At 40.1% G+C, this 144,179-nt stretch overlaps 2 protein-coding genes across 6 annotated transcripts; both read right to left on the bottom strand.

The window, feature by feature from the left end:
- Nucleotides 1–42,612: 42,612 nt before the first annotated feature.
- Nucleotides 42,613–129,711, bottom strand: ATE1 (arginyltransferase 1). Of its 5 annotated transcripts, XM_075717395.1 has the most exons (13): nucleotides 129,609–129,711; nucleotides 128,374–128,437; nucleotides 127,954–128,016; nucleotides 127,138–127,241; nucleotides 126,077–126,349; nucleotides 120,384–120,616; nucleotides 118,484–118,612; nucleotides 117,307–117,435; nucleotides 105,435–105,467; nucleotides 98,714–98,895; nucleotides 93,857–93,956; nucleotides 66,161–66,281; nucleotides 42,613–45,732 (listed from the first exon to the last, which is right to left on the bottom strand). In XM_075717395.1, the coding sequence occupies exons 1-13, from the start codon at nucleotides 129,709–129,711 to the stop codon at nucleotides 45,554–45,556; spliced, it is 1,713 nt and encodes a 570-aa protein (XP_075573510.1). In that variant the 3' UTR covers nucleotides 42,613–45,553. The 5 variants fall into 5 exon arrangements, with proteins under 5 accessions (XP_075573510.1, XP_075573512.1, XP_075573511.1 ...); XM_075717397.1 differs by lacking the exon at nucleotides 117,307–117,435; XM_075717396.1 differs by lacking the exon at nucleotides 118,484–118,612.
- Nucleotides 129,712–130,787: 1,076 nt separating this feature from the next.
- NSMCE4A (NSE4A component of SMC5/6 complex) lies at nucleotides 130,788–141,496 on the bottom strand. The gene is made up of 11 exons (XM_075717746.1): nucleotides 141,208–141,496; nucleotides 139,863–139,943; nucleotides 139,150–139,280; nucleotides 137,921–138,072; nucleotides 135,836–135,935; nucleotides 134,336–134,426; nucleotides 133,730–133,824; nucleotides 132,893–132,941; nucleotides 132,090–132,181; nucleotides 131,428–131,519; nucleotides 130,788–130,873 (listed from the first exon to the last, which is right to left on the bottom strand). Exons 1-10 carry the CDS (start codon nucleotides 141,494–141,496, stop codon nucleotides 131,436–131,438), a joined length of 1,164 nt encoding a protein of 387 aa, XP_075573861.1. The 3' UTR covers nucleotides 130,788–130,873; nucleotides 131,428–131,435.
- Between the last annotated feature and the right edge of the window lie 2,683 nt (nucleotides 141,497–144,179).

The raw sequence follows: 144,179 nt of genomic DNA, 5'->3' as shown, positions 1-144,179 counted from the left end.
CAGTGCACCCAGATTACTAGCTCCAAGTACTCCTCCCCTTTATCCATCCCAAGAGGTATTCAGGTTCCACAGCTGGCCTGAGTGCCTGCCTTTTTGTGATCCAGCATGGCCCTGCAAGCACACCTCCTCCCACCTGGAGCTCCAGGAGGGGCTTCCCCACAGCTGGATTTAGTTCTGAAAACAAAACACCCTCTCCTGAGGCTGGATGTGTCCAGTCCTCCCCAAAAGCGGTCATCCTCACTGCTGCTCTTACACTTTGCCCTCTCCCAAACTCTCTGTGCCCTCAGAGAAGATACCTCTAAACTCTCAGTAAAAGGGTCTCAGCTGGCTAAGATCAAAAAGTATTTATAAAAAAAATCCTTAAAAGGTTTAAAATTCAAAAGACTAATATAACCAAGAAGAGAGTGTGTAAAGAGTCTGCAGGTTCTGGTCGGGGGGGCTGTGGGGATTTGCAACACCTGAGAGGTGAAAATGTGCAAAGAACCATGCCAGGAAGCAAAACTGGGGAGAGTAATGCATGAACATTCAAAGTTAACTTATTTCAGGGAGAGGTGACGAGAATAAATGAAACCCATTTTTAGAGCCTTACATGAAACAGTTTACAGATTTTATTTATTTAACTTTAGCTGCTCCTTGGACTTCTTTTTCCAAAAGGCATGTGTCTCTTCATTAAAAAAAAGGTGGCAAAGCACAGCTTTAAAGGATATTCTTCAGTACTTAAGGTATTTTACCTGCATGGCAAGGAGCAGGCAGGCTTTCTTCCAGCCTGCAGAAAGAAACAAAGAACCAACTCACACCTGCGTTTCATGCCAAAGTAAGTAAACAAATGCACCGTGAGTTATGGGACCTTCATTCTCTCAGCTGCATTTGCTTGTTTGCTTGCCCAACTCCTTTTCTTCATGGCAACGGGCCATTTTAAAACTCCTTTATCTGCTACTATGTACATTAAGATATCTGTTTTACAAAGTATGTCACAGAGAGTACAAACCAACATCTTTAAGGCCAGATGCCCAATGTTGGGTTTCTCAACGTATAACTCACCCTCCTAAACAGAGCTATCCAAATTCTCAGCGTACAAAACTTCATCAGACCATTTTTTTTCCTCAGATGTTAGTTACCTTTCCTCCATTACGACTGCCCCAGGCTAGACACCCAGGTTTTGATCTGTTCAAAGTCTGCCCAAACTGCTGGTAAGCCACCCCGGGAATTTGCGAGTGTATCGATCCCCGCCGGGTCAGCACTGACTCTGCTATGCTAGGAATCCCGCGGTCGTGTTGCTGCCTGATAACCGGGAATATCAGCAGATGAAAGGAGAAGAGGAATGACTCAGGGGGCAGAAAAAGGGAATGGAGCAGAAAATACTAGAAAAGAACGTTACCGACATCATATGCTAACTTAGCTGACTAAAAGCGCTTTCGTTCTGCGTTCTTTACCCGGCATCAAACGACAGAACCAATAATGTTATCGTGTGCCAGCCTGCACAAGCCAATCCTTGCTAATCTTTCCTCATTCATTCTTTCCGCACTGTGCCGCAGTATGCCGTCCCAAGGAGCTGAATTGCCCCTTTGTTATTTCAGGTACAGTTACTAGCCCTGGTACAAACCCATTCCTCCTCCTTAGAGTCCCCATTGTCCCCGGTTGTTTACTGTGGGCGCATTCGGGCTCTGCAGCGTCGGGACAGCTGGTGACTTGCAGCACTAAGCATCACTCAACCGCCCGGCGTCCTCAGCAAGGCACTGAAACAAAGCTCATCAGTATCTCTTTGTATACCATCTTCTCAGAAGGGACAAGATAAATGAGGTTTCTGAAGCAACGGCTTATTTTTCCTTTCGTTTCCTGCATGGTATCATAATCCTAGATTGGAATGAGCGTAGTCTCAGGGCAAGAAATTCAGCTGACTGCAGCCTGCGCTATCCGAGTCACAACGTACAGTGACGCTAAGGCACCTATAGGCAACTAATGGCCACAGAACAGCTTTGCATTCTGTTTGCAATGTATATTCTGCTGCCATGTTGTGTAATTCAGTCATCCCGGGCCAAACCCCTAATTCAAAGCAACCAGTGGGTGGGAGGTTTTCAAAGCAAAATAGGCTGGTGGGAAGAGTTGGCCTCATTGCTTGTGGAACCCGAGTTTCACCAGGAGGGGCTGTGACAAGGGACTAAGCCAGGACCAAGCGCTTCGGAAAGGTCCAACCGATTTGCCTGCTTGATAGAAAGACTTTGTGCAGCATTTACTGTCCACTGTTTAGAAAGGAGACGAAGGAGCAAGGGAGAGCCGTAGTCTATGGGCTTGTCAAGGAATGGAAGAAAGTGAGAGCAAACGAATAAAGCTACTGTACTTTTTTTTAGTTGCATGAGACAAGCTTACAGAAAGAAAGACACAGTCATAGCCCTGAGGAGCATGCAAGCAAAACTCATCATGGCAGAGTAGGAGACACACAATATTAGGCAGAAAGGAGGAAACTGAGAGATTAAAAAGTTCAAGAACTGGGTCATTTCCTCAGTAAGACAAACACTCAGCTTAAATTAACTGCATTTATATAGTTTGTGACAGTTTGTAATTATGTTTTGTAGTTGTTTTACTCCTTATGGGTGGCATGATTGAAAAGCACATAAGAGTGACTCGGAGTCAGATCCATCCACTTCCCACAGGACCAGCAGCGGATGCCTGGTCCTCACAGCTCCTACCAGCTTTCTGCGGGCTTTCTCAGCAGCTTGTTTCATCTGAGTCATTGCGTTTCATAATGAGTGATGAATCCAGACTTCATTCATTCGCTTAGTTAATTTTTTTTAAATCCTTTCTATTTTTGTTCCTCACAATACCCTGTGGCAATGAGTCCCACAGATAATTTTGTATGGGACAAAAATAATTTTCCCTTCACTTGTCTTACCTGCTGCTTGATCTTTTCACTACCTGTGCCCAGTTAGTTTTTTATTGTAAGAAACAGTCAATAACTGTGTTCTAGTCCTGTCTGCCTTCTAGACTTGACCAGGTTTCCCTCTCTCCTCCAGATCAGTAAGAGAATTGTTCAGCAAAGAGCTTTGGAGAGAGCATATTTCCTCAAGGAGCGGGCAGCAAGGAAGAAGGCAGAAAAGAGACATTAAGACTAACGTAACGGAAAGAACAAGGCTGTGGGAATTGAAAAGGTGTGAGGCACAGCTTGGGGTTGAGTGATTGATGTGAGGTCTTAAAGCAAAGCCCAGAATGCGATGAGTTTCATTTTCATAAAAAACACAGCAGTCATTATGTGGTGGCCAGAAGGCTGTACAGCACTAAATATTGCTGATGTTTAAGAGCTTCCTTTTAAGAGCTTGGATCTTAAAATATCATGTGTGGGCACCAGCAAGCAGTTATTTGTGGTAAGTGGTTACCAACGGACAGCGAGCCCAGCTGCCATAAACATTGCAACTTTATTTTCTTCCTTTGTACTGCTATTCCCAAAATGTGCCAAATAAAACACATTCTTCTAAACAGACCCACTATTATTTTATGGCCTCACCATGCTGGGTTAGAAATTGCAGTGTCATGAAAACATCCTTTAAATAAATAATAAAACCCGATATTCCTAAGACAGGGTCTTTCATCTTGAAGGAGCCTGCACAGCCTCACAAACCCCCCCCAGCCACTTCCACCACCGGGACAGGTAACAGCATTCAGCAATACCGCTCAACAGTTAAGGCCAGCAAATGTGGAGTAAATACCGTATGGCATTTAACAAGCAGTGGAAATGCAAGTAGAAAAAAAACCCCAAGAAATCCAATTATCCTTACTGGGAAGTGGGCCAAGAAGCTGGAGCGAGCATCCCTCTGTGGAAACGTCAGTGGGCTGCGAGCGATCAGGGTCCTGTTGCGACAGCTTTTCGGGGAGATGGGTACCTCTGGCACCTCACGGCTCCTAGCAAATTGGTGAACATTAGATGCAACATTATGAATGCCCAAATCCTGGAGGTTTTGTGAGTGATCTTCCACCCAGCTACTGCCTACGTGATATCTGATATTATCTTAGGGCTCCATATAGTCTGAACGTGACAAAGAGCACAAAGTCATTAATCTCTGGGAGCTTATTACAAAGATACAAATTCCACTTGATTTTCATGCTGTTAGTCCATCTCCAGAAAAGAGCTTTTCCTGAAAACACACTGGCAGCCCATGAAAATACACAATATGCTTTCTGCATTATTGTTTGCATACCACTGTGTGTGTGTTTTGCACACACAAGTCAAATTTCTACCCCATAGATTTTACAGTCTAAATTGCAACAAAGCAAGGTAATGAATGCAGTTGAAGGATGGAAAGAAGAATATGAATCTCAAGACATAAAAAGAAGTGTGTGCTTATGACAAGTATACTTGGGCTGCAAGTGCCAGAATGAAAGGCAAGATGGAGAGGAAAATCAGAAACTTACCAAAAAGGATGCAAGATAAGAGATTTACAGAGCTTTTCCAGGGGTGGAAAAAGGCTTTGCCTGACACAGGTTCGAATGAGTCAGGAAATAGAAGAAGCAAATTCAGTGCCCAGTTATAAAAAAAATCTGAATTTTTGACCTGGACACAGCATTAATCATGATCCAGACTGAGCAACAAGGATGAGACCACAGCCTCAGAACAAAATGCGACTCCCAACCATGACTTCATTGACAGTGATGTCTTCCTGGCATCGCTGGCTTCTCTGGAGAAGTCTCCAGGCACCATCCACAGTTAGTGTGTTTGGGCACTGGGATCACACCCAGACGACATTCACTTCCAGCTGGAAATCAGTCAGATCACTGAGATCATACTCCCACAGGAGCGGTGAGCGGACATCCAAAACCTGACGAAGCAACGGTTGCTTCTGTGCAGAGACTTAATTTTTCTTGATAAAAGAATACAGGACTTATGAGGATCACTTACTTCAAGGTAAATCCAGTAATTTCTTTCCATTCAACTTCATTCTGTGCATGAAGTCCATCACTGTGGGAATATGACATCACCAGCAGTAAACACAAATTTCAGCAATTACTTCAATTAGCGTCCCAGCAAAAATATACCTTCCCCTTTCATACTTACTACATGCACTTAGAAAAGAAATGAAAAAACATGTCTCTTCTTTTCATTTTACTTCCATTACTTTTTGTTTTAGGTGTGGAGTGACATTTCAAGGAAGCAGACCCGAGGACCATTTTCCCATCATTAGTGGAGAACAGAGGCTGCAGTTTTTTAATTGCACTCATTTTTTGCACCAGTGACAACAAGAACAACAAGTCCGTGCCATAAAGCCCCTCCATGCCCTCCTCCAAATTCTGTTGTGGCAGGAATGCCGGTAAAAATGACAGCTTTCTGCTGGGCTGTGAGGAGCAGCATTCCCCTGAAAGCGATGCTGAGGCTCCAGCTACCCACAGGCACAGCCCCGAGCCATGAACGCTGCCTGTGCTGCATTTGCAATTTTCCTAAAGTTTGGATTTAGAAAAGGAAAGGAAATAAATACGTTTTCAAGAATCCCCTCTAAATTAAGTCTCATTTTAGGAAATGTGTGGGTTTGGGGTTTTGTTTTTAATTTTAAAAGAAACAGTTCTGTTTGGAGTGGCGTGTCAGAGGGCTCCCCTTAGGAAAGCAGCCTGGGATAAATGGGAAAGCTGCAGGGAGCACTTACAGATACTGAATGAATGGCCAGGAGATAAGGGGGACAAGAGTCTGCTTACCCAGGGCCTGTGCAGAGGACCCAATGCCTTTTAATTCTCTGTTCATAACTAGTGGTGGGAAAAGCTAAAGACATTTAGACATTCAATTATCTAACTGTTCTTTTGGATTAGGCAGGCAATATGCATAGTGACGGCATTAGTGCTGCAGCAGATGAGATCTGCAGATCCAAGCTCACATCTGATTACGGGTTCAAATCTGTGGGTGCAAAATGAAAGGCTGAATTTCAACCCATTTTTAAAAGTTGCCTTTCAAGTGGTGAAACCAGAGCCGCCGCCCATTCCCCAGCTGCCTGTGATTTATCTGGGCTGTAAGCTTGCCCAGCACCATTGGCAGGTAAAGAAGCCCTCAAGCCTGGTATTCAGGGCTAGAGAGAGTTAAGGGTACTTTTCCATGTAAAGTGTGTTTGGGAAAGGAATGCCTTGAATTTTGATGATATTGGCCTGGTTCTCAGCTACACGGTGGTAATGCAAAGCAGTGCTACTGCATTCCACTTGCAATGCTGAGGAGCAAGTATTAGCCACAAGTGAGCAGTAAAGGCAAGTGATTAAACAGCAGGGCTGCCTTCCACGTCCCTCCCGCCGAAGGATGAAGAGTGATGCAGCAAATAATAGGATGGTTGCAACAGTCAGGCAGAAGCTGAAATGTCTTTAAAAAAAAAAAAATCTATTTTCGTTTCTTGTCTGGCAGATTCAGAAAAAAGCTGTTTCCTTCACGTTAGATGAGCTCCGCAGGATCACCTCCATAGAGGGTATTTTCAGCCGTGTACTCCTATCAACCAGCTTTTCCAAAGCTGGACCACGACAATACCCGTATAGCCTAATCCTAACTTTGAGCTCCTTGCAATTAGGAGCAGAAAGTAGAATGGTTTTGCGCGACGTTCTGGGAAAGCTGGGCACGGCTGAGAGTTGGCACAAGAGACACAGCTTCTGGGCAGAAAGCTGCAAGGAGCTTCGCTCGGTGGTGTGCAGAGCTCAGTATTTCCATTCAGAGATCCAGGCCTGAACGCAATGCTCAAATCCTCTCTCGCCATGCACAGAGCCACAGGCTTGTTTTCCTAGGGGAGAAACAATAGCGGAGGCACTGGGATGACAATAGTCCCTCCAGCTCAGCAGATCAGAGATGGTCTCATGGGTAGGGCTGGAGCTGGAAGAAGGTAGATGCTCTCGCTAATCAACTCTGAGACTACATTCCAGGTTTTAAAACATAGGTAAGACCCAGAGGGAAGTCTGTCTCAGCCCCACATAATTTCCTCATGATTCTCAGCAGCTCTGCTGCTCCACTCCCCTTCTCCTCTGCGGGCACTGGTGCTAGACAAATGCTGTCAGCTTGTTCACCATGCTGGCATGTCAGGGGAGAAGCAAAACAGATAAAACTATTCATGATGCCAAAAGGAGAGAGATGTCTCTCATCGCTCTGCCAACATCCAGCCATGCAGTTCCAGCTGACTTCTCCCACCGGCAGTCTTCAGATGAAGGCCTTGCTATGACACAGCACTGCAGCAAATCCAGCTCTGCTTCATCCCTGTAACCTGGCTCCACTCCATGGGAGTCTGGCTTCTGCCCTGTTTACTGCCTCAAGGAGCATAGGAGGACATGGCAGTAATCCCTCCAGCCATGTCAGGGACTCTGTCCTTTGGAAGGTCTACGTCATTTGATGACATCCACTTCTTCACTGCAGATGGGCAGCTGCCTGAGATGCTGCTGAGAATCCTAAGGTAGCATTTGGCTCCCCAAACTGGAGACAGAACAACAAAAAAATGGGTACTGTAGACCCACAACAGTCAATATATGCATTATGCTTGGTGAGCAAAGGACTGGACCGTTCACTGTCTTTCTTGTGGAGAGATTCACCTCTTCACCCCATAAATGCTTTTCAACCCCCTGACACCACTGATGAACTCCTCCATTCATTTTGACAGAGCTAGGAGAAGCTGGAAATGTCAGACTTCTGGAAACACAGAAGTCGAGCTAAGGTTCTGCCAGGTTTATGTGCTGTGATACCCAGTCAACACAATTAATTCTAGAATTAAAATCTGTAATCTCAAATGGTTTCACGTTATACAAATTTGGAGGCACTGGTAGCAACACAGAAGCTAAAGCCTAGCATTTACCACAGGAGCAGTATCTCTTGTCATCATTTTTCATTTACGTAAAGCAGCACCATGCCATTAAAGTCCACAGAGAGACAAGAGCTCATTCAGCTTTTTTTTATCTCCAAGTGATGTGCATCAGGAGCATAGATTTTTCCCTTTTCTCTTTCTCCTCTTAACATTGCTGCTTTATGCAACAGAGAAGGCCTTTTAGGAACTAGCTCCTTTTTAAAGGTTGACCCTGATGACTCTTTGGTCCTCAGTAGCTTGAGACAGTCCTTGGAAAGCCTCACCCTCAAATCCTGTATTTTGGTAATATTATTCTCTTATACCAGTGCTCCTCCAGTTTTCCAGGTAGACACCCATCCTCGGCTGCCAGCAGGCAGGCTGGGAGCGCATCAGCAGGGCCAAAGAGGAGCAGGCGATGACAGAGGCTGTAGGGAGAGAACCAGGTCTGGACAGGAGGAGCGATCCCTCTGAGTCATTGCTTCCATCTGGCAGGACTGATTTATCCCCAAACCAGGCTCCAAAGACAATGCCACAGTCCAACACAACCTCTCTTCCTTCTGTACCCAAGCAGTTTGCCGCATCCCTAGCTGGATCTGCATCGTTCCCACCCGGTCACATCACCCTTGTTCGTAGCCCTGAGACACCCAAGGGAAGCACGTGTCCTGGTGTCCACATTGGGGTGGCGTTGAGCTGGGCTTGTGAGCAGTGCAGGCATGACTGCTGATTTCACTGGCCATTTCCTTGACAGCAATTATGGCTTTGGTGGCATTTCTACTTTCAAATCCTAATTTCAAGTACATTGGAGCAGGATGTTTCTTTCTTCTCCCTGTTTTTTGCCTGATTACTTGACGTGAACTGAAGAGCCAAACGTCAAAATTAATTCCAGTTTCCAAATTACCTTTCACACTTGCTGTTAATACCCTTAAGTATTTTATGTTATTCCCATAGATACGTTACCAGGCAAACATACACAGTCCTTGCCCTGAAGAAATTATGGTACAGACTTGAGATGTGACAAGGAACAAGTCCTAACAGCGCGGGGGCTGGAACGAATGAGGTAATGAGCATGCAGTTGCTCATGGCAGGCACGTGCACAGCTCGGTGGATTTCTGCTGAGAGATTAAATAATTTTAGTTTATTTAATTATTAAACTCAGAAGAATTTCTAGCAACCCTCATGGGATCTGGAACCACAGTTTTGATTCAGGTCTATTGCTTGTGTCTAAATTAAAAATGAAAAACAGATGGTGGCTTATTAGATGGCTGCAACAGAAGCTGACAATCTGTTCTGTCCCCACGTAGGCAGGGGAGCTCTGGGAAGTGAATGTTACAATATGTGGTCTTCGTTCCTAGCTGTGTCTTGCAGGTGTTGATCCAGTGTCTTTGCACATAAATGAAGCAGCCAGACTTATGTCCTCCAGCCGAGCTGCTCCTCCAGTGGACTTGCTCTGAAGTTTACTTATGAAGGAAGAATATCAAAGACTACAGTTAATGTCCAACTCTAAGCTTCACCAAAGTTAAAGCCCTACATTGCAGACAGAATCGGAACCCGCTTTGTCTGTAGAAAATGCAGGTTGAAATCTTTGATGTTTAAGAAACCAATATATTAAAATATTATCAAACACTCTATTTTGCTGTAACTATGTTATCAACAGAACCAAAGAAAATGCTGGTGATAAAAGAAATCAGCTGAATGAAGAAATCAGTGTTTCATGTAGTAAGAAATAAATCAGGTTAACACCCAGGGAAGGGCAGTATTGGACAATGCTTTTGACAGGAAATGGATGCAGCTCAGGTAGGATTATGCAATGAAGGACAAGGGAAGGCTGAGGTACAAAGGTTTTTTAATGCATATGCAGTATCTCCTTAAACAGCTTAGGTAACAAAATGTAGTGCCAAAATAATTTGTGAAATCATCCAGGTCACAGAAAATCATGTTGTACTCTTCTGTTAAATACATGTTTTACACACACTTCACCTTGGCAGCATGCATACCTTGGACTCCCTTCCAGCCCAATGATTTTTTTGCAATCTCTGCATCCCAAGTTAATGTGTTGAGCATTTGACGAGTGCTTCAGATGTAACATAAACCCCTACCCAGCACTGCATGGACAGCAGTCATTTGGGAAACCTTCACAAACCTCACCCAACCAGCCAGCAGCATTTTCTGGGCCAAGAAGAAGTGGCTGCATAAACCCCCCCAGGACGATGTTTGTCCTTTTGGGCTTATTTAGCAGAAACCTTTGGAACAAGGGAAAGAAATTATGATGCTGGTGAGTGTCTTGGGAGACCAAAGTTCAGAATTCACGTCTGCCCCTTTGAGACATTGCACAAGCCATTTAATTCTGCTTTTCAGCTTTTCTCTGTAAAATGTGTGGTTCTCCCTCCCAAATGGAGGGAGATGCAACAGCAAGAGCATCACCGAGTGGTAGATGCTGCATTAATGGAGACAGCAGTTACTATAGAGAAGTGCTTTAGTCCAATGACTAGAAGTTCAAGCCGTTAAAAAGCTCTGCAGCATTTTTCCTCGCTAGCTTGTAGCTGACCCACACATGAGGCAAGGGGCTCTGTTCTGCAGTTTGGGGCTATGCTGCTGGTCCCAGCACAACACATCGAGTCAAATGTTCTCAGATGGTTTTTCTTAGCAATGAAGGCTGAAATAAACTTAAGACTTGAGGAGATTTCATGCAATATTTTCTAAGAGCTGTTTGTAGGGGAAGGTAGGACAGTTTCTCCTCTGTTGCCCTCATCAGGGTAAAGCCTGCACTACGGATGCTGCGCAGTAGCGAAAGCTGCTCATCCCTTGTTGCGGCAGTGTGGAATGAAGAGACATTTCTTGCAGTTCAGGAATCATGAACTTCAGCAGGCATTCCCTGCACTCTCAGTCTATTGAGAAAATAATAGGCTGAATAACCTGCCAAAAAGAAGAAACCTGTCATTTCTGTAACAGCATGCATCTTTTGTTTGCCGTGGCATTTTTCAGGGGGAACATTAAATCTACCTTAGCAAAAAATTAACATCTGGAGATTCTAATTTTTAAAATAACAGGTCATGTGTTTGGCAAAGGAGAAATCTATGACAAAGAACTTAATAAAAGAGGGAGACAGGGTAGCTCATGGGACTGGTAATTTAAACTTCCAACAGGGGTGTGAAATGGTGCTTACCAATAATAAATGGAGGAGTATTGCTAAATGTTAATAATCCCTGCATCACACCACTGTCTTCCTATTTACATATATATTAAAATGACCATGACTTTCCTGTTTGTGTTTCCTCTCTGGAAACATTGTGGGAAACAAAGTTAGTGGAAAATTCATAAAACTAAAGACTTACATGGAAATACTGGAGGGCATTTTTAAAATGTGAATTCCTGATTTGCAACCATTCACATTTTCTCAGGAAATCTGCTTCTAGGGGTTGCATTTGTGACCAGTGTTGGGTGTTCACACAAATAGATATGCTACCTCCACGGCGATCTGTGGTCCCTTCTTCCCTGCTCCCCCTCCAGTTTGATACATTGCCTGGCAGCACACAGAAGCCTATAGGGATAGGGAGCTTGAAGCTGTAATACAGCTATAATAAATGACTAGCCAGCCAATCTGGGTATTTTTTTCCTCAATGTATTCTTGCAGTTCTTGCAGAACTTACCATTTCATTTGCCTGTGGATAACACGCCTAGAAAATTAATATTTAATTTTTGAATTTCTGTTTTAGAATTTCTCTGGACAACTAAGTACCTTGGCCTTTTTAGCCACACGTTGTCTGGGACAGCCCAAGAAGAAAACAGACGAGGCTCTTCCATCCCAGATATGAACAACTCCTTGTTAACTACTATGCAATAGAAGTACTCTTACCAGCCACTCATTTGGCAACTTCTTACTGCTTTCAGATGTTAGACTGGAGCAAAGCTTGTGTATTTAGGCGCCTTGAAAGCACCAGGGAGCTTAGGACATGCAATAAAGATTGCTTAAGACCTATGGACCAAATTCATCCTGGCAGCCACTGCCAGAAGTCAAGAGATTTACTTGGTAGATCCATTTGGCTCCAGGAGCCTGCAGCCATTGCCATCTGCCGAAAAGTGTCAAATCAACTCGCACTCACCAGTTTCCCCATGTATTCTTCCAACAAGACATTGATCTGGTGTGCATTCTGCAAAGAAGCCACTAATTTTCAGAGGACATCACAACAGACTCGTGCACTTGCTGCGTGAAGGATAGATAAAATGAAAGAAGTCACAGTCAAGACTTCTCCTGGCTTGTCAAAGGAAAAGATGAAAACTACCCTTTTCTCTCTCCCCTTTAACTGGTTTAAGGGAGGAACAAATTAAACTGGGCTACAAAAGTGCTCCTAAGCCTGGAAGACCATAGGGCAAGAGAAGGAACATGTACTGTCATCTGAAAAATCAAATTAAGTGAAATGCTAAAACCACAAGATTTGTTTACTACAGGAAGCACTTACATTTCCAGACTTGAGAGCAGTTTCTCCACACCCCTGATTAAAATTGCTCATCAAAACATTACACAGAATTAACTTCATTTCATATGGTGAACAATTATGCAGCTTGGGTGGAGTGGAAAATATCCAGAATGCTATTAGTTAGTGTTTAGCAGAGGCATGTGGTAGAATTTCTCCTTTTTTCCTGTCTTAGAGCTGTATGCCAATGTAGTCTTTTACCAAGAAAAGCAAAGGTGAGCGGAGATGAATAGGAGCTGGAAAAGCTCAGGCTTTAAAGCAGCAACACAGGAATGAACAGCAGCGAAACAAAGAGTTTTTCAAAGAGAAGTTTTACTTCTTGTTCTTCCTATAAACCAGTTGCAGAACCAAACTAGCTAGAGAAAATAGGTCGTGTATGGCATGATACAAATAGTTTCTTACAGGACAAACAGCTATTTTTTCAACAACTATCCTGGATGTTGCAGAGCTGAGACAGGGTTTAAATGAACCCTTCTGTTCTCAGTTCCTGCCTGTGCAATGATGTACTCGCATATGACAACCGCATTTGAAAGAAAAAGCATGTCTTTCAATTTTGATTAAGCTGATTAATGTGTTTTCCTCTAACACCTTTTTTGTGCTTAGCAGAGTTACGGGATTAGATTCCTTACGATGCCTTTTAGCATTTCGGTGCTAAAGAAGGCTTGACAGGCAGCTCACTTAGGAAAGAGAGACATGGCAAATAGATCCATTGCAAACTCAGTCATGGCTGAGACCTAAGTTCTGATGCAGCTTTCTTTAGCAACACAGCTTGGACTAGGGCAGTATTTTTCAAGTAACACTAATCCACAGTGGATTAACATTTCACCTAAAGCATAATGGCTTATTGTCATAAATCCATCACAAAATTACGGTAATTATAAATAAGAGATGCACTTCAAGAACATGAACTTACTGTAGAGGGGAAAAAAATATTTACTAGGGCACACAGCTGAAAAAAGCTCATGCTGACAAAGCACGTTAAAGATTTCATGTAGAACTCTTATCATAGCCAGCTCATGTTTGCACAGCCTTTCAGTCAGATGGGTTTTACTAAAGGATATTTGAACAAGAAAAGAGCCCTTGAATCAGGCAGACACCATGGATGAAAGACTCACAATTTTGACAAAGCTCATACATGCAAGCTTAAAACAAAAGCATGAAACCCCTCCAGATTTATAGCCAACTTTATTCCTTTCATAGCGCTGGCTTTCAAATACTTTGTGAAAAAATGTTGTCATAACAATAAAGCGTGAATAGGCAAATCCATGTATTCCCAGTTGTTGTCCCAAGCAAACAAGAAAAACATTTCACACTTCACAATTAACACAATGTCCCTTTGTCCCAACACATGAAAGAGCTATTTAAAACAAATAAATGAAGAGATAGCTACATTTTTATTAACGTCTGGAATTTGTAAAAATATTCAATGCATTTTCACATTTTCTTTTGCAACTGAATCTTTTCCACCAGCTCTGACCACACAATACCATCAGAAAAGGCCAGAAGAGATATAGAAGGGCAATACGTTGTATGCTCCAGTTGCCTGTCACCAGCTGAAAATGTATTAAGGTAATTAAAAGCCCTGCTAGTAAACCCTGGGGCCTCTGCCCTCAAGGGGTGAAGACCAGTGCCAATGCATTGACTGAAACATTTAAAGTGCAGAATTTGTCCCATGGTGATAATCTGTGAATAGTTATTGATATATAGCTTTACTGACGTACTGGTTCCAACAGTAACAGGTTTAGCCTCTTCCTGCTGGGCATTCCCGGTGTATCTACCACCACCACATCACCCTAAGCGCCGCTTTAAAAAGTAACTTAGGACTCCAGGTGGGTCTTTGGAAGATCACCACATGGTGACCAACATCCTTGAAACACTTCCAGCGTTTCAGGCTCTGGCCACCCAAAGAGCCACTTTCTGTGCTACCGAAAGCTGAACAAAGAAGGTGGGAGGTGCAATAGCCGAGGCAATTTGAGACTGGCGATGCACAAAGGCTCTGCCGCAATCTCTGTTCTTGGCTGAACACAGAGATGGGCTCATCCCCATGGGAGCTGGTGGGGGTTTTCCCTGGGCACGGCCACAGGGACTCGATCCCAGCAGATGACTTTGTCTGAGGGAAGCAGGATGGTGGTGGTGGTGAATACCCTGGAAAGATGTAGCTCCTTTGTCCCAGGAGCACAGCTGAAGACCTGATAGACAGCAACTGGACAAAACTGAAGATCCCGGTGCCAACAAGGAGAGATGGAGCTTGACTGGTTTCACAAATGTCATGTTTTTCTTCTTTCTATAGACATTTATATACAAGTTTTAGCGTTCATTTAATAAATACACACTGTCCTTTTGTTATTACTTACACTGTAGCTAAGCCAAATGTTGGAAGGTGGATTAAAAGAAAGGGATTCCACATTTTTCTCACCTCTCCCCTTCTTTTGTGTCTTTGCAAAGGCTATACCTTTTTATACATAGACATAATGTAGCTCAACTGAGTCACAACCAGTACAGCCAGCTCTTAATCACCACAGGATGTGTACTCTTCTCTGAACTGTGTGCCCTTTGCTGATTTTTGCCATTTTAAGTATTCAGATTTTCTTCCTAGGCTCACTCAAAAGTTTACAATAAAGATGATCCCTGAGTACTGAGAAAAAAAAGGTTGCTTGATTTATTCATTGTTCTCATTATCTGCCCCTGTGGTCCTTATTTTTACTCTTTGCTCTCACACATTATGCTGTCCAAACTAGCCAAAAGTTACTATTGTGAAACTACGCAAGCAGGCAAAGATCAATATTGATAAAACATAACTCCATGAAGCAGTAGAGCTTATGCTACAAGCGTGATACTCCTCCAGAAGCAAACAGGAGTTGCAGGCTTGCTAGAGCTTTCAGGGCCATAAGACTTTATTATTCAATGCACATTTCCCCACCCCCACCAATTCCAAACACCGTTCCACTTTCCCATGGCAGTCGGCTTTCCATAGCTGGCTTAGGAGACTGACATTTGCACGGGAAAAAGCATAGACTGAATCTTGAGTCTAGAGCTTGGGGTCTGAGCCAGAGGACTTTGTAGGAGGCCTTAAACTTTTGTAAAGTGAGCTGGTGCCTGTGAAAGCCCAGGTGTATCGAGGTGTTGGAGTTTAGTGCTAGCATTGCTGCAGCCAGGATGGTCTGATACTTTCAGCCCTGACTGTATCAGGTCGAAGGGCTTTTCTATTTCTCCTGGTTGAGACAGAGGGAGAATGAATTCCCAATTCTCTCCTCCTGCCCCTCAACGAGCTGTTTATAGGATTACAGACGCTTCCTCCAGACCGAATATCATAGCCTCCTGCCCAGGCTGAAGCAAGCGGCAAGGATGGGTTAGCAGCAGACGCGCCTCTATGTGTTAATTAAGCGCAAGTCCGTCTATGGCAGCTCCCCACGACTGGAGCAGCAGCCAGCGGAGCCCCACCACGCAACAGCCCCAGCCCCCATACGGGCAGTGCTGAAAGCCCAGCACTCAATGAAGACACTGGGAGTTCTTAAGACATCTTTTGAAAGAGATTAAACAGACCCCACATTGGATTAGAAAGATGATGCCTGACACATTTAGTTTCCGTTACCTTTTGTGTACCCGCTCAGTGCACAGACCTGTACCAAACAGTGCATTATAATGCAGATTTCCTTGAAACCCTCTGGGATTTCACAGAATCCATAAGACCCTCACAGCAGGAAGCTCTATTATTAAGCTATCTGCACGTATCACGCAGTAAGCTGTGCCTAAGGGCCATCTAGAGGATGCTGACTTACAAGAAAGCAGAGGGGTCACGGGTTTGTGGTGAGAAAAAGAACTTTAATCTCAGGATGCCAGTAAGTGGGGGTGTGCAGAAGCGCTCCAGCATTCCTCAGTTTTCCCTATTCCTCCACCTACGAAAGTATGTTGTGGAGTAAGTTAGAGAAATTCCCAGGCTGGATTGTCTGATTAGGAAAAATGATTTGTTGCCAGAGGAACCACTTCAACTAAAAATGACAAAGAATAGATAAGGCTGAGCAGAACAACCCAATAAAATAGTACAAAGAAGTTCCATTCAGTGAAAATATTTTAATATACTTCTTTTCTCCAGTGCGAGGAAAAGAAGGCTCCAGTGATATTTCCAAAAGAAATATGTGTTTAATAGTTCTCATACACTTCCTTGAAGGAAACCGCTCAAAAATCTGAACCCTCTTTTTAAAAAAGGGGCACGGGAAAGAAATAATCACAGAAATCATTTATCTCACGTATGCTACGGAGAAGGAACAATTTCTGCCCTCAGCTCATGACCACAGAGTTATTTTGAGGGAGGTCTGCTATTTAAGCCATGCCGTTTTCTTATTTTTACTGGCACTGAAGAAGCAAAAGGTTGTGTGCGGAAGGGAAAGGCTTTTCTGCCTCCGCTCAAAATGCCAGCACTCCGGCTTGGCCAGAGAGAGGAGACGACCCGCCACGCAGGCTCCAGTCCCCACTTCCACTGAGCCAGATTAAGATGCAGGCTTTGCCCGGGAAGCTGATCAAACTCCGTTTTCTTCAATAAATAAATGAATAAATAAATAAAAAGTCAACCAGCTGGCTAAATCCAAATTTACCCCCCAGCCCCTTCAAATCTTCTTCCCCAAGCCCCCGTTCAGAAGAAACACAAGCCTGATGGCAGATGCTCAATAGCTTTACTGCTGTACGTGCCAACGCAAACAAGCAAGAGGGAATTTTCAAAGCCCTCCCTACAAGTTTCACATAACGCAAACAGAAGCAGGTCTTTCTACACACCTAAAATGTCAAAAAAAGCGCTTGCTTTTCAGACTCTATACTATTCTTTCTTGCCCTCGATTCAATTTCACACTCCAAGACAAGCTGGCAGGCAGAAATGTTAGTTTAGCTGTCATACCCTGCAAAAAAAAAAAAAAAAAAAAAGGCAGAATGGTTCATTTTCTCCACACAAGATGCAGAGAGACTTTGCTATAGACAAAGCTTTAGAAATAAAGGAGTGGAGAATGCTTTATTCATTTATTTACATTTATTCACTGCCATAACTGAACTCAATGAGAAGCAGAGAAGTTCATTTTTTCAGACCAAACCCTACAAAACCTAGGCAAAGTCTGACAGGATAAAAAATCACAGATCTCAGTAGCTTTGTAAGGGACTCTCAGCTCATCTTCATTTCACTTTATTGATCCTGCTGCTTTTGTACACCTTCATATGCCCATTCGGTATTCCTTCATACAGACAGGTACGGCTCCTTGGCTTTAGAGGCTCTTGGCCTACTGAAACCTCAAATAACAATGAACAAAAATTAGGTGTAGTCTGTGAGATAAATATAAGTCTTTCAGGTAAACTGGAGTTTGCATGCTAAGAAGCAAAACATGCTGTTTCTCATACTTCTTTGGCTCCCTTTAACAGGGTGCTAATGAAAAATCAAAAGGTGGGAGGTACAGAAGGGAAGGTATTTCTTCTGAGCCAAAGAGTGAGCAGAGGACAGAAGACATGTTACTATAGCTATGACCCCATGATCTCGACCACTACTGGAAGGAGATTTAGCTGCTGCAGTTAGTTATACTGCCTTACCATACCATCATAGTTTATGAAGTTTCCTTAATAATAAAGCATCATGCATTCATTTTATAATTGTTAGTAACATAGGTTCTGTTTAACAATTCTCCTTTGATGTGTGTTTTTTTCTGGGTGACTGATCTTCATGAATGACTCTTCAGTAACGTTGCCCTCAAAATGTGGATTTGGTTTTTTAAGCTATAGTACGTTGCAGATTAACCCAGTGGAATTCACAAGGGGCTTACGGGAGGTGTCAGAAAGAGAGCTATTGTACCTCAGTTGATTTATGACCATCTTTAAGACTCCACCTTGGCTGCACTTTGCTCAGGGAAACCCACAACATTCAGCTGTAGCAGTGAATCAGACAAGCACGTTAGCAGAAACGAAAAAACGAGGGTTGAAATCTAACCTCATTTTGTACGTTTTTCTCCCCGCAAAATCAAATAATGTAATGTGTGTATGTGGAGGCTCATTTTGCTTGTAATAGGTTTGCAGGTATAGCAACACCATCTGTGACTGATAGTGAGTAGATAGCTTTTAAGGATAAGAAACCTTGCACAAAGCAGACACTGCCAAAAGATGCAAGTATTGGTATTTCATCCCCTTGAAATACTCAGTAGGATGGACAAATTAGCCATACGATAATAATACCTGAACCCTAAGTCACTTTTTCCATCAATATCCACAAGACCTTTCACGAAAGAAATCAAAATAATCATCCACCCCTGACTTGCCCGAAAGACCATTTGGCAGACCAAATCAGAGGCAGGTAGAGGACTCGGCAAGTGGTTCCTAATTCCCCATGAAAGCCAATGACACCACATCTCCCTTCCTACATTTAGTTGAACCGGGGAAACTTTTTTCTGTACGAAGTTTCATACTGACAAACTCATGCGGGAGAGTCCTTGTTCCGAGGACGCTGGTGGTGTGCTGGCAGTCCACGCTCCAAGGCATTGTGGAGCCATGCCAGGAGAAAGCAAGAGAGAGAGGTAAAATGAACAATGTCTGCCTGGGAGAAAGTCCAAGATTTATTTCTGACCCTGGCCAAAAGAAAACTCTCGTCGTTACCCAAGTGGGCAGTTCTGTGGGGAAACAGAGGACTTCTGCCTTCAGAGTGTACCAAAATAAGGAAACCACAATGTGCAATACAAATTCCAGTTTATTTGTTCAGTGATGCACATAAGTACTGGCTAGTTCATACAATTTACTATTTTCTCTTGAAAAAAATACACTGACATCCATCTGAATCCTGTCTTTTTTTAAAATCCAAGCAACACAGTGAGAGAGCCAAGGGTATCTCCATGGACAAGCCCTGGGCAAACTCTCCCAGATCAATGGTTTGAGGAAGAATTTTATTCCTTTTCTCTAACTATCATCCCGTAGAATACACTTATAAAAGCTCAAATTGGAGAAAAATGTTGCACACCCCTGCGTTAGAAAGGGAAGTTAGCTTACTGCCACACTTTTCCTTTAAGGCACCACGGACGAAAGAAATACAAAGAAAGCTTTAGTCCAAATGGACTCTCAAGTTCACAGAATATGTCATATATATGCACACTACTATTTTAGAGTTTTTTTTTAAAAAAAAAAAAAAAAAGTTGCCCTGTGGGAAAATCTGGCTGCAAGTCAACACCACAGAAACCTAATTTTAACTCCAATGAATACAACTATTTACAAGGCCCCCTTTTTGCAAAGGAAAAACCCTGCCATTGCTGGCAGTTTTGATGTGATATGAACACATATTTCTAAGACATTCAAATGGACCGGCTTAAAAAAATACTGTTTTTACTCATGCATCTTTAATGTTCAAACTGTTCTTGGCAGCTCCCAGTCAGAAGCACTGTCATTCAAAATAAGAGAATGACAGACATTAATATGGAACTATTCAAGCTTTTAACTGAGCTGGAACAATAATTATGCCATCCAATTTTATTTTGAAGAGTATTGACCTCAGTCTCCACTAGCAGACAAGATCCAAAAGACAAAGGTATAAAGAGGTGTTTAGGGAAAGCGAAATAGAAGTTTTTTCACCACGGCGCATTGCACAGCATCCGAACCCTCATTTGAAACTAAAAATATCGTTGCAGGGGTATTGGGGGAGTTTTGGTATGACACAATAGTGAATCAAGTCTTTACTACAGGAAACACTAATGCTCTGAAAACACTGTGCTAACACGTCAAGGAAACAGCCATCCAAAAGGGAATTTAACGATGTACAACCTACACCACACTTTCCCTAAATATAAATAAATTATATGAACATATGCTGTGTACGCTACTCCCAGATGCTGGAAGTGCAAAGACCAATAATGAAAACCCATGCTAGCAGGGCAAGTCTGTCACTAAACACAACACTTGGGGAGCATGGAGGGGGAACAGCTCTTAATGAAACAGGTCACGACAGTTTGGAAGAAGCTGACAACAACAGGGAATGCTGGAGCTGACGTCTCCAAGTCTTCTCAGTCTTGGTTAAAAGTAAGAGTCATAACCCCTCGCAGACAATGAAATTGTGTTTTATGGCACCTATAAAAGTATGCAGGTTTTTTGCTGAGACAATAAACAGCTGGTTGTCTTATGCTCAGAAGCAAATGGGAAGAGGCTATTTAGTGTAGACATTAGATACTGCTGATACGCTAAATGAGAGAGTACTTGTATGAGTGTTTGGCCAGCCAGGGTGCTATCCCAGCAAAGTACGACCTTCTGCAGCAGGACGCACTGTCCGTCACGCTCTCCTTCGCAGGAAGAGGAGGAGGAGGAGGGAGAAGAAGGGGCAGGGAGGGCCCCACATGCAAAAGCAGCAAGGGAAAAATATCCAAAAAACCAGAAAGCTGGTTTAAATTTGACTTCGATTATCCTATTTACGGACATGATCTCCTGCTACACTTGCCTCTTCATGCAGTCCAGTGAGGTGATGTCTCTGCTTACCACCTGCTTGTCTGCAATCCAGGTCTGAATGACAGCTAGTGGGTTTTTTTAGCTAGTGCCAAGGGGAAAAAAAGGCTTTCCACTAGCCTGAATTGGGCATTTGCAAACATCCTGCTAGGTTTGTGGTCCCAGTGACTGATAGTCACCTTGCAAACCACAGGGATAAAATCCACAGGGTGAACCAAATGGAATTTTCCCTCTGCGTGTGCATATGCTAATGTATGTGTGTGTGTACCTATACTGATGCAATAGAAATCTCTGTGAAAATCTGAATTGTATTTCCAAGTTGCAGCACACATTAATTTGTCAGGATTTGGAAACCAATTCAGGCACTAGTCTTGTCTAGACTAGACTATCGTAATTCTCTGACAAATGGCATTTTTTCCAGCTGCTTAAACAGTCTTCACAAAAGCACCGTCTCCTCATGCTTGCCTCCATCCGGGAGAAACTTGAAAACACTTCTGTCCCTCTCCATTTTCTTCACTGTGTAATCTTTTAATTTACAGACAGACACTTGAAATTGCCACACTAACATACTTGTACAAGGAAATCATCAGAAGCCCTAATGCCAAATACCTTTGTGCCTATGCTTCACCTGAAACACGTAAACAGCGTTATTTCCCTGAAGGACACTATTCATGTGTTTCAGAACACGATTAATTATTTGCAGGATCAAGGCCAGAAGGTGCACCTTGGGCACAGGCTGTGGTATACGCACACAGACAAAAGCAATTCCTGAACTATTACTCAGAAAAGCTGCAGTGCAGGCAGCGGTGGCGTGACACAGCAAGACCGGGTGAGAGGAAGAAGGGACAGAGGTCAGGACTGAGTCTTACCTGGGCTAACCTGAACTGGTTGGGAGCCCCAGCCATGCGGAGGTGCAAATTAGCACTTTTGCATCTACTCAGCTACCCCTGCGCTTTGCCAAATCCCCGGAGAGTTAGTGGCGTCGGCCAGGCAAAGTATTTCCTAGGGATCCTGGAAAGGGTTTGGATGCAGGATGCGAGCAGAAGTCAATTTTCATGTCTGGAAGCCTCTTTGGAAAGGTTTCAAGTCACTGCCAGTTTTTTCCCAGACTGTCCTATCTAGGCAACCTCTAGGGAGTTTGAATAATTTTCTCATCGCTTACCAATTCAAAGGCATTCTTTGCCTTGATATGCAGCTCCAGTGAAGTCTTCTCTAAATTCCTGGCTTTCTTTGAAGACATATCTCTGTAATCAGCCTAGAAAGTTTCCTGACTCCTGTGTGAGATGGCAAACTTTTTAAGCCAACATTTCTGGCCGAGATCTACATTGCAGTGAAGCTGGAAGGGAATATCTTTACAAACACCCAGCAAGCTTCCCATACAGTAGAAATGCAGTCACCTTCTCTTTTTTTGTATTAGAAAAACCTACCGGGGACAAAGAAAACAGAGCTTCATCTTCTAGCAGGTGTGTAAAGCAGGTACAAAAGAAATCCAGGCAGAAAAGGGGGTGAAGAGGAAGAAACAACATAGAAATGGTCTCTTGAAATTTTGAGAGTTTGTATTTCCAGGGTTGGTGGGAACTTCATTGGGGGATTACCACCTTTTGATGAAAAAAATCAGTTTTAATTGTGTGTAAGATTGTACTCAACAACGCTATAGCAACCTGAAAGCTTGTTTTTCACAAAAATCCTGGTTCTTGACATGGTTTGGGTCCAACCTGATTTTTTCATCAAATAATTCTTTATACCTGGCAAAGAGCTTAAGCTGCAGGAGGTGGAGAGAAGAAATATTTTTAAGGCAAGGGCATCTAGCACCTTGCAAAAGCACTGCTCAGGCACCATTAAAGTTGTAAGTAATATTGTGCGTCTTTGTTTGGGACGGAAGGGCATAAGCCCGCAGAGCTGTCAGAAGGCAGTTGCGTATCTCCCTTTGCTGCTGCTGGAGCCGAAATGGTCTGCAGGCGCTCACAGATGGAGGTGCACAGAAAAAGCGGAGTGCTTTCACACCTGCTTGTCTGTGCCAATTTCTTTATTCCCTGCCCCTCTGGCCTGTGTTTGGACACTTCCATTCTCCTCCGGGCGCCTGGATCTCTTGGCAAATTTCCCGAGATAGGCAGTTAGCTGTTTTCAAGGAAGGAGGATGGTAATTGGGGGATATTCCGCTTTTGATGTGCAGGGCAATTAAATCCTCAATGAATAGAGAAGAAAATGAACCATTCGGCGTCACTTGAAAGCAGAGATGTGTAGTGCCATTTCTACGCACCGGTGTGAAATACAGAGGGGCATAAGGGCAGACCCGAGCTCTTTATGTTGCAGCCAGAGCCGCTTGCAGATGCAACGGCCACAACAGCCCATTCAGAAGGGAGGCTATACAATAGGTCATGAGAAAAACCTGTTGCTCCTGATTAAGTTTGCAAATACTGTATTTGTAGGGATTCAGAGACATGGCTGTACCAGATGAAAGGTCCCAACCGGAATTAGGATGAGTGGCAATTCTACATCGCGATCAGGTCTGATTAAACTAGTATTCACCCAGCAGCTCTCTCTTGCTCCTTTGCACAAATTATTTGATTAGCATTTTTGACAGGTTTTTGCTTACTTTTAAAGTAGTTCTAACTGTTAATAATATACCCTGAAACAATGTGTTCAATTAATAACACATTCACTCTAATATTCACATGTTTGCATCCAATCTTATAAATATTTTCAAGAAGAAAGCAAGCTGCCTGTGGGATCCATTCCACCTTCAAAAGAGCTAATACAAGGATTAGGGCAATGTTAGAAAACCCTGATACTTTCTTAAATGCCACAGAGGTTTACAAAATAGATTTTAGGAATATGTAGAGGCAACTTCCTTATTAAACAGCAAGGAAATTGGGAAAAAAAAAAACCCATAGGATTGTTAGCCAGTTTCTACAATGTGGTCTTTTAAGTTACTTCTCAAGCCGTGTATAGTAAGTATGGCATCACAAGATAGATGATGCCCTATGTAGGAAGTCAAAAGTATGAAAGTCAGCATTTTGCTTCCTACAAAGACAAAGAGGCCAAATTCAGGCTTTGGGTAAGCACACTCTTTGGAAGGAAAAATATGACTGGTGAGGAGATGTGATTTTGGCTTTTCTGATTTGAGTTCAGTGAAAAAAAAAGTGAAAAAAAAGTATTTCAAGCACCTGACTGATTTAGGAGTGTAAATCCCATTCATTTCCAGCCACGGCATGCTTTCACAAATCCTACTCTCAACCACCAAGACTGCATAAGTATGAATGTATCTCAGTATAAAATCGGATTCAAATTCAGATATACATGCTTCCAGGTACCCAGACATACAGAGTGAACTGAATTTGCACATGTAGTAGGATGCCATGAAATGCATGATGTTGTAGCTGTCCTTTCTAAAACACTTCTCCCTCTCTAACAAAGACAGTTCTCACTGAACAGTTTGTGCGGTGTCTAGCTAACTTAATTTTTTTTTTTTTAAAGCTGCTCCATCTTCAGTTGTTGGAGTTGAAAAAACATCTGAATCTGTTTACAAGTCACATCAGAAAAACAGGCCACAACTATCATCTCATTACACTGAAAGCACACATGTGGTCAACTGTTACGCAGGAACAGAAGACAGTCAGTTACGTACGAAAAACCTCCGGGAATCAGCTTCACAACACCGTAACTGTTAAGAAACTCATTAGGGCCGGTTTGAAGCGACGACTTTGGGACACGATAGCTGTGAAGGGTAAGGAAAGCAGAGCCATAAGGTGGGAGATGCAAGGCATGTCCAGGAAATACCGTGGCCATGGGAGTTTGTGCTCCTGCTGCAGAGGGCTTTTCGTTGAGGGGCTGCTGCTGGGTCTATCGAAACCCGTGGGAGATCTGGCGCTGGCTGGAGTGGCAGTGAGGGGACAGTCAAGGGTGCCAAGCACAAGAGGTGGCTTTAAGTCAACATGAAGCAAAACTGCTAATGTAGAAAGAGGCAACTTACAAAAAAAAAAAAAAGTATTTGTTCAATTCTATAAGGATTTCGGAGTCCGGGCTTTTAAACGTGCATTAGCGCTCTTATATGAGCAAGTATTTACTTTTCCTGCCTAACTCATTTTCTTCATTGTTGAAGACCCCCAGAGTCTTATCTAGATCCAAGTGGGTTTACACTTTAACTCTCAACATGCCATTTTAAACCAGAGTTTTAACAAGCCTCTCCTGCTCTCCTCTGCTTATACACCAGACCCAGGGCCATGAACAAATGCAAGTTTATAACTGCATGAAAAAAGATTGCTTCAGAAAGACAGCTTTATTACTATCTTCTTACATATGATTTAGAATAAAATCCCTTATTCTGTTTTGCTACAATAAATCACAATTCTTTAAGAACTTCTTGGGAAAAAGACCATTTTCTTTGAAGTATTGCTTTTCTAATGCAGCCTAGGTTTTTTCAGTTGAAAGCAATCAAGTACTATTTTCCAAAGCAACTGAAATGCAAACTCTTTGTTATGACTGCCTTTCAGGAGGAATACAACATAAGTTAAAATCAATGCGATTTGACTACTTCATTCACATGCTATTGCATACCAGAACGGCAACATTCAAAAATTTCAGGTATGTACCATGGTATTCATGTAAAGCATATTGTCTATGATAACAGTGCCTAGAAAAAGCACTGCAAACCAAGTATGTGGCAGTATATTCTCCTCATTTTATATTTCCCTCCTTCCCTTCAATCAGTCAGAAGCAGGTCAATATTCAATAAACAGAAAATACAGATTAGACAACCAACTTGCTATTCTGCATAATATTTTATCCATCAATCTGTTTAAAAACAGCAGAAAAAAAAAAAAATCACTATGACCTCATTTTCTACATCCAAAGTGACAAGCCTGTTGGCCTATGCCCTACAACCTACCTAAATTTTTCCTCTCAAGTATTGCCAAGGAGGTGTTCATACTTTTCCAGAAAATCACATCTCAGGCCTCTGGTTGTAAGGTTTCATGCACTGGTTAAATAAAATTAGAAATCCAGCCTAAAAGAAATCAAACATTTCACAGACATCTAGACATGATATTCCATTACAGAAGTTATTTGGAAATGCTACAGTTTGATGCTATGGTTTCCTTCATTTAATTTAAAATTACCTCAAGAATGTTAATCACCTCGCAGCAGTAAATCCCTTGTGTGCCAAGCATTTTCCATAAAACCTAGCACTCTTTGTTCACGCTGATAGGGATCTCCAGGGGATTAGGTCGTCTGTCCATAGGAAGGCAAACGAGAGAGAGTAATTCAAACTGGTCTTTGAAAATCATGGTGCCTCGTAATCCGTCATAACCACTGGTCTCAAGTTGGAATCAATAGCAAGGATTCGTCAAGGCCATAATTTGCCGGTTTACCTGAATACAGGTATTATAGTTATTGACTCAAAGTATCACCTGAGGGCTACAACTGAGCCTGCAGCCCACAAGGTGCTTCACAAACCTCTAGTAAAGGATAGTCCCTGCCCTTCAGGGAGGTGAATCGCCTCCTGGTACAGCTGCCCAGCTGGTGCGAGCGAGGTGCCTACAGCGGTCCCGCAGCGGCCGACCTCCTCAGCTGCTGCTCGTGGTCAGCGCTGTCTGAAGTAGGACCTCTCACAGGACTTCTGAATTAGGACCTCTCACAGGACTTCTGAATTACGGCCTCTCACAGGACTTCTGAATTACGACCTCTCACAGGACTTCGGTGCATGATCAGCTGCTGCCCATCAGTTGAGGCATTTGCAGCTCACTCTGTGCATGCTTTTAGCCCACAGCAAAGGCAAAGCAACGAGAATTAGCAAAACACCCTCTCACTGCAGATTGCGTTAAGGCAAATTGCACCACTTTTGCAAAAGGTCAGGAGTACGCACAAGGCTTGTTTCCAAATCTCTGCTGACACAGAGAAATTTGATTGCGTGTTGGAGCCCTAGTTCTCGTGTGAGGCAACGTGTATCGTCTATGAACGTGGACTTCTCTCATACACATCTGTCACACATGTGAGAGGTAACAGACATACAAGGACAGCAAAGGCTCTAACTATTGAATCTCACATAAGGTTAACAAGAAAACAAGTTTGGACTCAGCCACATGGACTCAGGCTGCCAAGCAACTTGAGTTTCCAGGGTAAAAACACTTGTGCAAGCAATGGAAGCAAGAACTGGGTCTGGCTTCAGAGCTTAGCAGGAGGGAAATAAAGAGGACAAAAGGAAAGTACAGTTTCTTTCTATCTCACGAGGGAAAAGAGGTCAGAAGTGGATGATGTGCCATTGCGCGGAATAATGCACTCTAGATCACCTAATAAAAGTGTTCAGGGAGTCCTGTGATCTTAAACAGAAAGAGGCTGTAGAGAGATAGCACTCTTTTCACATATACCCCACAGAAAAATCACAAAGAAAAAGAAGGGAAGCATACTCGCCCCGCAGAGCAAAACACTCCAGGTTTCTGTGTTTAATTTGGAAGACAAAAGGGCTTGCCAAATAGGGGTGGGATCATTTGTAAGGCACATGAAGAAACTTTCTTCAACAGAAGACGTGTTTAAGAGAAACCATTCTAGGCTTAGAGAAACATCTCCATACTGCAGCGGCAGCTGGACAATCCAGAAGGAGAAGAGGGCGGCAATTGGCACTGGTGGAGAACCATGCATGGTGACTTGAGATAGAGGCTTCATGGGGTGGAGACAGATGGAGCGTGAATATCATATTCCAACAGAAAAAGCATTTTTAAAGGCAGAGAAAAGGATATCCGGCTTACAAATGTCTGCTGAAGGACTGTCAGAAAGGGAGCTATTTCATGGAAAAAGCAGCACTGAAGATTTAGATAACCCTACCGAGGAGCAGAACATCAACGGCAGAACTTGAATAGACACGAAGGCCCCTTACGTGCCTGCCCTGAAGGTGACTAACAGCGAACTCATTGGCACGCTTGGAACAAGAAGCAATCCAGTCCCAGGTGAACACCACTAAATAGCAGTTACATGGCAGAGCAAATGCAACCGCAGACTTGTGCTGGGGGGAAGGGAAGGAGGGGGAAGCACCAGTGAGGAAAGGCAGGCTGGTCCCAAGCGGTTCAGAGCATCGCGAAGAAAGCACGCGGGATGCAGCCAAAGTAAACAGGAGACAGATCTCTGAGGCTGCGGCAGTGGAGGAGGAAGACACGGTTGTGCTTAGGAAAGCCATTTCCAGCAGGGCTGCAGGGAGCGGTGTGCAGTGCAAACAGCCTTGCAGAGCCAGAGCCTGGCCGCCCATTTCCAGTATCTGCACATCTCAGAGGGAGGTGCCAGGCAACCCAACAGAGCTTCACACTGAGCGAATAAAACAGTAAAACCATTCATTTTCTGGAACTGGCCAAAATTCATCAAGTGCCCTAAGAGGCAAGGTGAGAGAGCAGCTGTACATACAAGCCCAGATTTTATTTGAAGGAATTTTACAGTAATCTCAGTAGCTGAAAGAGCTGACATCATGATGCAGAGGGAATCTGAGGGAAGCCGGAGGATTTATCTGCTGGTCAAGCATATAGGGAGCAGAAAGCAGACGTGCTAAGGGTACCATGACTGACAGGAGGATGAGTCTGTGCAGCTTTATGAAATCCAGCCCAAGTCAAAACCTGTTCTTTCAGATGGAGCCAATTCATCCACTGGCAACTCAAGGTGATGGTGTATGATGAGTCACAGGAGACAGGTACTAACTCAAAAAAAACCAGTCAAGGCAAAACAAAAGATAACATATGTGGCAGCAGAGAAAAACTCAGCCCAGCTGGCACAAAAGGAAGAAGTCAGAAGACATGGGGTCACCTGCGGCTCCATGGAGGAGAGCCACCGGCGGGCTCACAGGAAGAGTCTCACACAGCGAGTGTAGCAACGCGATGGGAGCAAGACCCCCCCGAGCAAAACGGGACGGCCCAAGCAGGACTGGCTCAGCAGCTGGTGGTGCAGAGAGAGGATAAAGAACAAAAAAAAAAAAAAAAAGTCACTCCACTTCCAAAAAGTCACTTTACAACTCAGTTAAAGCAAGTGCATCTCCTCCTTGGCTCATAAGTTCCTGGAGATGAAAATAAGGTCATTATGCAAAATGGACCATGTTTTAAATCTACATTAAGTGTGATATTTTACATAGAAAATGTCAAGAACAATATGAGGGAGTGAGAAAAACAGCACATTGTCTAAACTCCACCTATTGCAGATGGACACCTAACATTTCTGGAAATATGTTTAATTGCAGCTAATGCATTAAAAAGGCCTCGAACTTGTTACTTATCGTGGTTGTGCTTTCATTTACAGAGAAGAGGCACAAACCTCACCGGTTTCCAGCTATTCAGCAGAAAAGAACTGCAACATGGCTAGACTGGCTTGTGTTCATTCCTTCCGACCTCACAGGGAGAATAAATACATTGAACATCAAGAGGAGTCCAGGTATTACTCTAAGCAGACTCTATATAATTACTAAAAATAGATGCTATGGAAAATCCCTGTGCTTTAAGCCCTTGCAGCTTTGGGCCAAATTCCAGAGGCTGTCACAACTGACAATGTGCACGTTTGTTAAGCAGCAACGCAGGCCACATCTAGCTGATTGGGGACTTTATAATGTATGTTTTACTAATGAATTTTATGCTAGCTGTGCCAAATCAGCTAGTTTATTTGGGCACATTCATGCAAATTGTACATCGACTTGGAGCAGAAAGAAAATTCTTCAACTTTCCAGTGCTGTGGAATAAAGGGGATGTGTTCTGCGAGTCGAGGAGCACATTTGGCACACTGAACAAGGGTCTTGAAGGCTTTGAGGAGGGTCTACCACAGCTTGATTAGGGGTTCTTGCATTTTGGAATGGATTTTTGGGGGGAGAAAATATTTTCGCCCATTATATTTCCTATATAATCTGGGGGAAAAAATAGCGTAAGGAATAGAAAATAATTTTTGCTCACAAGAAAATGTGTTTGGAGCCCAATGTCAATGTGTTGTGTCAATTAAGCAAGCAGGAGAGGGAGGGCTTCTGGTGCGCCGCGTCCCAGGCTGAGTCCTGGCTCGGCTCCTGGGCAGGCAGGGCTGACGCCGACGCTGCCTCCTACCGCTCCTGCCCATCACGGCCCGCGTCTTCCTTGGGGCCTACAGCTACTGCTCTAGGACACGAGTCCTCGAACACAGGATAACAGGTGGTTATGTCAGGAAGAGTGCCTCGGGAGCCGCATATTGGATCTCTCCTTGCTCGCTCCTTAAAACCGGCCAACGACTCTGCCCCGGCTGGCTGCTCGGCATCCTCACCCCTTTCCAAAGATGTCTCTTCCTCTCCTGGACACCTAATTGCTACAGCCTAGCATTACGCAAACCAGGGAAGCTCATTGCTCATCTTACCTGCATAAGAGACAGGAAAATCCAGTAGTACCTGGGCAAGCAAGGATCAGCAGAGCAGATACCTGCCTTTGCAGCTTTGCTCCATTCCCTCTTAGGGCTCTACGCGCTTAGCCAAGAGAGAAAATGCGAGTGTTATTAGGTTGGGAGAGGAGTCAGCATTTCTAAGTGAAAACTTGTTTTGTAGGCACACTATAAGCAGGGAAGAAAATCTCATTTCATACAATTTGTCACTCTTCTTTGATTAAGTCTTAGTTTTCCACGTTTTTCACCCTCTGTGCTTCTCCATCCCTTCCCCTCCCCCCCCATCCCCTCTCACAATTCCCAGATTGTGCTTTAAACAACAATACCGCCGCTGAAAGGCTATTATGCAGATTCATGAATACATAATTCAAAATCAAGCTACCACAACAGTTGCTCTTAACTTTTTTAACCCTATTGTCGGCCGAGCGGCGATGTTCAGCTGCGACAGCAGACGAGAGAAATATGACACACGCAGGTTTTCCCACAGCCTTTCGCCCCTTCTCCACGCTAATCTCATTGAGAGCATTTATGCCCGGAGCACAATGCGGGGATCCCTGCCGCGGTCCGGAGACTGGCCGCAGCTCAGCCGCCCCGTGCCAGGGGGATCCCCCACCACAGTTTGGATCTGGGGGTTTGGGAGGTAGGATAAACCTCTTTGGCGCGATCCAAGTCCGGCGGTAGAGGATGGAGCCGCTGTGTTAGCTGGAACGTGAGAAACATTCGTTTATCGCACGACTGTTCAGGCACTCCAGTAAGCAAAACTACGCTACTGCAAAAGTTTTCACTGTAAAACAAAATACCAGAAAACCTGTTGAACTCAGTGCTCATACTGGTTTGTTTCCGCCTGTTTGCTTCCTTCTGCCTTTTCAGGCTAGTTTTAGAGAAGCCAAGAAACGAGGTTTTACGATCAGCGGCTTCTGACAGGGGCCGTGGTGGCCATACACCTTCAAACCAAAAGCAGCTCTTGCAGTTGAAAGGGTAAATTAGCGTATTTTGTCTTCCAGTAGCCTGCAACTCAGGTACACCGACCCACGGCGCACTGCTGCTTGCCGTGTGGCTCTGCACAATGTGCCGTCCTGTTAACTCGCCTGACAGCCCAAACGCAAGCCCCGGTATCTGTAAAATAGCCCCTTTAATTTAGCCCATAAAAGACTATTTCTGTTTAGTGTCGGGCCAATTTAGCGTTCTCGGTACTTTGCAGGCGTTTCCCAGACAGCTCCGTTCTCCTCCAAGGACCAAAGAACGCTCAGCCCAAAGGTAATTTGGGCATTTAAATTAAACCACGGTAACCGTGCGCCTTTTTGCCTATTTCCAGACAACTGTAGTCAAAGCAAGTACAGCGACTCCTCGGTGCGCTGTAAAGATCCCGCACAAGAGAATGAGATAACCAACTCTTTAGTGAGTGGATTAATAGGTTGTGAAAAGCCCGTCTCTAAAATTCAGCACAAGCATTTCTAATGGTCTATGGACAAGTGAATGATGGGCTGATTTTTATTGTTTCACACAAAGGTGAATTAGTGTCTTTCGCTATGGCAACGGCAATAAAAGGATATAGAATGACTCCAAAAGGTCCTGGCTGGCTGGGGAAATTGGTCGACATTCTGCAAGCCTATTCAACCAGGAAAGGGTTTCATTATGTGCACTTCCTCCAGGTCGATGGGTCCCATGGCGTGTTCCCCCCAGCCCACTGCCAGGGATGGGGCAAGAAAAGAGCAGGAAGAAGAGAGCTCATCCAGACCCCTAAAAATGGTGGGGTTTTGGAAGGCAATCACCCTGCTAAAAGGAGGGAGAAGGACATGGTTAATTGCTACTTGCTGAAACTGTTGGGGGGAAAAAAAAAACCCAACAGGGAAAGAAAAACACCAGGTCAAAGCCAGCTTGAGGCTTCCCACTAGCTCAGGCAAAGATTAAGTTCTGCTTCATCAGCTGGTTCAGCAAACTGCATACCCAGGGCTAGCAGATACCTGGCGTGGGGACTGGCTGCAGCTTAACAACAGCAGTTACGCTTTTGGCCAGCCGGAAGACACGCGCACCTCCTGGGTCTTACAGCTGCTGGGGCTGGTTGCTCAGCAGATGGACTGTCTAATGTCTTTCCCTTAAAACTTCAACGCACTTTCGCATTGATGGCTGTCATCTTCTATAGATCCCCCTACCCAGAGACTTAGTTAACGACACAAAAAAATACCTGGAAGAAAGGGCACCCTCACTTACACTCTGAAGGGAGCAGACAGGGAATAAACCACAAGAGATTGAGCAATTAGGCTGGTGAACGTTTTGTTGCTGAGGCAGGTTCCTGTACTGTGCTTTTGTTTTCACTGGAGAACCTTGCACCTGTGTGGCAAAACACAGCCTTTCTCCACTTTCAGTTCAAAAATGCTATTAATTTGCCATAAGAACAGGAGTCTTAAAGTCTTGCATGAACCTATCAAGCACTTCAGCTGTCCTCTGCAGAGCCTGATCCAAGCTGTTGATTTCTTCCCCGTTGACTCTGGATCGAGTTAGTCACACAATCCTGTATTCTTCATCTGCTCCCACAGTCCTCATGGGGATCTCATTTGGGTTTTCACACAATCATGGACTCGGGGAATAATTTAGGTGGGAGGCGGGGACCTTTGGAGGTCAACTGGTCCAGCTCCATGTTATCCAAACATTTCCGTTCAGCTGTCTATTTTTTTAATTAGTAAAAATCCCCCTGTAGTCTGTCCCTGAGCTTCACCTTATCTGTCATCTTCACGATACAGGAACTGCTAGGTGGACTTTCACCCTCCCGCAGCGTTCGTAGTAGTTCTTTGCACTTACGGTCCCTTGTCTGAGGATGTCAGAGTTCCTGGTGGGGCTGATTAAATATCACCCCTTCTTTTACAGAAAGAAGAATGGTGCCTTCAAAAGATTAAGTGGCTTGGCAAATTCTTCTTGTCCACATGTTAGCAACATGCCCAGCCAGCCGCACCGCAGCAGAACGGAGCATAGCGGCAGCTTGGGCTCTGAGGAGCCTTCACTGCCAAAGGGGAACGCAAACCACTTCGTCAAAGCAAAAATCAACAGCGAGGAGCGACTAGAGGAGGGGGAAGAAACTGTCAGGAGTGTTCGAGGTCACAGCCCGAGGGCACTAATCAATAAAAATAAACGGTAATCTTCCCCCAAGGAAATGTTCTGTACCTTTTAATCTCCCTGCTTCTGGAGTTGATAGAAGCAGAGGGGAAAGGCATTGACTTTTTGTTACTTTTTATTTACTCAGATGCACTGGATACTGACTGTCTTAGCTCCAGCTTCATTGTTGTCTTACCTTACTTGAAATTCTTCCAGACAGTTTGATGAATGAATTGTGAAGTGGTCTAGCACCACTTGTTCTTCCTACAGCACTATCAATAGAATATGCTCTTAAAGTACAGATCTCCCAAATACCAGGAGAAAAAACCCTTTCAGGATAGCAGCTGCACAGTGCATATGTGCTGTGTTTATGGAAAGAGTAAACATGAAAACCAGACACATTTGGTTTTAATTCTCTTTGACTGACCCAAGGAGTTCTCCCTAGAGATAACACTCAGGTCAACCCATAAATTTTCAAATAAGTGTGCATGATTTTCACTGCATGTCTTCTATTAAAAAAGCCAGAAAGTTGTGCAGAGAAGGGTTTCTGAGCAGCCATCCAATAAAGACACCGACACAAAACTGGCATATTTGTGGACTGTTTCACCAGAGGCCAGCCATTGCACCAGCACACACCGTGGCGCAGATCGACAGTCCGTATAAAACCCTGCTCCTGTAGACAGAAGTACCTCCTGTTACCGGAGGCAAGAGTCACAGGCTCAGACATAATATTGAATAATATCTTACCCTGCAAAGAGCCTCGCTGAAGCCAACAGATGAAGTCATGGGCTCAGATACCACTCAACGTGGCTATCGCAATTTGATCCATGATTACAGCTTCTGGGAAAATGTTCCCACTTCTTCCCTCCACCCAATTTTTAGACAAGTTGAAGGGATTTTGTCATAGCAGAGCAAATTTTTATTTTATCTTAGTTCTTTATAACAACATAAATCTGGAAAATCCTGAAGCAGGTGCCAAAACACGGTCTTATTAATTATAATCAAAATGTTGTAACGTTTTAAGTCCTCCAGTGCAAATCGCAACGCTGGACCACGCTGTGGTGTCCTGGCTCTCGTGGAGTCCACCTCATCAAAACATTCCTCAGGGGCTTAGCCTTAAGCATCTGTTTATGTGGTCGGCCGAGCCCAAGCCGTGCAATGCAACTGTTCCCTACAAGAAGTGTCCTTTATCAATGGAGCTACACTAATCTACAGCAGCTGGTGCTATCGCCATATCACATTTCGACGTGCGGTGCTTCGTATTTGGTTTAGTTCTGGTTTTTACTCTGCTGACACAGAGAGTGACAATTTTGAGTTATCATTAAGGCAACGACTGTCATTACACAATATAAAGGATGCAAACATAGGATGCCTCCTGTCATGCAACTAGAGAACTCACTTCTGATTTCCTGCCGCTACCCTGATTTCACAGCGCTAACATCCCAGCATTTTGTCTTTGCTGCATTTGGGGTTTCTTTTCTTTTTTGATTGCCTTTTTCTTGACAATCGTGGCAATTTCAGTGTTATTTTAAAAGATGCTTAAGTGGTACCCCATTCAAGTCTCTTTGAAATTTGAAAATCCTAAATTCACTTTCAACAAAGATGTAGCTGGAAGCACAGGAGGACAGCCCTGAGGTACACCAATTTATCTTAATTCCCCAAACTCAAGCCAACTGCTCTCAGTAATATTCCACTGAAGAGTTGATATTGATGAAACTCAGCCAAATACAAGAGCAAAATCCCTTTTTTCAATTAGATGTTTTTAACATCTCCAAACCAGAGTTCCATCGTGCGACAACATCTTGAATTAATAGAGCTACGGGCAATCCTCGTTCTTTTTGTGTACTATGAAATGTAGGAAACACAGATGCTGTCTGTTTAAACTGTCAAACAAGTTTCCTGATGGTAGCTATCATGTCTGCTACAGACTTGTTGGTTTAACAAATGTTGTGAATGCAAAGTTGGAACATGTGTGCAAAATATTCCAAGCTATAAACATCAGAATCATTAGAAGTTTGGTGAAGGTTTGTACCATCATCATGAGAAGAGCTATAACGGCTCTGGCCGTTTTGCTGAAGGGTTTCAGGAAAGCTTTTTTATTTCAAATATGACCACACTTATTGTGAAAAGCCTCCTCACCCAAAACAGGAGAACCTTACTTAAAACTGCAGGCAATGAGGCAAATACTTGGCACACAAAAAGCCTTCCATTTTTCTTAGTTCAAGTTAACAACAAAAGAAATACTGCAGGTAATTTATGGCCTTTCTTATTAGTACAATCCTTGAAAAATAGGAGGATTAACTCAGCAAGAACAATGAGAAATCTCATAGTGCATCTAACGGCCAGATAGCATCTTTCCACACAGGTTTCTATAGGTAAAATTGTTGAGCAGTATGGCGAGCATGAGATCTTCACGGTCTAGACACACCAAAGTTACTATTGCGGGTGTGCAGCAGGGAAAAGGGACAAGGCTGCGTGTGAAAACTTTCAGAAAAGGGATGAAGCCACAAGATGTGTGCTTATTCTACTGAGCTCCTCAAGTCAGAGGCGACACAACTAAGACAAACCACTGAGCTCATAAATTCACGTTACCCTCACTTCAACCTTTTAAGAAGGACAAGAGTTTACAGCTTTGCTCTAGTACACAGTTATTTCTTGATGCAGACGATTTTTATCTCCAGTAAAAACAAGATGCATAGACAATTATTTGTTGCATTTGTGGTACCACCAGAAGGTCAAGAGATTGTAATCCTGATTTTACTTACTATAAAATACAGTAATGAACAATGGTATAGAGAGGATTTGAAAAGGATCCCAGACGCTGGCTGGAACGGGAGCTGGGAAACCTCTGCCTTGTTATGTCAGAATCAAACTTTTTGTTAAATATCCAACTATTACTACACATCACTAGCGATTGCAGGACTTCTGATGAGGACAGGCTGCTGGCTTCTGAAACCACCATATCTTTTCTGCTCAATGCAGAGTAAGAAAAGAATTATTACACTCTGTGGAGCCCATTCAGAAGAGAGCTCGGGCTCGCTGAAGGCCAGATACCAGTGTATTTGATTTCCCTGACCTTACTTTTGAGAAAAGCAGAGTCACTTCTAAAGGCCTCAACAGCTGCATAAGGGTAGAAAACCATTCTGCACTCAGCTGCCTGGGTTCTAGAGTAGCTTACCTGCCGCACAGCCACACTCAGTAAGAGTCATTCAGAACGACGGGCTCTTGCGAGACTATTACAACACTTTCAAGTACCAGCAAATTGAAAAATAAGGTGCCCATGGGGAGAGTCATGACATTGTGAAGCTGTAGCTCTAAGGCATTTTGGATCAATGTACAATGTGCTGTTCATAGGACTTCATGAAACAATTACAGCCCTCCCGTTGATTGCCTTTGTTTTCTACCAGGAATCAATAGATTATCAACTGTAAATGTCAATGCGTTTGTTCTTTCCTAGGAGGTCACTCTGCAAGGTAATAATGAACACCACACATTGCTTGACTAAATATGTTTTCAAATTACTAGCTATGGATAAATGTCTCCATTTCTAAACAGTCTAAAGAACTGAAAGATGCTCATATGTGCAAAAGAAAAACTGAGGACACAACAAAAAATAATCCCAAAGGAAATGCGAACGGAAAATCAGCTGTTAAAAAGCATCAGAACCTTCAGGCATAGAAAGTGTATTCCTCTTTGTAAATGAGAGGTATATTTTGACAACCTCATTCCTTTGGATTGAGTGGGTTTCTGTTAGCAGAGTTCTGCCTTTCCAGGAACGTCCATTTTTAATTTTAGCAAGTGTTATTTTTCTATTTCAGTGTTCTGCTTTTTTCCCATTATGTAAATAAGAATTATTATTTTTATTGTACAATACAAGGCAATAAAAGAAAAACATAGATTTAATATATTAAAAGCAGACCAAAAGAAGATGCATAAGCTTCAATTTCAGTACACCGCACTGAGATTCCTAGAATATCTCCATCCTGTTCAACAGGCTCATGAATACGAGAGGTTTTAGAGGATCACCACCTGAAGCAGGTATTAATTTGGAGTGAAGGGTGTCAGTAACGAGACGGGCAATTGCATGACGCCAGAAGCTGAAGCTCGTCGGTGAAGACTGAAGACTACACGTTAGTCGAGGTGCAGCATTATTCCAGCAGCTTTGCTGCCAAGTCCCACCTGGGGTCACTACCTTTTATCCACGCAAATGCCCTTCTCATCCCACCTGAATACTTAAACTGCTGAAGAGTTTTGTCAGACTGCTGCCATGTTTGTTTTCGCTGCGAAGGCAGCGTCTCACGTATCCCCTAATTACAGCTTTGTAAGAATGTGCTAATTTATTCCTGGCTGAAATGTGCTGGCAGCCTCCAACTGAAAGAAGGAAGCGACAGAAATACTGCTGTCTCATAGCGCCGTGGAACGTCCCCATTTCACGTAAGAACGACACTGCCTCTCCATGAAAGTATTTTCAGGAGGCAGAGGGAACAAGCCGTAAGAGTTATTGTAAAGCATACAAGCTCTCAAGGAAGCTAACATAGCAAGAAGAGTATAAAAATATAATATACGATAATATTATAGAATATTATATAAAATAATAACCAGGAAATGAAATGTGCTGATTGGAAAGGCCAGCAAGGGAGAAGTCCCCGCTCCCGCGACGGCCAGGGTGAGCCTTCAGGCACCACAGTCCCGTGAGAAGAGGTGCAATGACTGGAGCAGGACATTCCTCTGGACCCCAGTTCCTCCAAGCCTTCTACATCGTTCCAGTTATTCGCTCCCTTTACTGAAGCCAGCTTAGAAAGCAGTATTTACAAGACATCTGGGATTTTATGGACTGCAAATATTTCAGGGATGAGGATAATCTCAACTTGAGGACACGTGCAGCAGCTGTCGCAGCAAAGCCTCTTCCAGGTTTCGGGGCACTGCAATAATGTACTTGTATGAAAAATAATAAAGAATGTAAAATTGGGAACCTTGTTTTTTCAACTGATCTGTCTTTGACCGCTTTCATCTTGAGCAATAGAGACCAATATATTCACAAAACAAATGGGTTGCGATGCCCTTGGCAACAAAGAAAAGTGTTGCAGTTTCCTGACCTCCAAGTTCACTGTTAGAAACGTTATTTTGACATCATTTTATTCCCTGCATAGGCAAGAAAGAAATCCTGACATAAAAATAACTTCAGTTAAAACAAAAGAGGGGTAAGGAGAAAGCAGAAAAATAATGCACTTTGGATTATTTTTTTTTTTTTTTTTTGGTAGCTTTCACAATTAGTGCACTAGAAACCTCACCAAGACATCTATTGACAAGGAAGAGGTTTGGGTTTTTTTTCTGGGGCAGGTGTGAACTGAGCATTGTTTTTTTTTAAATAAAATTTTGTGTTTGACTTCAAGATCAGTTGGCTTCTGAAAAGAGAGGGCCTTAGCAAGGCAACGGACAAGCTGTTAGTAACTGAAAGTGCAACTGCTAAGTTAATGGTCGGTGAGCGCGCTACAGACCTCTCTTGCACCAGAAGATGCGAGCACGCTCTGTTCATTTTTGGAGACAGCATTTTTCCTGAGATGCACTGATTTAGTTGTTGCAATCCCATGGAGAAATACAGAGCAGCTGTCAAAATGCATGCAATAAACAGTATATTAGACATTATTTATTAGACATTATTAATGCTCCTACTGCACACAGTTTGATAGAAACAACATGGGAAGGAATAGCATCAAAAGCATTTTGAAATAGGTAATTCTGCCAGCTGGCCTCTTCTTAAGTGTTCTGTGGATTTTAATTTCAGTAATATACTAGTAGTGTAACGTATCTAATAAATCTAGTGTTATAAAACCTAGACTATTTGTCTTGAAATACCTTTTAATCCTGATTTTTAACAAATTTGTGCTTCATTCAACTAATGAAGCCCAGAACTTTGTCAACCCCACCTGACAATATTTTTTTTTTTTCCCCTGACACACCACAATTAAGAGCAGAGCAAAAAATTAAACTCAGAATGAGACGTTAATCAAAGAGACCCACAACATTTGGATCCTCAGCCAAGAAGCAGGGTTCGGGCTATGGTGAACTTCGCAAGCTGGACCGTGCCCTCTACTGGCTGCAGGCTGCGGGAAGGAGAGAAAAATTCTGGTTGCTGGTGTAGTTATGGGTTGGTTCTTCACCGTATTTTACTGAAGCATGGTAGATAAAGAGAAAATCTGGATCTGTGTTAAACAGAAAAATCAGTTAGGATAGTGCCACTTATTATTTTGGAAAAGCCTCATTTATTTGCTGATGGAAAGCACTGAAATAATTATTACTTCGATTACTGGAGCAGCTGGCGCTAGGGCAACACACTAAAAAAGCAAACCAAGGGGGGAATACTTAAGAAAGCTCAATAAAATATCTTAAAGACAGGACTATTTGGAAAGGTAATTGGGATTGGTTAGTTTAGAAAAAAATCCAGCAGGTTGGCTTGGCAACAGTCTTCAAAAATCATAGAATGATAGAATCGTTTAGGTTGGAAAAGACCTTTAAGATCATCCAGTCCAACCATTAACCTAACACTACCAAGTCCACCACTAAACCAATTCAGGGGAGAGTAATAATTTCATGTTTCCTGGCTTGGTGGCTGGATTATTTTTTAATGAAAGTAAAACTAGGAACCATTAAGGTTGGAAAGGATCTCTCAGATCATCAGCCCAACCATCAACCCAACACCACCACGCCCACTAAACCATGTCTAGAGCTGTTGCAAAGAGGAACCTCAGTGATGGCTCTTCATATTCAGGTAGGACAAAGCAAACCAGGTTCACTTGCAACCAAAAGTATGCAAGTTAGACACCAGCTATTAAAAACTTTCAATAACAAGGATACTAGTCCCTGCAGAAAATCACTCTAAGGTGCTTACTGAACTGCCTGCCTTAGCGATCGATGCAAACAGTGATGCTCACCCCTGGGGGGGTGTGCTTGCTCTGCTTCAGCCTGGAGAAGACAAGGCAGAAGCAGCAGTTTTTGAAAGTCACATCCAGCCTACACTTTTCTGCTCCTGTGTAGACACTGAGCGAGAATTTCAACAGAATTCATGCAATTTCATTCCTTAACTCAAGCTTTTTGCCATAAACGCAGTATACTGACCTTAATTTTTTTTTTTTTTTTTTTAATATGCTACAATGTTCCATTGATTCTTCCTGGACAATGATAATCAGATGTCACATACAAAGGGAAATGAATGAAATCTGACACATTTATTTAAAGCCTGCAGCAGACTAAATTGTAAATAAATCCTGCTTTTTCTGCAGCACAAAGGTTGCAGACTGACTGTCCCTGTGGACTCTGCTCTCTTCTCACTACTTAACAGACTTTCCAACACTTTCTTTTGTCCTGATAGCAATCTCTCAGCAGGACTTTTGGCAGACACGTATTATATGTCAAGACTGAAGTGGAAATAACTGATGGGGAGCACAAAAATCTGATGGGAATAGTTATAATAAGGAAATGAATAAACATCAAAACAGTAAAACGTAACCATGAAGAGACACGGCCAGAAAGCTTGAGCTGTTATTTGTCTAAGATGAGCAGCAAGAGCCACTGTTTTCAGAGTTGTTTCATATTAATAGAGACAGCATTAACATACGCTATACTTGGGTTTATATGTTAGTTTCATCTATTTACATTCCTAGTTATTTTAATACTGCTAGAAAACAAAGCTCTCGCCAGATAAGCTTTAGATGTGCTATAAAATGCATACAGTAGATTAATTTATAGAATAGAAATAATTATAGAATTATAGAATTTATAGAATACTATTTTATTTAGGAATCCACTGACCACAACTAGCACCTGGATAGCGTGTTTAGTGTGAGTTACTGTTGTACATCTGTTCCTGTAAATGTGTTTTGGCTTATACAACGTATTTTAACACCCTCTGTTATCTTCGTACTTAAGCAGTTCTATTCACAAAATGTTCTGTTTAGTAAGCGCTTGTATACTTGGCGACTTAGTCACCTCGCTGTTCAGAAAAACTCATATAAAATGAGCTTATTATAATCAACCTAGCTGGTATACTCATTTTGTTAGCAGCTATGGTTAACAACATGTATAAATGGTGTTATTTATACAATTTGTTTTCCACAGTGCATTTTTATTTCCCCAGCGAGACCAATATCCGTCTCATAACTAAAGGCAAATCACATGGCTACTTACCCGTTAATGCTCCTCTGACCAGCAGCCACCTTCAGCTCCCCTCCCTGTCACGCAGGGTCATGGCCAACCCTTCCTCAGCGTTTTCTCCGTAGCCCCTTCCCAGCTGATGCTCAAGCCTGACCGAGGAGCACAGCTCACCACCCTGGCCTCCTAAGGACAGCCACAGAGTCAGGGCTTGGAAACTCTCCATCACTTCAACTAACTTCAGAAAACAAATCATTGGGCAAGTGGGAATGTAATCTGGCTTCTTCTATGCTCAGTATGTGAGATCATATGCAAGAGGCTCTGAAGGTGCAGTTTTATAAATATATTGGGTACGATATGTGGCTACGATGCTTCTGGAAAGGCTGATAATTGCCCTGAAATGTGGTGATGAGTTCTGCCCTAAATATTGTCTACACCCTTTCAAATGCAGACTCTTCCTGTAGCAGGACTGGGACAGAAGGGGCAAGAAGAACCATTAAAGCTTGGGGGCAATGGTGAAGATGGAAAGGCTGATGAGGAGAGCACATAATACATGTCTGAAGGATTATCTGGGACAACCAGGATGAGAGGGAATTCAGAAATACATGGCTGATCAGACTGGTAGCTTCAGAGTAATCACCTGGCAAAGATATTAATACAACTTCAAAAAGAGCGATGGATGTAGACTCCAAAGAGGCAACGAAACAGAAAAAATAAATGCTCCCAGGAAGTATGATTTGAAGGACAGAGCCTTGTGCACTGGGCCACCACAAGCCTTGGCACACCAAAATTTCAAGCCATGGTGGCACTGGGCTTTGACAAAAGTGTCATTCAGGAATCCAGAATTACCTGGAATTCTGCTACATTCAGCAGGAAAACCAATCAGTGTTTGGTTATCTTTGTGCACATAATCCAGATTTCTGTGTTGCTTGTTTGGCTGCTTACTTCAGGGAAAGGTTTTTTTTCAACGAACTAGAAATGGTATGGCCTAACTAAAATAGCTAGTCCTACCTACTCTCCATTTGTGAAAAGCCTCTTTCTTTTATCTTCTTTTACTCTCTTCACAAAAGAATTATAAATTCTGTTTCAAAGCACAAACTCTTCACTAATCTGTCTAGCTAGAACTAAAATTTAGTTCTAAAATATGGTCATGTGTTTTGAACTGATAGGTACCCCTTCTAACCACTGCTACTCTTTGACTTCCCTGATTTTGCTGTTCACGGGACACTTAGTCAACCTCCAAGATAATGAATTCCTACAAAGTAAGACTGAAGTCACACTTGGAGCTATTACTTATAATAATTCACAGAGACTAGAAATAACTTTATTTTCTATACTTACAAGTCAAACAGGCCTGCTGAAAAGCAATTACAAACTCAACATGCGGGTTCTTTTGCATTTACTGAAATGTGTTGATGCTGGAAATGAGTAAGCTCCCCATTTATTTCCAATTAAACTAAAGAATGGTATTTTTTAGCACTGGTCACAGCTCTGCATTTTCTTACCACTGTTCTATGCTCATTTATCAACAGACGATAGAACAAGGCCACCTTACTTTAGGGATTAACTCTCGCAAACTAACTACACTAAAAGAACTCTTAAATAGTTTGTACTAAATTAAATATCTCTAAATTCAATAATTCTCAATGACAATGTCTTATTAAATAAAATTGTAATAGTGGTGAATTTTCAGCTCCACTGAAGTCAATAGCAAAATTTACAGAACTTCATCCTCAGACTCTATTCCACTTTCAAAACTGGGATAGAGGTATCAGTCCTGAAAAATACTGCACCGATTTCCTTCTAAAATAACACTAAAGCAGCGAGTCACATCTCAGCATACTACATCAGATGAACTCAATTTTTGAGTTAATCTCAATGTTGCCATACATATACACACATATATATATATTTGAGTTCAGTAAGAGTCAGAAGCCCAGCGTGCCGTGGTGCTGCAGTTCCAGCAGAGGTCAGAAAGTCAAAGCACCGTTTCAGAATTCACAGGAAATGGTCATTTACCTTTAGTGGTCACACTAACGACAACTTCAAGCTGTACTCAATTTTCAATTTCATACTTATCTCACTGTTCTTTAACTGCAGTCCTTAAAAGCTCCCCAAGAGAAAGAGAGCATCAGACAAAAGTCTAACGCAGATCTGGAAGGCAGATCAGTAACAGATACTGGGCACAAAACGATGGAGCTCTTCAAGAACTCTCAGTGGTGACGTTAAGTCTGCTCCCTTGCAATTTTACAGAAGGTTTAACTTCTCCAGGAGCACAGCGAGGCCATCATTAAATGGTTTTGATAATCTTTAAGATTTTGCAAGTCGTATTGGAATTCCTCTGTGCCCATTAACTGATTTTATATCATATGTAAAGGTTTTCTCATTTATTTTGCTTTTAAGTCATATGGGCATCACCGCTTTTCAACACATTGTGTAGGCAGAAAATGTTATATTACTGGACATTTCACCGAGTGGCAAGAGTATTTTCTCCACAGAAAGGAACTCTTTATAATAATGTTCATAAGTAGTGTTTAGTGGCTCTCCTGTGGCAATAGGTTTAGATAAGACACGGACAAACTAGTTTGTACAGTATACAGAAACTTCTCGGTAGCAGGCAACAGATAAACACATACCAGATACAATGCTGACAGAAATAATCCATTTTGTTGCAGACTAGGAGTAGATCAATACAATACATCCCAATTAAGAAAACATAAAATTACTTTTTAAAATTACTGTTGAAGCTGTACTCTATATCAATAATATTACAATGATCAAACAGATGTGGAAAAAAAGGTTAGATCCGCAATGCACTTGAATCCCAAAATTCTTATGTCTGTTCCACATGAAAACAATGATTAATATTATTGGTCAAGTGTTTAAAATTAAATCAAGCCCATGAATACAGGAGATGTAACCCTCAGAGGGTAATACTGACTTTGGCTCCTTTCTGGGGAAAAACACCTACACATATATTCTTGAATAAGAATCTTTCTTCAGAGGTTAACAGGAAACTTCAAGTTGCTTCAAGGTAAATACTAGCTCCTGTTATCCAAGAAGATAAGAAACACAAATGCATTGGTGGTGTTATGATGTTGTAATACATTACTGAATTATACAAGGGCTTTATTTCCCAAAATTCCTGTAACTTGTATGACTTGATAGGGACACAGACTACTGATGACAACATTCATATATCAGATAATAAAGTGCTTTCATAAAGCATCACAACTTCCTGTGTTTCCAACAGAAGTATTTAGTAAAATGTTATTAAAGTTGTTAACCTGTGAGCTGCTGCACCATAAACAAAACAATCAGTCAAAACGCAGGAATATGATATTTAAATCTTCCCATACAATTCTGAAGAAAAAAATTGCAACAAAACCCAGCAGTGGTACCTCATGTCCTTTTTTCAGCATCATGCTGAAATGCACACTGAAGAGCCATAGGATAAACCTTCCAAGCTCTATTTCACATTGGTGATGTGCATTAAAATATCCACTCTTTTTAGACAAAGGATAAGGCTTCTACCAAAAAACCACTGTGCCACTTGGCTGCGTATCTTTGGTATGTTTATAGCGCAACTATTCTGTTTCATCTCTAAAGGGGAAAGTTTTCCAAAGCACTGCATCCCCTGCCCCCGAGAACCTACTGTGAACTCCTACATTCACTAGGACCTCAGACGCTAACCTACTGCTTTAAACAAATGAAGAACGTGCAGTGAAAATCATTTCTTCCTGTTTTGAAATATACTACTGAAATAAAATTAAACCATGCCAGATTTCACGTGAGAAAGTAACAGCACGTTTCAATTCTCTTGCAAGAGTTTAGGAGCATACAAATGCGAGCATAAATTTCATGGCAATTTTTAAAGACAGATATCCAAGGTGCTACTTGAAAACATTTGTAATTTAATTATTGTTCATCTAGATTTAGTCAACATTTGTCTCTACAAAAAAAAGACACCTGTTTTTCATTTTGCTGAGATACTTAGAATTATTCAAAATGCATAGAAAGTCTAGAACTACTTAATTAAAAGATATTGCAAGCATGTTTTTCTAAACTTATATTGCTAAAGCCTTGCTGTATTGTAAGTTTTATTGGAGTTGGCCTCTAAACACAGTACCAGGTATTCACACAAGCCTGCTATACACCTGTATTTCATACTGCTATTTGAGTAGGCATACCAACACACAACTATAGTACACATCATCCAGTGGCAGTGCAATAAAACGTAGCGTCACCGAAATGCTATTTAATGATCTTTCAACTTCTGAACAATAACATTCTTTCTGAACAGGTCTGTCCAACCAAACTTGCATATTGCTGAACACTGGCTTCGTCGCTTGGGCCCTTCCTTCTTTTCTTATAGACACTGTAAGGCATCACAGTTCTCTTGTGAAGTACTCTCACTCTGCCCAGTTCCTTAATACGACCTTCATCAACTGCAACGAGAATCAGAGAACACAAAAATTAGCTGTGTATATTGTCCATATTATCTTAATTTATGCAACTAACTTCAATATGCATAATGAAAACTGTATCAAGTAATAAAACTAATCTGCAGATGAACAGCAGATGAAAGCAGCGCTGATCTACCGAGCCGTCGTCTCGACTCACGGTTGAAAACAAAACCTAGCTTGCAAAGTAAGTGTATTTGTGGCGTGTGAAAAAATAAATCACGCATCGCACATTTCTAATGGTGATATATAGCGTTTCTGAAAATACCTCTACTGCTGTATTTTAAAATTCACATTCATTTAACGCGTGCTGGAGCCCACTGCCAGAAGTGAAACTCTACCTGGGAAATACTTTTGAACACAACCGACCAGAAGAGACTTGCTGTTATTGCCATATTGCACTTAATTACTACACCGCTTGCAAAATCCACCAGCACAGAGCGCTCCCTTTTCCCAACTGTGAAAAGTGTATTAAAACCAGCAAGAAGCCTTAGGTAAGCATCAGGCAATAAACTCCCTTCCCAGGTGAAACTCCCTGGCCCTCCAGCTCCCATCTTTTTTCCCTCATTTATACTGGTTTCTGAGTTTCTCTAGTAGAATGAAGTTCAACACATGCCCTTGCCTCAAGTCTGATCCCCGCGCTCTGCAGACTGACAGAGTTAGCAGTGCAAGCACTAGCTGGGTAGGCACGATAGAATTCCTCAAGCCTTCAAAGGTACACACACCATAGCTGAATCTCAGTAGCCTCACCTACAGACCCCTTGTGACTTAATTTAACCAGAATCATACACATAAGAGCACCTTTGAACAAGTTAAAACTTCCTTATTTTTATGAATCCAACTGATGCTACTGTTGCTGAATAATAATGTTCTATAGCCCCTGCATGTCAGAAAAATTGGCCCTACAATGTAGAAAACGCTTTAAAGAGAGAGAACATGCCACACGCCTAAAGCCACTGCAGGATAAATTAATAAAATTAACATAAAGTACCAGTAAAAGAAATCTCGGAGTTTTCTGAACTTCAGGTTTAAAAAGTCACCAACATAAGAGTCAACTTAAACACACAAGCTGAAATATGAGTTTGAGAATAGAACCATATAAATTCAAATAGTAACAGAGATGCCTACTAGGAGGCCAGCATCTGGGGACATAAACTATGCAATGACTCAATCTTTTTTTGGCATCAGAACATTATTCTGACTGAAGAGACAGCACAGGTAAGTATCGTTGCTTAGCTTTAAGTACTGCATCAATCTGCCCCAGATTAAAGTATTTTCATGTACTTGCTTCATTTAGGTTGGAACATTTAAGGCTCCTTGAAGGGTATCCATCCTACACCATTCCTTGCTTGTAATACCCGCGGTGAAGCCTTCTGCTGATCACTGGTTGATTCAAAATCAAACCAACTGCTATGGAAAACCACGTAATTCAAATAGCTACTTCGTGGGCAAAACCAGTTTGTTTTTCTTTTTTTATAAGAGAATAAACAGAGGTAGAACTTTGTCAGCAAGTTTCACAAATGGTGATAGATCCGAAGTGCAGGGATAGGACGCTAGCTCGGGGAAGCAAATCGGTCACCAAGTCCTTTCTCTTTTTACACACCTGAAGCTCACTAGGCTTGCCACAGGTAAGCAACTTGTCTGGAAGAATCTGAAAAAATCTTTAAGACAAATCTCTATTCTCATGTAGCCCTTACTATAGAAAAGCTTAATATTCTTTATGTTTTATTAAAGACAAAGGAGGTCATTAAATGCTTTTCTTTGCAAGACATGCTTAAGACCCTGCCCTTATTCATCCACAGAAACGCCTTATAAACGTTTTTCTGCTGATTGCCTCAATTTAGTATGTGAAACTTAATGAAGCCTGCTTTACGAAGTTTAGAATGACTTCATTACTTTTATCTATGTTTTGATTCCTAACGTGAAAGCACAATGTATTTCTTAAGACTTAACTAGGAAAACGTGGTTTGAAGGAAGAAAAACTGAATAGTACTTGCTAAGATTTCGTTCTCCACTAATTATTGTTGGCAATTGCTTTAGATAAACACCCAAGTGAAAAACACTTTATGGCTTTCTCTCCCTCTTTGAAATCCATTAGGTTTTTGAAGTGTGGCCAACCCTTTTCTGATATCCCAACAGGTTGTTTTTACTGCCAGCCCAACTGCCTCTTCTGTTACATCCTCCTCATTTCTGAAAGTTCACCAAGGAAAAATTTGCAAGTTTAGCTTCTGGAGATGACACAAGTGTAAAGTTATTTTAACTTCTTAAATTTGCAAGTTTATATTTACGGCACCTCTAGGCTGACTGCAAGTTTGTGTCCTGAAATGGATTTACGCCAAGCCTAGCCTTCATAGTCTCATGCCAAAAGCACTTTCAAAGCCGTTCACTGCTCACTGTTTGATAATGATTGCTTTCAAATAATACTGACGCCTGATACTCTGGATGAGTTCATCTTTTGGCTTGTAGCGTTCCTGGCCCCAGATTCAGTTTCTTACAGTAACTGAAGCTACTGTACCTTCAGTTTCACTGTAGCCTTACTGGCTCAGCTGAACTCTGTTCCTGTTGCTCAGCATTTATACCCTTACTCCACTTTTACTCATTACACAGCACACAGTTGGTGCAGTATCCTTCTTGCAATCCGGCCCATGCTAGCTCTAGCTGTGCAGCTATATGAAACAGTTACGATGATGAGGCTTCTAGCAAATTTGTTAAGCACTGCAGCCAAGAGTTTGCTGGGGAGAAGTAAGGCTTGCCAAAGCATGCTGTAGACCAGACCTTGCTTGGACTGTGGCACAGGTTTAGAACGCAACCCTCAAGCAGGAGAAGGCTCTCCCAGAGCAATCAAGAAAACAGAAGTATCTGGAAAAACGTCACTGTAATATAAATACTTCAGACATGTTTTAAGCTTAACACAGACAGTATAAACTACATATATAAAGACTTCGTAATGAGTTTATCATCAGGAAAAGTTTAAACCCAGATACGTTTGGTCTTACAAACTTACATTTGATTGACTGTATTTATACTTCTTCTACACATTAAGGTTGATTCCAGATTCTTCAAATAAGGCTTGAAAGGCAGAAAAATAATAGTCCTTAAAAATTCCAAAATGTCTTTACAAAGATTACCTGTTTTAGTGAACATTTTTCCATTGACTCCCTCCAAAATCAAAACTTTCACCATAATATTCTGTAAATGTACTTAATATATAATTTAAACTCCATGTGAAAAAGAAACCTTTTACCGAAATGTTAAATATGAGTAAAATAATCTCAGGTACATAGTTAAGCTTTTAGAGGAGAATAGGAACTTGTGTCACCATAATAACAAATCCCTAAGTTAAAATTCAGCCACATATCAATTGCTACTGCTCTGGAGGCAACACCATATGAATTCAGGAAAGTACTCCCTTTATTCATGATTTAAACTTAAGCAGAATGGCTTCAAGAGAATTTAATGGAAAATAAAAAGAGGTTGAGCTCCAGTATTATTTAAAAAGAAATTACCCCCCAAAAAGGAAAATTAAATATCTGCTCCTGCTGAGCGGCACATGATGAAGTTTGCTTTATATTTAAGAAGATGCCAACTGACTTCTAATACCCCTTCTCTGTGTGACTGATGCTGGGATACAGCAATTGGGAGCAGTCTCAATTCAAAATGAGATCATATACTCTTATTAATTGACATTGCTTGTTGACAATAAGAAAACATCTCTATCATTAAGTATTATTTCCGAGCTTTATTAAAGCAATTTCAGTTAGTGACTTTGTTTCCGGAAGGACCCAGACTGATCAGATAGTAGAAAAATATGTTAGGGCAGCTTTAATCATTATTTCAAGTACCGAATGCAATATTGTTGCCACTAAAAAGCTAAAAAAGTTTATTTTCTCCTCCTCACACTTTCTCATTTTTACGCCTCCTGAGTCTCCCACTAATCTCTGCTTTTCCTCACAAGTAGCTGATGTATTAATCTACAGAAATCTCAAACCAGATAAAATCATGGGTTCAAAGACAAAATTTCTTTCCCAAGTGCATAATTGTTGGATGCCTCATCAAGTTATAATTTATAGCCGGCTAATTTTCTAAGGCTTGCTTCTTTAGCCATTGCCCCAGTCCAGTCCTGCAGGTATGACTAAGACCAGACATTGTATGCCACGGCTTCAAAGACCACGCCACGCAGCTCACGGGGTCAGTTGCTTCTTAGGAATACTGTAGAAACCATCCTCCTCCAAGTCCCCATTTTGTTCATTTAAGCCAGAATCACTGAGTCCTGGGGCATATTTGTATGGTTTTTATACAATTTATCTATTTCTGTGCATTCTCTCCCGACACCTCTGGAACTTCCGCACCTTTATCATTCGAAATGACTGGATTTGGTGGAAGCAGTTCTATTAACAAAGAGCATTACAAATGAGCAATAGTGCTATAAGGAGGTACACTCCTGCTAATGTCTATTTGAATTTTTGGGACTTGGCCTTTGTACCTGTGAAGACCATCTTCTCATGGAGCTGTTGATTAATTGTAGTCTACAGAAGAGACACCGTCACCTCACATAGAAAACATACAGGACTTAACCCCATCGTTCAGTTGCGTGTATCAATATAGTTTGGATGGTAGATACATAAAAAACCTAAACTTCAGAAAAATCAATTCTGTAGATTGAAAGTACCTGTCGTTTTAGGGAACTGAGCAACCGCCCATGCCAACTGTCTGTCTTTACAGAAATATCATCCTGTATGTCTCAAAGCTCAAAAAAACCCCTGAATTCTTGTTGCATAAATTAACTGTCACTTCTTTCTCTTCTCCCCTATGGTCCTAAAACAGCAAGTTATTTATATAGCATTCATCTACTGAAATTTGAATACAGGAGAGATTTCAGATATAATTCAACCTTGCCACCGTGACCCCATTAAAAAATTGCAAAGATTGCAGAGAGGTGTTAAAATTCTTTGTTCCCACCCCCATATCGCCATTAAATGCAATGCATAAATGGAGGATTTCTTTTCTGAAAAAACAAAGCACATCAGATAAGTTGCTAAGTATAGGTAAAAAACAAAGTAAAAAGTAGAATTGATCTAAAGACCTTCTACGTAATCTGTCTTGGCAGATGTCAGGCAGATATTGGTTTGATTTCTTGGCCCAGCTACAGACACACCCTTTCGTCAAAAGCACAGTCAACATTGCTGAGCGGCACCGAGTAATAAGCTAAAGGTAACAGCAGTGCTCTTCAAAGGCAACCTCATCCAGCAATCACCCCAGAAATACTTTTACACTCAAGGGACTAGGAGGAATGTGAAGAGCAGGCAGTCTGACACAGTCCTGTACAATTCCGTTTTTATTTCTTTGCGCAGACCAAACCAACTTCCCCCCAAAACTGCAAGCTCCCTCCCACAACCAAAACATGAGTTTCAAATGCTGATATGCATTCCTGCTGAAATACCAACATAAAATAAGGAGGAATTATTTTACCATTTTTATTCATAGCAATAGTAAAATGGGCATCGGCGTGCATTTACACAGAAATTCAAAGTTTCACGTTCTGAATTTGTTTCTTACAGCGTAGGAATCAATTAGCATTTTTATAAAATTATTTTGGGAAGCCGGTATCAAAATATTTGTATTCTCCGAGTGCATTAATCTTTATTATTACTACTTAATATAAACTGACGTGAAAAACGGCTACATCTGGTCAGAAAGCCAGGTAAGCACGTGCAAAGCCATACAACCGAGACTCAGAGAGCGGAGAGCGAGCTCTGCAACAGCCTGCCGCAACGCTACGCAGGCTTGGAGCCAACATCGCATTGAAAAAAGTGTGATGGTTCAAAGGTTTTTGTAGCAAAGTATTACTAAACCAGCTTTTCGGCGGTGGCTGATGTGGGTCAAGCTGGTTTTGATCAATAGTGATTTGGAAAGACAGCCTGCAGCGGCAGCGTTCTGTGCTGCTCTTCCTCAGAGCCATGCGTGACGGACGCCGAGTCAATGGTACCTCTTCCCTCATCCCCTTGAATATACTCCTCACAAACACGACGTTTTTAAATTTGTCAGGGGCATAATGCAGAGATGCAAGCAAGCTAACGTTTTTGTTAAAGTACATTTTTCCCTTTATAGGAAAATAAGTGAAGAAATCATTAAAAATGAGTGACAAATTTATTTACTTTCTTATTTTTTAAATAGGAAAAAGGACATCTGACAATTTAAAAAAAAAAAACACATTAGGTCACAGGAAAATATTTCTTACATTTTCTGTACAGAATGGACTCAGAATTAGTAAGAAGCCCTACTGAGGTCTGGTATTTCTAATTCAAAAAAGAAACACGGCACTCCTGCTAATCCTAATGTCTGATATGATGCTGTCTCTGATCATAAGGTTCAATTTCCTTAAATGCTACTTAAACCCCCTGGAACAAAGAAAGCATTTGGCCATAGAATCATAGAATCATCTAGGTTGGAAAAGACCTTTAAGATCATCCAATCCAACCATTAACCTACACTACCAAGCCCACTCTAGACTAATCAAGGGTAGACCAGACTAAACCATATCCCGAAGTGCCACATCTACCCGTTTTTTAAACGCCTCCAGGGATGGTGACTCCACCACCTCTCTGGGCAGCCTGTTCCAATGCCTGACCACCCTTTCCGTAAAGAAATTTTTCCTAATTTCCAGTCTAAACCTCCCCTGGCGCAGCTTAAGCCCATTTCCTCTTGTCCTATCGCTAGCTACTTGGGAGAAGAGACCAACACCCACCTCACTACCCCCTCCTTTCAGGTAGTGGTAGAGAGCGATAAGGTCTCCCCTCAGCCTCCTCTTTTCCAGGCTAAACAACCCCAGTTCCCTCAGCCGCTCCTCATAAGACTTGTTCTCCAGACCCTTCTTCACTTTGTGCTTCTGCATCCATACTACACAGAGAATCTGGATTTTTTTTCATAGCAAGATGAAACAGTGGAAGGAAAAGAAAACAGGTAAAGCACCAGTCCTAATTCACAATTTAAATATTTAAAACTGTACGATTAAGTGAAACCTGTGATTCACTTTGAAAGCAGTCTCTGAAGGAAACTCACATAAATAACTCACGTTATAAACTAGTTTCCATTTTGCTTACAAATGGAATCTCAGAAAAACTATTTTTATCTCTAAACATTAAATCCACAGAAAAAAAAAAAGGACGAGGATTAACATGTGACAACTGCTGTACTTTCAGACTGACAGCCCAAAGGGGATGCTTCGCTTTTGGTTTTGTTTCAAGTTGTTCTCAGTTTTTAATTGCCAATTTTGAAGCAGTTAGGACTTGTATCGTTTTTAAGAGACGAACACAGTGTTCACATTTTCCAAACCAAACAAAAATAACTGGTTTAAAATTAAATTTACAAGGAGTTAAAAAGCTTTGTGATAACCAAGCTTTCAAACGAGGTGTTAAAATGTTCAAAAGAAGCACCCATCCCTTGCTGGTTACACTACGGCAATGTTAATTTATTTGAGAAACAATACAGACTTGTCGAATTTTTTTTGAAGAAAGGCTACATCTGGTTTACATGACCTTGTCACAGTTAATGACCAACGATTTTAAAACAAAGAAACTCTAAAAGGAAGAAACAAATTAACTTCTCAAATTTTATGACTGAAATATAGGAGATATTAATTAGTGGAAATAGAAAATGCTTCCACGTCAATCAGAAGTCTAACGTATCTGACCTTTGAATTTAAGCTTGTTTCTTACTCAGTTTAAAGCATTATTTCTTTTCCTTCACCAGCAAAGCATAGGAAGTCATCCTCAAAACCAAAAGACAATACACAGTGACAAAATAAGCAATACCCATGAATAGTAATATTTATATAAAAAAGTGAGTTGAAATGCTTTTTTTCCTCATATTGCTTCTTTCATACAAGAATCATACATTAAGAAATGTTAGACCAGTATGTCTTGGGGTATAAAAATGCTAACTTGAACCAAAATAAGAGTACAGTTAAAATGAAGCATAAACAACAACAACAACAAAATTCAATGAAAAGAATTCTTGATTAAAACCAGAAAGCACAAGTCACAAAGGAAGTACAGTAGAATGTTCAGGATATTCTCAATCAGCCAACTCTTTGCCGTTACTCTAACAAGAAGAAAAATAGGAGCTTTTGAAATCACTGTTCAAGAAGAGAACGTTTCTAAGGGGAAAAATGCACCTTATCGAAATATTATCAATGATCCTTAAAACATGAAGACGGAAGAATTACAGTTTTACAAGTATAATTTATAGGAAACCTTAAAACGGGTAAAGACAGGACGTTATAACGAGGGTAAATCCGAACGACATCTTACGAACAAAAGTTTTGGGCTTCGTGCCTGAAATCATACCACCGGTTTACGATTTGCAATTCAATCTCGAGCAGCAAGCAGACTAATCACTTGACAAACGCATTCAAAATCCGCTAACCCTGCTGTGCCACGCGGCAACAATAACTCATTGTGTTTTGACTCTTATTATTCCAGTAGTAAACATGAATAGGGGCCAATGGAAAACATTTCCTGTGAATACAGCAATTCATAGCAGTTCTCTTTTTCAGCTGTAATTCGCAGCAACCTGCAAAGGCTTCCGCTTACCTGCAAACACAATCCTCTGACTACGTTGCCCAACACTGAAATCCAAGTATGGCCCACCGTTTTGGACACATTTGAAAGAGGTGTACATAAAATAGTAAGTATAAAATGCCCAGTTTATTTATGAGGAGCTCTCATATCATGCAATGATTCTAACCTACCTCAATTTATTATCCTGCAATATGGTGACTGAGAAATGGATACCAAAGGGCTAGATGTAAATAACACTGAGATTTCTCCAAGGACTTGCTTTTCTGGGATGCACTACAAAAAAAGACCAGTAGTACCTGGGAAAATGTTAGTTAAATGAGACCAGACAACTTTCTACCTGCAAAGAGTATCCAGTTTGCCTCCAAAGTCAAGACACTAAGGCAAAAAAAAAAAAAAGGAATATAATCTAGCAGGTGGTACATTTAGAAAGACAACTATTTCACTTCTAGATGCTCTTCCAGAAGACAAAATGAAGTAGTCAATTCTTCTGAAGTTATATCGCTGTATTTATTCTTGATGACTTCAGATACGGGAAATGAGAACGTGAATTGCCAGTAAAAAATATTAACTGCATACCCAAGAGTTTTTTGTGGGTTTTTTTTTGCTTTTTTCTTGTTTTTAATACCCTTTTCGGTCATCCGGGCAATTTTCAATTACGCGTTCAGTTTAAACTGAAAATTTGTTATGTACCGTGCATACGAAGGCCAGAAGCAGATCTGCAGCAGGTACAGCTAGCTGTTAAATGCATGAACACCGCGAGACCCTAGCTCAGTGCATGGCCCTGCAGGCTGTCTCCCTAAACGAGGTGCCGTGACCGCAGGACCCAGGCAATCAGCAGACTGCACAAGGTAGTTCTGCAGATCCACGCTAGCTAGGTCAAGTTTGTACGCTCATTTATTTCCCAACTCATTTTTGCTGGGCTCTGCAGGCATTTCTAATGCAGGAGTCTGATCACGCTGCATTCTATGAACGTTTATTTTCTCTGGGTCAGCACTGATGAGAATTGCCAAGCTTTACCCTGAGGGTTTTTTTTGTTCCTCAAAGCATCCACGTTATTCAGAACAACACAGGAACATTCAGTATTTTGAGCTGCTCATTTCTCTTTAGAGACAAAATGGAAAATGATGGTCAAAAATCAAACCAGCCCTTGGAAACGGCAAATGAAAGCAACTCTCTAATTTACTCACTAATAGGGAATCAAAACTGCACACGTATCTTTCCAGAGAGTTTAGCAAGGTACCTGTCATCTCAAGAACATCATCAAAAGTGACTCACTGTTGGAAAAGACACATTAAACATGCTATTAAATCTGTAAATTAAAGGTTGAGAATACTAAATTAGGGATGCATCTTAAATAGAAAAGATGAGGGATGGAAAGCAACTGCCACACAAATACTACCTATTAGGGATGAATGAAATATTTCATGAAAAACATGAATAAATATTTGCCTTAGATAAACACAGAATGCTTACCTCATTACTAACTCTAGTAGAACTTCAAAACTAGTAACTACACGGACATATCAAACAGAACAGCTTATTCCTTCTTTTTCCTGAACATATTTTACATAAGAAAAAACCAGAAACACTACATAAACTGCATTTTCATTTCAACTGGTAGCTAAAATACCTTGTAATTCAGTAATTTACCCAAGAAGCCAAATACTCAACTGCACTAAAATCAGTAATTTTCTAACTACAAAGCGACGCTAATGAGTCAAGGTTTTGTAGCATGAGCAGTGCCTAAGATGACGTGCTGACCTTCACGCCTGCGTGAGAGCAGATCATGACTGTCCTTCCCAGTATCTGAATTTCCGAAACTTCCACTGATTGCAAAGCTGACATTTAGGACATGCAAAAGTGTTTCAGACTATTTTTCATGTCAAATTAATTTTACAAGGGCTAACAATGGAGGAATAGCATTATTGCCTCATTTTATCTATTTTAGAATCATTTTGCATTGCACAAACGAATTAAGAAAACAAACTTTGTCACTTTAATAGGCCATCGTCACTCTCTGGATATATCACCTTGCTTCCAGGGAATGAAAAAAATTTTTTGTGGCTGAGGTAGAAATATTAATTAAAATAAAGGGAATTCTAGCAATTCTGGATATTTTTCCTAATTTTGTTTTATAAATATACTTCCACATACTTATTTTCAGCACATTTATGCAAGAATAAAAAACGTTGGCAGCTTTGTTTCTTTTTCTGAAGCAAACATCTTCCCATGGGACTGGCCCCAAGCCAGCGGATAGCGAAAGGGTACCAACGAGGACTTGAGACTTTCTCAAGGCAGCTTCCCAGGAGGCAGCTCCACTTTCAGCCAGACTTCCAGGGACTTTTAGTCACAGGTTTTAACGACACTTCAAGCCAACAGCAAAACGCAGAACTGAGCCCCAAGCTTACAATGACAGTAAAGCCAACGGACTAGAAGATAGTATGAAAGACAAACGTTACAGGGTTATTGTGCTCTAGGGAGTTACAGTTCCAAAAACTGGGATGGAAACAGGAAAAAATCTGAAAGAGTAAGAGTTAGCTACTATGTATTAAAATATTTGAACTGTATAGAAGCAAAAGTGGCAGAAAGCACTAAGAGGATCTTTCGAAAAGAAGGGCAAAGCAAAGTCCTCGTTAAGATTGAAATATGAGAAGGAGGAAAAAAAAAAAACAAATACAAGAGTCAAGCTGAGAATTACAAATGCAAGCGTTTCCATGAAATAGGCAAAATTGAAGCAATTGGCAGTAGCTTATCAGCTAAATAAATCAGATTACAGCAATCAATTCACTGGCTAAATTAATTAAAACATGGAATCAATTATGTTGCATGTGAAAAGTCGGGATGATGTCACCAGAGCAGAGAGTAAACATGTTCTGAGGCACCGAGGATGGTTACAAAAGGTCTGACCCTGGAAAAACCTTGCCGTGGTGGCTGCTAACGTGTGGCTGCGCTGGGACTCAGCACATGCCTGTGGTGTCGCTTCCACAGCTGCTCCGTATCTGCGCCTCATTACAGCCTTTAACTTTTATCACATTTTGAAACTAATCCCATATGCTAGTTATCCTCGGCATGAAATAAATCTGCATGAGCGCTCTACTTATCCCACGTTATTTAATTTTTAATTTCTATTCTTGTGTTTCTAACACCTTCCAAGTATGGAAAAATGATTCCTACAAGATTTGGCAGTCCTTGTCCTTCCCCGCATTCCCCTGAATCTTCACCAACTAATGAGTTCACTTCTGGTCCAGTCATAAAAAAGAGCAGAATTATTCTGCTAGACAATCAAATGTCACAACATTCAAATGATGAAAGGGTACCTTGAGCACACAACCATCTAAGATTCATCTCATCAATGCAAGAAGTATGCCAGGATATCTTTATTTTTCAAGCAAAGTCCTCAAAAAATTATGTAATTTCAAAATACATCTGTTCATTACACAATCTCTATGACTGTCATTTTGGATTAAAACATATTTTGGGAATTTTGCAGTCCAAGCCAAATGCTTCATGAACTGCAGTACAAGTCAGATGACGGTCCTTCTGGAGGGGTGTTGGTTTACTCAGCTACAGGCATGTCAGAAGCAGATATGTTTAGAATATCAATAAATACAAGCTTTTGAATCACTAATATTTAGCAAAGTTTGACATTTACTAGAACAAGGCAAAACAGAGTTCATATTATGACCGTACTTCAAATCACATTTTAAAGACCTTGCTGTCTTTGCAATTGATTGTTCTGGGAGACGCCGTTGCAGAGCTGATGGCTCAGTGTAATTTCTAACCCACAAGCCAATTTACGCAGTGCCAGTTGTTTAGGACCCACAAATTAGGTTAATAACATTACCTTTTTATTACAGAAGCGTTGGAATATTTAAGCATATTTTTGCACATGAGGCTAAAACCCCATGCCAGACATTTCGATTTAATCCAAACATACTAAAAAGCGAGGGAAAAAATTTGCCTGGCTACACCTTATTGGCGCTATTTGCATTGTTTAAATATCTGGTACACTGGATTTAGAAATATGCACTCTGATGATTCCAAGTGTTTATAATCTTAATTAGAAACAAACTTGTAAGATGTCTCTCTTCTAGAGGAGCTGCTAGAAATAATTTTTATGTCTGTCTCTTTCTGGGTTATAGAATTCAAATTTATTACCTATAGCTCTGATAAGATAGTGGAAAGTTAGTTCTTCAGACAAAATTAGTTCACGAACTATCAGAATTTATTTAAGCTGTCTCCTAACTCTCCAAAGTACACAACACTGTATCTTTAAAAAATTATAACCAGCAGTTGTTTTAGAGCAGACCGGCAATGTCTCCCTAATCAGATGATTGCACAGTTCTAAACAATTTGTTTAATGTTTTCCATCTGTGATAGTTTTGTGACTACATTTTCATCGTCTCAAGAACTTCAGTGCATTTATCCTTATAAACATTAATCTGCATCACACTACCCGCATAAACATTAACGTGTACTGTCTTTCGCATTAATCCATCTGAGTGGATTCAAAGATGCAGCACTACACGTATGCACCACTTTGCCAGGGATCTCAACTATCAGACGTGACCAAATGGCAACCGCAATTCACTTTAGGGATACAAATATGTGATCGGGGCTTCTCCGTTATGAGAGGGAGAAGGAATAAGACCAGAATCATGCTAATAATACTACACTATACCTTTTAAATACATCTTAAAATTAAACAGCCCCTGTAACTTGATGGGGAAAAAAAAGAAAAAAAAAATCAAAGTACTTATGTTCACATACACAATAAGCGTAAAACAGGTTGGAAATATGCCATTCTTGAAGAGTATCTAAATTGTACATAAAATTAGATGTTTTGAAAAACACAGCACTAGAAATCAAGGTTATTGAAATAGTTGTCACAGATTATTTTTCTAGTGAAAGGACTGTGCACACAAATATATTTTTAAAATAAATACAGTTTTGTATAACTGCTCAAGCCTGCAGATTTCTGGGTAAGAATTCTAAGTTTTATTTACTAGAACTAATAACCGTTATTTTCTTGCAAGAAGCATTAAGATGCATAATCAATTTGCTAATAAGAGGATTCAGAAGTTATTAAATACTGGGAATGTTGTTTGCCTTTTACTACTCTAGCTCATTACGTATAAGCTACAAATATATATACACACATATAACAATGCTGCAAAGCTATGAAAATTTTCATTTTGTATGTAGCAAAGAAAATGGAAAAGTTTTAAGAATCTGGTAAAATCTTGCAATAAAATTTAAAAGACAAAGACTAGAAATCTGAAGTAATTTTCTTTAGCTCAATAACTCAAAACCAACAGCGATCTGGTATCGACTGTTCGTAAGGTAATAAATACATCGAATGGGGGGGTTTACAGCCATTCTTGTGAGCCTGAAGTGAGACCTCTCACTTCAAATTCTGACCTCTACACAGATGTCTGCAGTGTCCCAGGACTCTGGCACTGATCACTGCACTAATACTCCTGGAAAGGAGAGCTTAGGAACTGATTTTAGTGTTGGGTTGGGTTGGGTTTTTTTTTCCCCCCTCCCCAGATGGTTAAGACTTGTATGTGAACATGAGACAATTTATAAGACTTTTTGGATTTCAACATCTGTCTTTTGAGCAGACATAGCCTCACCGATTCCTGGGTGGCTGCAGGCAGATCACTGAGAAGCACAGAAATGACAAATTATCTTCTCTCGATTCCAGCGCCTATCATCATTTTGGCTCAGCCCAGCTGGAAATAGTCTAAAGCCTAAATTCTTCTAAGGACCTCCACTCCTCTGCTTGGAAGAAGCAAGATCTTTATTGCTGTGCGGAGATGCCAGAGGCAAAGCCTGGTCTGCATCAAGAACAACAAGGAAAGTGGTTGCTGAATTATTAGGCACTGGCAAATTTCTGCCGGCATATGACCTTGGCTTCGTCATCTCTTCAGGTTTTCACAGCTAGTTTCTTTAGTGTATCAAAAAAATAGCCTCTCTTATTCATCTCTACAAATATCTATCTAGATTTTCAAGTTTTAATCCTACCATTACTTATTTCAACAGCTTTCTTCTGTTCTTGGCAAGTCCTTCTTCGCATCATTCTACCTATATGTACTACTGCAAAGTTTACTCCCCCATCTTTCCATGCATGTCTCTACCAGCAACCCATACTTTAATCACTTCAGACCAACCTCGCTTCTAAAGCTTTCCAGAGTCTTTTTCAACCCCTTCATCATTCTGCACCTACAGGCAGTAGGGAGAGTTCTACCTCAGCCCGACTATGGGATCTCATACCCCAGACCAGCGCATCTGGTTTTGAACGAAACGCCTTTGTGTCTCCCCATATTCTTCATTTCTCTTACACCTCTCATGCTGCAAAAGATTTCTCCATAAACTCTAAAGTCTAGTTTAGTATAGTCTAGTCTACCCTTGATTGCTTAGAGTAGACTTGGCAGTGTAGGTTAATGGTTGGACTGGATGATCTTAAAGGTCTTTTCCAACCTAAACGATTCTATGATTCTAAAAGATAACTAACGTACTTCCTTAGATCCCTCTTCGAAACTCTCCTTCACTGTGATGTTTACAAAAAAAAAAAAAAAAAAAATCACAGTTTAGTCAGTTTAGTCTATTACTATTTAGTCTATTAATAGACTGTAATTTAGTCTATTACTATAATTGACCAGACAAACCAGAAGTGCTTCTCTGTTTCTTTAATACCATCCATTTGCATCCACTGTGGTTTGTGTTAGACTATACTCTCTGGAGCAAAGAGTGTCTGGTCTCCAAGAATACACAAAGCCCACACAGAGGAGCCTACGGATGCCTTTGTCATGTGCATATTTCAACACTGGAAAAGTACTTACATTTTAATTAATGTATTCCATTCGATCCCATTTTGATTTCACTCTATTTATGGAATACAGGAAGTTGAACAGATGCGTATTAGCTTAGCCAATTAATCAACATCAGCACACAAATCAGTTAAGGAAAAAAGAGCATTAAAGTCCTTTTTGATCCACACTACTCAAAAGCTTCTGCTCAAAGCAGCGGGCAGAGGAAGGTGGGAAGCAGCTTCCACCACCGCGACTGCTGTGGGCCATGCCCAGCAATTCGGCTCAAGCACAGCTTTTTCACTTGGGTGAAAGCGCCCCGTTCGCCCTGGCTGGCACACCCCCCCACATTACGCGACACAGTCAGGAGGCTATGAAACTGTGAAGGATCTGGAGCCACCACGTTAGATTTGGATTGTATCTGCCTTTATCTGAAGTTGCTTCTTAAAGGTGTTGACAGTCCAGTGGCGATGGGAAGAAAGATTTGAAGTTTCCCACTAATTTAATTACCATCCCAAAACTAGATTTTCATAAAGATTTTACTTCGTGAAGACATTTTTCACAGGCTTCTCTCAGGAGCAGCAAACTGAAATTCTCAACAGATGTTAAAAAAAAACCAAGACATACCAGTTGGTTAGTCTCAGAAAAATGGAAAGTAGAAGGATAAAAGTATCACCAGCATACCAAGTAAATTATTTATAGTTTTTTTCACATCACATTTGTTCCATGGGCAAAGCTGTTAGTTAAAGTACCAATGAAGTAAAACCCTAAGACCAATTTTGAGAGGAGGAGGAGGTTAACCAGTGTGACAGACCGACCGTGCCCAGGAATATTTTAGCAGACACTATCAGGTGACTGAATTTTGCTCCTCAGTTTTGCTATGTTATCAAAGTCACTGACAAGTGCTTATCTGCAGAGCAATCTTTTAATTTCTTTTTTCTTCACATAATCCCAGCTGTACTTACAGCTTCATCTCATATAGGGTTCAAAGTAAAGTCTAATGTAAAGGCTAACGGCCTTTTAGCAGTTTGGCACCATCTCAGTTTTCAGAATGCATCAGTATCCAAAGTCTCTGTTACTGCCCTACCTCACTGACTGCTTATTTATTTGTAAGTAAATGACTGGCCACTGTTTAATAATAAACACATCAGAATCCTAATAAACCTCCCTCATTTATAAGATGATGCCAGGTCTTCTGAATTTTTCAAACTGAACAGACAACAGAAATGAAAAATCTGTTCCGAGGCATGAGTAATTTAGGCAAAACTGGTAATTTATAAAAGCAAGACTATTTGACAAACATGACCTTTTATCCATGAAAGCTGTCTGAGCATTGCTATGGAATTCTTTTTTCTGAAGTAACTGATGTTTTTCAATATGTTAGGAACTGCACATAAAGCACCTACTGGCAGTTTATTTAAGTATCAAATTTGAGAGTTTGCTGGCACAAGACCTCATCGCCGTCTCTGTATGACTGAAGTGTTTTGAAGTTAAGTAAGGTTGAATCTCATTACGCTGGCCAGAAGTAGAAAAGAGCTGGACCTATTTCAACCATCAGGCACCCACAATTTGCCATCCAAAACAATAAAAATTTATTATCATTCCTATGATTGCTTTTTTAAGTTATTAGCTGTTAGACACTTTTTTAGACGTATCTCTGTGGTATAAAGAGTTAAGAAGTTTGTTTAGTTTGTCTGTCCTCTCTTCTTCATTCTCCAACTGCTAACAGAAGTGTTAGACGTCAGAGAAGAAGGGGATGGAAAACAATACACTTTAAAACCATTTGAAAATGCTCAAGCTCCGGACAACCACATGATGCAAAACAGGCAAAAATCCTCTGCAAATATCAAATAATACTTTTTGATACTTCAGAAAAATTCTGCTACTTTTTGTGAGCATCTCTTTTTTTCTTTTTTTTTTTTTTTTCCCCCAGAAAAGAAAAAAGAAATCTGATTATAGGAAGGAGCTCTGCAGTGTACTGTGTATGAATACTCAGAAATCCTTTTCATATTGCAGAGACTTGGAAGGTCAGAGCACACAGCACTCTCTCCTGAAGTAGCACTCGCTGCTGTTCTATAATGTATCTTCATAACCTGTAACTGGTACATTTATTACTGTCCTGGTTTCAGCTGGGATAGAGTTAATTTTCTTCCTAGTAGCAGGCATAGTGTTGTGTTTTGGATTTAGCAGAAGAATGCTGATAACACACTGATGTTTCAGTTGTTGCTAAGTGCTGCTTACACCAGTCAAGGACTTTTCAGCTTCCCATGCTCTGCCAGGGGCACAAGAAGCTGGGAGGGGGCACAGCCAGGCCATCTGGCCCAAACTGCCCAAAGGGCTATTCCATACCATACGGCGTCATGGGCAGTATAGAAACTGGGGGGGGTTGGCCGGGGAGCAGCGATTGCTGCTCAGGAACTGGCTGGGTATCAGTCGGCGGGTGGGGAGCAATTGCATTGGGCATCACTTGCTTTGCATATTGTTATTATTATTGTTGTTATTATATTGTTATTATTATCATTACTATCTTACTTTATTTCAATTATTAAACTGTTCTTATCTTACCCCAGGAGTGTTTCTCACTCTTACTCCTCCAATTCTCTCCCCCATCCCATCGGGGTAGGGGGAGTGAGCGAGTGGCTGCGTGGTGCTGAGTTGCTGGCTGGGGCTAAACCACAACAATTACATAAATTCTTTATTTTTTTTAAAGGGAGGGAAAAGAAGTTCAAAAACTGCCAAACATGATGAACAAACTAGTGTGAGGTAACGTTTCCGAAGTTTTCTGACCTTACAGACAATATTAAAAGATTACCATTTCCAGTGACTGTTTTATTGCCCCAGGTAGCAATGCGAGTCGCATCATCTCTCCCAGTTGTTCACTGGATCTGGTTATTGCCCTCAGTTTCTACGTCAGAAGTCCCACTCCTGATAAATCATGACCTGCTTAACTGACATAATTATGGGCAGTATTATAGAAAGCCGATTCAAGAGGAATAAAGCCCACCATCACTCCTATTGCTCTTTTTTAAATTCACTGTAACTTCATTAAACTCCTATTACTGACTGTTGCAGAAAGTAAAGAAGTAAGAAGGAAACTGATTTTACCATTGAGAAATAGCTTCCTTAGAGCTGGCAACTACTTAAACCTCAAATGACTATAAGCTCACAGCAGGTCCACTGCATTTCAACATGTAGCTATGTTTTAATTTCCTTAAACCACAGGGCATAAGTCACAGTTCCAGTAGTGTCTGGAGTGAGATATTCTGTGCTGATAACGATGCAAAGTTTTATATCCTGCAGTTTCCAAATGCACGGTATGCCACAGGAATTTCACAGAATCGAGACAATGATGCCCTTTTGCTTGTATGGGGTTAACACCTTCAAAGGCAGTAGTTTAGTTGTCATTTTTGCGCTTAAATGAATGCATTTCTTGTATTTCTGAATAGCAAGGGTGTCTTGAACACCACTGGCCTCCAAACCCATCTCCCTTCTTCCTCCTACCTTTGTAATTTTTTTTCCAATTTCCTCTCACCAATCTAATGATGATTCTAGCTGATCAAGACACGATGTGCTGCCCATTTCAATCTCTTACGCATTGAGCTTTTCCCATGGTGATGGATATTCTTTTCAAAGAGCATCCAAGCACGCTCCCCAGTCTATTTCCCACCACATCACACTGCTCCCTGCACAATCCCTAAAGAACATTCCCTATTTACACACAACATAATTCTGCTACTAAAACTTTTAAATCAGTATCTATATCTAGAAATGTATTTCATCTCATTACTGTAGTATTTTAACTAGAGTATTACCCTTTCCGAACACTTACAATTAGGAAGTAGCATTATCTTAGCGTTCCAGTTGAGCAGCCAAGTCACAGCACAAATGGTGACGTGCGCAGGATGAGGAAAAGCAAGGAACTGAAGCAGCTTCTCCAGAAGTTCACAATCCTGCTTAAGTGGTCATCTCTCTTCAAATTCCTTTCATTTATCTACACCCTGCCCTTCCAACAGTTAACCAGCTAGCGAATGAAAATTTTATTAAACTACAGCCATGAAAAATAAAAAGCAAGCAGTAGCTGTTGAAGACTACTCAATCTCAGAGACAGGCAAATCTGTATTTTGATGGCCAGACCATGGTGTTATGTACCCTTGAGCTTAATCACCGACATCTCTGAATAATACACCAACATTTCTCAACTGTTATTCAGTGGGGAAAGAGAAAATTTCAAGAAGATATTCAGCAATTTGCAGTTAATTAAAAAAAAAAAAAAAACCAACCAGTTTTTTGTTTCCCACCCAAGCACCACACCAAGCATCCTCTAACACAGCTCCCTTGGGGGCTGCAATCAGCCCACAGAGTCAGTAGCTAAAGCAAGTACATGTATTTTTTTTCCATTTTATTGCACTGGTTTACAATATCATTACTGTGTTATGTTCTGGTCAGTAATATTTTTGACCATTCTATGCTGGGAAATCACTAAGTGTCTATTTTACAGAATGTGCAAATCTACGTCCCATCTACTCCAAAATGTTTAAGGTGTTTCTGCTGTTCATTGTATTCTTCAAATTCTCTGACAGATTGTTAAACTAAATCTGCCAGTTTGTTTCTTAACAAAAGCACTTGATGCCTTTCAACTTCTCCATCCCTTTCACTTTCCTGTATTGATTCTAATTTCCTTTCTTCATGCATTCATCCAACTGGAATCTAAGGGAGGAATAATTATTTGATCGGGTTTGTTCATGCACAGAATAACAAATATAATTATCTGAAAGGCAGCAATATGTGTTAATTTTGAACTACACACAGTCTGTAAACCAGAATGTACTTAAAATTTGTATTCTTTATTTTAACATTAGAAGATAAAACTCTCTATTTGCTAATGCTTGCTGGAGGAGTTGTGAGTTTTACTTTTTATCCTTTACAGGTAAGATTTCCATAATGCTTCAGCAGCAGATGATACCAATACATTATAAAAACAAGACAGACAATTTACAGACCTACCATCACTTGGAAACTTACCTGCTTTTACATCCTGGTTGAATCGACAGTATTTGGAGTGCTCGAGCAGGGGTAGACATTGCTCAATAGGCGTCCAGATGTATGTCTCTGGACACAACAAGTCAGACGGCCTATACTGACCCTAGAAAGAAGAAAAGAAAAGAAAAAAAGAAAAAGAGTAGTCGTATCAGTTGCACAAGAACACTCTGGCTACAACTTTCCAGATTTTCCTATGAACAAGGAATAGTTTTAACCTAATCTACACCAAATGAGTCAGAAGAGCTTCACTGAAATCAAAGGCTTATTTCAGCACCATCTCAGGAATACAAACTTAACCTTGGCACTTGAAGAAAATGTAAAATTAACACAACACATTTTTACGGTATCCAAGATGAACTAGAAAAGTTTTGGCTTTGCTTACTGAAGCTCTGTATTTAAGCTATCCTCTAGAGTTCTGCTGAGTTGGTGCCAACAGTAAAAAACTCAGCACCTCCAAAAGCAGCTCGTCTCGAGTGTTGGTCATTCTAGCAAATAATGGAGACCAAAAAAAAAAAAAAAATCTAATGGAAAAAACCCCCCACTTCACAGTAAGCAGGATGCTATTTTTATTGCATTAGTGATGGAGCATTTTGTTCATTGCTACTTAAATAGTAACATTTTCTTTTTAATTCATGGAGTTTTTCCTGGAATAGCTTACAGGTAATGATTAGTGAAACTCTACCATATTTGTTGATTTATTAAAAAGATATTCTTTGCAGACATTCCCAGAAACTAAACAGCCATAATTATTTTCCCTTAAGCTATACAGAAAATCACCACCTCAGCAATAACCACCTCCTCTAATCAGATCTTCATTTGATTTAAAATAAGATTATTCATCGGCCTATAACTTAAGTCAAAAATCTATCTCTGAGCCACTATTCATTTAATCCATACCCTCTCTAATGTTCAGAGCCATATGGTGGCAATATCAAATTAATTTTTAAACTAAAAATTGATTACACATATCAGCCTGAAAAACAGATATACAATAAAATAGAATGAAAAAGTTTAAGGATCTCAATTACACAGGTCTTGAGGCAACAGTTAAAAGACTGAGCATTACAGGAAATCACTGCAGTGGCAATTAAGAGTTTTTCATATCAAGAATATTAAATAGGTAATGATCATCTTGCTATGAAGTTGATTTTTTTTCCTACATCTACCATGAAAACGCAAAGTGGTCTCGAATGAAGCTGACCAATGTTTGGGAAGGGACATAGATAATTACTGTGACTACAGTCTGGTGATAAGGCCGTATTTTAAAAAGTCGCATTCACAAGCTCTGCTGTTCTTTCAGACACGCTCTTATGCTGCAACACCCCATTTTGGAGAATCATTTCTTGAATGTTTGCAGAGATTCCCAATTCCTTTTATTCTCTTACTGTTCAACTCTTCACAATATTTATAGCAGAATTAACTTTTTTTCATTATGTATTTCCCACCAACTTTAAATTGTTGAGTAAGAAATACAAAAATTCTCTCTCATCAAAACAAAGTCATAACTGTCCACATAAAAAAACCAAAGCTTCATGCTGAACCTTGTCAAATATCTGATGCATGTTTCCGAAATGAGTCTGTGTGACTGATTTTCTCATTTGAAAAACATTCAGGATTGACTTGTAACTACCTTTGTTCAGGTTTGGGGTTTTTTCATTGGTTTTTTTGTGGTTTTTTTTTTAATTAAATGCAAATTTCTATATTAAGTTAAAACAATATTGCTACAATTCCATGCAGAAGCTTAAACCTCAAGGCCTTAGAAAATCCTCTAAAGCCAGAGAATGGAAATGATATTATTAAATAAACTGCTTTGAAATTTACGCTATCTAAACAGAAATAGTTGAAAGGTATGTGAAGGTAACGCTTAAAGAACACTTTTAGTCACCCTTACTCAGATGAAACAATTTAAGGACTTAGGGGAAAAAATATGTCTTTCCAGTCAGATTTAAAAAAAAAAAAAATTAGAACGTAATTGCTTGTTGATTTAAAGACATTTTCTCAACTGGCCAAGAAGGCCAAAATAGCCAAGTAGCCATCTTTCGGAGCACAGAAAGTACAAGGTGGCAGTTTAGTCTTTCCTAGTAGCTTGGGAATACTCATGGGCATAAGTAAAGATTGCTCAGTCACTTACAGCTTTCCTAGAAATTACTGCCCCTACATCTTGGAATATATCACACATATGAATCCCACACAAGAAAATTGTTATCACTACACAGCCCTATTCTAAATTTCCCAATTACTTCTATAATGTCATATTCTGTCATAAAATGGGACGTATAAAGTTAACTGCATTGCAGCATTACTAGTTTGGTAATAACAAAAAAGAGCTTCTTTAGTACTGAGCAAACCAGTAGTGGGAAAATTTGATTATACAGTCCATCCCTGTAGATTCAGTATTTATTTTAGGTGTCAAAGCACCCTCCTTAGGAGGAAAAAAGGAAGAAATAGTTCTGAGGTGACTTCCTTTAGATGTTTTCTTCCCCCAAAATTTAGAATCTTGTTAATAAACTTCCCTGAACATATGTGAGGCTGAGGTGATGCCACATCACTGACCAGTGACACATGATGTAATTAGAGGTAAAAATCAAACAAGCCATTGATGCCCTTCAATATCCTCCCTTTCTAAAAGTATTTCCAAACATACTAGAAGTAAGGTGTTTCTCCCAGACAGGCATTTTATTTACACTGCTGGTTAAACCCACATCCCATGACTCATTCCTTGGAGGAAGTGGGACCACAAAGACATACCGAGGCAAGTTTCCCAATGAACAGCACTGGCACTGTGTCTATATTGATAGAATTAAAAAGGGAATCCACAGAGTTTGTTACATCAAATGCAAGAATTTCTAAGGGCTTTTGCCTTTTCTCCCCCCTCTCCTAAGCACTTACTCTCAATTTACTTTCTTTCTTAAAAATGTTTAAAACTTCAATATGAAAATAAACAACTATGAATCCACCTCACATTTTCTTTTCCCCTCTCCCCTTATTCCTGGACTGTGAAAAAATCTGAACGTGAGAACCCAGCCAGATTCTGCCTCATATACAGGAGCACCTGTGCTTCACGAAAAATGTTTGGATTTTATTATTCACTCTAAAATGATTACATCATCTAAAAACCTTGCCTTTAAGCACACTATTTCTATTCCTTCTTATACTTCATATTGCTGATTTGCAGTATAAACCCAACATAAATCCAAAATAGAGAGGGGATCTCCTGAAGGGAACTGCTGCAAGGCTGTTTATCACAGTAGAAGAACTTCATCAGATTTGCAAAGCTGGTTTTGAAAATCATTTCTCTTTGGCTTCAGGTTAAATCAGCATACATTTCAGAAGTCACTCTGTCGATGGTAAAATTCCACAACTGAAAACATTTTGCTTTCTTTTATCTGATAATGTAAAAGCTCTTGCACAGTAGCACTGTTTATGCTACCCAGACCGTATTGGGAATACTTAACGACAAGACTTTCAGCAAAAAGTATCATCTTACAGACCATCCCTAAGCACTTGTCTTATGTTTCAGCTTCTTAAATCCAATACCACCTGCTGATAAAATGCACTCTGTCAATATACAGCAACTGCACATATTTCTGTCTGTGCATCTACATTTTGTCAAGAAATACCCAACAAAATGTAAAATGTGCTATTTTAAAATGGTTTTGAAAAAAAAAAATTGCCTAAAATGTCATTATTTTTTATGCTGTTTAAAATTTTCAAGGACATCCAGAAACACCCTTCTTGAGACAGAATATTACCGCATTTTGAGCTGTTATAACGTAAGAGCCACTGCAGGTCATAGCAGATATCCATGGTATAGTCAGATATCCCATCTCTACCAGTCCTCAATAGAAAATACTCAGTGAAGGCTAAAAGAACAGTATAAGCATATAGTGTTACTCTGCCGATACTCTCTTGACCTCCAACAGTTTGCAGCACAGATCCTTCCACAACCAGGTAACTTCAGTAAAAATGCATTTTACCATTCAACAATCCTAAGCGACTGCTTTGATTTACTTCAATCTGCACGCTGAAGTTCTGTTTGGTGACCATTCCTACCTCTATTAAAGAAATGCAGCAAAGAATCGTTGCCTTATCACCACGCCACTCGTGATTTTACAGACAAATATGGTACCCTCCATCAGTCTGAAGGAACCTGAATTCTTTACTGCATCTTCTTAAAGTACTCTATACCTTTAACCATCCTAGTCAATCCGTTCTTTTTCCAATTTTGCTTTCTCTTCTTTGAAACAGCGGGAAAGGGCATCAGGGGAAAAGCATCCAAACCGCACTGTTCAAGGAGCACAAGGTATAATAAAGATAGAAAAAAACCAAAAGAAAAAACTGCATTTTTATAAATATCTGACTAATCTATCAAATGGCTTGATTAACAAGCAATATTGAAAATTAGTAGAGCTAAGAAATTCCTGAGTATGTCCTTTCTTCTACCACGTCAACTCATGGCAATATAAATGTGACTGCTTGTTTAAGGAAAAAACGCTCCAAGAAGTTTTATTTTCACTAATGTTTGGGGCTTTTTTCCTCCTATATAATAGAAAAGAAAGAGCCTTTAAGGTGCTTTCCCTTATACTATTAGACATGCTGCATTTTAATTGGAAACTTCTGGAAATAAATTTTACAGTGAGGCTGCCAAGCCTAAATTAATACTTCACACCATGATATTTTTTGTTTTACAGTTTCCAAATCAGAATCAACCAGAACTTCTCTGAACTTTTGTTCCACAGGAAGGGCAAAGGTTTTAATGAGACTTTAGTCTGGAGATTACTTTTTAAATATTTTGTAAAATCTGAGGGATTTGGTAAGCACTTGAGATGAAAAACACCAGCGGAGTTTGTTTTTGTAGTCTTAAGTAAAATTTAAAATGTGAAACTACCAAGAAAGAGAATAGTCTCAAAAACGAAGAAGGTCAAGCACCAGTAGCTCTGAAAAAACACAATCGGAAGGTTAAACACACATTTCATTCTTTTATCAGGTACAGTTTACATCTGCATTCTATTTTTTCACAATAAACCCATTGATCTTTTATTAAAAGTGAATTAAGACTGCCTTCATCTCCATTTCCAGCCAGCTGCTTAAAAAGCAGCTCTCGGACTACGTAAACAAAGTAACCCTAAATTATCAACAGCAATCCATTAGAGCGAGGCAGCACCGCCCGAGAAAGAGCACGCCAGACTACAGGTTTATTAAATTCAGGCTTTTCATTGAAAGACAACCCCGCCGGCATCCCATCAGCAAAGTACTACAGCAGACCCTTGCTCCCTGATTTCATTACGTAAACAGAAGTAGCCTTTATGGATCCCCAGGAGAGTCCTTTGCAAGTAACTCTAAGCGCCGCGTCTTCGCAGACAGAGGTCGGACCGTGCCGCGGTGAGCCAGCGCCAGCGGGGGCAAAGAGCCCAACAGCTGAATCCTCTGTGCGTCCAACTGTCCGCAGCCGCTCACGTGGGACCCAGCTGGGGAAGGCCTGAAAGACTTCAGAAAAACCACCAAAAAAAAAAAGCCAACCCCAAACCCCACCCCAAAACAACCTACACAAATTCGCTATCACCTCTAGTCACTTTTTTGTTTAAAAAGATTTAAAAAAAAAAAAAAAAAACCACCACCCTAACCTCCCCTAAGATTAATAGATATGCAATAAAGCAAGCAGCTTGCTTCATCAATGAGAGATGGCTGGAGACTTCAGATTTATCACCAAAAAGTATTCAGCGTACAAGAAAATATACAGCGAAGAGGAGCTGAATCAGCCAATGTGTACCTTGTGGGTAACTCAGTGAAGAAGTAACACCAGTTGGATTTAACCGTGGGCTCCACAGCTGTGTGTGCAAACAGACTGCCTGATACTGCAGTGCCGGTATCAAACAAGCTGATTTTATCCAAACTGCAAACTTTGAATTAATTACGCAATCAACATTTTTAGGACCCCAGAGCTGCATTCTTGGCAGCTTAGCCACCTTTCTGTTTTATTAATGCATAATGCATTGTAAGCCTTAAGAGATGTTATGAAAAATAACCAAAATTAATTTTCTAGCTCATAAAACTCAAACTACTTTTGAGAAGTATATAAAGTGCAAGGGAAACGTTCCTTCCTCTTCAAAAAGTTGTGCCGATTCTCATTCTTTTAGTTACGTTATCAGAGGCACAAAACCTGCATAATGAGAATTTTACAGGCCAGCCGGGGAGCTGTAACGCGCTTCCCAATGCATCTCAAATATAGAAACGCAGAGTAAATGCTCGCCTTCTCCTCTATTGTTTGATTTCCTATAAGTGAAATGCAAATATTTCCAGTTGTATTTCAAACAGAACTGTACCAACACTTACTTAGAGCAGTTAATGCGTTACAAAATTGCTTTTTTGCTGTTTTGTTTTTAAATGTGCCCCAACAATCTGTAAACTGACTAAAGCAATGGTATAGTTTGCCAACTTTCACCTCTCTTCTGTTTATTTCCCAATTCAATGTAAAGTATTAACAGAAATAACTAATGATAAACTGTTTCCAAGTGGAAAATAGTTACAGCACTCGTTTCCTACATGCCTTACAACTAGTAGGAAACAAATAGCTTCCTACAAATATTGACTGCATATTCATACTTAGCCGTTCTTCACTCAAAATAAAAAATTTTTAGTGTTTCAGAAGGTTTTCATAGTGTCCCTCAGGTAAACAAAATACCTCAGGTAAGTGTAAACCAGATTACGATAATGCATAAAAGACAAAAAGGGAGACAACCAAAATTCATGCTCAATATCCTACAACTATCATGCCATTATTTGGCCATTAACTGTCTACACGCTCTTAACCCACCACAAAAATGGAGTTAAATTTATCTTAAATTTCACTCTGATTTAAGGTAAATCTCAGCACTTTATTTGCCTATGGTGGTCTGCACAGAAGCACTTACAAACAAGTATGTCCCCCCCTCCCTTGAAATACTTTCAGAAAGTATTACCATTTGTTTTCCCAACACATGCTATTCCTAGGAATCTCCTGCTATCTTCAATAACTCAGTGTGCACTCTAAACAGTTGCTTTCACCTTGTCCTCTTTCATAAAAATCATCTGAAATATTTAACACTTTCTAGCTTGCTTTTGATACTGGAAAATGGCCAACAGGTGTCTGAAAAGGCTCATGGACTGCTAGAGAAAAATTTGCTTTCCATTGAGGAAAAAGGGGAAAGTTTGCGACAGGTTGGGTTTTTTTTCCCCCTTCCCCTTTCGTCTCTAACTCTGTCCAGCTCTTCTTCCTCCTTTTATATGCCAACATTATCTCTCCCTCCACTCACAGAGTGTAAGAAGCTAAGGGAGCCTGTAGAAGTTTACATCACAAGACCCAAGCTATGACCTGCTGCGCATTAATGTACAAACATGCCATCAGCAAGAGCCAAGGAGCCAACAAAGTGCCGCTTTAGATAACGTATAGCCATGGCCATACTCAAACAGACCCCATTATCCTCTCTAACACCACCGTATCCATCACCGAGATAATTCTGGTTGCAAGTTTAAAAGTTAACAGTAATTAGTATGCTTGAGAGACTTCCACTGTCGTGGAGGGCTGCTGCAGCAGCGATGTGTGCCTGGTGGGCATTTATCACCCCTGTTTTATCAGCTTGGGATGCAACTCTCCAGAGCTAAAGATAACGCACAGCTCTGGGCATACTCTGTCAACCGCTTGCAAGCGTTGCTCTTTCCTCCAAGACTTCTTGCCAAGGGTTTGTTCTTTTTCATTTATAAAGACCAGTGAGTGAGAGTTTTCCACTGCTTGTTTTGAGCAACTAAAGCCACTCTATTTGAAGTCACCGTATTAAAGTCACTGCGTCTGAAATAAAGCCAGGGACTAGGCTTGCACAAAAGAGGAAAAAAGAAAATCTGTGTGTTCAGGAATTGCATCATAAAAACTACACTTTTAACATCTCCTTGATGACTAGATAGACAAACACGTATTTAAATTAATACTTACGAAAAGATAATTTAAAGATAACTTTTGCAGGCTGGAGTTTACCAGTCTTTTACATTCATCATCTTTGCATTCTGAGATTTACTCAAGCCAATGGGTGTCTAGCATACAGTAACATTTCTGAACTTGGATACAAGCCATTAAACACCTGTGCCTATTCCCACCCCATACCTGTTCTCACTCATTCTTTTTCTAGCTAAGAAAGATAGACGGACAGATACATACACACAAACAAGTTCTACATTTACTGTTCTTAGATTTCAGTAAGCTTCATCTAACCAGTTAATGCTACTAGGCTGAATTTGCCATGTATATGGTGTTTCACACTGTAGAGACAACAGTACAAAACATTACAAAATGGTCCCTTCAAGACCAAGAAGGAGCATTATTTACCCTACAACAGCTATTGTACCCTGGCTCCAGACTTCTGATGACAGAAACAGCAAGTTTGTGGATTCTGAACTGCTCTGAGTTGGCTGACTGTTTATCCAAAGCTGAAATATCCAACTGACAGACAAGTATGAGGACAACTTCTGAAACTGAGAAACAAGGAGAAATATTACAAGTATGTAGCTACTCAAAAAAGCTTACATAAAATTAAGGTCACTTTTTAAGCGTGTTTCCTAAGTACTTTTACACCATTAAATTATTGATGCATCTATTTTGCCTTTTTGTATTTCCCAAGGTTCCTTTTTTATTATTATTTCTTTTTCGCTTGTACCTGCTAATCTGTGCTGTACACAACAGCATTTTATTAAAACAGACTATTGAAACTAAGTTTAGCTTTCAGTGTTGCTACATAAATGTTGTGTTTGGCATACAAAAATAGGAGATGCTGATACGGGATGGTACTTCCAGGAAAACCATACTGTCCATTCCTGACTGGAATTCCAGAGACTGCCACCGAGAATATTAAACCATTGCATAGCTTCAAAATATTGCCATTTTATCTCTCTCATTTACTAATATGTAGTATCAGCGATACTAAACTGGCAGAAGAGTGACATCAACACAAGACTGAAATTCTAAAGGATGTTTCTAATTCAAGGTGTATTTGTACACATTTACAGACTGAGATTCCCTTTGAAATTAGAACAGCTCTATGTTCAAAATATTCATAGAAAAAAAGAGAATTTCATGATTTTAAATAAAATATATAAGACTAGTTAAAATTTACTGGAAAATGCCATTAAGCATCCAGTTGGGAACAAGGTAATTAAAGATGGTACCACACGGACATACTTGTGAAGCTGGAAGCTAGTATCCCTCTTGCTCATAGAGAAGCTACACAAGAATCCTGAAAAAAAGCAACGCAGTTTGAGAACCCTTGAGTAAAAACAATAAGAAAGAAGAGTTAAGCTCGTACATTTGATGAATATTAGCTTCTCTGATTTTTAGCCAACTTTTTCAATAATATATCAAGTATATTACGGGAAGAAATGTAATACACGTTGCCTTTTTACTTCAAACACAAAAGTCTTGGGGAATAAAAATTGTATGATTAGTGAAACAGAACTTGTTTACTTTACATCTGCAGCAGAAATTCTTAAGAAGACCCTAGCATTAAGCTTGGAGAGAGAGATTAAAAAAAACTATGACAAAAAATTAAAACCCAAGTAGGGGCCTCAAGAGGAATGCTTCAGCAGAGACACACCAACTATGTTGACACAGGTCTGTCTCAAAAGGAGTTTATTTTGGCAGCTGTGAGAAGCAAAAGAAAAAAAATAAAGAAAAAAAAAAGAAAAAGAAGTGTGTTTCAATCACGTGGATGCCATATCTTTCTCTTGAAGAGCTGCCATAAACTGACAATATTTTTTTAGTTCATTAAATTAAATGAATGAAATTAAGTGTTAAAGTTTATTTTCTTATATTTAACATAAAGTGAAATAATCACAGGAAAAATATGCACAACCTAATATATCATACTCAAGCTTTACACTTACATACACAAAATTGTCACATTGATATCAAATAGCTTTAAACATTCATTAATACCTCACTAGCTGGAGTCACAGCTAAAAGAACAGCATTCATCTAAGCAGCTTTACAGACATACTCCACAGGAAAGCTAAATTAATGCCCCGTCAAAGAGGCTTCTACTATCTAGTTATCAAAGTGAAAACACTACAGACCATGTTTATTTAATAGAAAAAAAAAATATCCAAACACAGAATTAAATTGTCAGAACTTAAATGAAAGTGAGCATGTTTTAAAATGTTTTTCTGTACAACTGCACAGGGAAGTAGAATATTAACATTCACCAGAACTAACCCACCAGCACAACAGAAATGGGTGTGAGGGCAGTGTGCATAATCTTTTATTTTTATTTTTAAAAACAGTGATGTACCAAAAAGTAAAGCAATGCAAATTAACTTTTTAATCCTTTGTGATAATTAAAAGAAAACAAGGGCTAAACCTGCTACCCTTATTCATATGATTCACTTCAACTCAAATCTGTGTTTTCTCATCTTTTAAATCAAGAGACTCTGAATAATTCTAAAGGACGACACAAGAGAAAAGCAGGTATATTCTACAGCAAGATACAATATTTACTTTTCAGGTATCTATGAAGTCTCCAGTTGACACGTTTTATACGTGCATAACACACGGATTGCTCTTGCAACTTAACCCAGCTGTGGCTTCTTGGCTTCTGTTCACTACTGTGCGCCAAGAGTGCACCTGCATTTCTTCCTGTCCATGAATTTCTCTGTATTTTTAACCCTTTTGACCATTCTTTGCCTGTATATCTATCTACAAATCAAACTCCCCATTACAGCTGCTGTGTTCTGCAGTTACCTCCAAGACCTTGTGCAGTTTTCCCCAGCAAGCGCCAGTGCTCGTCAGCATCCAAGCCCTCCCCATCTTTCCTAGCGTCTCTCCAACGATTCCCCTCAAAGAGCTTTCCCTGGAGCCCCAAACCTTCCCTTCTCCCAGCTCCAAAACTCAACCCTTCATTCCCAGCCAAGCACCCCAGGGCCCCAGGCCACCCGCGACTCAGTGCCCCTTCTTCTGCTCAGCCTCACAGGTCAGACCTGCCTCTGCGTTACCACCTGCGCCCAGCACGCCACCGCCGGGAATACCGCCTCTGTGCTACACTTGCCCAAAGTCTTGCTTCTGCCTCTAACGGGGTTTCCAAAAACTCAGCCAGAAACGCATGGAACTTGCCAAAAATCTATCCAGACAAGACGCTGAGGGCAAGAAAATAAGACCTACCCAGGAAAGTCTGAGCTGCTGGTAGCTTTATACTGAATAAATAATTTCACACTTCACCTTCATGCCCAGCTATTGACTCAGTCTGTGGAATATTTGAAGACATAATAAATACTAGACTAATTGACAGCTTTTCAAATTGTGAAACACTGATATTCACGAGCTGAAATATACTCCTAATTAAGAATTCAGATGACAGATGTTGCCTTTAGATTACGATATGTTACGTGGGATTTTCAAAAGCATTTCTAGTGTTTATGCAATCAAAGCATGCTGAAAACCAATGTCACTTTAAAAATTGCCACTCCAGCTTTTTTCGCCTCTATCTGCTTTCATACATGTAAGAACAAGCAAAAACATTCTGAACCAATAATTCAGAGCAGTACAAGATTTTTAACTTTAAGCCTTTCTATCAATATACGGTACACTTGACGTGGTTGTCCAATTCCAACAATAAAACAACTCAGTAAAAGCCAAATAATTTACCTTTAGTCATTCAACACTGAAACATGCACAACCCAGTATTGAAGAAACAACTTCAACAACAGTGGTACGCATATGCAAATAGGTGTTAACAGTAATCTCAGGATAGTAGAAGAGGGTAAAGTTGTAGAACAAAGCAGAGAAAACCGCACAGGAAAGCTTATTAGTAAAAACCTGCGGGATCTTGACTAAACAATATTGTGCAATTCAAGTTAACACATCCTTAACACGCACACAGATGTTATTCAGACTAAAAATCTCAAGGAGAAAATAAGGCAATGATAAATCTCAGTGGTTAAGTGTTCAACAGTTTATATTATCAGGATAGAGTAGCACACCTCTGCCAAAAAATCTAAACTTTCTTTTCTCCCCTACATCTGCAGATTACAAAATGAGTACGTAAATTAAAAGGCTCACTTTACTACAGTATTCCAAGCATGTGTTAGAACTTAAACCTTAACAGCAAGTAAAGCAACAGCTATCTGTACCAAGTATCATCTGTACAAACATTCTGGACCATCAAGAGAAGTGCACTTTAAAAGAACTTTCTTCTCTTATCCCCCCAAAAAAAAGTTTATTTTCATAGCCAATTTTCATTCATGAAATAAGCATTCTAATTTTAGGTCCATTTTGTTTGTCAAGTGTTTGTTAAACAAGCTTGCTTTGTTTGCTGGGAGAGGCAAATTTGTAAACAAAGCCTCTCTGTGCTCTGCTCTCCGCGGAGTCCGCTGGCAGCAGGAGCCCATCCTTGGGACCATCTCAGCACGTGGAGCTCACAAACCACGTCTGAACCGAAGCCATTTATTGACCTCGCTGCAATGGTCTCAAAGAGGCAAAAAATCTGTCTTGCAAAAAAGCGTTAAGTTTTGTCACCATAGCAGAGATGGTATGCGGTCTCCAACACTGGAAATGTGTAAAGCAAAGCAGGCAGGCATCACACCTCCCCTACAGCGCACGCAAACGCCTACGTAGAGCCAAAAGCCCCAACGCTGCAGAAAGCGGAATCTGAACTGCCACCGCAGCCCGTACCAGCTTCCATTCGTCTTCTCAGCCTTAAGACTCAAAACTGAAAACCAGGCTGTAGCTATATTAGTTGCCAGAAGAAATACTAACCCGGGAGAGCCCCAGATTTTCAGGGCTTCAATGCATTTGAGTCCCTCAGGGACCACGCTAAACATAAGAAAACGGGGAAAGAATCCAAATATAGGAACACTAAACAAATGTCGGAATAAGACATAGAAAATATGGCTAGAAAGAGAGATGAATTGAATTTTTGTTAAGCTATTTTGCAGGGAATAGTAATTGCCTGAGGACATAACATAGGAAAAATAATTGTATCCTTTCAACATGTTCTTTTTGACACTGACTTGTTTTCAAACTCCTCCTTAAGTTAATGAGTTCAAACTCCTCCTTAATTATAAACAAATATTAAACTTACAATACTGCAATTCTTGTCAAGTAAGTCCATTTTTATTATACAAAACTGAACAAAATGAAATTACAGTAGCAAATTCCGTAGCGGTAATTCTGCATGCAGCTTTTGCATCTATTAGCAATGTAAATACACACGTGCATGCTTGTGGCTCTGTAAAACTGCCCAACGCCATTCTCACGGTTGGTTAGAACAGATTCACTATTATGCTTTCATCTGAATTACTACGATTAAAAGGTATACAAATGTCTACTTGCACGTTTAGGAAAACATACTGTTTAACATTATGTATCCCCGAAGTCTTTGAGCTGAAACATCAACACTTCAGTTTTCTCTTAATGCCAGATGTTTAGAAACTGTTTTTATAATCACCTTTGCAGAAGAAAACAAGTTTGAAGGCAAATGGGCTGAAATCAGTAACTATACCATATGCTACATTAAGTCCTGATCATACCAAAACCTGGTAATTCAAGGGTATATGAAACACGCATCCAAATATAGGATTAGGGGAGTATTAAAATTGGAACTGCACTTATAAAAATAAAGCACTTTGTTGACATTCGAACGGTTTATAACCCTCGCTTTTCAGAGTTAAAATAATTAAAAATTGCCCAGGCAGTCACCTTGCTTTATTTTAAAATCAACAAAGCTCCACACTGTATTCATGTGCACGCGTACCTTGAAACATGAAAGCAGTTTCATGCACTTCCATGCGTTTTTAACACATTTCTAAAATAGAAAGCAAAGTATAATAAATACTTGCATGCTGAGCATCATATGCCAATAAATATTGACACAATCGTTTAATCCAGACCTACACATCTAAAGGACAGTGGCCAAAAATGGTTTTAAAGTTTTCTGCCTGCTGTTCAGCCTTGGTGGCACCCGAAGCTGTTCCAACGAAGAGCAGCGTGCAGCGGGCGCCGTGCAGGGAGGCTGCTGTGCTGACGAGGCTGGGCAGAAGCGTGGCACGTTCCAAACTCCACCACCCCCCGCAGAAGGTCCCCAGCTGCCCCTCTGGGGAAGTTTTCGGTTGGTCTTGCACAGTCCAAGCAACCTAACGCAGCCAGGAGTCAAAGATTTGGCCGAAAACCCAGAAAGAGTTCATAAATCTCGGGGAAGAAACAATATCTGCAGTTTGAAGAGACTCTCAGGAGAAGGTTCACGCTCAGTCTTGTATGTTGTTGCTCTAAAGACGGCAACCACCGCAGAGGCAAGAGAATTAAAGAAAGCCCAGCTTGCACAGAATTTAGCTGGTAGCGTACTAGAGATTTTAGATACTTTTGTGGCACTTTGCAACTTTTCCGACGTAATGAGCATTGGCTTGAGGAATATTAGCATCTTTTTTCTTTGATCATCACACTAACTTCTTCCCACATCACAAGAAGGTAAATGTACTATCGTTTAAAACTCCATCAGAAGGTGGGGCTGTTAGTACAGGCTTTGAGGACTAACAATTTAGTCATCAATGCGATCAAAACGACATTTAACATACAGAGTTTCTTTACTATCCCCCCACTGATAGAGAATCATTTTGTGCTTATAAATCCATTAAACCATCATCAGCAAACAGCAAAAGAGATACAGTTCTGAGAAAGAAACCAATTTATCTTCTAAAACAGTTTTAAGTCAGGGCTAACAAATCAAGCTCTATTAGAAGCACACAACGATTTATGAGAAACACATAAAATACCATCTTGCAAAGGTTTAGGCTGCACAGGTGCTGTCCTTTGGATCCTATGCCACATCTAATTTAGCAGGAATTGTGGTGGAGCAGCCCCAAAGCTTCTCCCTGTGGAGACCCTCCCTGCGGAGCATCCTCAGATTGCCCAAACTGAGAAGCAGGGGCAGAACTTGGGACTGGCTCTCAGCCGGCACTACAGCTTTTTACTCAGTGTCCTTCACCACCACTGTAAGATATAAATGGAAGATGCAAAGAGTAGCAAGCTCCCCCAAAATATACTGTAATATCTCTCTGCTTTTCTCTCCTTTCTCCTGAATGGAAGAAAACAATTAATAGCAAGCCACCCGATGCCAACTGGTAAAGACTTAAATGGAAAGAATGTAAAAAAAAAAGAAAAAACTCATAAAATAAATCATGGGTCAATTTTATTGACCATATTAGCACTAAGTAGCCCTTCAGAACACTAGCCTCAGTATCTTAAATAAATAAATAAAATCAGTTGAACAAAAAGCTCATCTTGTCTTCTGTCCATTCATAAAACAACAGCACATTTGTGTTGGAACAAACAGAGAATTTGGTTCCTGTGTACTTTTGCTCCACCAACCCATTCTTCTTCAATTAGTTGACAATGGGGTCGTTTTCATAACCTTTTTTTGTCATTCTAGCTCAGTGTTATTTGTGAAAACATTTTTAATCCAAACGAGAAAGGGGAAGGAAGCAAACACTATAATATTCTATTAAAAAAGATAATCTACTCCCTTGAAACCTTTCTAGTAAGAATCCCAAAATTAACCTACACATCTAACATGGCAAATGACTACTCTTAACAGTTTCAGCCATTCCTTTTAGAACAGTTCAGTTATTTAGTTGAAAACTACCAAACAAAATAAAGTTTTTGGCAGTGGTTAACACTCTCACATGGTAAGCGAAAACCTCAGGGCAGTGTCTGGGAACAGCAAGGGTTTTTTTGTGGGTTTTTTTTTTTGTTTTGCACTCAAAAGACAACACCTTGCCAAGCTCCCAGGTCTCACTAGGCCTCCCCAATAAGGTAACCTTTGAAAGCCTTTGGGAACTGATTTTATTAGATTAAGAAAAAGCTTTAAAGAAGTTGTAACAAAAATATTTCACTTTTCTATTGGCCCTTCTGCTCAGGGCCCTGCTCTGTGCAATCTCTCAGAGCTCCAGTGCCCTTGTGACAGCCTTCATGAAAACACAGCACCACCCAATAGCCTGCCAGGTTCCCCAAACTTCGACTACTGCCTCTAATACCAATTAAAAAGTGTACAGATTTGGGTTTAAATTGTTTGCACCTGAATAACATTGGTGGCTCCCACAGGGTAACACAAAGTAAGCTCCTCCCCTACTAGTGATATGCTGGTGGTGTGAATATACCATTAATTACCATCATCTGCAATCCAGTACTAATGCATCTTTGCTCTGGCTTTTGCTTATTCTTAATTTGTGACTTTCTTTGAGCTGCCACTTCCAGTATTTACTGTAATACTATAAATAACAATTTCCTATAATAAGGAAGATAATCCAGAAGATCTCCATAGGCCCTGTAAGGAATAACCATAAATCCTTCCATGTTTTGTCACCTCATTTAATGCAATATTCTTTCCTGAAAGAACAGTGTAACTTTTAACAGAGACTTAGCTAAAGCAGAATGAACAGCAGAGATTCAAGAGCATATACACATGTGCTTTCCTAGTCACTTGGTCACAAACCTTGACACTAAAAATAACTCAGCCCAAGCCCCAGTTTAGCCCATTTTGAAAACTTCATACTCGCACAATTCCCATTTTTTCTCCTTTCCACCCTTTCTCCTTGCCTCCAGAGTCTACCATCCTCTTTAGTACAATGAAAGCAATAGCTCATGTTATATAAACAAATGGTAGGAGCTGACATTGGCATTTGAGAGCCTTAGACAGAAGGCCTAATTTTAGACACCATTCTCTATGACAGAAATGCAGACATGATAGCAGCCATCAGGTTTAGAAAGAAGGGTGTAGCAAAAAAAAAAAAAAAAAAAAAAAAAAAGAAATAACATGGGGTTTTATGTGCATGGTAGGACAAAACACAATATTCTTTAGGAAGAAAAGTTCAGGTCAGACATGAAGAAAAAAATTCAATGGGAAGACTAATAAAGCACAAGAATACACAGGGATAGAACCACCAATGCACGGAGACGTGTGTAAGTTTATCAAAGGAGACTTTTGGCACATGTATGTCCTAACGGGTCTTAAAAGTTAACACAAATACAGTTGACCCTGCCTTGGAGTAAGGGGATGGCCTACGTAACCCCCCATGGCCCTTGACAAGTCTACTTTTCTATGATTGCACTCTTCCCTCCTGGCTCCAAATCATTCCCCTCTACAGGAGTCTGGGACTCTTGTTCCCAAACACTGATGTTGAACTTCTTGCAAACTAGACTGTTAGCAGCGTTGTGTTTCGTAGCAGGATTGAGGATAAATAATAGAACCTCATTAATATACTTTTACTTGGAGACTCAGTACAGTGACCAGCTAAACAAACTCAGACAAAGAAAATAATCATTCAAATTAATGAATTGTCATCTAGATTAAATGTAACACTTCAGAGAAGTGTACTGTGATACCTCTGTAAAATTAATGAGGTCTTAGTAAAACCAGACCTCATTAAAGTATCTACCATTAAATCTTTCCTGGAAAATTGGAGAAAAAACATCTCTTGTGAAGATTAACTGGCTTGTCAGCCAGCTCCTACTGTAAAGACCACAAGGTGAAATACGGCAGAGCCAGGAAAAGCAGGAGCTGCTGGCTTTCAGACCAAATAAATTCCACTTGACAATACCGCCTAATTAGAGCTAATATAATCAGCAAAATAGCAAAAATAAGAAAGAATACAGTAAGAGCAATCACATTTGAAGTTAAATGAGAGATCCAATCCTCCAAGTGTTGCCAGATTCAGTAAACGTGGTGCATAGATAGAACTAACCAGTGTTTCAATGACTTACACTTCAGTGACAGATTTAAAGGGCTGATTTTTCTCCAGGACACAAGAACTTTGATATTTTGCCCAACACTTGAAAACTGGCATGGCTATGAACAAGCTCACACAGAGACTATGGTAGGGAAAGTGAAGAGCATTATCTTCCTAAATATATTTTAACCTTTTGCATCATCGCATTGTAAGATGTCCACCTCTGCATATTCAAATTCACTCACTTTTGGGAATACCCACAAAGAGACAGGTAGACAGACAACATTCAGAAATAAAGAATGTTAACTAGTGTTGGAGGACCATCCAAAAATGATTAAATAAAAAAAAAAAAGTGAAGCTGACAAAGCAGCACTATGTTCATTCACTTGTTAGAAACTTTAAAAATACACTCAGTTCCATGCATTCTTACACTTACTGGCAAGGTCTAATGGATTTATAGAACTATAATTGGAATATTCTGAAATGTGAGTTGTGACCTCATTCCTCAGATGGAGAAAAATTAGACACACATGAATTGTGAAATGTATTATTCCCACCCCCACCCCCCCCCCCCGCAAAAAAAAACCCCAACCAAACAAAACCCACACCTTTTGTCTATATATTTCACCCTTTACAGTTCTCACTTTAATTGTTAATGGTTGCTATGGTGTCCCCAAATAAGCTTTCAAATAAGATTTAGTACAAGTCAGCAGCAAGCAGTGAATTTATGACTATGCAGAGTCATGAATTAGACATGATAAATTTCTACCAGCTATTACCATTCAGAAGACAGTTTGCCTCAGGTTTATTAACATGATCCTGAATAAATCTTTTTAGCAGTTCTGTTTGACAGAGACAGGCAAGTTACCTCTAATAGCTCTGAAAACATCCACCAGTACAGAACTGGCCTACAATTTAACAAACTATACCTTTTATTCTTGTGCTTTTATGAAACTGAAGTTAGATTCTAGTTTACTTAAGCCTTGCACAAATTAACAAAATCACATTTATTAAAGAAACACTATAGGGAAGTTGTCCCAAATTAATAAAATTCCTGTAACAAGTAAAAGGTGTAGAACTTATCCCTGCTGATGCGCATACGTAGGTAGTTAATACCATCTCTATCACATTTCTATGTTTATTCTTCAGAACATCTGAGCTGTGAATCCTGAATACATACCTCCTTATGCACAAGCATATTCCTGTTGTATGCGGAACAAAGAATCTTTACTGACAGATATTAAAATCATTAATAGCATCAATATCATCATCATCAAAATCATTAAAACATCAATATTCAAGTCTGATATTTAAATCACCTCATATTTGGAATTACTTAAAAGACACAGTGTATGACTTTGAACATTTCTCTGAAATAACCTACATGGGAACTGGTTTTTTTGGGGTTTTTCGTCTGGTTGGTGTTGGGTGCAGGGATGTGTTGGTTTTTTAAAGACTGCATGAAAATACTGTAACCTGATCCAAGCTTCATACAGAAGATAACAAAAGGATAGTTTTAAGAGGACCTACTCCTATTTAATAACATTTACTTCTCCAGCATAGAGAAGTAAAGCACCAAAAAAAAAAGTTTACTCAGTTTGAGGAAATTTGTTTTGTAATCAAAGACCCATCAAAGTTACAGGTATACAGCTGAAACTGTAGAAAGGCCGTGTCTCACAAATAGAACTTCACTCTGAAAATGACTTTCAGATACAATTCCTTCAAAGCTTGTACAACATAAACCCCAAAATTTCTGCTTCTGGACACATGTTTATTTTCTCAAGGGGCAGTACAGTAATGAGAAAGAGACTTGTTCACTTCAGAGGTCAGCTGAGACCTATACAACAGACATTTCTTTCTGCCCTGATAAAAGGCTACAAATAATACAAGCAGGCATAAATATACATATTATTTTCACTTCAGTTCTGCTACACTTCAATCATCTTAAACGTCAAGTAAACAACTGAAAAGAAATCCACATTTCCAAAATTCGAAAAGTAAAGCCCCAGGGACATATTCACATTTTTCCCAAGGGAGTCCTAACTGACAAAAAAATTAGTCCTGATTGCAAATATATTAAAAGGAAAAATAAAGTTAAGAAAAAAAAGACGTGGCTGGGATCTGTGTTTGTTTCTAGTAGAAAAATGGGATTCCAGCTGGTTTTAACCCTGCAAATGCTGTGTGAAATTGAGCACAGCTTCAACACTTGCACCAAGGAAAAACTTAATAACTTACCAATTACACAGAGTATAAAACAGCAGCTTAGGGAAGAGGAGAAAAAAAAAAAAAAAAAGAAGTAATTGCATTCAGTATCTTTACCTGCTATGAAAACAACACAGAAACTGATATTCTGCTTTAAATAATTAGATTTTCAGTGGAAATCCACTGTCAGCATGCAGTAATGGCTGTTGCTATCCAGAACAGAGCATCTCCTTATTCCTGCTTTTTCATGCTCCTAATAATGTAGTTTTCACAACCTGACTAGATATGTCTTAAAGAAAAAAGAAAAGCAACCTACAAAGTGGCCTCAAACACTTTGTAAGATGCTGTTCAAAGCAAATAAGAAATACTTTTAGATATTTATCACTAGCACTATAACAAGAACTAAAGAATTAATAATTTTTCACCTGTGGCAGTTTTTATTCTGCCCCACATTCTCATAGTTGTTTATTCCAACCTGTTTAGTTCCATTTACTCAGTGTGGGCTCTAAGTAGTTAGTTAGAGTCTTTCAGATGAGGAAAGGTGAGAGGAGAAAGCTTTTATGGAAGAGAGGGAGAAGAGAGAAGGGGAGAAGAGAGAAGGGGAGAAGAGAGAAGGGGAGAAGAGAGAAGGGGAGAAGAGAGAAGGGGAGAAGAGAGAAGGGGAGAAGAGAGAAGGGGAGAAGAGAGAAGGGGAGAAGAGAGAAGGGGAGAAGAGAGAAGGGGAGAAGAGAGAAGGGGAGAAGAGAGAAGGGGAGAAGAGAGAAGGGGAGAAGAGAGAAGGGGAGAAGAGAGAAGGGGAGCAGCAAGCCGTAAGGGACGTTGCAATCCTGAATATAGTATACAACTTCTCAGTTCCAAAAGCCGGACAGCCAACCTTCTAGTCAACACACATTTGATAAAATATATCTAGAGAGATAAGGACTTTTTGTGCTAGGTGCAACTTGAAGGAATATTACAGCAACTTGATTTTCAGAAGCATTTAACACATGTACACCAAGTCAATCATCCAGAATACTTTTGGAAGGCTTAGCCAGCCACTTCAAAAGACCTTTGGGTTTTAACGCCAAAACTCCAATATAATTCAGAGCTGTCTTTCTCCCTCAGTCGCTAACCCAAACCATTAGAGGGAACACATGGGGTACGTTCACAGCTCTGAAGAAATTAATGTTCAATCTTAGCTGCTGATGCCAACGTGGAGGAGCATCCGGGTCAGCGGGGAAGTCCGCTGAAGAAATGGAAGGAAGGAAGGAAGAAAGAAAGGAGGCAGTTAAAAGTGATGTTAACAGGACATACGGATGAATGGGGATTTCCCCCCCACTTCTGCAACATTTTCAGGGCTTTATTATTATTGTATGTTTTTGCCTTTGTTTATTATTTTGTTGCTTGTTTTTAACAGCCTTGCCAAAAAATCAAAACCACTGTGTTGCCAAAACCTTTATTGCTTTCTCAGAGTAGGTAATGGTTTTTCAACCCAGGTATTTCAGTTCTTTATCAACAAATTGTATTGCAAGCAACAGCTTGGCACTCTATACCAAGTACTGACTATTCAGAATATTTAGTTGACTATGAGCTGTTTATACAAAAAAAAAAAAAAAAAAAAAAAAAAAAAAAGTTTTGTGCTAATTTGAATGCATATTTATTCCTACAAACTGACAAAATTAATCCTGGAAAAGCCACTAGTACAAGTGCTAACAGACTTGAACAAAGCCACTCCAGTCCTCCAAACTACTCTCAGCTTACCAACTTTTCCCGTTATCAAGGTAAATAGCAATACCAGTGAGAAAAGCAGGCTGACAGCCGGCAGCAACTTCAATACATGCTGAATAAAAAGACCAAGCACGAAGGTATAAAAATGCCAGCTCTTTTTGTGTGGAACTAGTGACACATTTTGCAACGCTGTCTGCTGCTCAGCGGCAGAACAGTAGCAGCGTGTGCTTACACCCCAAAACCCATAGACGATCACATTAAGTCACGTCACGTTAAGTCTCTTTCCCTCACACATTTCAGCTTATATAGCAAATCCAAGCTTATTGAAAAGGTTAACTAAATTCCAGAGTCAGAAACAGCGAAAGAGTCAGGACAGGCAAGGATGAGCCAGACCTTTGTGGATCCCATGGACGTGGAAGTCCAGGCTACCACTGGATGCATTGCACTGCTGCAGGAGGAGCGATACTGAAATTCCTGAAAGCAGCCAAATAAAATTCCAGGGGCGCTGCTTACGACCACAGTCAGTCCGAGGTATTTAGCTTAAGAATGATTAATCACAGATGAATCAGCCTTTTGTTTCTTTTCTGACATTTCAGAACCCTTTCTAGTATTCCATCTATCTGAAGTCTGGCCATGCCTTGATACCGAAGGAGACTGTTTGAAATAATTCCATTTACTTTGGCCTGCATACAAGTCTGGATAAAGATTTCAGTCAAAACACCTCTTCACATCATAGAACGGTCTTAAAATGGTACACAGAGATAACACAGCAAGAAGACATTAGACCTGTTACACACTTCAAAGTACGCTGATGGTTATTTACAGGCTTAGCAGAGCGACTTCAGGGAAAGCAGATCATTGACCAAAACAAGTAGCAATATGTGCTCCAACTGCAGCGTTCGCATGCAAATATTGACATTGAAAAAGCCTCAGAAAACCCAGAAGGAAGGAAACTCACCTAGGAAACTTCACCGACAACCCCTTCCCAATGCAAGAACTTAGAGGAGAACTTGATTTAAGGTGAGAAGAGGTCTAAATAGCAAATGCAGGGCAGCAAGTACATTTATTTTTTATACCAGAAGCACAAACCCAAAATCTATTTAGTGTCACCCACCACAAGACTCAAAATCAGTATATCAAAGAAGTGTAATGGAAAGAACAGAAAGGATCTCAAGGAGTTCAGGAGTGACTGGAAAATGTGAATTTAGTATCACAGAGCCACGGAGTAAAATTTTTTACTTCGAAAGATGCAGGATAAAACAGACAGAGTATCAGTACAGGAAAAAAATCCAAGATCCTCTCAAGCATCTCTGTGATATGGTTGTTTGCTAAAGGTGGTTCTTTTATTTTTGTAAACTTATAACTATGTTTGTAAGCAAATGTCTTTAATTGAAAAGCATTAACAAGTACAGATACAGTACTTAAACACACGAGAAGTAAGCCTGAGACCAACATCATCCTAAAACAAAATACTTTCTTATACTTAAAATTTTATCACAGACTCCAAAATGCATTAGGAAAAAGACTTTGCACCTTATGAGTCCTGCAAAATTTTCCAGGAGACTGTTTTCCAGCGTAAGAACTACCACATCTAACAAAGCCTGAAAAGCTTTACCACAAGGTCATGAATTTCTTCAGAGAACCATTTTAATCTTGTATTACCCTAACCTACCAGGAAAAAATGGAACAAAGCCACTGCTTAAGGTTTTTCATAGCATTTTTCCATATTAATATAGTCAATAGGACTACAGAAATCCTTTTGTCTCAGTTTAATGTAGATTTTATTTCACCAGTTCATAAATATTAACCCATACATGGGAAAAAAAATCTAAGAGAAGCTGGGAACTAAAAAATAGCCTAATATTGCTATATATTCCCTTCCCTTATCTTAAGTAATTTCACCAGTACTCCACTGTTTTAAAATCACATTGCAATCAAATGCAAGCTGTTTGGGAACAAAAAGAAAAGGAAGGGAACGGAGAGCCAAAAGGGAGCTTTATTTTTAAAAATTTCTGTAATTACATCTGATCCATGGGGTGGATGATACTCATTAACCATTGAACTTCCTGCCTGATAATCCAGAATTCTTCAACTCTATTACTGAGCCACAGGAATCCTGACTTGGGGATCCTCTTCCAGGACACTCAGGCCTCTGATCTTCAACTGGACTACGTGCTATTTATGTCCAAAATTGTACCATTCGTGGAAATAGAATACTTCAGATGAAAAGGCCCAATAGCATATCCTCTGCCAGTTCAGCCCCTGACCTGCTCAGCGGTGCCTAAAACCATTCAGCAGCTGCGCGGCGCAGTTGCACTGTGAGCAACTGGTGTGATGTTCTGGCCGTATCGAAAGGTGACTGCTCAAACAAACTTTCTTGGATAAAGTCATAGATATCATTTTAAGAACTGCATAAAAAGCAGAACAAGCATACTAGCAGCCTTCTTAAAAAATAAATACTTCAACAAAATAGCCTACCAATGCCTCGGACCTCCTTAGAGCACACAATATAACCAGGATGATCTGATGCAGAAGGGAGGAGCTGTTACTGTATATGGCTTAGTCACTGGTACATACGATCACCTACTACCAATGCTTTAAAAACCAATGTTTGACTATTACTTTACATCCACAAGAAAGTTAGAATCCAGAAGAGATGTCTACTATTTGCATTCCAAGAAAGTACCCATGCAGAACAAGGCTTTAATGTTTGCTGTTGGATATAGAATCATAGAATCGTTTAGGTTGGAAAAGACCTTTAAGATCATCCAGTCCAACCATTAACCTACGCTACCAAGCCCACCTAAACCAATCAAGGGTAGACTAGACTAAACCATATCCCGAAGTGCCACATCTACCTGTTTTTGAACACTTCCAGGGATGGTGACTCCACCACCTCTCTGGCCAGCCTGTTCCAATGCTTGACTACCCTTTCCATGAAGAAATTTCTCCTAATTTCCAACCTAAACCTCCCCTGGCGCAGCTTGAGCCCATTTCCTCTCGTCCTAGTGCAGACGAGATCTATACCTCCAATCTAGGAGTCGTGTATTTAAAATCAAAACGTCCAGCTATGTCCTCATGTGCACAATATTAATGCATCAGTCTTGGACTGTAGTACGAGTACAACAGTTCATTGCACAGATCCCCAATTACTCCAACCACATCTTGTACAGAAGACTGCGTTTTACTCCATGCAAAGTGGAACACCGTCAAACTCCTTAAATCGACACCATAAAGTCGCTGTTCCTTATACATCCCAATTCATCTGCTCTCCCTTCTCAATCAGCAGGAAGACAGACAGCTGTACAGTACAAACCACTAGTACTGCGTTTCCATCAAAAATCAAATACAAACGTTAGCTTAGGCACTTGCACTGCTCACAATCTGTGACTAAAGAAGGAAAATTTTCAAAGGTTTCCAAAATCCTGCGACTTCACTGTAAATGAGTATAGCATATATGTGCTCTTCATAAGACACTGCTTATATAAAGCAGCGATGCTGTGCCTCGCCTCCATTTCTAAACATCCTAGGACAAATGATTTGCAAAGAAAATTACAAGCAGAGGATAAAAACCAGTGGCTAGCTCTTCAGCTCCTTCCTTTTCTTCCCTTCATTTAATCTGCTTACCTGACATCAGTTTAACAACAGTTACCTACAGCCTGTCATTCTTCCACACTAATATCATTAAGGGAAGGGAGCCTCTAACATCTCTATTAAACCGGAATAAAGCAAAGTCTTCGACATATAATGCCTCTAAGTCAAGCAGGCATTACTGAAAGTACTTAATCTGCAAAGTCAGTAATCACCCACCCTACTTTACCACTACCAATCGCTTCACAAGAGTAGTAGCATTATCCAGACATGTTTTAAAGCTTAGTTTTAAAATTTGTTTCCAGTGTACTGTTTCAGTGAGGGTAAAGCGGAACTACAGAATTAATGTCAACCTGATTTTCAATTGCATTACATTTGGCCACTTCCAAAACAAATATACACAGGAAAAGAAATATAAAATAAAATAAACCCACTTGCAATTAATTCATTAAATTATTACTCTCTCAACACAGAGCATTACTTACCTGCTGGTGTGTGTGTTCTAAATGTATATGTACAGGCTTTCTTCTTCTCCCCACCCCCTGTCCTGGTAATTCTCATACTGGGCCACGCTAAATTATCTAAGCACATTGACATGTACAGGTTTCTGGAAGACTAAAATGTATATTCTACCAAATCACACTCAAATCAGATACTCATTAAGTCTAAGCAAGGGAAGAAAAGGAGCTTTTGTGAAAAACACAATTATAATACTCCCACTACATTTTATTCAATTGCCATTATTTGAGAATGAAAACTAGATGCATCATGAGAATCTTATATTCTTGATGCAATCATTTTCAAATAACAGCACAGGCCCAACAGAATAGATACCACATTATGATAAATAATACAAATGTATAGTGGCTACTGAGGTTGGCTCCCAGTTTTATATCATTTAATCTTCATATTTTAATAGTTTGCTGGCTACTTTAATAAACTGACTCATGTATGGGCTTTGTTTAATCCATGTATACAAAGTTCACATTTTTATTAAAACTTACTACAAGCAGCTGAACCCAAAGTTTCTTAGCAAATGATATCTTCAAAACTGGGACTCCTTCTGCCATTATAGTCAGATTTGTTTCTTTTCTGAAATGTCCTAGTAGACTAAATGCATTCTTTTTACATGTCTTGAACTATGTAGGTTGTAGAATAGACAAGGGATGCTGAATTGCAGTGTCTCAACATGAACAAATCATCCCAAACTTTCAAGTATCTCCAAAGAGCAGAGCAAGTAATCAGAACCTGTAGTTCAAACTGGTGATGTGACAGCCTTTAGGACGATTGAGGTGACAGAGGCAGTGTTTTCCAACTCACCCATTTGCTTCCCTCAAACTTAATATTCTCTTTGTTTGGCCAGCAGATGTAGATGATAAACGCAAGCTGGCAAGGGGCAGGGAGGTGGGGAAGACAGACAAACATCTTCTAACAAAAGGAGAGGGAGGGATTTGTTATTTGTTATTTTCAGAAGACTGAATCATCATGGTCACCTGTAGCGCAGGCCACAGTAAAGCTGAAATGTTTTTTCCTTCACAACCATCACTGCAGGGAGCCTCACAATTTTTTGGCTATTTGAAAACTAGCTGAAAACACTGCACATTTTTAGCACACTTTAAGGAAAGAAAACACTGCACCTCTTACTCTAGATTTCATGAGCTTTGTATCTTTCCACATGATTAACAGATGTATTTGGTTACATGTAAATGTTCAGCAAATTTCTATCAATATTCAGTACTCTGAAATTGTATCATAATATTCAGAAAGCAATCATATATTTACAAAGAAAAGATACCACATTCACAAGATCTAAAAAACACAGAAGAGAGATACCCTTAGGCACTCAGGTCTAAACAAAGTTGAAGGTAACAGGGGTTACAAAGGAGGTTTGGTGACAGACTGGTTATTCTAAATGTTCTGTGGATTCTCCTGACCTCAAAAATCTGCTACCTGGCTCAAAATTGCTGCTAACCTAGTTTCTCACTGGTTTCATCAGCAGAGCAAGTCCTCTATCTCTAACAAAAAACAAAGAGGAAAAACCCAAGTACAGCCAAGCCCACGAAAGCATGTTATCACTGCCTACAGTCACTAAGCAACAGTTCCACAAATATGCAAACCTAAAAAAGGGAGAATTTTAGTCTACTGGAAGATATACTGTAAACATGAGATAGGCAGGTAACCAAACGACAAACCATTATCTGACAGCCTTGAAAACCTCTCCATGTGAACTGCTTTTAAGCCAACTTGTAATAAATACCACATGCAGCTAAATTTAAAAAAAAAAAAATCCTAAGCCTAGTTAAATAGTAACCAACTTTCAAATTTAACCATATAAAGTCTGCATTAAAATCCAAAATGACAGTTACAAAATATTATATCACTATGAACACTGTCAAATGCTGTGAATAATACTACACTAAGGAAATAAGTAAAAACACACTTTACCTTGTATCTCATTTTGGGGCATGAATGAATGTAGAAACCCATGTAATAAAAACAGAGATCAGGAGCTTTTTCATGAAGTTGCCTAGTAAAAGCAATTTCCCTGTGAAAGGAAAGAAGAGACTAATTACTTCTGAATACAATTCTTACATTCATTTTACCTCTTCATATTGAAATATTTTACAGCTACCTGGCTCTTGACCTATTTAAAGGACTAGACTTCTATCAAATAAAAAATGAAGATAATAAAACTAATGCTTAAAATAACCCAAAGATAATAAACTGAAAATTAATGCTTAAAAAGCAAACAAACAAATCACCAAAATGCAAAATACCATCTCAGGCTTAAAAATACTTTCATTCTTGTGTTTTGTTCTGCCAATTGACTGACTTGAAATTCAAATAAAAGTGACTAAAGGGCCTCTGTTTAACAGGTTTCTTGTTAATATTCATGTACATTGGAATTCTAACAGAAATCTGGCCCAGCTATTGTACACAGACTGGTTAACATGGCTCAGGAAAACATCAGAGTATTTTTAAAAAACAAGATTCAAGGATAAGCCTCTTGTTTGTTCTCTTATTACCATTCTAGCAATTTACATGTAAAAACATCCATCTTTATGCAACAAAAGGTACTTTTCACCTATCCCATGTTTGTTTGTATGATTTTCTTTCTTATTCTGAAAGACATGTGTTAATGGATTCCCAAATAACTTTGCTTTTTATTTTACTGGCACAAGGAAAATAGCATTATTACAAAGATTCTGCCAGTGTTTCCACTATAACACTCATTTTTACAGCATTTGTAACTCTGCAGTTTACATTTGTACCAAATTCGATACAAAATGGATGTTGGTTCTTATTTTCAATGTCAAAGGGGTAAGAGGATATGAGCACGTGTATATAGGAAGCACATACAAATACTGGGGAGGGGGGTTATCACTTGATATTAAGTTAGTAATGAAGATGTTGAAATACACTGAAAACCTAACATTTCAGCTGCACGTAGTCTGCCAAGACTATCATGGGTCCATGGTAACTCTGCATCAATATACATCCATTCCAAGAGGAGAATGTCTAGAAATAACTTACTCCATATCTGAAAATCTGGGTAAATACAACAGATTCCAGAAGTGAGATTTATGTACTCCCAAATATCTACAAATATGCACTTTACATATATAATCTTTAAGACATGGCAAAAAGTTAAAGAACCTTACTGTTTTGATGCAGATTATCCTGGACCTAATTAAACAAATACCTTTCTGCAATTCAAAAAGCTAGAGCACTACAGGGAAAAAACATTATCTTTGCGTTTCAAGATCTCTTAAAAACTCTTTCCAATTAGATTACACTGTCTGATTTCATAAAACGAAAAGAGTCAAAGTGAACAGAAAGTGAAGTAAACAACCATAATGTAATGAAGTAAAAATTGGGCTGCAGCAGCAGTCACCATGGGCAACAAAGCTTTGTGCAGCGAATTAGTGCACGTGATAGCAAAGCTCGCTGGCTTAGAACTACTGCCAGTGTCCTCACACGCACTGGTGTCTTCAGTGACGTGGCCTAGGTAAGGACCCTCAACTCAAGTTCTTGCTCTACCTTCCATTTACCTATTTGGCCAACCCCACTCCAGGCAAAGTCTTACTGGGGGGGGTGCTAAAGCATCCTTCTGTTTCCTCTATCCAAGAGTGTGGGCTGTGATCCAACGCGAGAGAATCCTCCGACTCCATCATTTTAAACCAGGACCAGCAATCAGCTGTCACTGCAATGCATAACTTGCATCCACCTGCATTCGTTCTGCCTAAATCCCTGTGGAAAAGGGACTACAGGCTTGCAATTACCTTTGTGTAAAGCCTTCAGTTATGGTGCATATCTAGAGAGTTATAATGGCTGTTAGTGCCTGGTAAGACACATTCATTTCATCAATACAAATTTCAGACAGTATTTCAGTGCTACATAAAGCAATTCCAAAAGAAGTTCAAGTACTTGTCCTCTTACAAAATAGAGATTATGAATACTATGTTTGTCTACTCTTCCTGATTTTCGGTAGTAGGGAGAAGGTTTAACTTTTTCCTGCAAATAAGAATAAGAATCACTCAATATTTCTTGATTTTTTTTTTCCTTTGGTAAGACTGGTATTCCACAAGTAGCTGCTTCTCCCCTCATTCTTTACTTGCATGCCTGCATATTTCAAATGATCTTCAAATCCCATCCTCTCTATGACTTAGCAGCAAAAATTCTCAAAGTAGCATGAAGTGGAAGTGACAGCACCGCATTGCAGTTTAACCTCCTTGGAGTAAAATTGGCAACAGCTTTGAAGGTATCAGATTCCTTTGCAGCTTCCTAAATCCTCCCTAACTCTCAAGTTTTCTTCCCCTTTTTGAAAGAAGAAGAAGGTTGGCTCCCTCTAAGACTGTTGGGAACTCATTTTTATTGCCTTAAACGCTGCAGAATTTATAAGGTGCTTTTTCACTAGTTGAGCCACGCATGCATGTTGCACTGACAAAGTTTTAAATTTATTATGTAGAAAATTTAAAATCTTCTCAAGAACTCATAAGCATGGATTAGTTCAGTCTATTATTACATAAAGTAATGTGATACATACAAATACTACAAAACAACTCTGAGGAGGACTTAGTATTTTATGTTATATGCTCACCTTGCATGGAAAAAAATAATATCAGTAATTTCAAGTATCTAGCATATGTAATAAAATACTTCTAAAAAGCTAGACCACTAATAGACAGAAAAAAGATCAATTTTAAATCGGAGGAGTCACAACTTTTTTTCCACATTCATGAATTCTGATTAATTTTATAAAATCACCAGTGCCACTGAATGCCTCAGAAAAATGACAACTCAGACTCTCTTAGACATAGACCACTGGAGATGCTACAGCAACAGCTACATCGATGCTCACGATGACTTTGAAGTTAGCCCTGATTTGCGCTGGAACTGGACCAGATGACATCCAGAGGTCCCTTCTAACCTAAAGTCTTCTATGATTCTACAGTCTCTCCTTCGTAAAGAACCATTCTAGAACAAGGTGGGGAGAGCCAACAGGAAGGCAGTGTTATCAGCTCTTACTAAAGGTGACATACTTGGAGAGATTGCACTCTAGGACTTAACTCATCTAAGAGCTTCCCAGAGAGTAGGAGGAGGTCCTGCTCTCTGGCTCCCTGGCCATTCTCAGCTGCATGTTGTGGCTCCGTCACAACTCTTGCACCAGCTCTGGTGCTAGGTTCTTCACTGAGCCAACTCAACTCACTAACCAGGTTGCTAAAGCAAACAGTCTTCTGCTCAGTAAATTAAACTGGCTAAATACATGGTTGCTAGAAGGCCAGCATACAGCAGAGATGGAGAGGAGTGATTGCAGCACCTCATTTCAGCAGCAATAAACCACTAGACTGATGTCAGCAACCTAACACTGAACTTTGTGGGAAAAACCCTTTGACATATGCATTTGAACAACTCATGTAAAGATTACTCAGAAATCACAAAATTCACCACTGCAAAGAGAAGAATACACCCAAAAGGAGTATTAAAAGAAAAAAAAGATTCTCAGGAAATCAAAACATCCTAATCAAAATCAAAACAAATTATGAGTAATTAGACTTCTGAGAGATCAAATTGCACATGGTTTATTAGTTATCACAAAAATATATGCAGTAACTGTGATAAGAAGAGGTTTCCTAAAAATAGTGTTAGTGCTTTACGTATTTCAGAAGTCATGTCGTATTTACCCACCCTGGTGGGTAACACTAAACAACAGCTAAGAAACTCCACCTATAGAGAAGATGCCTCTCAAAAGGATGCCTTGGAGAAAGAAGAAAGCTGGATCTCACAATTCTAGCGCTACTTTCATACCTGAAAGAGCGTAGCGCAAATCTCAACAGGTAAAGACTTTTGCTAGAACTTCTCAAACCTAGGGAAACTTGAAAATAGACATGTCAGGCACGAGGCTCAAACCCAACTGCTTCATGAGAACCTCCCTAGGAACACTACATGTCTGTGACCAGCTTACTTCATGCAAACAGAGAAGCAAAAAAGCCAAGAAAAACATTGAGATGCACAAATATTTCCACTTGTTTAGGGCTTTTTTTCCTTATAATAATAACGGAATCATAAAATTGGTTAGGGAAGAAAACCAGTAACTTGCAATTTAGCATACAAGTCTTATGCACAGTGAAAAGCATTACTCACTACTCCTACTGTTTTGCAAGTCTAGGTTGATAGTTAACTTAAGGCTTTAAAATTCTTAATATTACTCTCACCATCAGACTTTCTAAAGACAAGGATAATGAGATTAATATACCTGAAAAATATACTTAGTGCTAGTACAGCAGGAGACTACTAATTCAGAAGACAATGGTTTTTAGGTACTCTATTATTTATGATCTCAGTGTGCATGAAACTCTAAAAGTGATTAATTTCATTTGGTGACTGGGCTAAGGAAAACGGTCAAAGGAAAAATTATTTCTATTCAAACAAAAAAGGGGCTTTTCCTGCTGAAACCAAGCAATACTAAATTATTTTCAGGGGCAATAAGAACTAGGTATTTCATTTCTGAGTGGTTTTTTTTATCTTTAAAAGTATTTAGCTAACTAGAAAGATATATTCCTATTCAAGGATGACAATTAAAAATTTATTTGGAATGCAACCAACTGTAGAGAATTAAAAACCCAACCAAACAAAAAAAAAAAAACAAACAACAAAACCCACCACCAAAACCCCACACAAACACTGTGCTAGAGAGAGTGTTACCAGTATATGTTTAGACTGGAAATAAAAGCTCAAGTTTAGGGACAAGTATCAATTCTTACTATTATGCCTAACAAGATAACAAAAATGTCCTCTTACCGTAATGCAGAGTAGACTCCCAAAGATAAGAAAGAATAGTCTGGATCGTAGTACAGATAGACGGAGGACACACAGTAGGGCAGGATATCAATTACGCCAACAGCAATTATCTTCCCATCCAGCCAATACTGCTGGTGGAAAGAACCATAACCACATTCCGGTCCATTTGGTGCATTCTCTGCCTAAGCAAAAACAAAAGAGGGGTGTAATTGTCAGACAGGTAGACTTTCAGCATAAAAACAATTTTAGAAAGGATTTTAAGACAAAAGCAAATACTATGACAAATTACTCCTGCTATCCGTGTTTAGAAAAAGGAAGAAAGGAATTTGAGTGGTAGGGAAAACAATGTTTGTTGAGTGCATAATTCCAGACCTTCATTGTGCTCATGATCAGTAACGTCTACATATCACCCATGCCAAACACAAATCTGCAAACTGCCTCTGCCATCTAGCATTTATACTACTGAAATGATAAAACAACAATGTGATTCTTCAAGCTATTAATGCATTATTACATGCAAGCAAATTCTGCAGATATTCTTTTTTTTGACCTACTTTTCAACAGGAGACGAAGCCGAAAGGCAGGAAGGTGAAATGCAGACATTACATTACACTATGCTGGAGTTTCCCAAAGCTGGCTGGACTGCCTAATTCCTCCAACATGGTGTGTCACAGCAGTGACCCTACTGTTTCCCTCCCCTGCGCCCCCAAGTACTGGAAGCACTTTGGCCACAGAAATGCAGTTTCTCAGAGTGGCCATTAAAGTTGCTTGAGAAGAACATTTATAAAAAGTGAACACCTTACTCTTCACGTGGGATTTACTCTTTATGACCAACAAAACAACTTTTCTCTAAGAACCTGAAACTGTTGCAACAGAAACTGTGGAGCTGCTTCTTTGTCAGCTCACATCAGAGTATCTTCAGCAAAAACACCAAGGAACTCGCTAGTATTGGGTACTGTGGTTTTGGATGCGCAGTGAAATATGCCTCCGGACGGGGTAAAGCACCTAGAGCCAGAAACTGATGCTTCAAATTAAGAAGAAAATGATCTCCTAATTTAAACTGTATTACACAACCAACTTTGGCATGCGATTTTCTCCCACGTCAAGTTTACTTTAATCCTGAATTCCACTGTGCTCAATTTAATTATCCATCTAGTCATGTTTTTCACTGCATTGCCAGATCTTCTGAAAGCTGCTTCTCACTCAATAAATCTGACAATATTGCCTACTATTACCAACTGTTTTGCATTACAACAACAGAAGGTGGGTTTAATCAAGTATTTTGATACAGTAGCGCAGACTGAAGAGATGATGGGCAGTAGAAGTTATTCTAATTGGTACCACATGTGTCAAAAGAAATCAATCACGTGAACAAAAATCATTTCAACTGACTTACCCAACCAGTAAGTCCCAAAATAAAGGCCATATAATAAAATGTTTGCATTTTCATATGGTTTTATAGCATAAAACTAGATTTGGAGCTACAGATACTGTAAAGTAAAACGATCCAACGTTTGAGAGCTCAACCTGCAGTATACGAGGATATTAGATGCGGATACTAGCACATTAAACTGGGTTTCCTCTCATTCAGGTAAAGCCTACTTATGCAACGTTACGGTTTCATACAATATCCTCAACTTTTCAGTAAAGCCAAATGAAATCACATGGTCAGTAGCAAAACTTTTAAGCTGGGACACAGTCAAGTAAGAGATTTTCTCAAAGGATTACTCAGCGCAGGTTAAGTTCTCCTCTCAGCTACCAGGGAGCAGCCAGTGACAGAAAAAATGAAATATCTCCTGCAAGCCAAGGAGAAACGTGATTGGTAATATAACACAGACTTGCTTAAATAAGTTTCGGTTCAAACAGATTTTCTTTCTTTGTCAAAAACTCATCATACAGGATTGAATGAATGTTGAAAAAGATAGTCTAAGCCAACATGGAAAAGATTTTCATTCAAAGCAAAGTCTTCTGAAGTTAAACGAACGCTTTGTCTGTCCATGACCCCAAATCTCCAAATGGCATCGCATAGGTTCATTCAGCCACCAGACCTCTGCAAACTGAAGTATTAGCATCAGTTAAGAACTTCTAGTAAATTATAAACTACAGTTATTTCACTAATGTAATTACAATGAAATGTCATGAGCATAAAAGAGGCTATGTTCTGCAACAAACGTAATAAGCACAGCACTGACTTCAGGCAAAATGTTCAGGGATTTCCATTACATTAAGTAAATAACATTTTTAAAGAGAGTAACGTTTTCCTCCTCCTTGAAAAGTTTTCATACAATGTAATCCTTTGTAATGCGTGTAGGTATTATATTTTCCCCAACTTCTCAATGAATACTTGGCTCCTTTAACCTGATTTCTCATGTACCATCCAGGCAATTTGACGTGAGGCAGGTCTAGAATATTAAACATTTTCTTGAAGCAGGTTATACCATTTCACACTACTCCCATGTCCACCTGGGACCATGTTTGTCAAAGGTGATGTAAAATATACCAGTGACATCAGGTGAGCAAGCCCCACCAGAGAGAGCTTACCTTATCTACCCAAAATAACACCCTGGAATCAATCCAGAGGGACCAACTTATTTAAAGTTAACAATTTATACTCAACTTCAATACAATGAATTTATAATAATCTGATGATATTGAAACAATCAAAAAAAAGAACTACTAAATCCAAGACAAAAATTAAAACAAATAATTTTCTCTCCAATGTTTAGACTATAAGGCAGAGAAAAATACAATATATTCCATCACACGTTAATTCTACCTGTCTTCATATTCTGCTAGCTAATGATTCCATGAACACATTTGATTGCTCATATTTTATAACACGTTAGTAAAATTTAAATATTTAATAGCAACTGTTATTACATATTGCCTCAATCAGTACACCTCAATGTAATAACTGCTTATAATTGAACTTCAATGATGGTGAGAGCACTCAATTTTCTTCAAAGCACATTGGTCTTTCTCTTTACTTTTAAGAGACATTTCACGACTTTATTATTATTAGTAGTAGTAGTATTAGTATTATTAGTATTAGTATTATTATTATAATTATGGAAATTGCATTTGTTAACCCGCCTGCCAGACCAGTGTGTAACTGCAGGAGGCACGGCATACTCACCTACCGAAAATGGGTCCTGACCATACTAACAGCATGATTATTTTTTCTCTGGAAGGTTTAATGAAATTTCCTATTTTGAACTTTTCCATTTTACCTTCTGCTGTGGATCAAGGGAGGAGGAAGACATGAAATCCATGCTATCCCTTACACAGAGGGGAAAAAAAAAAAAAAGCCAGGAAACCCTTGACTTCTACACTCCAGTGGAAATTATTTGCCGAAGAAGTGAAGTGATTAATTCCAGCAGTTCCTTTCCCAAAGGCACACACACCACCTACCATACGGTAGATTTCTATCTCTTGGTTAGCAACGTATTTCCTTTTCACTACTACGTCCTCCTTTCATTCAGGATTAGTGGAGATGCTGTGACAGCAGCCTACAAATACAGGCTGTGTCAGCAGAGAGGTAGCACTGCATGCTTTCATTAAAAAAAGTCAGCAATGCACCCTCGCAGCAAAAAAGGCCAAGAGCACCCTGCGCTGCACCAGGCAGAGCGCTGCCGGCGGGTGGAGGGAGGCGAGCTTTCCCCTCTGCTCAGCACTGCTGAGGCTGCATCAGCAGCGCTGGCTCCAGTGCTGGGCTCCCCAGTGCAAGAAAAATAAGAACTTACTGGGGCGAGTCCATAAGGGCCGTAAAGATGATTAAGGGGCTCGAGCATCTGAGGTATAAGGAGAGCTTGAGAAAGCTGGGACTCTTCAGCCTTGAGAACAGACGACGTGGGGGGCAGGTTTTATCAGTATGTAGAAATACCTGATGGGAGGGAATGAAGATAAGGGAGCCAGATTCTTCTCAGTAGTTACCACTGACAGGACAAGAGGCAACGCGTGCAAATTAAAACGCACGAAATTCAATCTGAACAGAAGGAAACAGGTTTTAACTAAGAAGGTGGTCAAACAATGGCACAGGCTAGCCAGAGGGCCTGCGGAGTCTCCATCCTTGGAGATATTCAAAACCCGCCGTCCTGCACAACCTGCTCTAGCTGACCCTGCTTGAGCAGGGGGCGTTGGACGGGGTGTTCTCAAGAGGTCCCTTCCAACCTGAACAATTCTGGGATTCCGTATGAAAACAAAAGCAAATCAACTCACTGCATCAAAATGTAAGACACTGTCTACAGCGCTAACTTCTGTACCTTATTGGAAAAGTATAGTGTTTGGGCTATACTGTCAACTATTTAATCAGGACAGTGATAGTAAGCTTAAAATGCTAAAAAGATTAGTGAAGCTGTGAAGGTACAAGGGACTTCAAGCAAGAGACATCATGGTGATGTCTACACCACTGTAAGGAAAAAAGCAATTTGCTCACTAAATGAAGTGAGTTTTGATTTAGTCCTGAGCAGTGCATCGAATGTGACTAAAATACAACATTCTACAGAAGATGATCCTGGGAATTACAGACCTGTAACCGTATCATTTGTTACTACATCTCCTAAAAATTAACACATATCAATAAGCAAAATAAAGTGGAGCAGAAGCTGATGTGCTTTTCGAAGAGCAAGGACTGAGATTCAAAAATGCCTTTCAGTTCTTTAGGATTCAAAAGCATCTCAATATGGGTAAAAGCAAAGTGAGAGCAAATGGTCATTTACATAATGGAAAACAGCTCACTCTATCGTGCTGGATTGATTCTGTTCTCCATACTGGTACGTCAATCACTGAAGACTGAACAATGTTGCAGCAAACTGAGATGATAATTCAGGAGCGTTAAACAAGAGCTGAGTGTAAACAACTACAGAAAGATCCCATAATACTGAGTGATTAAAAAGGCAGAGGAAACATCAAATGTTCATAAACACATGGAACATAAATGCATGGGGAAAAAATACTGCTATATACACACATCTAAAACAATGGGTATAAATTAGCAATTCACTCAAAAAGATGCTTTTGAGAGCAGTTTTATGAAGTTGTTGATTTAATGCTCAGCATCAGTCAAAATAGAAAAAGACTAAAGAGCAATTAGAGAAGGATTTGAAATCAAAAAAAGCCCAAAGAAAACCATCATTTGACTGCATAATGCCACGGCGCATCAGAGTACCGAGGCTCGTTCCAACTGTTGTATCAAGACGACATGGAACAACTCGGGAAGGACAAACGCAGAGATGACTACTAATGATGCCCATACAACCACTGGCCCAGCACACCCCCCTCACTCTCTGAGCACCAAAACCTAGGAAACCACCCTCAGCAGTTCAGATTTTCCCTGTGCCCTTCCATAAACACTCCCACTTCGGCAGCAGCATGGTACCAGGCCACACCAGTCTTTGGTTAAGACTCCTCCATGCAGTTCTCCTATACCAAACCATTACAACCATACCTCTCCAAACACGGTAGTATTTGCACATGTGAAGTGGTAAAAAGGCAAACGTTTAAATGCAGCTTCTCAGACAAAAAGATCAATAAAAAACCTCAAACAGTTCTCTCTACATTATCCTGTTCACTGCTAGAAAATTGCCTAGTTTTCTGCTACTATAGACCATATCATTTTTTAAACTATTCATTTTTTGTGCCAGAGCCCATAGCCAAAACTGAAACAAAACAGAATAATAAAATGAAGAAATAAAAAAAGAGACAGGAAGAGTTTGGGTGTTCGTATTATTTGCAGCTGATAACAATATTAAATATTAAAAAAATTACAAATTGAAATCATGTAAGATTTAAATTTGATTTTAAATTATTTTTGTTCAGAAGAGTAAACAGACTACATACTAGTAGATTTGCTTGTGGCAACTGTTTCAGAATAAAGAATTTCAAGAATGCCTTGGCCTCTGATATACAACCCCTTTTATTTAACTTCATCTAATTGAAGACATCTGTAGTGGTGCCACACAAAATTTAATTCAAGCTTCGAAATGTCAATAAAAAGTGTCTGTAAGAAACAATACTGGTATAAACCTGGCAGGGAAGTGTGCATCAACATATACGTAGCCATACAAAATTAAGAATATAATGGCAGTCTGCTGCCTGAGTTGACGAGGTGATAAAAGCCCTTTTCCTATAAAGTCTAATGAGCTCTATTACTCTTCAGCTTTCAGGAATGTAGAGGCCAGTGGACTCAGCAGAGAACAGCAACAAACTCTCCACACATGGATTCATTCAAACGGCGACATATCAAATTACTAGCGTAATTACTATAACCTGACAATTTCATTACAGTCACGCGGTACTTAACTCTTTAAGACTAACAAGAAAGACACTGCAAGAAATCCGCAGCAGTTCAGTTACTTGAAATGAAGCAACAGCATCTCTCCTAAACTTTTAACTCGGATTGTAGTGATATACCAGTTCAGTAAGTTATTTAGGAATACATTTTTTTCCTTTCATAGAAATACATCAAGAACAGAAAAGACACAGCACTTTCTGCTACTGTTTCTTAATGCAGTGATATGAAATTCAGTGGTAGCTTATCATCCAGTGGAGGAGTCGTCAGACTCCTTTGAAAACGCAGCGTTGTCTTCCTTACCAGTCGGTGATGATACAAATATTGTGACACCCATCTATACCACCTATACCATAACGGTTAGCTCTCTCCAGAGAGTGAAGAGGAAAGAATACATTCATTTCAAAACCAGCATGTCGAACAAATGCATACCTCCAGAGGAGAATCACAGAGGAATCGTGTGAACTGGGTCAAGGTAGATTCATCAGAAATACGTGCCCAGGAAGACAGTCCAAATATGCAAAGCAGAAAAACAAGAAAAATATTAGCAATACTTCAGGACACATTAACAGTCAGACAAATACAATCTTTCAAAACCATGTATTTGACAAACACCATCAGATTTTAAGAGTTAAAACCAAATTTCCATAAACCATCTCCCACTTTCTGTTTAGAAGTACAGATATAATAATTAACCATCCGAAGTACTTCCTTCTTATAAAAGAGTAAGATTTTTTTTAAAATGTGATGCAAGAGAATTATCACCTTGTAATACAGGTTCTGTTTCTGGTGTCTTTAATTCAAAATTACACATTATCCTTCTCTGTGACTGCCTGCAGCAGGGAGTCTTTTCCCACCGTTCCACTGGTACGTGCCCCATCGCTAAAGCAAGGGGGTTAGAGCCCTCATGGTTCTTAGTATAAATTGATTAAGTCTATTTACATTCAAAATCATAAACAAGCCTGTTTTAAGTCTAAAGAAGAGGAAGAAGAGGAGGGGGGAAAAAAAAAAATCAACTTCCTGAAAGTGCAAGTATTTTCAAAACTCAATTCTTTACTCAATACAAAATTATGCGCTGCAGATAATCAATCAAAAAGGTAAGGTTTTAATGATCTGGAGCTTATTCAAGATTCTAAGAGTAATAAAATACAATAGTTATTTATTTACCATAATTTACTTATTTGATACAAATACTTCCTTATTGGTGGATTCCACATTAAACATGTTACAAAGTTCTGGAATGTATCTAAGCCCGAAACACTCCTTTGTTAAAAAGCTAGTATGTGTTACAGAGTTTAATCCCCCCTCTTGTAATAGATGGATGATTTAATAAGTCAGCAGTTCACAAACTGCAAAGTAATAGTAAATAGGAACTTTTAATTAAAAGCTTGATAAAAAGACTATATACAGACAAAAACTTGATCGTTATCAAGATTTTCTTGCCAAGAATTCTATGAATTTCTGAGATTAATTAAAGAAGATTATTCTGTTTAAAGGGGAATACAAAAAACGGGGTGATTACTTGTCAGTCGTCCCATTTTTCCCAGGGAAGGGGAGAAAAGGAAGGCAGGCAACAATAAAAGGTGCCAACACTGTAAGCTGCTGACTTAGGATGGAGCTCCATATACAGCCTAAGTAATTAAAACTTTCTCTTTTCTTCAGAAGGTGCTCTAAAGCAGATTTTAGAAATAAAAACACAGCCTCTGGTAGATAGACATATGGATCTGCAAACATTATCTGGACCATTCTCACTGTAGCTCAAAGTGAACACAACCTTAACCTTCTCCAAGACTGGGTCTGTAAGCGAGTGCATCTGTTGATGCTAAAATAATCAAGACTTTGCAGAAGTCATATTTTGGATTTTTCCCCCTCAAAGACATAGCAGTAGCTGATCTACAGATGAATGGTAAACTTTTGGATACAGACTTTATGGAAGAACACTGAATCTCTATAAGGTGCTGGTGAAGACGGAATTGTGTATTTCCTATGATTAACCATTTCAGATCTAATCCCCACCATTCTAAACTACTCAGTTTGGAAAAATGAATAACTGCGATATCTTAATTAAATTCTAGAATTGTTATTGATTTGGTGGATAGGGAGAGAGAACAAGAGGGAAAAAAAAGTAATTCAAAATTTGAATTATTGAGTTATGTTCCCATAAAAAAAGAACAGAGAGTTACAAATTCCTGTGCCGTAAGTGCATCAGTCCTTACAGCCAGTGATTTTAGAATGTGCAGGCTTCAGAAAAAATAAACCACATGTTACTAATTTTCATGTCAGAAGACCCCCAATAGTTCTTAATCTGTAACTTTAGCTTTATAGTGCAAGTTAAACCCTATGGGTGAGAAAACCGAGCCAACGATACTTTTCAAATAGTTTTATCCATTCTCCAGACTCTGCTGCACAAGCCCTTGGCTTTGGGGGTCAGGGGGAACTTTTTAAGTGTACCTGAGCATAACTGCTGCTTGCTAGGGAGTATATACTGTTACAGCTATCTCTACTGCTGGCTAGAAAAAAAAAAAAAATTATAACTGCACTTGGATTTGTATCACAATTTTATGGAGGAAAAAAACATTGCAAGTCTTGTTACATATTATTTCACCTGTTGATACCTGCTAAAGTTCTCAGGTTAGACAATTTTCTTAATCAAGTCCTACAAGCCTGTGAATCTTCTCTAGAAGTCAATTAAGAAATGATTACCCTAAAACCCAACAATTTTTTGCTGTGGGTTTGTTGTAGTTTTTTGGTTTGTTTGGTTTTGGGGGGGTTTGGTTTTCTTTTTGTAAGGAAGAATTAACTGACACATAGAGCTGGAGAATTTAATAAGTATTTTAGATCCACTGGCCTCTGCTGTTATCTTCTCAACCCTTACTCTCCCCTCCCACCCCCAAATTCACAGCACTTTCATCATAACCCAGGACTATACCTAGTCTATACATTTATTTAAACTGCAGTAAAAGTAAGATTCAGTTTCTACATTAACAACCTCATTTCATACTGCAAGATTATTACGAACACAATTCAAAAATGATTCACAAACCATGAAAGAAATACAGTCAAAAGCTGGTGTTGCATGTAAAATAACTCAATCTGTCACACAAGCACAATTAAAACTCCTTTCACAAAGTCATGCTTTTCTAATTTTAATTTCAAACTGAACTACATAAACTTCAGTCTTTTAAAAAACTATATAACGTATATATGAAATCCACAAGATTCTTACTTTGGTGCAAACTAATTACAATTGCCTGAAAGATCAACAGAACAACATGAAAGAAGTTCAAACATAATTAATAAAACTAAGAGAGGAATACATCACTGAGAATTAAATCAAAGTGTGGGGGGGGGAAAGGCAGAAAACAAAAGGAAGATTTGATTCAGCCCAAAGCTACTTGCTCAAGTAAAACATGTGCACAGCTTTAAAAAGCTGTAATAAAACCAGAGTGTTAACACCTGCTTCCTTTTACAAGTGGGGGAAGATATCAGGTGCTCACATGGTAAATCAGAACGTTTCACCTGGTAGCTCGGTAACTTTCTGAAAGCAAGGGTTACTGACGTCACACGATGACATCACAGCCTTCTACAGGAAAAAACAGCTCAGAACCGTCGTCACCGGCAACTGTAAAATTATCTGAGCTCTTCAATGCGAAGATAGCACAGAAAGGCGTTCATTTATAATTTTCCCTTTGACAGAGTTTGCTCATATTTGCAATTCACTGTCAAGGAAAACTGAGTATTTGCCCTTTTCCTTTGAGTAAAGGAGGAGTGAGGAATGGATATGGGTAGTTGTTTGTTTGCTGGTTTGGTTTTTTTTTAAATCTAATCTCTGAATGCAATTAAAGTAAACCAAGGCATTGGTTCCTTTTTGGTTTTGTTTTTCATAAAGGTGCCAGGCTCATAACAAAATAAAAAATAACATTATCAGTTTCCATACAGAAGACGAGTCATACAACCTACAGTTCCAGTGTATGAAGCGAGTTTATTGGCTCTTCCCGCCCTCTTTCCAAGACCAACATAATGAATGCTTCCCCACCTTTGGAACTAAAAGTGGCCAAACAAATCTTAGTGCACCCACTAACAAGAAACAGGCCACAAAAAGATGGCATTCTTTCTAGAGGGCTCCTGGCATCTCCCCTATATATTCATTTTATAAACAGTTTTTCCTCCTCAAGTAGGGCAATTGCTAGCTATCTTACATATGCAGGGAAACGAAGAGGTAGGATCCTTGTAGAGAGGAGAGAGGTTTCTTGGGGTTTGCTTCTCTAGAAACTCCTTTCCAGGTCAAACTCTTTTCCTGGTTTCTCCAGCTCCTCTTGGCTTCATGCAAACCCTGCACGAGTGTGTAGGACATCCTGCCACCACCAAAGAGAGGAGCCACGTCCCCCTTTTCAGCTCTATTCCTTTCAAGACATTGACACTTCTTACAGGTTCAGGATAAAGAGTTTTTTACTCTCAAACATTAACATGTCCTTGTTCATCAACAAAAACTGCTTCTAAGGCAGTTTACTTTTTAAAGAACTTGGTCTGTAGCCATAAGCACACATCATCCTAGGAAATGAGTTAGGATTTATTTTGTGCATTGGGCTGCCATATTTTAATTGACTTAATTCTCTCTAGCCAAAACAGACTAGAATCAATATTAACCATAAAGTTGTGGAGTGAAAAAAGTAAAAAATAAACAATAAAAAAAATAAGTCAAACTTTCAGTAAGGCTAGAAGAATCTATTAAAAGACCCCCCCAAAAAAACAATAGAAAGAAACTAACTAGGAACAGATTGAAATTAAGCTGAAAAGTGAACACAATTCTGTAACTTTCTGTAAAATTTGGGAAAATGGGACAAAATGTAGCACGTTAACCAGGCAAGATGGTGCTGAGCTATCCTGCTAGCCTTGAAGTAGGCAATATAGTAGAGCTAAGTTAGCAGAGGAATCAAAGACTTAGTCTGGGGCTGGCTCTATTTAGCATTTTCAAGTGAGTTACAAAAATATAGGAACGCTAACAAAATACAGTTTCAGAGATACCCAAAGGTGAAGAAAGAGCTTTCAAAACATAGTGCATAAGGAAAGAGAGGATTTAAAGTTTAAATGCATGCCTCAAATGTAGTGTTCAGTACAATAATGAATGACTAATGAAACAGAAATACTTGCTGATGGGACAGAACATACATTTCAGAATTGAAATTTCAATTCCCTTATGGAGTGACAAAAGTCACTGCGGCTTTGTCTGCTCAGAAGAAACTTACTCTCAAAATAATGGAGATCTGTCAGTCTTACAGTAAAGTTATTTTTAATTTTATACGGATTTCTACAGAAAACAGTGTCAAAATCAGGAAAAACATTGTAAACTGTTATGCAAAAAGAATCTTAGGCTCTTATAGGCATTTCAAGAATAAAATCCATGAATCCGCAGCACTACAGTCACGAGGGCCACACAAGTAAACAGAAGGAACCAGGCTGATACAGAAGTACTAGTTGTAAGTCTTTAAGTCAGCATTATCAGAAATCTGAAACGCAAGCTCATTGCAGTGGGACGTTCTGCCGCGGCAGCAGCCAACCACGGAGAGCCAACCACCAGATTAGCGCTGCCATCCACCGCAAGGACAGACGATCTAATTCGAGAGCATTGTAGAAACGCATGGCTGCCAAGGCAAGCTACACAAGGTTAAAAATAACCACGAAGGCTATTGATTTTTTAAGCGTTCTCTCACCAGAAAATAACAGAAGAGGAAACTAGGTTAGAGACCTAAAAGCTTGCAACTGGCTGCTGATAGCAGCTTTCAAACTGATCGGAACGTGCTCCTTGGCATTTCCCAGACTACTCACTCATCTTTCTGTGTTAGTTCAAGTGGATTTCTGGGAGGCAATTAAAAAAAAAAAAACTGGGAAAGAAAAAAAAACACTATACCTATTTCAGTAATTTTTTGCACCTTTTCAAACAGTGTATCTTTTGTGTGTTGTGAAATTCTTTTCTTCCAAGCCAAATATTTAGTTAAGCATGAAGCAAAGAGAGTGTCCAACTAGCTTTGCAGAGGGAACGGAGACACACACTATTTTTCTACAAGTTTGTCATTATAAAACATTCATGAAAAGTTAAATAAAACATTTGCTTCAGAAGGTCTAAACAGCAATAAACTGTTCACCCTTGCTCTTTCTGGAAACTACTGCAGAATTTTTATGATCTTTTATGGAAATGTTTTCTAACTTGTGTGGCTGCCACATAGCTTGTTTCAGTTACACTTCAGCTGTGTTTCTTAAAGACAAAGACTACTGTAAAAAGACTTAAAGCCTAAAAAAAAAAAAAAAAAAATCACATTAATGGACTATGTGTATTGTATCAGTGTTTTAAACCACCCAGATCAGTCATTAAGTTCACTAAAGATGAGGCAGGAAGGAGAAAAATGCTTAATTTCAAATTTTTACGTGACTATGTTATATGTAAAACTCAGTTTGGAATGATAGGTGCTAATTTTTTTTTTTAGCACAAGAACTGAATACAGCTAAAGAACTAAACTAGCTGGGAACTTCTAGAGAGAGCGGGGGGGGGGGTGTATAAAATATGCTGACAGCTTCTATAATTGACTTCAAGAAGCATTTTTAAAAAAGACAACACTGGGTCAGAAATGCAATGCCTCTGGTGAGATGATACTTCAATAAGAAGAACTGCTAGAGATATCCCCTGTTCTATCCAAATTAGCTACTGATTACATCACTGGGATCAAAAAATTTCCTTCTTGGGATGAAAGGGCCGAGAAGAAATGTTTTCACTGTATTAATTTCATTAAAAAAACCTAGTTCCACATCTGTATCTATCATTTAAATACCAAGAAATACATTTTGACACTTCATATAAAACACAAAGGACGTGCAGGTGGCAAAATGTTCTGAAACATTTACATGCATATATTTCCACATACTTTGGTAATCATCCTGAAGCTGGGGTAGAGCTGGATCATAACATCTTCCAGGTGACTTGCATTCTGCAAAGCCCTCCCTGCATTTCTTACACAGAAACACAGGTATTTTTGCTGTTGAGCAAGACTTGAAAAGGTTTGCAGATACGGACTGCTCTTACTAAGCTTCCTTAAAACCAATGTTCTCATCTGAAGAGCCAGCCTATGCCCTCGGACCTAGCTACTGTTTCTATCTTGTTTCTTTCTATCGTGTTTCTACCTTGTTGTCAGATTTTTGTACTGGAATTCTACAAAGCTAAAGCATAAAATACTACCTGGTTACTCTCATAGTCTTGTCTGTTTCTTGAGGTAAAACCAGAATAACAGACAGCAGTACATCTGTAGGGAAGCTACCTCCACTAGCACTGTCTAGCACCAGCGCTTGATTCAATTATCAAAGTATTTCTGCCTCTTGGGATTATACAAGACACATAAAAAGTTCACTCTTCTGTCTTATTCTCAGATCATCCTTCTATACACTAATATACACATTTTTTCCCAGAAATATAACCAAATGCTATTAAAATTTACTCAATTAAAAAAAAAAAATACAGGCTCCAAAACCATATTTATCCATTTCTCTGTGCATGAATTATTATGACAAGCCTATATTATGATTTATTAAATTTCTTATGATAAATGAAAAAAAAAAAGGTAGACAAACCTCCACTCATACAATTTGTTTGCATAATTATGGTACTCTTGATCTGCTGATCAGCGTTATAATTTGTGTTCCAACTGATCTTTCACTGGTAATACAGGGAAACCACGCCTGTTCAATGAAAGGATGCTCAGCCTACTATCTCCTCTCTGTTCATTATAGAAGTCTCCCTTTTTCAGTTTTTCTAAGCTTTCATGATTTCAATTTTTTTCATTACAGCTTGACTCATTTCACAAAATAAATATAACCACCAGCCAAGCAGAATAAAACCCAAACAAGTAACTTGTAGACATGTTAAATAAATCCCTGGAATTGATTACATGAGTAGCTTTTTGAATGTTATAGACACAGATCCTCATACTAAACATGATTATAGTCTTCCACTACTTTAGCAAAAAAACCCCAACCCCCCCCCGCCCGGCAAAAAGCTAGTGAATAATAGCTCTATTATATTGGGAACAGTACATGGCAACTACTATCTTGGACACGAGATAAAGGTCCATGTACAGCACTTCCATAAAGGGCCAGAGGAAATACATCGAATGTGACAAACTCTAAAACAGATTCTTCCCTTGCACATTTTCACAGCTTCCAAAAATGAGCAGTTCAGGGACTTGGCTAATTCAAGAGTAGCGTTGGATAAACTTCTCCAATAAGCAGTGATACACCCATTTTCCATGACTGTATCTTACCTCGTTCAGAAGCTCTTTATACTTTACTTTATACCACTTAATCATCTGTTGAGGTTCCCCCTAATTCTTCTGATTTTTTCCAACAACTCATTTTAAGATAAGAGTACTTATATTACTAAAACAGTGGATGACTATGCATTTACATAGCAGCTTAATAGGGTTTTGTGTTCCCACAGAGAAAAAAAAACTGAAAAATCAGTTCTTCCACAGCACTACTTAAGAGCAAGTATTATGAAGCAACCTTTAATTAGAAAATCGTTTGCTATGCTTTTCCTCAGGACACCAATTCAATTCAATGAAAATATGCTGACATAAATATTCTTAGGTGCCAACAACTTTGCGTAACATCAGTACTTGACTGCACTCCGACGCACAGACAGCCAGGTCAGTTTTGAAGCTGAAAAGCTGTAGCAACTGACCAAAGGCCTTTGAGAGGGTTGAGAAGATTCCAAGGGAAGTTCAATTTATACCAGACAAACTAAGAGAAAAGGGGATAATCAAGAGTTTAAAAGCCTATGCAGAATATAGTTGTAGCTTCTATGTCAAGACAAAAACAGATTTGAAAATTTTTCACTTGCAAGCTAAACTGGTTTTAATCCCAGGAGCAAGGAAATACTCAAAACTGTTCCTAGAATATTAACTTATTTGGCAGATAGCAAACATACTTCTACCTTACCAAATCCTCTACTCGCCCATGAGAGCAGCACTGAAGATTATAATGATGCTTCCACAGAAAAGGCAAGTTTCGTCACCGCAGGGGTAACACCAACTCTGGCACTTGGAAAAAGTTTATTCCACCATGAAATTTCTACCTTGCTTTTTATTAGAACATATAGAAGTTACTGCCTCAATCAGAAATCAGTCCTGCATCACTAAAATGCATCGCAGGACTCTCCTCAGCAGAATCGCAAACTAGATTCTGCGTAATGAACACACACTATTATTAGTGCTACTGAAGTCTCCATCAGAGATGCAGGAGGAGAGAAGAAAGAAAGGAGGAAAAGGCAAAATTTGAAAAGAGCCATCATCTTGACGGGCACTGAAACGCCAGTTATCACTGGCCTCAGTTTGGCATTAACCAGAGAGTGCCTAGAAGTTCAAAGAAATCTTTGGTGTCAAGTATTCAATGGATTCTCTGCCCTGGAAATGATCTAGTCCCCTTTCTCACATAAAATCTTGACGAAAAGATGTAGAGACATTGCATAGGTGCAAAAAGAGGGCCTCCTTTCACACTCATTGAGCAATAATCGGCTTCATGGTTCACATACCTTTTGTTAATATTGTGAACCGTTTTATAACTTTCTGCGTTAGTGTTATTTTCAAATAATCACCAAAATTCTAAATCTATTCCTAAGATTGCCTCTTAATGTAATAAGGTTAATATTAAATTAGTCTAGCATCTAATATAGGCAGACAGTTATTGCAGTGCCAACGATCTAAGAATATATTCCAAAAAGTTGTTGTTAATATGTCCCATAAAAATTTTTGTTGGATTCTGAATTTAAATATAGGCAGGTTTCTGAATATGAAGTGTTCAGCCAAATATAAAATTAAATACGTTTCCTAAACTAGAAACTTTCCAAACACAAAAGTGTGCAGGACTCTCCCTGAAAAGGAGGTTCACCTACCATACACAGATATATTAGCTTGCACAGATTAAAAGCTAAATTTAATTTTTAGAGCAAAAAAATTCCTGGACATTTGCCAGTTTAAAGCCCAAAGCAGACTTGTTACTACCCTGATAAAAAGCCCTGTGTATAGGACAGAATTTCATTCTACCTTTACTTAAAGAACCGCTTGGCTCCATAGTGTCTGTATGATATATTAAAAAGTCTGAAAAACAGGAAGAAGAAAAAGTTTCAGGTCTTTCAAATAGCATTTTCCACCCTTTCTCTCAATAACTTGGATCAGTTTTACCCTACTTGGTATCTTCTGTTCTTAAAAGTGACTTAGATAATTCTCCTCCCACACAAATTCAGTATTAAAAAAAAGAAAACCCACAACAACAAAAGAAAAAAGGCTTCTAACCTACATCAAAACATTTTGTGTAAAGTATTCTTCAGTTTACTTCTTGCAGGCATCAAATACAAAATGCTTTTGATTGAAGTGACAGACCTTTAGTGCCTAATAACTGTCAGTAGAAAGACCTTCTTAGCCAGATAGTCACATGAACACACAAGATAATTTACCAGTGCTAAAGAAGGGCCTCAATTAAAAGCCATCAGCATCAGACCGAGTTTTGACATTTACTAGAAGCTTCAGAGAAGATCCTATGTCTCCTCTGGAATATTACCTGAACAAACATGATGCAAGAGAGAGAAGATAAAGGCAGAGTAGGGAAATGCCTACGGCAAGTAACAAGGAAAAAGATGAGGATAAGAACCCATTAAACTATGAGCAGTATGCACAGAAATCCACCTCCTTCCTGTTCAACAGGAACTCCCATGACTGACTTTACACCTTAAGGTGGTAGAAACCAGAAGTGTCCTTAATGTACCTTTATAATCTTTCCTCCCCTAGACTCCCTCGGTTGAAAAACAAAGTTCCATGGGCAATTAAGGCCATCAAACCCAAGTCTGCACCAAACCATGCACTCTGACCCAAACAGGGATTAAATTAACTGAGAGCTAGCTGCTATTCAGAGCTGAACTGCAGCCATCATGATTTTGCTCTTGATTCTTCATGATGTAATGATTGCATTAAAAAAAAAAAAATCTTAATTTTAAACAAAGAATAAGCAAGTATACGAAGTTCTTACCACCCTCTCTGCAGCAGCAAGATTTTCAGAGCAAAAGCATGGTGGAACATACGCTCTAAGCATCAGGGCTGAAATACATTCATTGTAGCAGACAAATCAAGTCCCTACTCAGGCCAGGTGATGCCTGGTACCAATCTAGTAAATAGCTCAATCTTTCTTGGTATGTTCCCAATTTTTACCTTATTATAATTAACCCAATTTATGTCAGCAATTATAAAAAGGGCAGAGACTACTACATAGTGTTATGAGTCCTATTATTTCACAAAACAAAGTGGAATAAATTTTATGGCTTTCCACAGTAGCATTAGAGAGATCTCACAAAAAAGCTCTCCTTACACTCTTTTGACCTAGAGCCAAAAATGATTACATGGTTTTATTATTCTACCTGGAAAGCAGCCACAGCTTACTAGGTATCACTTCTGCAAGTATTGCTGTCAAGAACAGAAATGTCTGACTAGAGAGTCGATCAATATTGAAGTCTTATATTTGCAGTAGATAGAAATGACAGATCTGAGGCAGCAGCTTCATTAATTCTACTAATGCAAATCTTGTGCCACCTGCCAGAGAAATGGAGAATAGCTGCTTGTTTAGAACCCTACAAGTACTTTTTTTTTTTTTTTTTTAACTTATTAGATTAGGATTAGCATCCCGTAAACACCATTTTAAAAGCAGGTTTTATTCATATACAAGATACTCTCACTGAATCTCAGACAATCAGCTGGCGGGAATATTTTTGCACTATTTCTACTGCAAAGGTGAATTCTAGTTGAGAGGTATGCTTAGCAACGAAGTGTGAATAAAACTGAGATTTTTTTAAACCTTCACCTGTTAAATTAAGCAAGTCAACAAAAAATTAAGGAGAAATGTGGAAAAGGTACCAAACAGCTTTAAAGCAGAAGATGCTTTTGCCATCAGAAAAGCACTTCCATACTATTATCCCATTTCCAGTGGAAATCTCAAGTCCCAGACCTCTTTACAAATCATGTACAAACAGCAGCTCTACTTAACTCATTACTAAAAGTTTTTTAGTTATGGTGGTATATAATCCTTCTCTCTTCAACTCCGTTTCCCCTGGACTGAAGCCTGCAACAGAAGCTTGCTAAACACCACAACGCTTTCCCTCCCACATGGAAAGGGCAATATTTTAATATTTAGAATCACTCTAAGAGACAGCATTTCCCAGCATTTAACTGTGCATTTAAAAAGATGTTTTCATGAAGGTGCATGCAGTGAACTGTACCTCATTTTCGCCACACTCAGAAGGTGTATCCTTGTGTATAGCCATCTGATACTTGGCAAATAAAGAGGCTGATTGGTTGAAGGATGATTTGAACTGGGGGTCCTCAAAGGAAACAGGTACTAACCTCACCTTCAGAGCAAGGAAAATACAAGCATGCTATTTTGAGTGCATATAATCAGATAATATGCTTCTGAAGGTAAGGCTAGTGAAAGATCTCCTCCTATCCACTTCAAAGCCTCTGAAGTCAGTTTTCTACTTCAAACATAGTAACAAGAAAATCCTCCCACGGGGGAAAGTCTGACAACTAACACTAAGCTTCAACTGACCGTCGATACTTTCATTCAAGAATAAAAATTGTGTAACACTACAACACTTCAAAGCACCAGTTTATTGAACCTATTTTTTGACCAAGTTATCTAACAAATCAACCACAAATTTCATTTTCATTGTACGGTCTGAAGGACTTTTAAAATGTATTCTTTTTAATGGCACATCACTCATTGCCCCAGTTTGGCAATTACATATTCTTGCTACATAAACTTTTTCTCCCAGCGCCTGAATTTTTTTTCTTTGCAGTATTAGAGAGGTAGTATGTCTGACAGCTAACTATTACACACCGCCTGGTCATTACAACAAGCGGTAACAATGTGTAGTTTAGATGGAGCGTGCTGATTACTCCTTGAAGGGCTTATATTGAAAATGAAGAGGTTTATAAAACATCTGCGAACCTTAAACCAACAATTTCTCTGTGTGATAAATTCTTCACTCACATGCTGGCCCTGATCATGCTTGTTCCTCCTTATGGAAGCATTCAAACCAGAGCCAACGAGGCTAGTTATTAGGGTGTCCAGGTGGTTTTAGTTCTTATGAGATTTGTGTTTATAAGGCCCACAATATCTATCTCCAAAAGCTTCATCCTCTCCATCTCTTACCCAACAGCATCCCCACGTAACTTCCTTAACTTTTCTGTCTGCAATTAAGACCAAATATTTGTGGCACTCACAAAGAGGTATCAAAAGAGTTTGCACTTTCAGGACGTTGATTTTCTTTGACACAGTATTTGACACATGCCTGAGTATGCAATGGATATAAAATCCACATTTGTTTCTCCTACAAACAAGACACATGAAATAGAGGGGAAGCTGAGCTTTCCATAAAATTAATTTGGCCTTCTGACCTGATTTATAGTTGGTTTATCAGGTGGGTCCTTGTGAATAACCATCTGGTAACGTTTATAGACCTGGTAAGACTCCTGAAATGTGGCTTTGAACTGTGAACTTGGTGGAGATGATCTCACCACCCTCACCTTCAGAAGAAGTTAAACACATTTATTATTACAACATCATGCAATAACTAAATACATACACAAACATCACAACAGAGAGACATTTTGAATTCCTGCACAAGGGCCCTAACAATTTAATTAATCTTAGCCAACAGCCTTCCAATTCTTCAGCTCAATTTAGGCTACTGAAGGCTTTTATATTTACACTGAATAACATATAACGTTTTCAAACTGCAAATTAAGATGGCTAAAATGCCTATAGGAGAACTACACAAATAGTTTTCAGGAAATAATACCAACAAATGGTATGCAGATTGACATTTTAAAGATATTTGCTGTACTTTTTAAAATCCTCTCTCATAGTTTCATGCTACACTGAAAAATACTTGAAGGACCCAGGCATCTGGAAGACTCATATCTGTGCTCTTTAGATAAAGACCATGATTTTTTGCAATAATCCCACGGGGATTTATTGATATTTTTCAAATTCAAAGAGGAAGATGAAACAATGTTTCCATATTCAATTATGAATTAATTGTAATAGGAAGTTATCCATCTTCCCCACCATCACCCTTACACACACAAAAATAAGACAATTATTTTTACAAAATCTACAAATTAAAAATTGGTTTTAGTAAAAGTGATTGCTCCTTAACCAAAAGAATGCTATCACATGAACAACAGTGCATTTCTTTTCAAGCATATTTAAGGACATGTTCCATTTCAAAAAGCACTTAATTTTCAGTATGGTTCTAATTTCAAAAATAGCATTGGTTCTGATCTACAAAAAAAAAAAGAAAGAAAAAAAAAAAACAAAAGCCAAACCAAAAACAACCAAAACACCACACTTGACAACCATAGTAAGGAGCAAAGACAATCTAGGAAAACACTGCTGGAACCATCCTCCTTTTAATTCTCCCTGCATCTTCTAAATGAAGATGTTCAGACAAAGTCGTCGTACTTCTGTTATACGACTCATCAGAGAATCTGGAGGAGTCAGTGAGATGGATCCATTTCACAGCTTCTTGTCAGTTATTCAAAGTGAATCTTTTAAGTCATCATCACTATCTCTTTGAACAATTACCAAAAGAATATTAAAAAATTTATCTTCCAACACCATCACTGATAATAGTAACTCCAGGAAAATACCTATACTCAGATAGTTTTCCAGCTTCCAGGAAAAAAAAAAGAAAGAAAAAAAAAAAGAAAAAAAAATGATTTTATGGGTTAGAAAGTCCAAAAGTCTTCCAGATGACTGTCTCCATATTACTAACAGATTTAATGGCAACCACTGTATTAAGCAGCATTTTCTACCATCACTTTTACAGCTTCCAAAGACATCAACACATATCAACGATGTTTATAAAGAGCAGCTATCTTCTTATCTGTTTAATTTTACGAACAGTTACTGCTTTCTTGTCAAGATTCATTAGCATAGATAGCTTAAGTATTTATATACTGCAGAACTAAATATTGAACCTCTCTCATCATTCAACACTCCGTTAATTCCAAGTCTTTCATTTTCAAGTCACACTGTATGAAACCAATTTACAAGTTATTTTGGGAACTGTACTGCACTCGGCTGCGACTGACTGCAAGTGCAAGAGCACCCTCTTGTGGTTACACAGAGCTCAGCTGCACCATATAGATATCAGGCAGTACCACATATATTCCAAGATTTAAACTACAACCATTCCATAAAGTCACAGATACGAAACACCTAAGCATTTAAAAAACCCCTTAACTAGACTTTTCCTTAATTTGCCTGCAACAACAGCGAATGAGACGTTACCTCTAATTTGTGTGGTGCATCATCAGGTAAAGAGACAAAAACAAAGTCTTCAATGGTTTTAGGTTGGTTTGTTTTAGATTTAGAGTTTTGCAAGAGGAAAACTTGATCTCCTGCTTGAAGTGGAGAGCCTTCAAACGTGCACATCTGGTTCTGAAGGAGTTTCTGCAGTTTTCTTTCTTTCCGTATGTCCTTTGCTTTTCGACACGGTGGCTTGCTCAAATCAGCCCCTTTGCCTGCAAGGGTGCAAGCAAAGAATTAAACATCGCATTTTGCAACAAACAAGTTGTTCTTACATAATCACTGAAAATAAATGGTTAAAATCACCATTAATTGCAGACTGTAGCCTGAACATAACATGTCTTTCCCATTTACAACCACCGACAATGCCCGATGCCAAGCTAAGTTGCAGTGATTTTTTCCTCTACAGCCGTTTAATGCAGCACTTCAATATGGAAACACCTTGACCACGATTGCACTCCAAAGCCAAGGATATATTTAAAAACTAAAATGAAAAGACTTCCTGCTAAGTCTGTCCTTTAAATCATTTTGCCACGTCCCCCTCCCAGAAACAAAGAAAAGCTCCTGTTTAATGTATGGTATGATGGTGTACTACATCCAAACAGCTACAGGATCAGCTTGAAATACTGAAAGGAAAGAAATACAGCCACAAAACCTCACAGCCAAATTCAGAGAGAATTTTTCTACTGCATTAAAAACCCAGGTAGCTACACAACAGACTCCCGTAGAAGACACACACACACAAAAAAAAAGCATTTACTTTTTGTCACCTGGAATCCTTATGCAGTATACAGAAATGCTGCCAATGACAGCGCCATGAGTGCCAATGCTACTAATGTCATGTAAAAGAAGAGTAAAAGGCCACATAATCTTACATCTGCTTAAAATCATATTCAGATTGTCTGGTTTTACTAATTGATTCACTATTTATCAATTCACCTCCATGTTTAACAGATCGACTGTTCATAACGTTCTATTTATGAAATGCTATTTTACTTAAAAGGGAAGTCAAACCAAGAAAACAAATGGATCAGCAAGGAAAATAGTAATTATAACTACAAGAACTTAGTTTTAAAGAATATAAATCCAAAGACATGCATAAATAAAAACATAAAGTGGTCCAAACTCCTCAAAGAAGGGACCAGATTAATTTTATAGTTAGGACAGTAGCGTAGAATAAAAAGTCATGATATAAGAATGCCAGTACTAGAAAAATTAATACAGAATTTTCTTCAATTAAATTAAACAAACAAAAAAAAAAGATGGCTGGTCCTCATGCTACCCACCAAATGCACTGAAAGGATGGTTACCAAATAAATAACCTACTTAAAAGTAGCAATTTCCCTAGACGGTATTATTTGCATCGATACTGATTGTAACTCCATACATTCAAATTTGTGAAAATTACAAAAAGCGAGAAACATTTTCATAACGCTATCAGTGCTGCCTTTTATCTTCCCTTAAGTTTTGTACATCATTGTTGGCTATTCCTTGTAGCGCACACAAGTAACCGAACACCATACCTCACCCCAGCAGCTGCGTAAGAGCTGTACGCTGGAAACAGTGGTGGGAGAAATAATCAGTTTTCAAGGAATACCCGTCTCAGCCTGGCAGCTGCTGGTGCAAGTTCCAGAGAGAGGGAAAGTTGCACTCAAAATTTCACCAGCAGCCAGAGTTACTTTGTATTACATTAGCTAATTCCCCATTTTTTATTACTTCTTTTTTTTAAGGCAGCAGTAGATGAGTTGGAGGCCAAAAAAAGAGCCGTAATACTAAAACATTCAAAAGGAGAGGAAGAGTGGAAAAACCTACTCCCCTATAGGGAAATACAATCATATATCTTGCACAGAAGAAAAACTGCAACAAATATTATGACAAACTGCTGAAGAAGTCTTTTATGCCATGAGCTTTCTCCTGAAATCCATGTATTTGGCAACTTTTGAAAGACTTACCTTTTCAAATGGGAAAGTACCCTCAACAGTGAGGTGCCTTCATTTAAAGCATTAGGAAGAAGACACATTTCCAACTCTGTTAACATTTGTAAGAAATAAAAAAGAATCCAAACCCAGACTTAACTACGGCTTATCCCACTTGACTCTCTTGGAGGCCTGGAAATTACATGGAAATTGTTTTTTTCCAGAACTCCTAGGAAAACGTAGTTAGAGCTTTCTTTCCTCCTCTTTCTTCTTACTAGTAACTTATTAGCCAGAAGTGACATCTTTCTTGTCCTCTACTGGCTTCAAACCTTCCCATGAACAATGGGAACAGTGATATCCTTCTTCAAATTGGAAACGGTGAGAGCACAGATATTTTGAAAGCTCACTGACGTGTTTAAGAGTCACTTCACCTGCAAAGAATTGCAGCCCTCAGAGCCACTGCCTGCATCTTTCTTTATCAATAGATACACCATAGGAATTGGCAAAATACTTTATACTGGGATCAATTTTCAAGTATCAGTAAGGCTATAAACTATTCTTTTTAATGTGCATACCATACTGAGTTTACAGAGTCTATACGCGCACTGCTGGGGCAAGTTAGCAGCAAGCTCTTCGCGGCTCACCCGGAGCAGCCCCAGTCTGGTTGTGCCGTGCAGACTCCACGACAGCTGAAACGTTGAGAGCATCTCAGGAACTTGGAAAAGGAGCTGATACCACACTGGCACTCTTCAGACATCCTACAATTGCACTAGCAGATTTTATGATTGAGTGTTCTCACCTCTCAGCTAAGGTTTTTGAGTATTTGTTTCATCCATACAGCTAAAATTACTCACCAGAAAAGGACAAGTATTATGAGGAAATGACAGACATCATGTGACCTGTCCATGGGCAAACAAGTCAGAGTAAGAGTTTATTTTAAATACTCATGCTACATTTGAAGAATGTTTGGGTACTTCATCTGCATTGGGATCTGTTTCATGTCTCATATCTTCTATAAGCTGTAAGTTAGCAAGAAAAACTTCTTAAAACAATGAACGCGCATAGAGGCATAAGCAAACCTTCTTTTCTATCTGAAACTGTGCAGGAACAGCCCATTATTCCTATAGGACAATGACCTGTTTTGTTTATAAAGAAATAAAAATGCAATTAAACAATCTTATTACGGAATAAGTCTACATTTTCCAAGATGAAAACTAAACATCTTTCTCTATCTGGAAAATTTTAAACTGAATTCGACCTGTGACACCACCTACCCTTAAAAAAAAAGAAATTAAGGACGAATGAAATAAGCTGATGCATTTATTATTCACTTTTATATTTCATTTAAAACCTCCAGAAAGAAAGAAGCACACTAATGCATATTGCTCCTCTATAAAAGTAAATCCCTATTTTCTGAAATAGAGTACAAACAATGTTTCAGGCTTACTTTATCTGCATTTCCAGTGTTTCAAGTTTTCCCAATGTTACTCTTAACACAACCGGAGACCGTACCTCACCTTTTTCAAAACCATGGCAGGTTTACACTAATAATTTACCCAAGACTGCCATCTGCTGTCAATATCCACTTAGTTTGCTTCCAAAATGAAGTTTACATAACCCAAAGTTTGTCATCAATTATTATAAAAACAAGAGGGTTTTGAAAATTTGCATAACAAATAAACATTATATAAATGGGCTATAAAAGTTAAAATTAAAATCAAAATATAAAATACAGTCTTAAAAGTTCTGGAATAGTTTTCCACGAACATGTAACACTACTGCTTCTATGCAGTACTACTGGTTTCCTGATCAAGCATTTCTGAACACTTTCCTTTTTGTTTAGATGCAAAATGACTTGTTGAACTGGTGAAAACCTGATCCAATTGGAATGAGTGTTCATTAAGGAAAAAACATTATTTTTGCTTGAAATGAGCCATCTTATAGAAGGAGACAAAAATCTTTGTGAAGGAAAAAATGCTTTGAAGTTCTCACAAATACTGGCACAACATGTAATAGGTGAGTGGAATTAGGAATTAGTATGACATCCCAACACATGCAGAAATTCTAAAGTATCCAGTCTCCATGAGGATTTTAACTAACATTACTCGCCATGTATTGGCTAACCGCAATTCAGAAAATATACTTTATTATACAGGCCATTGTAGAGGCTACACAAAACTGGACACCCTGATCTGTAAGACAAGGCTGCCTCATCTCCAACCTTTGGGCCACAAAGAGCCTGTCAGCAATTCTACCTTCTTCGCCAGTGCAGGCTGTTGGTCAAATGAATTATTCTGGTGCTAATCCATCCACCCTTTACCATCTTCCTTCCAGAAATCACCCACGTTCAACAAGAACACAGCCAGAATGCAAAAGAAGCCGTAGGAGAGGCAACCCACAGCGCTCTGCGGGCACGTCCCGGGAGCAGTAGTTTCCAGCACTTCTTTTTAACTCGGGGACCCTCAAGGACTCCTCTGCATGATCCCACCACGCACAGGATCACTGTACCCAGCTCCTAGTCTTGCACGACCAGAGAGTCCAACTCGAGGAGAAACAATTATTGATTTACTAGGCAAGACAAGAAGGACATCACCAGCTGTGACACGTGGTCCTCCCTGTCAACAACAAGCTACGTGAACAGCTTAACACCACAGCAAGCAGATGTAGATTCCAGGCTCTCGTGCCACAGCAAAGGGTACCATAAGAGCTATCACATGAAAAAGATTACAGCCAGATGACTGACAATGAGATCATCCTTTTTTCGGGTAAAGATCTCACGTTCAAATTCAGCCCAAAGACAGCATTTCAGAAATCTTTACAATTAGGACACAAAAGCTTGACTGACAGGTAACTTCCATATTGAAAAAAGTGACCATACTATTAAAATTAGTATTATACTAAAAATTATTATATTAAAAATGCCACCAGTATTCCATGTACTTTCACACAAAACTGTAGAAATGAATAAGCATTTACCTTCAGTTTTTGGCACATGAGAGCTGTAGCATTGTATAAATGCCTCAGAAGTAAAATGAGGTAGATCGCCTTACTTCTTGTACATACTTACTGCACTTCCTTGCAGAAATACAATATTAAGTTCACGGCAAGAAGAAAAAAGGAGAAATTACTACAGTTTTTCATAATTTCACATCCTCTAGTGACATTGCTTTTCTAATCTAAAGTCAGCCAAAATCTAAAACAAGGCAAGCTCCCAAACAGATAAAAAAGCTCAAGTAGAAAATGTCATTCTTTATAGAGAACCAGAAAAATCTGTACTTTTTTTTTTAAACAGCAGAAAGCTGTACAATTTTCTTTAAGCCTACAAAATAACAAACACAACCACATACTGAAGGTATTTCCAATGCCAGTTAGATCTGTGGCAAATAGTCTATGAAAGCGTAAAAAAAATAGTCTTAAACAAGTTATTCACAGGGTGTAAACAACACAAACTGTATTACAACAAGATGGCCTGCAGAAATGAATAAATGTGAAAAAACAATACCTAGGGTGGTTTTTTTGGGGTCTTAAACTAGTTTCCTACTGCTGCACAAGAGACAAGGTTAAGCCTTAACCTAACTCAGTAACTAGCACTCCTGCAGCACCAGCCAGAGCTGTATCCAGCTCTCAGTCTTGCACGACCAGAGTCTCCAACTCAAGGAGAAACAATTATTGATTTACTAGGCAAGATAAAAAGGAGGACATCAACAACACGCGAAACCATCCATAGTATACTCCAATTACTACCAGAAATTTGACTACCTGGCTTAGGTGGTGCATGAACAATTTTAGCCGTACGTGATGGCTCTCCAGGGACCGGCGTGTCTTTATCTGCACATCTCTGAAGAGAACCTGCTTCCACCTTCTGCACATTCACCTCTCCTTTTGTTTCTCCTGTGTCCTCATCTTCATTCTCCACCCTCTCCGTGTGATCCACGCTCAAGGGAGTCAGTTCAGACTGACTGACATGAGATTCGCTTTTGTATGCAAAATCGCACGCGACCACATCATCTATATGGGAATCCATGGGCTCTTCTGTAAATAATTAAAAACTGCATGAGTGAATTTCTCTCTGTATAACCCCAGCTCACGCTTTGCACTATTAACATTAGATTAACTCATTTCCAATTTTACAATTGTTTTCCAACAGATAAAGTGACTGTTTGCAGTAGTCTGAAAACTGAAAGCTTCCTTTACGACCCCGAATTACTAGCACCAACTCACTTGTAAGAACAGTTTTATTTTCTCCACTAAAAAGGTGCAGTCAACTAACTTCAAACAAACAACAACAACAAAAAGATCCAAAAAACCTAACACACACACACACACACGAGGCAAATTATAATGATTCAGAACCAACACAACAAATTCCACCACAACTGAGAACAGCTGGTTTTGGTGTTGGATAAATGGGGTGTGACTGTTCAATCACCTGGAAGAAAAACCTTCTTTTCCTTGCCTGCTCTTCCTTAGTCCTCTCCAGATTATCACTTTTATGACAGAGATAAAAACAGGATCTAATGCTCTACGGCACCCAGCTAGAAAGCAAGCAAGTGCCCAGAGATGAAAAAGAAAGTAAGCTGCTCTACACAAAAAGGAAAGAAAGATATTCTTCAACAGAGCAAGTCAGCTGCACAATTTGGTCTCTGGGCTACACAGTGCTCTTGATTCAAAACACGCTGTGAAGATACAACCTACCCAGACCTTTCTAAAGGGGTCTATGTACAAAAATCAAAGCGTTTTAGCCATCTGATCGCTCGAGCAGGTACTTTATCCTCCTTTCAAACATCAGCGTTGGTTTTCAAACACTAAGAATGTCTTACCTTCACTCACTAATTTCGAAACATCTCCTTTGGAAATAAATTTCAACATTTTCTTCAGAACTTTCTTGTGAGATTTGGAGGTCTGAAAACACAAAGCCTGGCACCTTAAAAAGAAAAAATTATGACCATGTCTTCTGTGAAAAATTATTTCAAAAAAAAAAGTTAAGGAACCACTTTAAAAAATTACACTGTATGTGTACTTTCTAATTATTTCTTAAGTTTCTCTATATTAAGTGGTCAAATATTTTATCAACACTTTTGAGTTAATAAAATTATGTTGCCTTGTACTGCATAATATCATTCTTTATGGCATGTTTTGTGTGCATATCACTATAATCACTAAAATACGCCAAGGTGACCTCAAGCACTGCATAAAAAAGCTTTCGTAGGAGGCTAATATACTAGAATTTCTCATCCGTCTTATAGATGCAGCATTGATACTAACTACAAATGCCGGAGAAGCGTATCTACAATTCTTCATACCTATTCAACAGACAGCCTCTCTTATTTGGGCTACTAAAGCAGTGTTTGTGGGGTACAGACAAACTGGTTCACCCGCAACCAGTGAGCAAGGGAGCAATCACAGACTCTTGCATTGGATTGCAACCCAGAAGCAAAAGGCAAGGGTACAAACTTAGCAGACTGCTTACAGGAACATGTCACCGAGCCGCTGATGTGCCTGTGCACGAACCCAACACCACATATTTAGCGTTCAAAGTATCATTAAAAGTCAACAAACTTTTCAAGTATTCTGTATTTCAAGCAGTAAACGCAAATGGTCAGATCACTTACAGTAGTATATTTTGAGCTTCTTACCTTATCGTGTATTGAGGACAACACGTTTGATTCATGATAGGTTTGTAGACATATTTTCCACTTCTAAAAATAATAATAAATATGGATTGATTTTTTTCTTACTCATACTACAAAATAAATGGAAGACCAACCTTTTCTGTTAAAACAATATCAAAGTATAATATGATAGCTAACAAAAGTCAAGAAGCAAGTTCTTCAGCTTTTTGCTGCTATACTAAAAGACTATCTTTCTACAATAACTGAGCATATTCCTGTTCGACAGCATCATGTTACAAAAAGTTGCAGAGCAGTGGACAAGCAGTTCTATTTCAATTACTTATGGAAACTAGGTAACTCTTTTCACAGCCCTAAATTTTAAATCTGGATTCTAAATTGTATCTAAACTGACAACACGGTTTTGTATTTTCTTTTTAAAATTACCTTCGCCATCCTCTGTCTATGAGATCCTGGTAATCTTGAACTGTCATTGAATGCGCCCACATACCTGAAATAAATAATACAGTAACACACTTGACTGACCACACTCATGCTTTAAAATACAAGAAGCCCCACAGAAATATTACCGTAAATCTGAGCGGCTAATGGCGACTTTCGAATAGATGTCTTTCAAGGATTTGGCACGTTCATAAACCTCACAAATGACTGATGTCAACACCCACACAAAACCAACATAAGTCTTGGGATGCAATCAACGCTATTGCTGTGACCGCACAAGTTACAAGTTCACCTCTCCACCTGCTGTCTTTCCTAGAGATACACCAACAAAATAACATAAAATTGCTCCTTAATTTTCTTAAAATCAGTCGCAAACACTGGGCCAGAAGAACTCTTCTTCCGAGAGGCACTGAACTGACGCGGCCCATGCCCAGGGACCCCTGGGAGAGCAATGGCCCGGGCGGCTGCAGAGCCCAGCCCGGGACTGCCGGGGACCGCCGCCTCCTCACCGGGCCAATGGCCCCGGCGGCTGCAGAGCCCAGCCCAGCCGAGCCCAGCCCGGGACTGCCGGGGACCGCCGCCTCCTCACCGGGCAACGGCCCGGGCGGCTGCAGAGCCCAGCCCAGCCCGGGGACTGCCGCCTCCTCACCGGGCCACAGCCCACGGCCCGCTTCCCGCCGAGCCGGCCTCAGCGAAGCGAGCCCGGCCCCGGCCCCGGAGCCGTGAGCCCTGCCAGGCCGACGCTCTCCGCCCCCGCGAAGCCGGGCCGTGGCTGGAGGCTCAGGCAGGGCAGCTGCACCGAGCGGTAAAACGGCACGGAGGGAACGCTCGGGGCGGGAGCCTGACTGCACCCCCAGTTCGGGTGCGTGTGTTACCGCAGCAACAATTAAAACATCCCATCCCTTACAAAGCTTTCCCGTTATTTTTGACGGTTTGCCCTTAGGCTGGAGAAGCGCTCCTGCAGACCCAGAGCGTGAGGCGAGGTTTCCCGGGGAGCCCCCGGCCCCCCCGGCAGCCCCGCAGGCCGCCCCGGGAAGCCCGCGCCCCGCCGGCCCAGCGGAAGGGCTCCCGGGCTCTCTCCGGCTCACCCTCAGGCCTCCCTCAGCGGCACCAGCGCGGAGCGGCCCCGCAGCCTCCCGCCGCCCCCTCCTCCGGCAGCACCGGCGCGGCCCGGCCCGCTCGCGGCGCCTCTCCCAGCCCGCCCTGCCCGCGGGCCGCACCGTGGGAGAGGTTGCCTGTCTCGTTCTTGCAGTAGCCGCAGCGGTAGCCATCCTCTCCGCCGAAGTACTCGACGATGCTGGGAGAGCCGCCGGCCGCCGCCATCGCCCCCGGCTCAGGCCAGCGCCCTGCCCGCCGCCCCGCACGGCGCCCCGGGGGGCCCGGAAACGGCCGCCGCCGCCGCCATCTTTGCTACGGGCAGGGCAGGGGCAGCGCCCACAGGAAACGGCGGCCCCGCCATGTTGGCCGCGGGCAGCCCCGGCGAGCTTCCCCCATCTTTAGTGAGGGCGGGCGCGGCCCCCGCCGCGGGAGCCCGGGCGGCCCCGGCCCGCCCCACCGCCCGCGCTTACCGGCGGAGGCCTTGCCGCGCTCCGAGGCGCAGTAGCCGCAGCGGTAGCCCTCCTTCCCGCCCTTGTACTCCACCACGGTGGCAGGCATGGCGCCCGGCGGCCCGGCTCGCCGCACGTCCCCGCCCCGCCGGGCCGGGGCGAGGCCTGCCCGCCTTGGGCGGACTTGCGCGGGCACACGGCTCTCAGTTGCCTTGTCGGCGACCCGAGGCGACGGAGCTGGGTGTAGGCACGGCCTCACGGCCCGACCGCGTTTCCTCAGCCCAGCGCAGAGCGCCTGGTGCCCGCAGCCTCAGCCGCTGGAGCGGACCCTGCCTCGTGAGGAAAGGAGGGAAGAAAGCCTAAAAACTCCAGAGACGGCGGCCCTCCGAAGAGCGTTTTCTGGAGATGGAGCTAGACTTTTATTTATTTTGAGGCCACGGCATTATTTGCTTAATATAGCTGTCCTGCCTAAATTACAAAACCAAATACAGGTGATGGACTTGGGGGAAAAAAGAAAAGGAAGGAGGAATTTTTATCTGTAATCAAGGCCAAGTTTCCCAACTCAAACCTTGACTTCCAGAAGAGTAAGAACAAAGACAATACCGATTTCTGCTGCAGCACCCAAGCCCATCTAGATAACAAGTTTATCACAGCAGAGGTGGTTAACCATGTAAATTCCACTTGCAGGCTGCTACTGGGGAGAGACAAGGGATGAAAGAAAGGGGATAGCATTTCCTTTTTATGAAAGCTTGTCAGTGTCAGTAAACTTTATGCAAAGTAGTCAACTAAGCCATAATAAATAGAAAGTATATGGTAATAACCCTGTGACAAGTATAATCAGGATCGAGATGGTCCAATAAAAATATATTTAATTTTACAATATATACATATAAAATCTCTTCTGAAGGAAACATTTTTAAATATTTTCTTTAAGGCACCTAGGGGGAAAGAAAGAAAAAGAAAAAAGAGAACACAGTAAGACAATATGCATCGAAATTTGGAACTTGCCAAACAACTGTGACAATAAAAGAATTTAATCCTATCATTTAAAAGATTTTAGAGGGAACCAGGCTGCCTTCCCTTCCTGCTTCCCTAAGTCCTTCTTCAGACGACTCTATTAACAATATCAGCTGTCAGTGGGTTAAAAAAAAAGTAGAAAAACTAAGCTATGATTCTTCACAGCATTGCATTCCAAGTACGAGTATAAAGTTCCAAAAATTAACTCAAGTATATCAATTAACTGACCATCAAATGTAAAAATAAAGGTTGGGTTTGGTTTTTTTTTTCAGTTAATTACCGCATAGAAGACTAGACTACATTTTGTTCCATGAAGAGATCAAGAACGTAGAAATGTTCCAGACATTATACGGTTACCCTGCTTACAGTTTTTCTACATTTCTAAGTCACAGGTAGTTTCCCTGCAGTTCTTCCACATGCATAAGGAACTCATGCACTGTATCCTTATTTAGTTTGATTTATGAAAAGAACTTACTTGAAGAATTAAGCTATGTCCATTTCATCTTCGTTTCTATGATAAGGAGGGCTAATCATGGGTTCTGTTATTTCATATGTTTCTACGATCTCCTGGTTAGAGATGACAAGAGTACGTAAGTTACAAGAGCTGAACTATTTCAGTTTAATTGCAGTTACCAACAGGTAAGTAATAAAGTTTCTCATACTAAAGCACTATTTCAAATTACTAAGTTTCTTCTGCCTTTTCTGAGTGAGGGACAAAGGAGAAGAGTTGTATGTGCTAAAACCAACTTTTTGTCTAAGATTTATTACAAACAGCAGAGAGTGAGGAAATTGTATAGAGAAATTCCCCTCTAGAAGCAAGTATCATATATATGGGAACAAACAGACTCCATGCTTATATAAAACAGTAAAGGCAAGTCACTGCACAACTTAAAAGCACTTAAATTGACCAGGTTTCAAGGATTAAAGATGAAATTGCTAACCCAATTCTCAGTTTTCTTGCAGTTAAAAGCATTCGTTAGATTTGTGATTGTTCTGGAATCCATAAAATTAAATGTAGTGATAATGTATACAGAAACACCTATCCTCATCAGAGTACATAAGAGCACAGCTCTCAGATGTGTTCTTATACTTAAGAAAAAAAAATGAATCAAAAGTATCACGCGCTATCTATTATACCTTCCATTCTTGATGGTTCAGAGATATGACAACCTGGTTCCGTGCTCCAGCACCATGGTCACCCTCTCCTCCCTCACTGTCTTTTGAAGGCTCTGTTCAAAATACAGTATTTTCATTGTCTTTAGACTTGTAAAGTCAGTTGCCTCCAGGAACACAAAAGCTTCACCAAAAGCAAATCAATTATACATGCCCCACTAAGCTAGTCTCTATCAATAGCCTGTACCATATGCTTCTTAAGAAATTTCTTTAGCCTTACCTCCTAAAAATTTAGAAACTAGCATTTTTCAGAGTCCCAAAAGGACCTAAGTATTTAATCCTTTATGAAATCCCACCAAAGTCTTAATCCCATCGATACCCCATGGGAATGAAAGCCAGAGACCTCGTACGTAGGATGGCATTTCCTTTTCAACTGTTCTGAAGTTGCAGCACTTCCCAACACAGACAGACAAAGGAGATTTCTTGCACACAAAAATACCTCTTCTCAGCAAAGCGTAACATTGTTCATACACTTATTAGCGAAAATATCACTCAAAAGGAAAGGTAATAATCTTTTATTTCTATTAATAGAATTAATTTGTATAGGTCAGCATAACGGCCTTTTTCCATATTTTGATATTTAAAGAGACTCAGTCCTTCCAGTTCCTCTCATAAATCTCTTCATGCCTTCAATTACATTCACTGCATATCCCTGAATCTTTACACCTGCAGCTAAAAATATACCTAAAACTTTGTGAACACATAAGATGCAGCTACTTTTCAATGCTGTAACAAAAAACGATTAGTCTTTTAAAGCTAGATTTTACCTATTATTGGCAATTTATCGTCATCCAGCTTTAATCTTGCAAAACCATCCTAAAAGACAGTAGGATTTAAAGTTTCAGAAATTAGAGCTATCTAATTAGGATAATGCACTGAGATTTCATATTTTTAATTAATATATTACATAATCATAAACAGGTACATATATTGATAAAGAATCTTAATTGACATACCAAATAAGAAAAATTATTTAAATATAGCACTTATAAAGAATGCAGCTGATATAGGACAGTTGATAGCTGTTGGATTCTAAAAAAAAAATTTATTAAAAATCATGAATAATAATTTATTAAATATACTTGAGTTAACCTTTCATAATCACATCACTATTCACTGTAAACGTGAATTTAGTCAAAATATATTCGTAAGTTTTTCCCTTTTCCCAAATTCGTTTTATTTATTAGACAATGTATAGTTTGAACTGCAAATCTACAGATTCGAAGAGAACATAAAACACTGCACGGACATATTTTCCTACAGCCTCAAGAACTCTCCTATACTCTGTGACTACTCTTCTATGATCTAAAATAGTGTGAGCTAGAATCCCTTTTTGGAAAGTGTATTGACAGCAAAAATTTCACTGTTGTTTTGTTGGTAAATTGACTGTAGTAGAAAAAAATCTAGTAAAAAAAATTAGTCTGTCAACTCTGTTTTCTTTTTTATTCAATCACCAAAATATCATAGACTGTTGGTAGAAAACAAATTAGGATTCCTAATATTTAAATATTAATCTATCAATAAAGTCATAAAAACAACCAATTAATATTTCTAGATAATTCTAATATCTTAAAATAAGATTTCAAGAACATGTCATGCCTTACCCTTATGATGAAGGACACATGAAAGATGTTTTCCACAGTGCGTGCAAAAGAGTTTGGATCAATCACAAGATCAAAGAAGGAAATCGGTGTATCAGCTAGATACAAAAATGGGTTTGGTAAAAAAAAAAAAAAAAAAAAACAAACCCCAAAAACAAACAGGTGGTATACACAGTGCTAATATACATAAACACAACGTTAAGAAAGTCAGTACTCCTTTTAAAAGCTAACTCAATGTTTATGTCAACTTAGTTACAATGCCGAATGCCCAGTTGCCTGCAGAAAGAAACAAAGTTTCTAGAAAATATTCTTTTCTTCCGCCTTTTGCCACATGCATATACGTACACAGTGACTATTTGATTGTCCCTTAAAAAATAGCACGCCCTAATGAGAGGGAGAGGGTAGGATTTAAATTTATTTTGCAGTCAAACAACAACTGATTAGTGTTCGTGAAAAATACGGTCAGCATATATCCTTCAATGTAAAGATTTCTACTTGCAGACTCCACGTAATTTTGTTTCTATAGTTTAACCACTCTTAACTGTAGAAGATTAAGAGTACTCATCTTCTCAAATTAATGCTTTAAAAGCTTAATTGAACCATACTTACGATCATTTTTAAAATGAGTTTGCAATAATCCCAAGATCCTCTCTACTTCTTTTTCTGTAGCTTCCTGATGAGACTCCTCCATTTTTTTTAACTGGAAAAAAGAATCATAGATTCAACCTCCAATAACCACTGCTGTAAGACAAGAATATGAGAAGGGCCTTTTAGGAACACCTAACAGAAAAGATTCTCTATGCCACATGTGCATGGTTACAGACACACAAACATGAGACAACTTACAAAGCGCTTTGTAATTAATTCCCATCTTACAATATCAAACTGAAAGGCCGCGGTTTGGATGTTTTGAGACTATTTACAGGCCTGCGCTTACCTTCCAATAGTTCTGTGGAATTGGGTTACCCCTGGCAGTACATAGTCTGTGAGTTTACTGCAGGAGTTTATTTATAAGCGTAGAAGGGCAGTTCGTTAAGATCTTTAACTTTTTTTCAGAAAAGGCACCTAAGTTTACACATAAGAAACGTCATGGCATGAAGTTTGACGTGGTCAAAGGACACCATTATTGTGATTTTACAGATTTGTTCATTATCTGTAAAGCAGGGTACTCCAAACTGTCCTTCAAGTACTGACATCAGCAGAGTACCAAACTCACTTTTCAAGTACAGTCTTCAGTAACCTGTTTGCTGTTCCTGTCAGCCAACACCTTCCCTTTGACCACCTTGAAATAAAGCAAGCTACAGAAACTGTCACACATAACTATGTATCTAACGCACATTGACATGTACACTGATCATCAGTGTTTGCCTAAGCAAACCACAGAGAGCAGTCACTCACTCCTGGAAGCAACTCTCCCAAACCCTCCAGCTCCTCTTCTTCCCAGTACAAACTGTATTGGAATAATGCCTATCACTATTTGGATTATTATGAAGTAGGCTGTATTTAAAAAAAGACATACTCAACATTTTGCCTCTACGTACTGGCATTATCAGCCAGAGGTTCCCCATAACAACATGGTTTATTTTTTTCAAAGTTTCAAACGTAAGCCTCTCTAAGTATTCTCAGACTTTTGCCTTTCTGCCAGAGTAAGACAGAAAGAATAGGGAAACAGAAAACAGGGAAAATAGCGGTTAAGTGAGCTAATCAGTTTGCTGTTGTTAACCACATTTCTGTGCAAGTGCCACACGCTGTTAGACACTTTTTAAATAAAAGTTGAAGAAAACACACTAATGTAAAGAAGTTTCTTGTTTGTTTCCTTCCAAAGCAATGAGCATCAGAGCAAATAAGCTAATCTGAACTTGAAAAAAGTCAGTCTGCAAATCCTGCTTCTGAACTTGAAATCAGTCTGTACATCCTATTTCCTTCCACTTGGTGAAATACTGCAGTCCACACAAAACAAATCAAGAAGCCTAATAATGAAGTCTGAATCCTTTAGTACTACACAGTTCGTAACTACAAAACGCAAACCAACATGAACAGAAAGACTTAAAAGTCACTTGTAATAACTATGCCATAACAAATTGTTAATAAAGATAACACTTCACAAACCTGAGCAGGCATTGCACGTTTTTCTTCTCCTCCTGTAGTCTTTTTCTGCCTCTCAATCCGTTGCCTTGGTACAGGAGGATCAGACTTGAAAGATCCCAACCTAACCGAAATAAAAAAGAACATATATATGGAAATATGTTTTACATTGTATGCTAAGAAATCTATATACCGAGCATTTATCTCCTGATAAAACTGCAAAGTAATGACCGATGTCTAAAAATAAAGCCTCATCACGTTTAGAGATTGTAAACAAACATCCCCAAAAGTTGCTAACAATATGTTGGCAGCCTTATACCAGAACTATCAACAGATGTACAAAATTTGATGCAATTATTCCAACTTTCTTTTTTTTTTTTTAAACTGAAAACTTTAAATCTACTTTTCTTAAAACTAGTTACAAAATGAAACAGAGTATATGGTTCATATCCTCCAGTATCTCCATTTGAATTTATTACAAACTTTTCTGCCTGAAAACTCTCTCCATACAATATTTATCTCTTTTTCATCTATTGTTTAGTTTCTGTAAGTTCAGGTTTGCAGTAAGCTTTTTTTTTTTTAGAAAAAGCCACAATTTTTTAAAACTAGTCAATCAACAGAACATTCAGTACACTAAGAAGAGATCCAGTGTTTCTCATTCAACAAAGTGAGTGTAATATACGTGCTAGATTTAGGCACTTTCTTGAAGTGCTTACCTCTCTCCTTTGACTATATAAGGAACTTAGGCTCCTAACTTTGGTTGCCTTGAATCTCCACCAAGTTAGATGCCTAAAGGAGAGAGTGTGAATTGAGACTCAATTCAAGTTAGTTCAGCAGGTACCCAAAAATTCTGCAGCACATATTTTTCCCTATCTTGGGTGAGCGACTGCTCAATTTCAGAAGTCACGGACTGATCATGAAAAAAAAAAAAAAAAACCTCAGGCCTCAGATAAGAACAGGTGGAGTCAGAAATACGTAGTTCTTTTCCTGAACTGAGAACTACACTTTATTATTTAAAATCAACTTTGTGAATATTCACACATCCTCCTTCAAAAGAAGCCCGTCATTATTTAAGATGTCAAAATGCAATTAATGAGGAAAAAAAGTCTTTCTTGCAGTCAGTTTTGTCTTAAGATCCTAAAAATGATTGGAAAATATACTTATTGTTTAGAGCTTACGGCTTGAAAGTGCAAACATAAGTTTGAAATATCTCAATTAGCTATCCAACATTAAATATCAGATATTGTATCATCAAATTATTATATTCAGCAACTTTCTTAGAGTTACAGTGATACTTATTGGGGGGTGGAACAAGTGTAAAGGCCTAGACAACTGAATAATATTCTATCAGCTCTACTGTTGATAATTTAATTGAACTAGATCCCGCTATTGTAGGCTGACTTTATGAGAGATTTAAATTGAAGCATTGTTTGTAAGCCAGGTGACCAAGACTCATTTGCCAGCAGCTAAAAAGGCTCCCACTAAATGGATTGCCTACGCATAAGGAGAGATGACAGCGATTCTACATGAGGCCACTTGCCAGTAATCAGGTGATTTCTTCTGAAGGCAGAGCCAGAAAGCAAGATTCTAAAAGACAACCTATTAACACAGACTTACGAGAAGAGCTGTTGGGCTCTTCATGATAATATAATCATCAGGTAAAAGATATAGACCCTGACAGACTGACCTTCCATAACTGTCTAGGAAAGAGGGGAGGAAAAAAAAAAAAAGTTCCTCTATTCATGATTCTGGCTGCAGCTTGTACAGGGAGAGAAAGGTGAGGGAAGAGTCAGCTTTTAAAGGAAAGAGGATCACTTCTACCGGTTTTGGTCTGAAACAGGTAACTCAAGAGTACCTTGCTAGCTCTACTAGATACAAGTGACACTATTTTGTAGCCAAGCCAAATCAAAATCAAAGAGAGAAATATTATGAAAAATTTTGCAGACAAGGAGTTCACTGTACCATAAGAACAGAGACCACACAGAAATTCTTGTTGACACTCTGTGACCCGAGATTAAACTCCATTCAAGCCCAGGGCATTAAAAGTAAGAATCTATTAAGGCCATTAGCTTGCACTGAATTATATACTATTTCCTTAAATAAACTTACATATAGTGAAAAGAAGGTGCTCTTCTGAAGTACTTTTCTGTTTCTTCTCCCAGTTTATGCCAGGCATTACTAGGCAAATAGCCACCTGAAATGCCCTCAGAATCGCTATCATTTCCTTCTACTTCTAAGCGATTTATACCCATGAAGGTTACCTACAAAAGAAAAAAGCTGCAATGAAAATTCTCTTAGAGAAAGATCAGTAGATACATTAACGCTGAAACACTGTATTACAGTCTTTGTTCTGCTAGATTAATATTTCATTCACTGCCTAAGAACCTTGACTTTCCTGAAGATACTGTGAAAACAGAAAAACACTCACATACAGACTGTGTGTTCAGCAAGCATCAGCAAGCAATGAAAAAAAAGAGCAGTAGGTAAATAAAACTGCCTGTATTCCAATAGAATTTCAATGATGTATGAAGTAGCAAAGCATTACTTCAATTGCACTATAAATACATTTACATCTCACAGTTTCTGAACACCACACACTCCCAGGAAGCCTAGCTCCTCAAATCCCATAAAACAACTTATTTGGCCCAACCCTGCATCCACCAATCCAGACTTCCTCAGGAAAAACTTCAATAAAACAATTGAGCTTGATGGGATTTTATACTGCAGAGCTCTAGGCTTGACTAAAGACTCAGGCGCCTTATTAATCAACTGTAACGTAAGAGAAAATTTTTAGGGTGGGGGAAAAAAACTCTGCTTCAAAGGTACTCTGAACCGACACTTCCACCCAGTCACAGTACAGAGAGACAAACATGTCAAGCCTAAAAGCATGCAAGTAATCCAAAGTCCCATTTCACATCAGTAACACAGGGCCTTGAGAACCCCATCCAAAAACATATGAAGCAGTGTACAGGATAAAGAAAATACTCAGCTACTGGGAAACTACAAAACAGTGGGTATGAAAAAAAAGCGCACAAGACTACCCTAAGAGCACGAACTGACTGAACTGTGATAAAGTAGCAGCAAAGCAACAATGGGGAGGGATGTCTGCATTTTAAGTTACATTTTCCCCATGTGCATTGGAAATGCTTAATACATAGCTTAAAACAATTAACAACACTAACCTGAAAGTTAATCAAAGAAATTCATATGAAGAGTGTTAAATTCCATCGGAACTGTCATGTACTGACTGACAAGCTGAGGCTTTTATTTTATGATTCTGCAACAAATAGAGCAAACCTCTAGCAAAATTGTTGGCAAATTCAGAGTCTGGAACTTACCAAGTCTTCCGCAAATGCTAGTGAATCGAACGCTGTCATCTCAGAGCGCAACTCATTGGCCTTCTCCTTTCCTAGATTTGATGCTAAGACAAGAAATTGGGCATCCAGCGCAGCCTCTCGTGCACAAGAAACTGTTACAGAAAAGATTTTATGTTAATAATATGAAATTGTCAAAAAAAAAAAATTTAGCATACAGACTATTCTGGGCATAGAGCTTTGTAAATCATTTTATTGTAAGTAATTGTGTTAGAGGTCATTGCATAATCTTTATAATAATATTTGCATTATAGTAAGAGAGAGAGAAAAGGAGAGGATGACACTGACAAAGGCAAGCATGGAAAAGTAACACATTATCTTAAAGATTAAAATGCATCTTTTGTTGACATATTTTCCATCTCTCCAAGTGAAACGAACCCCTCTGGTATCTTTTATATGTACTACTTTCATACATTGTTCTACAGAGTCAAGATAAAGTAAGAAGTATTTCTAAGTGCAAATAAACACTACAGTAATTATTTTCTCATATCAACTTATTCAGACAATTCCTCTTCAACTAAACATATCTATTTCAAGTTATACTTTAATAATTCTGATAAAGTACTTGGACTTCAACTTCATTCTCTCGCCCTTTTTTGTTTATAAGGCTTCGTCGCCTCATGCTTGGCTGACTGTCAAGCAAACACCTCTAATAAGGACCACAGAATTTGTTTTACCTCCACTAAACAGTCTGTTGGCTTCTTCCAAAGCTTCTGTCAGTCTGTTGCTTTTTGAACTCAGCATATCCTCACGATTTTCTGGGGGGAAGGGACACAAATGAAATCCTAAATTACTTAAATATAGAAGCATCGAGAACTACATACTTGCACCTTAATCAAAACTGCCTGGTTCATAGCCCATCATATACACAAAAATACAGAATCTAGTTATAGTACATTAATTGCAAGATTATGTAGGCTCCGTTTTCATTAATGCTTACGTCTTAACTCAGTCTGAAGTAGTAATTGCCCATTTACTTCAAGGGACTAAGATTTACGTGGTCAAATTTATGTTAGCAGATCCCAGATTCCTCCTGGTTCCAGTAAAATATCTATATCTGTGTCAAAACAGCTACCAGATACCACAGTTTTCTGTATGTTTTTCATCTTACCAATAAGTTATTAAGGATTTTCATGAAAGAAACAAACCAACCCCCAAAAATGCATGCGTGGTGAGTTCTAAAGATCACCATGTCAAATGCAGTTACTTATATGTAACGGTATACATGTGATTTAACGGGGCTTTCAGATGTTCCATTCTGAACAGCGACTCACAGCACTGCTTTTAAGGGCGGACACCATACTCAAGGCACTGACACACCACTGTCGTTTTTTCTGCATAAACACAGGCTGGATCGTCCATAAACTGCATTGTATTCTCTCTCAACCCTACAAATTCAGCAAGTATGCAGAAAACAGCCAACGCCACATGTTGCTAAATTCAGCGGTGCCTACTCAACCAACCATTGCTATACTTCCATGAGAAAAACGGCACGCTCCAAACATCCACGGGAGGAGTACTGACACGCCTCGCTAGAGAGATGCTACAAATCCCATAGCGCTTTCTGGAAAGCCTAAGAATGACTTTCTGGTCCAGGCAGATGCTGGTACCCGCAGTTTCAAATTAAAGCTCGAACACCACGAGCGCAAAATGAAAGGCTTTCAGTACACGTCCAGGTCTAAAGCTGATGGCTCCCTGGCATCAGCGCAGTCAATGCGCTACGTAGGGGTAAATCCCTCATCACCCAGCTATCCCTGGCCGTGCAAATGCTTCCCATCTAACCACAGGCCCAACATTCCAGCAGGCCAAGGCACTCGGCGGGCCCACGGAAGCCCCAAGAGTTCCTCCAGCAGCAAGGGCAGGCTCCCAGCCTGGCGCCTGGAGGGCAGCCCCGGCGCCCACCCGCAGCCCCCCGGCAGACAAAGGCAGCCCCGCCGGGGCAGAGGCGCGCCCGCCCCGGGGCCGGCCACAGGCCGGCGGCCCCACGGCGGGCCGGGCTCGGGGGCCGCGCCCCGGGCTTACGCTGCACGCTGTAGATGAGCTCCCGGTACTGGTTGCGGATCATCCTCCTGCTGCGCTCATCGCCGGCGCCCTCCGGCCGCCTGGGCTCCTCGCCCGCCGCCGCCGCCGCCGCCTCCTCCTCCTCCTCCTCCCCCTCCTCCCCGGAGGCCGGCGGGCGGCCCGGCAGCCCTTGCTGACTGTGCTGGGGCCCGGCGCCGTTGCCCGAGGTGGACGGCAGCGAGAGGCGGCCGCGCTCCCCGGCCGGGCTCCGCGACGAGGAGCAATCGCTGCTCCCGCTCGCCTCCGACATGGCTGGTCGGCGCCCCGGGCCTTTACGGGCCGCCGCCGCCGCCCCGGGAGGCCGCCGCCCGGGCAGCCCGGCGCCGCGGAAGTCGCTAACGGCGCGGAGATGCCGCTACCGGTCGCGACGGCGGCCCGAGAGGGACAAACCCGCGGGGGGGGAGGCGGGGCGGGGCCGAGGCCGCCACCGCCCGCCGCGGAGCGACCGCTGCTACCGCCGCCGCCGCCCCGTGAGGTCGCTGGCGGGGAGGGAGGCGAGCAGAACCCGCGGCGCCTGGGCGGGCGGGGGCCGAGCGCTCCCTGCGGCGCCGTGCAGGCTCCTGGGGCCGGACCGGCCGGGCCCGGCCGTCCCCTCAGGGTGCCCGCCGGCGCGGGCGGCCGCCTCTCCGTGAGGTGCCGGGGGCCTCCCTCCCCCTGAGGTACCGGGGCCCTCTCCGTGAGGTACCGGGGCCCTCCCCCTGAGGTACCGGGGCCCTCTCCGTGAGGTACCGGTGCCCTCCCCCTGAGGTACCGGGGGCCTCTCCGTGAGGTACCGAGAGCCTCCCCCTGAGGTACCGGCCGCTTCTCCCTGAGGTGCCGGGGGCCTCCCTCTCCGTGAGGTACCGGGGGCCTCCCCCTGAGGTGCCGGCCGCCTCCCCCTGAGGTACCGAGGGCCTCCCTCCCCCTGAGGTGCCGGGGGCCTCCCCCTGAGGTGCCGGGGGCCTCCCTCTCCGTGAGGTGCCGGGGGCCTCCCCCTGAGGTGCCGGGGGCCTCCCCCTGAGGTACCGGGGGCCTCCCTCCCCCTGAGGTGCCGGCCGCCTCCCCCTGAGGTACCGAGGGCCTCCCTCCCCCTGAGGTGCCGGGGGCCTCCCTCCCCCTGAGGTGCCGGGGGCCTCCCCCTGAGGTGCCGGCCGCCTCCCTCTCCGTGAGGTGCCGGCCGCCTCCCCCTGAGGTGCCGGGGGCCTCCCCCTGAGGTGCCGGCCGCCTCCCTCCCCCTGAGGTGCCGGCCGCCTCCCCCTGAGGTGCCGGGGGCCTCCCTCCCCCTGAGGTGCCGGCCGCCTGGTAGCAGGGCGGGAATGCGGGCACCGGGCCGGCCGCCGCTCGCAGCCCCCCCGGGCGGGTCGAGCCTTGCAGGTAGTTGTCCTTGGCTCCTTCCGCAGTAAATTGTGCCTAAGTCAGTTATTTCGAGTAAATCCCCGAAAATCGGCCGCCGAGGTCTGCTCACGCACGTCCGAGGCGTGACTTTTTACCTCTTGGATTAAAGCAAGATTTTGTCTGCTTTTAAAAAGCTGAGCAGAAAAGTACTCGAACTTTCACCTTTACTAAGGAGTGGAAATGTAACGATGAACCTGACGGTAACAAATCTTTCATCTACTTCTAAGCTTCTCTAACATCTGAGGAGCACAAGAGGTGAAAATTAGAGACAAAGGGATGATACACTTGACTGAGCATCGCTAATACATATATTTCCATATAATACGTATAGATTAATCACTAAACACGGAACTGTGCTCTGACAAAGTAACATAAAGTAACAAATGTATACTTTGAAGTGGAATAGACTCCTAAATTAGTTAATCATGACCAGTGGCGTTGTTTATACAAAAGACAACAAAGTTAAAGCAGAGTTAGATGTAAGAATATGTATTATTAATCTACCTGGAAGAAATGCACCTTCAGTATTTTTAAGTTATTCACAACAAGCATTACAAGTCTGGAAAATTCAGGAATATTCAAATTGTCATTTAATAATGAGGATTTTGTGTTACAGACTAAAAAAAAAAATTCTTTAATGTATAGTTTCTCCTCTCTTTCGATTCTTTTCCCAGTGCCAGTATCATTAGAGTTGAGTTTAGTGTAATGGTGGATCTGGCTTCTAATTTGGAGCAGTGGGCTGTGTAAAGTCCCTCATTGCCCTTATTTTCTCACAGTTCATCATAAGTAGTAGAAATCTTGTATAAATATCAGTAGTTTAGGAAGTGTGCTGAATGATTATTTCTGACGTCCTGATGATCCTCCTTGAAGACTTCCTTGAAACAGATTTTTGCTTTATGTTATCACACCAATCGGATAAAACGGTCATTAGCAATCTATTTCAGTTGTGCGTACAGAGTTTGCACAAGATTCTGATGAAAAGAGAATTAATAGTTAATAATATCAAGTTGCTATAATCTGTAAGAAATTTAAAACAGCCATATACGCTAAAGGTTTAATTCCTGCTTTAATTCCTGGTTACAGCATGTAACTCCCCTTAATCATGGAGTTCATAGTGTTACAGTAATGCATATGCTCTCTGCTTCAGTGTACTACGTAGTGTTCAAACATAGTGACAGGATTGCCTAGAAATTTTTGCAATTTCAGTAAATTGTGAAACAGGAGGCAAGAGATCAGAACCGTCACACTTTCACAGCGACTTCTTGAGGGCTTCAATAGGCTGGAAATTGTCCGGTAAAGCAGCCGGAGAGACAAAAAGAAGTAGCTTCATCGTCATTCAGATAATTTAAGTCTGATTTTGTATTGGTTCTAGAGCCAGTTCTCTTACACAGGATTCACAATTGCAAGACTACTTCTTCCAACTGACTCTTCTTTCACTGTTAATGTATATTCATATAACAAGTTAGAAAAAGAAGGCATTCTAGGTATAATGAACACTAGCATTACGGAAGATTGTCAAATTTGGGAATCTTTCATGTATTGATACAGGATGAAATACT

The sequence above is a fragment of the Pelecanus crispus genome, chromosome 10 (genome assembly GCF_030463565.1).
Source record: "Pelecanus crispus isolate bPelCri1 chromosome 10, bPelCri1.pri, whole genome shotgun sequence".
Lineage (NCBI taxonomy): Eukaryota > Metazoa > Chordata > Aves > Pelecaniformes > Pelecanidae > Pelecanus > Pelecanus crispus.
The sequence above is the reverse complement of the archived record's forward strand: the minus strand, read 5'-3'. Positions and strand labels throughout refer to the sequence as shown.

Excerpts from the sequence above, each read along its gene's own strand:
- ATE1 (XM_075717395.1), bottom strand. The coding sequence starts at position 129,711 with ATGGCGGCGGCCGGCGGCTCTCCCAGCATCGTCGAGTACTTCGGCGGA. Across the intron at positions 128,017-128,373 it reads ATAGACAGAGGATGGCGAAG|AAGTGGAAAATATGTCTACA; the intron begins GTAATTTTAAAA and ends TATTATTTTTAG. Across the intron at positions 45,733-66,160 it reads CAACCAGGATGTAAAAGCAG|TTGATGAAGGTCGTATTAAG; the intron begins GTAAGTTTCCAA and ends TTCTCGTTGCAG.
- NSMCE4A (XM_075717746.1), bottom strand. The coding sequence starts at position 141,496 with ATGTCGGAGGCGAGCGGGAGCAGCGATTGCTCCTCGTCGCGGAGCCCG. Across the intron at positions 133,825-134,335 it reads AACTCATTTTAAAAATGATC|CTGATACACCGATTTCCTTC; the intron begins GTAAGTATGGTT and ends TTTTGTATCTAG. Across the intron at positions 132,182-132,892 it reads CGATAAATTGCCAATAATAG|AGCCTTCAAAAGACAGTGAG; the intron begins GTAAAATCTAGC and ends TATTTTGAACAG.